A 143,394-nucleotide genomic window follows, 5' to 3' on the forward strand; every position below is an offset into this window, starting at 1 on the left:
ACTGTACCACAATGCCAACCATTGGATGGTTGTACCTTTGTCATTTTCAAGGACCGTAGGTTAAGCTGGTTATAGATTCATAGCAAAGAACAAGGCACCTTTGTGTTGATTCTTTGTTAGGGCAATGCGAAATAAATCCTATTATCTCAATCTCTCAATTTGAAAGGATGAATACTTTCTCTAACTAAGAATCAATAGCGATGTGTAATATAAACAGGGCCTAGTTTTAAGGCTGATAAAATTGGATATCCTATATTAAAGAATTGGACATATTAAAAATCAAACACAGTCAAACCTCGGGCAGGCCATTTGTACAACACACAAATCTGTCTGGACCTGATTCATCAATCTCCCATCAAAGGTCGTTGCACCCTCCTGATACTTAGCAGGAGATCATTGTACCCCATTGAAATGCACTGGCCTATTGTTAGAAGTCATAATGTGGATGTGCCGGCGTTGGACTGGGGTAAACACAGTAAAAAGTCTGACAACACCAGGTTTTAGTCCAACCGATTTATTTGATAGTAAACTCACAAGCTTTCGAGGGGACTCCCTCTTCGTCAGGTGAATGGAGAGTTCTGGCCTCGGACAGAGCATATAAAGCACAGACAGTTTAGGGATTACTGATTAGAATGTGAATCTTTACACCTAACCTGCTGTTCAAGTCCTAAAGTGGCTGACAATGTGAGTGGAAGGAGCACTGATCACAGGTTAAAGAGATGTGTATTGTCTCCAGACAGCACAGTGAGTGAGGTTTTACAAACCCAGGCAAGTCACGGGGGTTACAGATAGTGCAACATGAACCCAAGATCCCTGTTGAGACCATCCTCATGTGTGTGGAACTTGGCTATCAGTCTCTGCTCAGCGACCCTGTGCTGTCGTGTGTCGTGAAGGCCGCCTTGGAGAACGCTTACCCGAAGGTCAGAGGCTGAATGCCCGTGACTGTTGGCGAACACTCCATTGTTGGAGAACGCTCATTGTTCTCCAGAGCATTGAACCTGGTGGCTGTGGCTGTGGTGAGTGACTGATTTAAAGTGAAAACCGCTTTTTTCCTGTACTTCCGGTTCTCGGGGCTTGTTAGAGTGTAGTTTACTTCCGTACCGGAAGTTAGGTGAGGGGATTGTCGTTAAGGGGGAGTGGGGGGTATAAAAAAGGGGTAGCAGCATAGAGTGGGCAGCGTCGGGAGCGGGCAGCGGAGTGAGTGGGAACTGAGTGAGAAGGGCTTTGGCTCGCTGGGCTTAGGCGAGAGCAGGCTTAGAGAAGGGGCGTTGCACATTCTACCTTTGGGCGCTTACAGGAGGTTGGGACATGGCAGGGAATATAGGGAGGAATATAAGTTGTGTCAGGTGCCACATGTGGGAGTTCTTGGTGGTGTCACGTGTCCCCAAGGTCCACATCTGCAGTAAATGTTTAGAACTGCAGTGCTTGAGGGCCCGGGTCAGGCAACTCGAGGGGCGTTTGGAGGATGCGTTTCTAGTCAGGGAAAACGAGAAGTTGATGGCTAGGAACCACAAGCAGGAAGAGGTCCCAAGGGCTGAAGAGAAGGGAGGATGGACGACTGTTAGGAGGAGAAAGAGGAAGAAGAAGAGTAGTCAGGGTCCCCCGGCCTCCCCAGAGGCCCCCCAAGGTTCGTCAACAGGGAACAGAAAGATAGGCAGGAAGGGGAAACTGACTTAGAGGGACAGAAGGGGGCTGGCAAGGTGATAGTGGTAGGGGATGGGAGGGTCCGAGGTATTGATAGGAGGTTCTGTGGACAGAGGCGCGACTCCAGGATGGTGGTCTGCCTCCCTGGAGCAGGGGTAAAGGATGTAACGGAAAGGGTAGAGGGAATTTTGAAAGGGGAGGGGACCCAGGCAGAGGTCATAGTACACGTAGGGGAGGGGGACATAGGAAGGAGGAGTAGGGTAGAGGTCCGTAGGCAATTTAGGGAGTTGGGGTCCAAACTAAAGAGCAGGACCTCCAGGGTGGCACTCTCTGGATTGCTGCCCAGTACTAGCAGGGCAAAGAATGACGAGATCATGCAGCTGAATGCATGGTTGAGGGACTGGTGTAGGGTAGAGGGCTTTACTTTTGTGGATCACTGGGAGGTATTTAGGAGAGAAGGGCAACTGTACAGGAGGGGTGGGGAGAATTTGAACGGGAGGGGAACTAATGTCTTAGCGGGGAGGTTAGCTGGGGTGTTCAGGAATGGTTTAAACTAATAAGGAGGGGGGGTGGGGAGGTGGCTGGGAGAGAGTTGGGTGAAAGGAAAATTATCAGGGAGAAGGAGGTTCCGAGGGACACTCGTGGGTTGAACTGTGTCTGTTTCAATGCTAGGAGTGTGGCAGGGAAAACGGATGAGCTTAGGGCCTTGATGTTTGTGAGGCAGTTAGATGTGGTGGCTGTAATGGAGACGTGGTTACAGGAAGGGCAGGACTGGCAGCTGAATGTTCCTGGGTACAAGTGTTTTAGGTGTGACAGAGGAGGGTTGAAGAGAGGTGGAGGGATGGCACTGTTAGTAAAGGAAAACATCACAGTAGCGCAGAGGGAGGATGATTTGGAAGAGACAGGGATTGAGTCGCTGTGGGTGGAGTTGAGGAATAAAAAGGGAGAGATCACATTGCTAGGGGTGTACTATAGGCCACCCAACAGCCCGAGGTCGGTGGAGGAAGGCATTTGCAGGGGCATTTTGGACAGGTGCAGGAAGAATAGGGTGGTTGTAGTGGGTGACTTTAATCTTCCTGGAGTGAATTGGAGGGGGCCTAGAGCTGGGGGTACGGAGGGAGAGGAGTTTGTGAAATGTGTTTTGGAAGGGTCTTTAGAGCAGTATGTAACTAGTCCGACTAGGGGAGGGGCTATACTGGATTTAGTGTTGGGTAATGAGCCGGGGCAGGTGGGTGAGGTTGAGGTAGGCAAACATGTGGCTAACAGTGACCACAAGTCTGTCTACCTTAGGATAAAAATGGAAAGGGATGAGTGCCGGCCGAACGGGAGTGTGCTGGACTGGGGAAAGGCGAGCTATAGCAGGACTAGGAGGGAGCTGCAGGACACTGATTGGGAGGGACTGTTAGCTGGAAAGTCCATGGTTGGCAAGTGCGAGGCTTTTAAGGGCAAAATGGAATGGTTGCAGGGGAGGTATGTTCCGGTTAAGCGGAAGGATGGGAAAGGTAGGATTAGAGAGCCGTGGATTACAGGGGGTATTGAAGACTTGGTTAGGAAGAAGAGGGAGGCGTATGTTAGGTCGAAACGACTGGGTACGGAGAGTGCGCTGGAGGAATATAGAGAGAGTAGGAGGGAGCTAAAAAGGGGAATTAGAAGGGCGAAGAGAGGGCATGAAATGGCTTTGGCTGGTAGGATTAAGGAAAATCCAAAGGCATTTTATTCCTATATTAGGAGCAAGAGAGTAGTTAGAGGGAAAATTGGTCCTCTTAGGGACAAAAGTGGGGAGTTATGTATTGAGTCGGAGGGAATGGGGGAGCTCCTGAATGAATACTTTGCGTCGGTATTCACGAAGGAGAGGGGTTCGGTGTCGTGCGGTCTCTTGGAGGGAGCTGAGGATCAGTTGCAGGAAATACCTATTACAAGGGAGGAAGTGCCAGGGCTTTTAGGTAGCGTAAGGACGGATAAAGCTCCGGGGCCTGATGGTATTTATCCCAGGCTGCTTAGGGAGGTGAAAGATGAAATTGCTGGGCCTCTGGCGCAAATCTTTGTCTCTTCTTTGGACACAGGTGAGGTCCCAGAGAACTGGAGGGTAGCAAATGTGGTACCGCTGTTCAAAAAAGGTAGTAGGAATAACCCTGGAAATTATAGACCGGTGAGTTTGACATCGGTGGTAGGGAAATTAATGGAAAAAATACTTAGGGGTAGGATGTATGAGCATTTTGGAGCGTTGCGATCTGATTAGGGATACGCAACATGGCTTTGTTAGAGGGAGGTCTTGCCTTACGAATCTTGTGGAATTCTTTGAGGAGGTGACAAAAACGGTTGACGATGGAAGAGCTGTTGATGTCATCTATATGGATTTCAGTAAGGCGTTTGACAAAGTCCCTCATGGTAGGCTGGTAGAAAAGGTTAAGGCGCATGGGATACGAGACCAGGTAGCTAGGTGGATTGAGAACTGGCTGGGTAATAGGAGACAGAGGGTAGTTGTGGAAGGGACCTTGTCGGGCTGGAGGCCAGTGACCAGTGGTGTGCCGCAGGGCTCAGTACTGGGACCTCTCCTCTTTGTAGTATACATAAATGACTTGGAAGAGAGCGTAGGTGGTGTGATCAGCAAGTTTGCTGATGACACCAAGATGGCAGGGTTGGCGGGTACTGAACTGGGTTGTCAGGTGATACAACAGGATATAGATAGGTTGGTGCATTGGGCAGATAGGTGGCAGATGGAATTTAATCCTGACAAATGTGAGGTGATGCATTTTGGAAGGAATAATGCAGAGAGGAGCTATGTGATTAAAGGTAGACAGATTAGGAATATAGAAATACAGAGGGACCTAGGAGTGCAGGTTCACAAATCCATGAAGGTTGCGTCACAAGTAGAGAAGGTTGTTAGGAAGGCATATGGAATGCTAGCCTTTATAGGAAGGGGTATAGAGTATAAAAGCTGCCGTCTAATGCTTCAGTTGTATAGAACATTGGTTAGACCGCATTTGGAGTACTGCGTCCAGTTCTGGTCACCTTACTACCGGAAGGACGTGGAGACTCTGGAGACAGTGCAGAGGAGGTTTACCAGGATGTTACCTGGCATGGAGGGGCTGGGTTACGAGGAAAGGTTGGAGAAACTGGGACTATTCTCCTTGGAAAGTCGGAGATTGAGGGGGGACATGATAGAGGTATATAAGATATTGAAGGGAATAGACAGAGTCAATAGTGAGAGACTGCTCCCTAGACTGGGTACAAATACAAGAGGACATGATTTAAGGGTGAGGGGGGAGAGGTATAATTTGGAAGTGAGAGGAAGGTTCTTTACGCAGAGATTTGTGGGGGTATGGAACGCGCTACCGAGTAGGGTGGTGGAGGCAGGAACATTGGACTCGTTTAAGGTTCAGTTAGATAGACACATGAGTGAAACAAGGATGGAGGGTTATGGTAGGGGCTATTAAATAAGGTTAGAACCTTGGGAGACACCGGAAAAGCAGACTTGTAAGATTAATGTTTTTGTCTTTTTATTCCGCAGATGGATGTCCACCTCGTGTCAAACGAGGGGCGTGCACACGGTGGGTCATGCGTGGGCTGCTCTTGGAAGTTCCGGGAGTGGCCTAGTACTTCGTGTCGGTGTGTGTGCTTGATCCTGGACCGGTAGACGGGCGCCGCAACAGCTCAGTGACTATCACTGCTGGCTGTGCAGATACATGGATTTGGGCCTGTGTCTGTGGGAGTTTGCGCATTCTCCCTGTGGTTGCGTGGGTTTCCTCCGGGCGCTCCGGTTTCCTCCCACACCCCAAAGATGTGCTCTTAGGCTGATTGGTTTTACCAAATTGACACTATTCTCCCCTGAATCTGGCTAAGTCAGGGGTTCCATTCGTAGACATGCAGGGTAGAATAGGTGTAGGGTGATGCGGCGGCGCGGGCTCGTTGGGCCGAAGGGCCTGTTTCCCGTGCTGGGTTGTTCTTTGTTCTTTGTATATGTTGTAGACAGTTCTGTTTCTCCATTATTTTTCCAAAATTCTCCACAGTTTGCTCAATGTCTGGTCCTGGGTGAGGTATAATTTCCAGTAAGTAAAATTGGAAAGATTGAATCTATTAGTTTTAGCCTCTGTTTCTTTGCCCCCAGTTCTATCCCTCTCCCTGGCAACTGTGTTAGATTGATCCAGACTGTAGCATCCTACTTAACCTTGCAACTGAGTTCATAGCCTCTCCATCAAAAAAGACAGTCTCTCACATATTTGAGCAACAGGTTTAGCTAGATATGTCAAGCTGCTACAATGCAGTCCCTAATTGAGCAGTATTCACCAATAGCAAGACCCTGCTGTCAAGCCAGAAAGACAGTCTGCCCATCAGACAAATGAGTAATGTGGTCTATGAATTCCAATGTGGGTGTAATGCTAGATATGGGGACTGTACATTCCAAAAATTGATAGATCATAGCAAACAGCGTGTCCCTTCTCTTACTCGCAGTGGGTGGCACAGTGGTTAGTACAACTGCCTCACAGTGCTAGGGACCCAGGTTCAATTCTGGTCTCGGATCACTGTGTATGTGGAGTTTGCACATTCTCCCTGTGTCTGCGTGAGATTCCTCTGGGTTCTCCGGTTTCCTCCCACTGTCCAAAGATGTGTGGATTAGGTTGACTGGCCATGCTAAATTGCCCCTCAGTGTCAGGGGGATTAGCAGGGTAAATGTGTGTGGTTATGGGAATAGGGCCAAGGCGGGACTGTCGTTAGTACAGATTCGATGGGCCAAATGACCTCCTATATGGATCTATGGTACAAGACACAGTCAGATATTAGATTTGATTCTGCAATTGAATAGCATTTATTAAATAATCCTCAATGTACCAAAAACTAAGATAACAACCAATTTAAGATTGCCAGTCAGAGATACAGATAGCACATTTGTGTTTATTAAAAGCTACATATATTAATACACAGGGCCCTGATCTTCTGTAGACAGAAAGAACATGTACCCAGCTTATACCTGTTTCAGATAAACAAAATAAGTGATGGCCGTTCAGTAGTTCATTCCACAGGACTATGCCTTGACTGATCAGAGTCAAGTTACTGAGCTTAAATTTCAGAAATTGCATGGCAGTTAACTGTCAGTCACCATCAACTGGTGCATTCTCCATTGCAGTGTCTCTACCAACCAATGAGGATTCTCTCCTCATGCAGTATAAAGTTGTTGCTTCCCCTGCCACGAGTATTCTTGTGATTGGCCTGATGAGTGCAAGATGAAAAGTTTTGATAATATATTTTAGTAAAGACTCTCTGTTTCTGCCTCTGTTCTGTCCTTGTCTCAGCCTTCTTGCAGCTGAGACATGTTTTTGTTATCTCCCAACCTGATTATTCCAATGGCTTGCAATCTGGCTTTTCTGCCTTAATGCTCTACCTTCCATAACCTTCAGCTCACACAAAATATACCTGTACCTTAGCCCATACCAGATCTGCCCACCCAGCAGCCTATACCTCGCTGGAGTTCAGAAGAATGAGAGGTGATCTTATTGAAACATATAACATCCTGAGGGGACTTCATAAGGTTTTTACCAGGAGGATGTTTCCACTCATGGGGGAGACTACAGGGAGACACAATTTGATTAGGAGAATTGCTTTCTTTCAGAGAGCCATTAGTGTATGAAATTCTTTTCCCCGAGGAACAGTGGAGGATGGGTCATTGAATGAATTCAAGACTGAGGTGGACACATTTTTGATAGCCGAGGGAGTCAAAGGTTACAAGAGGCAGAGAGGAAAGTAGAATTCAGACTACAATCAGATCAGCCATGATGTTATTGAATGGTGGGGCAAGCTCGAAAGGCTGAATGGCCTACTACTCCTCCTAAGTCCTATGTTCCCACTCCTTGCCAATTTACGAGTCCTCGACTGCTTAGTACGTTCAATTTAAAATATGTATCATTGTGTTTAAATCCCTTCATGGATGTATGCCTCCTTTCTCCGAAGCTACTGCAGCCCACTACCCTCTGAGAATAGCATTTCCCAAACCTGGCCTCTTGTGCATCATCTATTCCCTTTGCCCCATCATTAGCTATCTGCACACTTTGCTCTAAAATACTTATAGTGGAGCCATCTTCAAAGAGGGAAATGATCTTATTTCTTCCATGATTTAGTTTTGGAACGTGTGGTTTATTTTCATGCAAAATGCTTTTATTTAAAAGAGAGTAGCTGTTTAAGAAATGTTGCATCAGGAAGTATCCCACACAATGCCTTATAAAGCATCACTGCAACTGGGTCAATCATGCAAGAATATTAAAAAAAAAGCTAAGTTTTCAATGTTTCAGGAGGTCAACCTTAAAAAAAAGGAACCTTATTTCACTTGGAACCCAGTCCCATTACCATTACACAGGAGTTGAAAGTATTGGTGTATGAACACATGTTAGCATTCCAAATTCCAAGCTGCTTTTTCTCAATAAAATCCTTGGTTAAATTATTCAGCTAATCTGAATTTGACCTGAAAACCACTTGAACTGTGATCACTTATAGCTGGTTCAAATGATTAACCTCATGATTTGGTTCATAATCCATTAAATTGTAAACTGCCAGCTAATACTTTAATCCTGTTTTCACCTGCACAGCATGATTTTGACTCTCTCCACTTTGCCTGCTTCTTCTTTCATTCAGCTTAATGCTCTTATTCTACCCTTCTTGGACTGGGATAAGCATTTTTCTAAAATATATATTTATTTAGGAGACATGGACGTCACTAGCTAAGCCAACATTTAATACCTGTCCCTGATTGCCCTTGAGAATGTGGTAGTGTGTCACCTTCTTGAACCGTTGCAGTCCCTGTGGTGTAAGTATGCCTTCACTTCCTCGTTAGTATGGTGGTTAGTATCCCTGCCTGTCATGTGGGGGACTGGGATTCAATTCCCCAACAGAGAGTTCATCACAATTTTTGGGCGGCATGATGGCGCAGTGGTTAGCACTGCTCCCTCACAGCACCAGGGACCTGGGTTCAATTCCAGCCTCGGGTCACTGTCTGTGTGGAGTTTGCACATTCTCCCCGTGTCTGCTTAGGTTTCCTCCAGGTGATCTGTTTTGCTCCCATAGTCTAAAGACGTGGATTAGGTTGATAGGCCATGCTAAATTGCCCCTTAGTTCAGAGGGATTAGCTAGGAGTAAATGGATGGGGTTATGAAGATAAGGCATGGGTGGGATTGTGGTCAGTGCAGACTCGATGAGACGAATGGCCTCCTTCTGCACTGTATGATTCTGTGATACAGTACTGTTAAGGAGGGATCTGGGTTTTGATCCAGTGACAATGAAGGAACAGCAATATAGTTCCAAGACAGGATGACGTGTGGCTTGGAGGGGAACTTCCAAGTACATTTGGAACGTGCTGTCTGAGGATCTTTGATAAATTGCTGCACAGCAACTTGTAAATGGTACACACTGCTGCCTCTGTGCATCAGTGGTGGAGGGAGTAAATGCTTAAAGTGACGGATGGAGTGCCAATCAAATGGGCTGCTTTATCCTTGATTGTGTTGAGCTTCTCGAATGCTGCACTCATACAGGCAAGTGGAGAGTATTCCATCACACTCCTGACTTGGACCTTGTAGATTGTGGAAAGATTTTGGGGAGTCAAACAGTGAGTTACCTGCCACAGAATTCCCAGCCTCTGACCTGCTCTGGTAGCTACAATATTTATATGGCTAATCCAGTTCATTTTTGGCAATGGTAACACCCAGGATGTCATAATGAGGGATTCAGCATCCATAATGTCATTGAATATCAAACTAGGGGAGATGGTTAAATTCTGTCTTGTTGGAGATGGTCATTGCCTGGTACTTGTGTGGGATGAATGTTACTTTCTACACATCAGCCCAGTCCAGGTCTTGTTGATCATGTACACAGATTGCTTCAATGTCTGTGGAGTTGCAAAAAGTGCTGAACATCAGTGAACATCCCCACTTTTGACCTTATGATGGAGGGAAGGTCTTTGATGAAGCAGTTGAAGACTGCTGAACCTAAGACATTATCGTGAAGGACTCCTGCAATGATGCCCTCTGACTGAGATGATTGATCTCTGACATCACAACCATTCTGTTTTGTACTATTATGTGGAGAGGCTTCCCTGATATCCACTGACTTAGAATCATGGAATCCTTAAAGTGCAAAAGGAGGATATTCAGTCCACTGAGCCTGCTCCAACAACAATCCTACCCAGGCCCAATCCCCATAATCCCAAGTACTACCTTGCTAATTCTCCTGACACTAAGGGCAATTTAGCATGGCCAATCAACTTAACCCACACATCTTTGAATGTGGGAGGAAACTAGAGCACCCGGAGGAAACCCATGGAGACACAGGGAGAACATGCAAACTCTACACAGACAGTCACCCAGGGCCAGAATCGAACCTGGGTTCCTGGCAATGTGAGGCAGCCGTGCTAACCATTGTGCCATTACACACATTTTGCCAATAAAAAGGTTAAGGGATACCGCATTAATGTGTGATACAAAGTGCTGGAGAGTCTCCTGGGTGAGCTCTTCCAGCACACGAATCATTTAGTATAGTTCTGCAATCAAAAAGGTCATTCATAGTTAAAAGTTAAAAGTTTTGAAGGAAATCTTGTGAGGCCTTGTGCTATCAGCAGGCTCTTCCAATAAACTAGCACATATTGGATAACTGTGTGTATATTGCCTGTGATTTCCTATCTGTTGATTTAAATGGATGGGAGATAGCAGACAATGCTCCTGTAGTTTTACTAGAAGCACCAGAAATGTATAAGGTGATTGGCAGTACGCAGAGAAGAATTTGTCCTTGTACATCTACTGTCATTTTCATATCCTGCCAGATCGCTTTGCGGTGTCAGCAGGGTTGAGTGAATTTATCCTGTCTGTGATGGCAGCTACAACACTGATGGTGGTTTGTGTTGTTTTGGTTCTTGGGAAATACATGAGGGAGCAAAATCTGACTCCCAGATGGTTTAGCCCTGTGGTTTGATCTTAAAGGCTTCGTTGCAAATTATGCACATTTGCTGACATATGATTGATTTTTAAGTTTAAGCCCAGAGGTACGTAGAGGTACCTCAGTTATGAGAGTGTCTGCCATGGCCTTTTGTTCAAACTCAGTGAATTCCGAATTTTCGATTTTAATTGTTTCAAAATTGCTTGGCTGCATTCAGAGAAAATTATACTGTCAAGAAATTTTTTTTAAATGCTCTCAGTCATGAAAGCAGCTCTAATACTCAAAGGATTGCCCATATGACATGTTGGAAAATGTACGGTTCACTGGTTAGTTGACTGTAGAATATGCTTATGACATTGAAAAGTTGAAATAGTTTGGCTACCACCACTCCCTCAGCCCAAAAATCCATTCCCTTTAGTGTTAATAACATGTCAGCATTCATCCCACTTCAGCATTAGCTCAGCGAGAGTCACCATCTCACATCAAATGATGGTATGTTGGTAGCAATCAGAGTAATAAAGGAACATAAATATTAATTGGAAATTTCAACAACTGATTGGCACTGTACAAAGTCATAGATTTATTTCATTCTATGATTCAAAAAAATGTTTTTGCAGGTGGACTTGCTCCAAGGTCACCCTCAACACTGGTGCCCCACAAGGCTGTGTTATACTCCCAGGAATGTGTGACCAAATTCATCTCCAATTGGATTTTCAAGTTTACTGACGATACCACTGTAGTGGGACAGATCACAAACAATGACGAGACAGAGGACAGGAATGAGACAGAGAATCTGGTGAACTGATGTGGCGTCAATAATTTCTCCCTCAATGTCAACAAAACAAAGGATATTGTCATCAGCTTCAGGAAGCATAGAGGAGAACATGCCCCTGTCTACATCATAAAAAGTCTGACAACACCAGGTTTTAGTCCAACCAATTTATTTGATAATAGACTCACAAGCTTTCGAGGTCTCCCTCTTCGTCAGGTGAATGGAGAGTTCTGGCCTCAGACAGAGCATATAAAGCACAGACAGTTTAGAGATTACTGATTAGAATGCGAATCCTTACACCTAACCTGCTGTTCAAGACCTGAAGTGGCTGACAATGTGAGTGGAAGGAGCACTGATCACAGGTTACAGAGATGTGGAGACAATACACATCTCTGTACCAAAACTGCACACAGTACTCCAGCTGCGGCCTCACCAGCGCCCTGTACAGTTGCAGCAAGACCTCCCTACTTTTATATTCAATCCCCCTCGCTATGAAGGCCAGCATCCCATTTGCCTTCCTGACTACCGGCTGCACCTGCAGACTGGGTTTTTGCGACTCACGCACAAGGACCCCGAGGTCCCTCTGCACCGTAGCATGCTGCAGTTTTTCGCCATGTAAGTAGTAGTCCTTCCTACCATTATTCCTAACAAAGTGGACAACTTCACACTTGCCAACATTAAATTCCATTTGCCAGCTCCTGGCCCATTTGCCCAGCCTATCTAGATCCCTCTGCAGACTTTCCACACCCTCCGCACAATTTGCCGTTCCACCAATCTTGGTGTCATCAGCAAATTTCGACACCATACACTCGGTTCCCTCCTCCAGATCATCTATATAAATGGTAAATAGCTGAGGCCCCAGCACCGATCCCTGGAACACTCCACTAGTCACCAACCGCCAATCCAAATAGCACCCATTGACCCCCACTCTCTGCCTCCTATTTGACAGCCACTATCCACGCTAGCCCTATCCACGCTAACACCCTACCCCCAACTCCATGTCCCCTAACCTTCTGTAACAACCTCCTGTGCGGCACCTTATCAAACGCCTTCTGAAAATCAAGAAACACCACATCCACCGGTTCTCCTCTATCCACCGCCCTAGACACATCCTCATAGAATTCCAATAAATTCGTCAGACACGACTTCCCCTTAATGAAACCGTGCTGCGTCTGCTCTATCAAACAATTCTCCTCAAGATGCCTCGCTATTTTCTCCTTGATTACGGATTCAAGCAATTTACCTACAACAGACGTTAAACTAACCGGCCTATAATTCCCTGCCTTTTGCCTGCTACCCTTCTTAAACAATGGTGTAACATTAGCCATTTTCCAATCTTCCAGCACTTCCCCGGAATCCAGCGAGGTTTGGAAAATAATCATCAAGGCATCCACTATCACCTCCGCCATTTCTTTCAGAGTCCTTGGATGCATTCCATCCGGTCCTGGGGACTTGTCCACAGTCAGTCCCTCCAGTCTGTCGAGCACTGCCTCTCTAGTAACAATAATGTCATTCAGGCCCTCCACTCCTACCATCTTTCCATCGCTAACACCTGGCAAACTATTCACGTCCTCCTCCGTGAAGACCGAAGCAAAAAAGTTATTCAAGGCCTCAGCCATTTCCCCATCCCCTACCACTAAGTCCCCCCTCTCATCCTCTAAGGGTCCAACGTTCACCCTAGCCAGCCTCTTCCTTTTTATATATTTATAAAAACTCTTACTATCCTTTTTTATATTTAGCGCTAGCCCAGCTTCATAGTTTATCCTACCCTTCTTTATCAACTTCTTCGTCATTCTTTGTTGATATTTAAACCTCTCCCAATCCTCTTCTCTCCCACTACTCTTAGCTACTCTAAACGCATCGCTTTTAATTTAATACTCTCCTTTACCTCCTTCGTTATCCACAGCTGATTATCCCTCCTCCTACGGTCCTTTTTAACCATCGGAATAAATTTCTGCTGAGCACCAAGAAAGATCTCCTTAAAGATCCTCCACTGTTCCTCAGCAGACCTACCTCCCAATGCGCTCCCCCAATCAACATTCGCCAATTCCTCTCTCATCCTACCGTACTCCCCTCTGTTCAAACAAAGGACACAGGTCCGGGAACCCACTTTCTCCTCCTCCATCTGCACCAGAAACTCCACCGTACAATGATCACTCTTCCCAAGAGGATCCTTCACCACAAGGTCCCTAATTCTACCTGCCTCATTACATACCACCAGATCTAAGATAGCTCGCTCCCTCGTCGGCTCCAACACACACTGTTCAAGGAAACTATCCTGGCAGCATTCCAAGAACTCTTCCTCAAGCCCACCGCGTCCAACATGAGTCGACCAATCAATATGTAGATTGAAATCCCCCATAATTATCACCGTTCCATTCCTGCACGCTGCACTTATTTGCGCGTTAACAGCCCGGCCCACCTCCAGATCATTATTTGGGGGCCTATAGATGATACCCACCAGCGTCTTCCTCCCTTTGCTGTTCCTAATCTCCACCCACAACGATTCCACTTTCTGCTCAATGGCTTCTATATCTTCCCTTACTACCACCCTGATGCTTTCCTTAATCAGCAGAGCTACGCCCCCCCACTTTTTCCTCCCACCTATCCTTCCTGAACACTTGATACCCCTGGACATTCAGCTCCCAGTCCCTGTCACCTTGCAGCCACGTCTCTGTAATGGCCACCAGATCATATCCATTTGTGTTGATCTGCGCCACCAGCTCATCCACTTTATTCCGAATGCTTCGTGCATTCAGATAAAGTGCCTTCATCCCAGCCTTCACCTGGACCCTATTTGCAGGAACGCCACCAACCATACTCACGCCCCCTACTCCCTTTATTATTGGGACATCCTTGGCCTCACCCCGTACCTGTACCCTCTCCTTTACTTTAGACCCTGTAATTTCACCTATCCTCACACCCTCCCCCCCACTAAAACTGAAGCCCTGGTTTAAATGAGTCATTCCGCTGCCTAATTTGGGTACTTGCATCCATGAGCCATACTCTCATCAGCTTGCCGCTATTCGCATCTACAACTGGTTCACACAGTGATTATATCCATTATCTGCAACTCTGTTCAGAATGCACACAGACCTGTTTTTCTTGTTAGCAAAAATATTAGCTATCCAAATGAATTCCCTCTAAGACGTCTATTTAACTTGTTGTTTTCTTTTGTATTACTTTGCTACTGATAGCCTGCAGGGACAAATTCAAGACGGATAACTGCTTCAGAATGGCGTGAAAGCTGAATGTTTACTTTAATGCATGTGCAGTAACCTGGATACATGCAAGTGAATGCCAGCGAAATTATAAATGTTATTAGACAGCTGTACATACAACGGTTCTTTACTGTAATTAACAAATTGAAGGTTGCTCCATGAACATTTTTTTAATATTCCTTCACGCGATGTGGCCGTCGTTGACAATGTCCACATTTGTTGTCCGTTTCTGTGACTGCTCTGAAGAAGGGTGGAAGTGAGTGACTTCCCTGCACTGCTGCAGTCCATGTGGTGTTGGTACCAGGGTTGCCAATCCTCCTGGAATGGCTGGGAGACTCTAGGAATCGACATCCAGCTTGCAATGGCCAAAGAAAGTTTTACAGAAGATTTTAAAACAATATTTCATGGGCCTCATTGAGTGAGGAGGGCCCATTACATCCACAAGCAACATCACCCCCAGAAACCAAGAGAGGGCCACACTGCGCAGGCTGGGAAATGTAGTTGTGGCAGAGGACAGCGAACTGGGTAGAAAGCAGAATAACTGCACTTCTGACCTTGTGTTGGTGGGAAGGTCATAGGACGGAATTTTCCCATCCTGCCCGCCACGGGAATAGCAGCGGGCAGAGGTGGGTCATTCAAAGGTTCATTGACCTTGGGTGGGAATTTCAGGCCTTGAGGTGAGTGCAGCAGAAAATCCGGTTCATAAGAGTTTTACAGCACAAAAAATGTCTTTCAGCTCACTGTGTCTCTGCACTGTTTTATTCTAATCCCATTTTCCAGCACTTAGTCCATAGCCTTATATGCTATGATGTTTCAAGTGCTCATCTAAATGATTCTTAAATGTTGTGAGAGTTCCCATTTCTAACATCCTTTCATACAGTGAATTACAGATTCTCACCACCCTCTGGTGAAAATGTGTTACCACAAATCCCCTCTAAATCTCTTATCCCTTATCTTAAATCTATGCCCCCTGGTTATTGACCTCTCTACTAAGGGGAAAAGTTCCTTACTATCTACCCTATCTACGTCCATCATAATTTTTAACACCTCAATTAGTCCTCTCTGCTCTTCCCAGCCTAGTAAAAAGTCTGACAACACCAGGTTTTAGTCCAACCGATTTATTTGATAATACTCACAAGCTTTCGAGGTTTCCCTCTTCGTCAGGTGAATGGAGAGTTCTGGCCTCAGACAGAGCATATAAAGCACAGACAGTTTAGAGATTACTGATTAGAATGCGAATCCTTACACCTAACCTGCTGTTCAAGACCTGAAGTGGCTGACAATGTGAGTGAAAGGAGCACTGATCACAGGTTACAGAGATGTGTATTGTCTCCAGACAGTACAGTAAGTGAGGTTTTGCAAACCCAGGCAAGTCACAGGGGTTACAGATACTGCGACATGAACCCAAGATCCCTGTTGAGACCGTCCTCATGTGTGCGGAACTTGGCTCAACAGGGATCTTGGGTTCATGTCGCACTATCTGTAACCCCCGTGACTTGCCTGGGTTTGCAAAACCTCACTTACTGTACTGTCTGGAGACAATACACATCTCTGTAACCTGTGATCAGTGCTCCTTCCACTCACATTGTCAGCCACTTCAGGTCTTGAACAGCAGGTTAGGTGTAAGGATTCGCATTCTAATCAGTAATCTCTAAACTGTCTGTGCTTTATATGCTCTGTCTGAGGCCAGAACTCTCCATTCACCTGACGAAGAGGGAAACCTCGAAAGCTTGCGAGTATATTATCAAATAAATCGGTTGGACTAAAACCTGGTGTTGTCAGACTTTTTACTGTGTTTACGCCAGTCCAACGCCGGCATACCAACATCATGACTTCCCAGCCTAACCATAGAAACATAGAAGAAGGTCAATCGGCCCCTTGAGCCTGCTCTGCCATTCATTTTGATCATAGCTGATCATCCAACTCAATAGCCTTATCCCACCTCCCCCCACACCCTCTGATCCCTTTTGCCTCAAACATTACGTCTAACTACTTCCCAATGTTTTGACCTCAACTACTTTCCACAGGCTGACCACTCTCTGGGTGAAGAGAACGCTCCTCATTTCTGTACTAAATAGTCTATCCTTTATCCTCAGACCATGACTCGTGGTTCTGGACACCCCCACCATCGGGAACATCCTCCTTGCATCTACTCTGTGCAGTCTTCCAGCTAGTCTTGCCTGGGTTGCCTTGAAACAGAGCCAGACCAACTATGAGAAAAACACAACGAAAGGCAGGTGACTACTGCACACACAAATCTCAAAGTCATGAGTGAAGTGCAGTTTCCCGGGTGTATATCGGTTATATCCAGTTGTGATTCACACTGGTCTAATTAACCACTGGCATGGCCATTAGATTTAGAGTGGGGGGACGTGATTCTGGTGAGCAGGGATTTTAATGAGCATTCATGGGCTGCAAAGGCATGCTAATGTTGTTCCCAAATGGTGTGGCAGGAAATGCAACTGCCATGAAAGTCAGGAGTGAAAACTGAATCCTGCTTTTACGCTGGTGGAAAATTGATTTTTAACCACACTCTGAATTTTCCACTCCCACCTCCCACGATGCCGGCTGCTGGGGTGACTGGAATATTCTCCCTGTAGTGGGGCAGTGTCTAAATACAGAGATCTGGGAAGCGTTTAGCAAAATCAGTTTGGTTATTCTGGGATTTCAATTCTCACATAGACTGGGAAAGCTGGAACAGTTCAGCTAGAAATTTCTGAATTTTTAGAATGTATTTTGTATCTTTGAACCAACAAGGGAATAGTCCATATTAGATAACTTTGATGTGCAAATAAAGCAGAATTAATTAACAATGTATTGTCGGATATGTATTGCAAATAGTAATCACTATATTAGGAATAAAATAGATACAGGAGAGCCACAAGCCAAAGTTATAAACTTAAGTAAAGCCAACTTTAAAGGGATGGGGATTGATTTGCCTGCAGAAAACTGAATGGGGCTGTTAATGGGTAATCCTACAGCCAAACAGAGGCATGTATGATTATTTGGTATGATACAAAAACAGTACCAACTTTAAAATTTGATTTGATTTGATTTATTATTGTCACATGTATTAGTATGCAATGAAAAGTATTGTTTCTTGACTGCTAGACAGACAAAGCATATTGTACATAGAGAAGGAAAGGAAAGACTGCAGAATGTAGTGTTACAGTCATAGCTAGGGTGCAGAGAAAGATCACCTTAATGCAAGGTAGGTCCATTTAAAAGTCTGATGGCAGCAGGACAGAAGCTGTTTTTGAGTCGGTACGTTGTCTCAGATTTTTGTATAATTTTCTCGATGGAAGAAGGTGAAAGAGAGTATGTCCAGGGTGTGTGCGGCCCTTAATTGTGCTGGCTGCTTTTCCTAGGCAGCAGGAAATGTAGACAGTGACAATGGGTGGGAGGCTAGTTTGAGTGATGGATAGGACTTCGTTCATGACCTTTTGTAGTTTTCTGCGGTCTTGGACAGCGCAGGAGCTGTACCAAACTGTGATTCAACCAGAAAGTATGCTCTCTATGGTGTATCTGTAGAGGTTAGTAAGAGTTGTAGTGGACAGGCCAAATTTCCTTAGTCTCCTGAGAAAGTAGAGGTGTTGGCGAAGACTCTACTTGTGGTCAACAACTGAGGTAAGAGTGACACAAATATAGGTGAAAGTGGACCAATGATATACAAAGAAAGTAATGAGGTGCAAAAAGGGAATATGAAAAAAGCTTGGAAGGGATATCAAAGCTGCTTCCATAGGAGCAATATAAAGGGAGTGAGTATCAAATATTATATACCCCTGTTTCCTTTCTTTTGTTCTTTAGAACAAAGAGCAAAGAAAATTACAGCAAAGGAACAGGCCCTTTGGCCCTCCAAGCCTGCAGTGACCATGCTGCCCGACTGAACTAAAACCCTTTATCCTTCTGGGGACCATATCTCTCTCTTCCCATCCTATTCATGTATTTGTCAAGATGCTCCTTAAAAGCAACTATCGTATCTGCTTCCACTACCTCCCCTGGCAGCGGGTTCTAGGCACCCACCACTCTCTGTGTAAAAAATCTGCCTTGTGCATCTCCTTTAAACCATGCCCCTCACACCTTAAACTTGTGCCCCCGAGTAATTGCCTCTTCCACCTTGGAAAAAAGCTGCTGACTATCCAAAAAAGCTTCCAACTATCCAAAAAAACTTCTGGTATCCAAAAAAGCTTCTGACTATCCCAAAAAGCTTCTGACTACCCATGTGTTTTAAGAATAGGCAGTGCCTAGGGGTAAAGCTCTGGAAAATTGGCCCAAATTCAATAAATATCTGGCAGTGGAATTGCTGGATATCAGGCTGAGTCTGTGGTATTTTGTTTATCAAGATAAGTAAACCCTGTCTATACTCATTGAGATTTACAATGCAGTCTTAGGCCTACGGCTAGGGTGGTTCAAAATTCCATTTGCAAAAGGAGCAGATCTCCTGGTTATTGGTATTTAAATAGCTTGTTGCTGAGAACTGAATCCAGTTCAAAAAGTGAACAAACACCAGGTCTGCATCATAGGCCTGAGTGCCATCATATCATAGGAACATATAGAAACTAGGAGCAGGAATTGGCTATTTAACCCTTCAGACCTGCTCTGCCATTCAATAAGATTATGGCTGATCTAGTTGTCCCAATTCCATCTGCCCCAATAACCACTGTCTACTAAAAATCTGTCTAATTCTGCTTTAAATAAATTCAAACACCAATACTTTCTGAGGAAGAAATTCCACATAAAAAAACTTTTTCTTTATTTTGTCTTAGTTCTTCTTATTCTTAAATTGTGTCCCCTGGTTCTAGTCTTTCCCAGTATGGGTAGCACTAAGGCACAGTGATTAGCATTGCTGCCTCATAGCGCCAGAGATCCAGGTTTGATTCCGGTCTCAAGTCACTGTGTGGAGTCTACATGTTCTCCCCGTATCTGTGTGGGATTCGTCTGGCTTCTCCTGTTTCCTCCCACACTCCAAAGATGTGCGGGTTAGGTTGATTGGTCATGATAAATTGCCCCTTTGTGTCAGGGGGACTAGGAGGGAAAATATGTGGGGTTATGGTGATAGGACCTGGCTGGAATTGTTGTCGGTGCAGACTTGATGGGCCAAATATCCTTTTCCTGCACTGTAGATTCTATGATTATATAAATATCTACCCCTATTAAATTCCCTCTATCCCCTCCCTTGGTCACTGAGTCAAAAAGGTTCTGAGTTCAAATCTACCCCAAGACTTGAGGGCAACAATTCAGCTTAATGTTCAGTGCAATAAGTTCTGCTCTGTTGGGTAGTACTGCTTTTTAGATGTTACAAACCATGAGCCTACTCATGGGGATGTACAAGATCCCCTATTTTAGTGAAGAGCAAAGAAGTTATCCCCAGTATCCTGGCCAATATTTATTCCTCAATCAGTCTCACAATAGATCACTGTTTGCTTGCTGTTTGGAGTCAGCTATGTTCTAATTGACTGCTATGGTTTGCAGAAGGATCTAGATAGGCTGGGCGAATGGGCCAGGAAATGGCAAATGGAATTTAATGTTGGCAAGTGCGAGGTGGTCCACTTTGGTAGGAAAGACTATTACTTACGTGGCGAAAAACTGCAGCAGGCGACGGTGCAGAGGGACCTCGGGGTCCTTGTGCATGAGTCGCAAAAACCCAGCCTGCAGGTGCAGCAGGTGGTCAGGAAGGCGAATGGGATGCTGGCCTTCATAGCGAGGGGGATTGAATATAAAAGCAGGGAGGTCTTGCTGCGGCTGTATAGGGCATTGGTGAGGCCGCAGCTGGAGTACTGTGTGCAGTTTTGGTCGCCGTACTTACGCAAGGATATTTTGGCCTTGGAGGGAGTGCAGAGGAGGTTTACTAGGCTGATACCGGAGTTGAGGGGCTTGAGCTATGAGGAGAGGCTGAATAAACTAGGCTTGTACTCGTTAGAGTTTAGAAGAATGAGGGGAGATCTCATTGAGACATATAAGATGCTGAATGGGATGGATAGGATAGAGGTGGAGAGACTCTTCCCGCTCAAAAAAGACAGTAGGACTAGGGGGCACAGCCTCAAGATAAAGGGGGGGCGGTTTAGAACGGAGTTGAGGAGGAACTTCTTCACTCAAAGGGTGGTGAATCTCTGGAATTCTCTGCCCGTTGAGGTGGTGGAGGCTACCTCGCTAAATATTTTTAAGACGCGGGTTGATGGGTTTTTGATAAGCGAGGGGATTAAGGGTTATGGGGAGAGGGCGGGAATGTGGAACTGAGCCACGACAGATCAGCCATGATCTTATTGAATGGCGGGGCGGGCTCGAAGGGCTAGATGGCCTACTCCTGCTCCTATTTCTTATGTTCTTATGTTTCTGAATTACATCAGTAAGTAGATTTCAAAAGTTGTGAAATACTTTGAGACATCCAGTGGTTCTGAAAAGTGAGATATAACTGCAAGTCTTTTTAAAATTTCTTCAAGTACTAAACTTGAATACACCAAATGGTTCTCCCTGTTTACCATCCCTCTCTTCCCTCCTTCTCCTCATCTACTCTATGAATGGTATACTTTGTGTAGCACGCAAGAAACAATACTTTTCACTGTATCCCAATACATGTGACAATAATAACTCAATTCAAACCTAGAAGATTTAATTAAACTGTCTTTGACTCTAAGGTTACTTCTGATCTGTGTGTTTGTCCTATTGTGGTCATTCACCTAGAGCTATTTAGAAATATTGCATGCCTCTTGACCGATCAATATAAGACTTACTAGCAGGCATAGAAATTATTAGCAAGTTTCTACATTGAATATTCTGAATTAGAAACAGCAGTTTGTTTGATGTGTACCAACCTGTCACAACCTCATGTGCTAGGTGTGTTCCTAGATTGTCTACAGTTGATTTGCTTGGCCAAGCAGACATTCTGCCACAGAACAGAGTTCAGGCTCACTCAAAGGCTAGAGTCTAGCTGTGTACCCATCAAGGACTGGAATAGCAAATGAATAGCAACTCAAGACTGGCCTCCAGGAGTTTAAAGAATGTGAATCCTTCTCTTGTCAGTGCTATTTCTTAAAGACTTGGGAATATGGTTGGTCCCAGCTGATATGTTGCAAGCTTCTATCTGCCTTTAATTATTGGATATGTTTGACCACATACCTCTTAACAGGAAAGGGACTCTTCCTGAAATAAATACCGGAATTTTTTGAACTCGTCCTTGGCTAAGATTCTCTGATCCTGCTGCCATGAACGGAGATTTGGCTGAGTGCCAAATTCTCCATTCTCGCTGGCAGTGGCATCAGGGTGTGAACAGCGATCAAAGGCTAATTGCCCCCTTTTTACTCATTACCTTCATTGCAGTGTTAATGTAAGCCTACTTGTGATATTAACATTTTAAGTTTGTTTATTTATTAGTGTCACAAGTAGGTTTACATTAATACTGCAATAAAGTTACTGTGAAAATCCCTTGGTCACCGCACTCCAGCATCTGCTCAGGTACACTGAGGGGGAATTTAGCATGGCTAATGCACTTAACCAGCATGTCTTTTGGACTGTGGGAGGAAACCGGAGTACCCGGAAGAAACCCATGCAGACATGAGGAGAGTATGCAGACTCCATACAGTGACCCAAGTCAGGAATCAAACCCGGGCCCCTGGCTGACTAGGCAATCAGAAGTTTGCTGTGAATATTCCATGCAATACATATCCATTACAGAAATGGGAAAAAGCTGGCTAAATGTAACCAAACTGAAATTATCCAGCCCTCAAAACGAGCAAACACTTAACAAGTAGAATTTTATTTTATTCATTCGTGGGATGGGGGTGACACTGGCTGGGCCAACAGTTATTGCCCATCCTTGAGGGCATTTAAGAGTCAACCATACTGCTGTTGCTCTAGAATCACATGTCAGCCTGACCAGGTAAGGACGGCAGATTTCTTTCCCTAAAGGACATTGGTGAACCAGATGGGTTTTTCCGACAATTGACCATGTTCTCATGGTCATCGGTAGATTCTTAATTCCAGTTTTTTAAATTGAATTCAAATTCGACCAACTGCCATGGCAGGACTTAAACCCAGGTCCCTAGACCATTAGCTGAGTTTCTGGATTAATAGTCTAATGATAATATCATTATGCCACCACGTCCCTGTGATGTAGTAATGTATTTCTCTAATCCAGGCATGGAGCTTGTGGTTTTTAGGAAATGTGGATCTGCCACAATACTCAGTGTTCACAAAAAATCTGTCCCAGCTCTACATTGTCGCACACATACCGTTCCTCAGGCAGAGCAGTTGTCAGCCCTAACACCACTACAGATTTACAGAGGATACCAAACCAGGAGACAGCAAAAACCGAGAATTAGAGCAGGAAATCAGCAGAAACTGAGGGGATACTATTAAATGATTAATGACAAGAATAGGCTTGAACCTGGGGAGATGATTCCAGAAGATTGTAGTGGTGAGGTCAGGTCACAATGCTCAGGCATTCCTTTTTTCATTTTAAATTAAGTTAGATGGAGCCATGGCCTGTGGAGTACATAAAAGTTGTATGCAATAGTTTTGGGAAAATGAAAAAAATGTCGATTCACCTCCCCGTACACAATTTCCCAACATCAGATAGGAAGTGTGGCTCACATCAAGATCAGAACTTGAACCTTCCCCTCACCAGGCCAGCCACGGCAAAGGAGCTGCAAGAGGATGTGGAAATTAATGCAATTTATTATTCATTCCCAATTTACGGGCTTTCCATAGAAACATCTAAAATAACGCCTGTCACTCATCAGTGCACCTTACCAATCTATTCAGGTTCTGCTGCATATTACCAGCCTGATTCTCGTTTTATTGCAATGCCTTTTGGAACCATCTATAATTTTGGAAAGTTCTATTTCTGTCCCCATTCCAAACTAGTTATAAAAGGCTTGCATTCTCCTGGAAAGTGCCATCAGTTTATTTCTCCATTCCTTATGTTTGTCCCTGTGTCACTGCTCGTTTTCCTGATATTTGGCCTTGGGGAAAATGTAGAATACTCGTGCTCGCTGTGTGCTAAACATCTGCTGTTTCTAAACCGTCTCAGTGGGAGAAAAAAAATAATGTACCCTGCTACATTTCCTCTATAGTAACCCAATGAGGCTGGGCCATGAGATGGCTCTCTCATTTTCTAGAATCTATGCTGGAAGGCTGTAGTTCCCTATCTGTCTCTCCCGAAGAGAGTGGCCACAGTCCTCAAACTAATAGATGGGTTAGTCCTTCGTGCCATTTCTCAGTTGCTGGCTGCTCCTTTGCTGATAACTAGCAGGCGAAAGCAAGAGCATCCTGTAAATTGGAGACCAAGCCCTGAATAGTAACAGACACAGTGCTCCATCATCACTGAGCTTTTCATCTCTACAAAATGCCTATGAGTCACCACTCACGCCATGGTGATTTACAGGTTCCTCGTGTCCTCTTGCATGGCTACACTGATGTCAGAGCAACACTGCTGTTTATTCTCCAACATTCCAAGCAGGGAGCTTTGAAGATTCTCAAAGGACCGCATGATGACTTCTGCTGATTAATTAGTGCAGTTCCCTATGCTGCCTTTGGAAGGTACAAATCTGTAGCTCCCAAAGCAGCTGCCATGTGGTCTAATCCCTCCTGTCCTCTTGTTGTTGTTTGTCTGTCACCACTTCCATTTGCTCTTATTTTACTGTGTTTCACCTGGAGATCCCTCTTGATGTCCTCTGATCTGACTGGGTCTGAGCTGGTGCTTGAGTGGTCTGGACCATCACTGAGCCAATCACTGATATTATTTGGTACCAGCTCCCTCATCTTGTGGAAATCCTACAGAGAGAAAACCTTGTACAGCTAATGACCGCTTGCATACTAGCAAGTTCCCTACAGCAGAGGAACAGATGTTCCCTACCTTATTGGTTAACTTGGGCTTCTGATAATAAAATGGACAGTGTTGATCCAGCCTCACATGTTGGGGGGCATATGATGGATTGATATGACCCATTTAACACTGTCACCCAACATCCAAGTTATCTCCCATGAGTGTAAAATTAAGCAAGAATACGAAGTAGAAGCAAACCGTGATATTTCTGGGTTGGGATGTAAATAAAACACCAAAGTCTGCCTTCCTAATTCCTTGATAACTTCCATCCCAATTATATGGAGAATTTTCGCTTTACAATAGTTCAGACCACAAAGATTGAGTGATCTACAATGATGCATGTTCAAAGGTAATGATCATGTGCAGTCTTCTTCTTGGAAAACAAAGAGATCTTTTGTTCTTCAGGGACCAAAGTTGAGAGTGCTCTGATCAGGAATTGGCCTAAAACATGAAACTCTGTTCTTCAGTCTGATTTCTTTCATTGAGTTAATTTCCCTTCAATATAACACTCATTGTTATGCTCCAAAGATGTGCAGGTTAGGTGGATTGGCCATGCTAAATTGTCACTTTGTGTTGGAGGATTAACAGGGTAAATATGTGGGGTTATGGGGATTACAGGGCCTTTGTGAGATTGTTGTCGATGCAGGCTTGACGGCCTGAATGACCTCCTTCCGCAGCGCAGTGATTCTAATGTCCTAGAGCAGAAAATGACTTCCCCCTTTTATGTATTTCTCTTCTATGAAGTTGTTTCTTCTGGCATCTTTCATGTGAGTATGCTGGGAATTATTGCTCCTTCCTTATATGTAGTTTCAGCGCTAGTTTCCTTATTATAACCTTCAAAAATACTTAAACTAAAATTAGAAGCTTTAAAACTATTTAATTCTGAAATTATAAACACTCAAAAATAAATGATAGGCTTCAAAACTAGCCCAATGAATACTTCCTTTTCATCCACATAAATGTATAAATAGCACATGTAATTCTTGGCAGTCTGTCGCAATGCTTATACCACTTTAAATATGACAGATGTGCCTAAAATGTAACTTATCATTTCCTGTTTGGTTCTGTTATGGCATAAATATTATAAAACTTAGAGCTAATTATTCTCTCCTGTTCCAACAAAAATACATTTTTGACAATTGCTCCAATTGTCTATAAACATTATGTAATGCTAAAGTCCCAGTGCTATGTGAGCCAATAAAACAAATTGGCAGATGGCTGATTCTGACCATCTTTGTGACAATCACCATGTTTTTGAGAGTAATGGCAACAGTGTTTCGTGCATGTATCTGACCTTTGCAGAATAGGCAGATCATGAGGTCCGTCAGTGTCGAATGCTGATTTGATGTTGAACCTGCCATTTTGGATGTCATTCAAGGCAATGCCCTCTCTTACCCAGGCATAAGTGAACACACATGCAAGGTACATGAGGAATCCCACCCCACTGGCACTATTTAAAGGCATCACCATTTGGTTTACAGGCTAGTTGGTTTAGACTATCTGTTTGCTCTTGTGTAGTGGAAGTATTGGACTGTTGGGCATTATGGATGACCTTGTTCTACTCACGAGAGGGCAGTGTGAGCGTGTTGTAATGTGTTGGATGATGTGCCTGCCACAGTTGAATAGCTGGTCCTATGTATGAGCTGTGAGATGTGATTGTGCAGCTTGCTAACTGAGTGTAAGGTATGATTGATAGATAATATTGAGCAAAATGGGAGTGGTGATTAGAGGCAATTGTGAGGCCATTGATGCAGGCAGCAGGAATTGGTACACAAGGATTCATTTATTGACCTTGAACACTTGTGTGAGGCTATTAAATATTCTGTGATACTGTATCCTTGATTCCAGACTGATGGCAATGACTGCTACAGGCAGCTGCTTTCACGGTGCACGCGTCCAGCAGGCCTCCGGACTCCCTGACAGAAGAGAACTTCTCTCCTCTAGTCAACCTCCTGTACCCATGACTTCAGAGTCCAAAACCTTGGTGGACCTGTCACGCTGAATTACCCCTTAATGTCAGAGGGACCAGCTAGGGTAAACATATGAGGTTATGGGGATAGGGCCTGGGTGGGATTGTGGTCAGTGCAGACTCAATGAGTAGAGTGGCATCCTTCTGCACTGTAGGATTCTAGGATTCAATGATGGTCTGTTGTGCCACTTCTGTCCATCCCGAAGGTTTTCTAATGTTGCACAATTGGTCAGTGCCCCTCCTGCAGCCAGGATGCATCTCCCCCTTCAGAGTTACATGCTGGCTTTATGTGATAAAGGCTAACTTTAAACAATGCCAGCATCATTTGAATTTCCGCCCCCTGCTGAGAGGTGCAGCCACTCAGCAGGATGTTCAGTGCTCTGCTACTCACCACAATCATGGAAATGAAGAGACAGCAGGAGGTTTCTGTGCTGCTTGCATTATTTCCATTGGGTTTGAGAGAATCACACATCATGCTTGAATTTGGACACTATACAATTCAGCCCTAGGAGTAACATGTTGAAAATATTTACTAGTGTCACAGTTAGGCTTGCATTAACAGTGCAATGAAGTTACTGTGAAAATTTCCCAGTCGCCATACTCCGACGCCTGTTCAGGTACACTGAGGGAGAATTTAGTATGGTCAATGCACCGAACCAGCACATTGTTTGGACTATGGGAGGAAACTGGCGCACCTGGAGGAAATCCACACAGCCATGGGGAGAACATGTGGACTCCGCACAGAAGGTGACCCAAGCCAGGAATTGAATCTGGGTCCTTGGCACTGTGAGGCAGTAGTGTTAACAATTGCGCCACTGTGCCACCCTCAACTAGTTTCTCCTTGAAAATATATCACTGTCCGTGATCTCCAGACATCAGGCATGTAACTGCCCAATATTTTCCCACCTACTTTTAGTATCTTTGAGATGAAGTGGGAATACAAAATGGGCTGAGAACGGGGAATGTTGTTTTTCCTCCTGAACACAGCGACAAAGATTTTCTGCTGGAAGTGATGGCAGTGGCCATAAATATCTGCCCAAATACATATAACTGGACTAAAATAATATTTAAATAGTATGATAACATCAAATGTCAGATTTCCCAACATTTCCCATAAGGACCCAGCAACAACAGACAAGGCTATTAAACATGGGCGGTGGAGAAACATCTGAAAACAATCACTTGGAGCAAAATTAATTGTCACATGGACAAAATGTTTAACTAAGGGAATCCAGCTTGGATTTCTTAATGGTAAAGCACATTTATCTATTTGACTATTTAACTAACCTTTTTGAAGAGGTAGCAGAAAGAGCAAATGAGGACAGTGCCGTTGATGTGATGTACATGGACTTTCAGAAGGCATTTGATGAAGTGCCACACAACAGACTTGTGAGCCCAGACAGAGTTCCTGGAATAAAAGGGACAGTGGCAACATGGATATGCAATTGGCTGAGTGACAGGAAACAAATAGTTAATGAATGATTTTCAGGTTGGAGGAATATTTATAGTCGAGTTCCCCAGGCATCAGTGTTGGGACCCTTGCTTTCTCTGATATACATTAATGACCTAAACCTTAGTTTATAGGGCACAATTTTCAAAGGTACCAGATGATGTGTGACTTGTAAGTATTGTGAAAAGTGAAGAGGATAGTGTAGAGCAGTTGTTCCCAAACTGGAGTCTGCAGAACTCGGGGTGGGAGATCCATCCAACACAGACTTCAAAGTGGGGGAGATGTCCAGCATGGGTGCCAGAGCCGGGGGGCCGTTCAGCATGGTATTTGGAGCGGGGGAGCCATCCAGAAGGGGCCATGGAGCAGGAAGCTCTCCAGATCAAGCGTTGGAGCAAAGGCGAGATACAGTGTGGACCCCAGAGCCAGGGAGAAGTCTGGCACAGGCCTTGGAGCAGGGGAGCCACCCAGTGCAGACGTTGGAGCTGAGGAGCCAGACAATATGGGCCTTAGAGTGAGGGAGGCATTGAGAGGGGGCATTGGAATGTTGGGCCTTAGTGCAAGAGAAAGAGGGGTGAGTGCATGTGAGAGAGAATAAAGTGTGTCTGAGAGAAAGAGTGGGTGTATGTGAGAGGGACTGAGCGTGTGCGAGGGAGAGAGAGCGAGTGTATGTGAGAGAGGGAGTGAACGTGTATGAGAAGGCGTGACTGTCTGAGAGAGGGAGTTGTGTATGTGTAAGAGAGAATGTGTGAGAGAGTGAATGTCTGTGAGAGGGATTGTGTGTGTGTGAAAGAGATTGGTGACTATGTGAGAGGAAGTGAGTGTGTGTGAGAGAGGGAGTAGAGAGCGTGAAAGAGTTGAGTGTGAGAGGGAGATGTATGTTTGTGTGCATGTGAGAGGGTGACAATTACGTGCATGTGAAGGAGAGGGAGATATGAATATGTGTGAGGGACAGAGAGGTGAGTGTGTCCAATATGAATACCAGCTTTCCAGCATCACTCCTCCTATTAAAAATTACAAACAATAAGGCTTAAATATTTTCTTAATAGGTGAATATTTTCGATCCTCCGCTCCTGTAGTGAGTACTACTTCCAGGGATTAATGTTAAGAGGCTATGGGAGGGTGGCTTGGCCAGGGGTACTGTGAGGGAGTCATGTAGCTGACTCAAAGGGTGGTGAATCTCTGGAATTCTCTGCCCGTTGAAGTGGTGGAGGCTGCCTCGCTAAATATTTTTAAGACGCGGGTTGATGGGTTTTTGATAAGCGAGGGGATTAAGGGTTATGGGGAGAGGGCGGGAAAGTGGAACTGAGCCACGACAGATCAGCCATGATCTTATTGAATGGCGGGGCAGGCTCGAAGGGCTAGGTGGCCTACTCCTGCTCCTATTTCTTATGTTCTTATGTATTTGTGACTGTGTGCCTCTTCCTAACTCCTAATATACGCATAGATCTAACTGGACGAGACTGGTTTATATATGATTCCTGTGGTTGTGCCTATTTTGTGGCATAAAAGGGACGTTAACATTATGAGAACATTGGGTGTTCTCTGATGCATTTGTGAGTCACTCAGGGTTCTGCGGCTCAAAAGGTTTGGGAAAAGCTGGTGTAGAACTTCAAAAGGATATAGACAAATTGGTGGAATGGGTGAACAGGTGCAGATGAAACTCACAGTGGAGAAATTTGAAGTAATCCATTTTGGTGGGAAGAACATAGAGCAACAATATAAAATAAAAGTACAATTCTAAAGGGGGTGCAGGAACAAAGGAATTTGGGTGTTTTGTACATATATCATTGAAGGTGGCAGCGCATGTTGAGAGGACAGTTAATGAAACATACAATGACCTAGGCTTATTTAATGTATCGAGTACAAGAGCAAGGAAGTTATGCTGAACTTCTATGAGACATTAGTTTGGACTCAGCTGGAGAACTGCATTCAGTTCTCAGGACTGGACTTCAGGAAAAATGTAAATACTTTGGAGAGAGTGTGGAAAAAATTCATGGGAGTGGTTCAAGGAATGAGGAACTTCAGTTATGAAACTGGATCACAGAAGGTGGGACTGTTTCCTGGGAGAAAGGAAGGCTGAGAGGAGATTTGATAGAGGTATTCAAAATCATGAAGTGCCTGGACAGAGCAGATAGGGAGAAACTGTTCCCTGGCAAAGCAAGCATTTGTTACCCATCCATAATTGAGCCACCTTATTGAACTGCAGTCCATGTGGTGAAGGTTCCCTTGCTGTATTGTTAGGGAGTGTGTTCCAGGATTTTGACCTAGCGACAGGAAAGGAGCAGTGATACAGTTCCAAGACAGGATGGAGTGTGACTTGGAGGGGGACTTGCAATGCTGGTGTTCCCATGTGCCTGCTGCTCTTGTACATACAACACATTGAGTGTAGCTAGTCAAGAACCTTCCCAAGAGCAAGTAGGGATGGGCAATAAATTCTGGTCTCACTAGTGACGCTTACATCACATGAAGGAATAAAATATTTATATGGAAAGTTAACACTATGCCTCAAATAGAGCCTGAAGCCTAAATTTTAATGGATCCTCAGAAGAGACAAACAAAAAAATCTATTTCCACTTGCCCTCTAACATGAAACCACTGCATATTGAGACTGGAAAATAGGAGACTGAGCCTTGAGAGGTCATGGCTTTCATCTTCATGCTTTGCAGCGTGCAAAAAAGATTTTAAATTTGTTTTGAGAGCTGTAATTGAAATGAGTTCTCGTTATTTGTAATTAACATTACTATGAAGGTCACTAACTGGCATATGTACATTGTGCTCCTGCAAGCTGTTTTGGAACTGGAGATGATTTGAGGATGTTCTTTTGTGATTAGTGCACTTGGATCAGAAAGGTGGAAAAGCTTCATGTTACACTTGATTTGCATGCTTGATGCAAAATGCTGGGTGCAAAGCATTAAAAATAATTCATTCACTTAACATGTAATGTCTTCATTTTGACTATGTAGACATACAGAACTGTACATATCATTCTGCATAAAAGACATCCTGAAGGTGAATCTTTATTGATGTTAAACCCTTTCCCTGATGCATGGAATTCAGGAATAAAAGTAATAAAAGCTTCAGCTGACAAGTCAAACTCTTGAATATTGGAATCCTGTGACAACCATTAACGTGATCAATAACACACGAGAACTACCCCATGAGTGAGTCAAAAATAACTAGATTGTAAAATATCCAGAAAGCAGCATGTTGCACTCTGCATCAATATTACGTAGAACACTTATGACTCCAGTTAATGGTTTACTGTCTTTGTTACCTCTGGTGCATAATGTAAATGGCTAGTTACATTAGCTTAATTAAAAAGTTCTCACAACTTTGGGTAATGTTTAACTTCCATTTAATGCGGTTTAGATTCCACACAGAGTGCTAAACTATAAAATAAAATAGTAACTAGAGTTCTTTCTCCTTCACTTAAGCAGCCTATTTTTTTGATGTAAAGACATAAAAGATTGTTCACTTTGGAGGGCATCACCCTGGTGTCTGATCTGGTTCTCATATATCCATCCATTTTGAGTAGGTCTCATTGTGTAGGAATTAAGGGCGGCATGGTGGCACAGTGGTTAGCATTGCAGCCTCACAGCACCAGGGATCTGGGTTCAATTGTCAGGTTGGGTCACTGTCTCTGTGGAATTTGCACGTTCTCCCCGAGGCTGCGTGGTTTTCCTCCAGGTGCTCCAGTTTCCTCTCATAGCCCACAACAGGCTGTGGATATGCAGGTTAGGTGCATTAGTCATATTAAATTTTCTCTTGATGTACCCAAACAGGCACTGGGATGTGATAACTAGAGAATTTTCACAGTAACTTCATTGCAATGTTAATGTAACTACTAGTGACTAATAAATAAAATTTAAGCTTTTAACTTTAAAACAGGAAGTCCACTTGATGTTTTGTCTTGCCTATGCTGAATAATCTGTTGTTAACTTTAATTAGTATAACCCAAACTCATGGCCTTCAGGACATGTGTAACTCAGTTTCATGCATACGAGTATTCCCAAAAGAACTTACTCAAATCCTTATTATTCACTTCAATATTTTCATGAGGCATAGCTTCATACCTTCTCTGGCATTCAATGGCCTTTAGCATGTTGGTCAAGTGGCCATTCTTGCAAGCATGCATGTCTCTGGTAAGGCAACATTGTTGTTGGCTGTCCTTCGACTTGGGGTTGGTTTCTGCCATGAGGGTGAATGGGTCAATTCTCAACCCACAGATGATTGAATATTCCATGAAACAGAGGGATACAGAGTGCAGGATCTGCTTCCTTTACTTTTCTTCTCCGCTGCCACTCTGCCTCAGCATTACGATGTTGTAATTCAAAACGAGGTGATGCTTGATGCCACCATTTTGAATGGTTGGTAGCGAACTCCTCCCAGTCACACTGCTGCCACATTTCAAGAAGAGCCACTGGGTGTCTTTGAAGTGTCTTCTTTATCCTCCCCAGGAACGCTGGCCATTTGAGAGTTGAGCGAACAGTACCTGGTGGAGAGATGTCTTTCGCCATTGGAAGTTGCTTTTGCAGGAGTTTTGCTGAATCTTTGTGGAACTAGCTGTTAAGAAGGACACTAGCATTAGCTCAATGGTCCTCCCATTGAATCCAGGGGATGCAGCAGAAGCATTACTGCTCTTATTGCTCGTATGCATCACTGATACACAATCCAGTCTCACTGCAGCACCAGGAGTACAATGAAGCCAACTGCTCTGTACATTGGGATTTTTGTTGATTTGTGAAGGTTTCTACTGTCAAATGTTCACTCCCTTGTTTGTATCAGGCTGAACTGCTGCTGTTGATCCAATGTTTGATCACCTCGTCAATGGCGACTTTTTGAGAGAAGTGGCTGCTAAGGTATGGGAAGTGCTCAACATATTCCAGAAGCTCTCCTTCAAAATATATCAGAGGTGGAATATTTGGCTGATTGGGTGTGGGTTGATATAACAAATTTTCTTATGGCAATAATCACAGCTAGAATTTCCTGTGTGCAAAATTGAAGAGATTGAAAATAGCTTGAAAATCTGGTGCAGGGTGAGTAGTCAAACTGTAGTCATTTTCAAACTGTAGTTTTATGTACGTCTATGGTGGCCAGTTTAGGTTTGGTACAGAAGCAACTGAGGTTAAAGAGTTTTTGACAGTTTGTAATACTGTTACCGGAAGAAAGTTGATCTTTGATGAGAGGCCAATCAAACAGCATTGTTTGACTAGCTTTTGAAGGTGACTGTTTTAGATTTCCCACTCAAGATGGTTGCAGTCAGGTCATCATGAAGCAGCAGCACGATTGTGCTGATGTTCTTGGACTCAAATCTTTGGAGCACAATCCACAGAACCTCATGATTTATTGAGTCAAAAGCTTTGCTCAGGTTAACGAACGCAATGAAGAAGTGTTCCTTGTGTTGTCCTAGACATTTTGTTTGGATTTGTCAGGTAACAAAGATAATGTCAAAGGTTCCTCTGGGAGATTTAAAGAAAGGTTTCTACAAGGATTTCTTCAGACGCAGGAGGAGGCGATTTAAGAGAACGTGTGTCTGGATTTGTCCTGCTATGGACATGAGGGCAATACCATAATAGTTTTCACAGCACAATTTATCTTCCTCCTTGAAACTAGTTATAATTGTTGGAAGGTTGGGAGAAGGTATTTTCTATAATCCATAGGATGAGAGTTGAGTCTTGATGTGAGCAAAAGCCCACAAGCTTGAAAACTTAGCTGGAATACCGTTAGAGCAACAGGCTTTATTGTTTTTCATCTGTTTGACTGGTTGTTGCAGCTGTCCCATCGATGGTGATTCATCCATGGATTCTATCACAAGATAAAGGGGAACAACCTGAAGATTATCAGCTGTCACTCTGGATTCATGGTTGAGGAGTTGTTGGAAATTTCTTTTTTGCATTGTCATCCTTAAGAAGAGAAACACCAGCCTAGGAGCGAAGATTAACTTGTCCATTTAATCTTGGTCTATAGATGTTCTGGTGGCTTCGGAAGAGATTTGCATGTCATGAAGGTCAACATGTTGTTGGATATCTCAGGCTTTCTTTTAAGAACATAAGAAATAGCAGCAGGAGTAGGCCATCTGGCCGTTCGAGCTTGCCTCGCCATTCAATAAGATCATGGCTGATCTGAAGTGGATCAGTTCCACTTTCCCGCTTTCTCCCCATAACCCTTAATTCCCTTGTCTGTCAAAAACCTATCTACCCGTGACTTAAATATATTTAGCGAGGTAGCCTCCACCACTTCAACGGGTACACATTTTCCTACACATGTTTTTATTGTCCAAATTTGTCTTTGGGTGCTAACCTTGAGCTGTTGGAATGCTGCAATCTTTCTTTGTGACCTTGGATTGTTCTACTAGGCTGCTCATTTTGTTCCAGGTGGCCACATATTTTAGCAATATTTTCATTGAACAATACTGGTGTCAGTGTTCAATTTGATGGTCTGATCACTGGAGTCTTGTGCAGCTGACTTTATTTGATCCCACAGTTCTGGAGTTCAGTGGGATCAAGATTTCCCAGATTGATCACGAGCTGCACTTGCTCTATTCAACTGGGCTGCTTTGGGGCCTTCACCTTTTTCTTGATCTTTTGAGTTTTGTGTTGATGCTAAGTAGATGCCTATCACTGATCAGCCAAGTCAATGACCTATTCATTAGGCATCATTGCAAACTTTAAAGTTTTCTTTCTTTGACTATAAGATTATCTCTCAGGGTATAGTTCCCCAGCCAGGAGAAAGCGGGATGGCTAGAAAAAGCCACCTTTTCTAACCCCCTTCCCCATTTAGGGTGACCAGAGGGTATCCTGAAAAGGATATCTCAGTCACAAAAGCTGCTGCCCAGACAAATCTCCATCCCAACACAAGTATCCAATAACCTTCATGCATCTGTGACCTGTCTGCAGATTCTTCACTAGTGTCTCCCATTCATCCTTGCAGCTGGGGAGGTGTCAGCCATGGTTCAGTTGCAAAGCATCAAAGCCCAGTCTAATCCTGCATTGTTTCTTTTGTAGGAGTTACAAGAAAACAGCAAGAGCAGAAAGCTTGTCGGAGTTTACTCCTCTTTAAAGTGCTAAGAACAATTATAGTGCTTCAATTGCTCCCCCAAGGAGTTGTACCTGGAACCTTGATGGGATACCTGAATCAATCTAGGGGACTGTGCACCTTCCATATGTCTCAAACCGCCTGAAAAATACTAACATCAATTTTAATTTGGCTCCTCAGCTGCTCTCCCACCTACACTGAATCATTCAACACAGACAAATCCAATTAATGTCTTCCAACTGGATAGTTTGAGACCCAGATGTGGATCCTACTCTTCAGTTTCAATTACAACCGGGGTTTGCAATTGCGTAAAACAGGCAGGCAGCATCATACTAACACTCTTATCATCCAATGCTATTTAAGGTGGGCATTTAATATATCTAATGTTGTATGAATGATGTTGTGTGAATGGCACATTATATGAAGGCCAAAAAAATGGATGGCACTGTGTAATACATTTTCTACCATTTGCTGGTGCTGGAAACAAGGACAGCAGGAAATGCTGGTTCCCTTATGGTTTAAGGACGAGGAGGTTAATCTATAAAGTTCCACTTGATGGAGGCAATCAATTGCAGAGCGGTTAACTACATTAAAATGTCAGTCGTGGTTCAGTGCTTTCCTCTGAGTCAGCACATGATGGGTTCAACTTCCACTTCAAAGGTTTGACCACATAATCTAGACTGGCATTTCAGTGCAGAAGTGGCTTATCAGAGATGCTGTTTTTTAATTGAGATGTCACACCAAGGCCTTGTCCTATCAGCACAGGTGGATGTTGAAGGCTTTAGGACACTAGGTGGGAAGACCACGGAAAACATGGTGTGTTTCACAGCAGGAGAGGTGGCCCAACACTGGTTAGTGGCCGGATCTTCTGGTTGTACCGTTGTCAATGGGGCTTCCCATTGAGTCACTGGGAAACCTGCTGAGGGGATGGGCCATCAGTGGGACCAGAGTGAACGGCTGGAAAATTCCAGCCAATGTATGAAGAAAAGCATAAGAATTATTCAGGTCAATGTTTATCTCATAACCCCCATCGCTAAAACAAATTACCTGGTTATTTATCCCATTGCTGTTTGTGAGGCATTGCTGCATGAAAATTAACTACTGCATTTGCCCACATTACAAAGGTGACTACAAGTCAAAATTAATCCACTGCCTTTTCATTGGGACTTGCTAAGTGCTTGAAAGGTGCTGGTAATTGTTATCCAAGTGTTAGCACTGCTGCATCATAGCGGGTTCGATTCCTGTGTTGGGTCACTGTCTGTGTGGAGTTTGCATGTTCTCACTATGTCTGCATGGGGTTCCTCCCACAGTCTGAAAGACGTACTGGTTGGGTGCATTGGCCATGCTAAATGTTCCCTCAGTGTACCCAAACAGGCGCTGGAATGTGGCAACTATCTGGATTTTCACAGGAACTTCATTGCAGTGTCAATGTAAGCCTACTTGTGACAATAAATAAATAAACTTTAAGGATGCACTTTTGTTCATTCAACTTGATGAAAGTAGCAATTTCCAAGTACAAGGAAGAAGGTAATGTACGTATATTCAGTTGCCATTGCCAGCAATGCCAGGCCAAAGCTGGGCACCACAACAATCAATGTTACCCAGCTGAACTGGAATAGCACTATCAATGGCCCTGTTGCACACTAAATTACTTCAATTAATTGACCCTCAGGAATCAGCTAGATTCAGGAATATAGATAAGGGGAAGGCAAAAGTTTGGCCCCTCTGAAGATTTTCCCGTTTAGAGGCAAAGAGGAAAATTCATTCTGCAGTGTGTTGTAATATTCACTCTGGGACTTGAATTTTATTTATTATTTCACAAGATGTGGGCATCGCTGGCCAGACCAGCATTTTCTGCCCATCCCTAATTTCCCTTGAGAAGATAATGGTGAGCTACCTTGAACTGCTGCAAACCCACAGGGAGAGAATTCCAAGGTTTTGACAACAGTGAAAAAATTTCAATATAGTTCCAAGTCAGGATGGCGTGTGACTTGAAGGGAACCTTGCTGGATGTGGTGTTCCCATGCATTTGCTGTCCTTGCCCTTCTAGGTGGTAGAGATCGCTGGTTTGGAAGGTGCCTGTGACAGAACGTTGGCAAGTTCCTGTTGTATATTTTGTAAATTGTACATATAGCTGCCATTGTGCGTTGATGGTGGAGGGAATGAATGCCTGTGGATTGAGTGCTAATCAAACAGACTGCTTTGTCCTGCTTTGTTAAACCTTTGAGTGTTGTTTGAGCTGCACTCATCCAAGCAAATGGACATATTCCATTACACTCCTGACTTGTGCCCTTGTAGATGGAGAACAGGGTTTGGGAAGCCAGGAGGTAAGTTACTCTCACAGAATTCCCAGCCTTGACCTGTTTTTGTAGCCACAGTATTTAAATGGCTAATCCAGTTAAGTTTCTAGTCAATGGTAACCCCCCAGGATGTTTATAGTGGGGGATTCAATTATGTCCATACTATTTAATGTCATAGAGAGATAGTCATGCATAGCACTTGTATGGCACTAATGTTACCGACCAATTATCGGCATAAACCTGAATGTTGCCCAAGTCTGTTGAATACAGAAGGATAGAAAACTGAAATACAAAATGGAAATATGCCAATGCCACTAAAGGCAAATGTGAGAAATTTGCCTTGGGACTGACTCTCAGATTAAGGTAACAGGAATGTTATGCAGTGTACTGATCCAAATTTACTTCATGTTATCAATGTGAGTCAGTTATTAAAAATATTTAATTCTCTAATATGCAAATTGGATAAGAAACATCTGTAGCTGATTAATTTGAAAAGCACAAAGTCTAAAAGGAACTCCAATGCATCAAATGAAAGGTGAAACATGTTAAATGACAAGCAGAAAAAACTAATGTCATTTAATTTAAGTGCTCTCAAGTCCAACCTTTGTCCTTGTCACTCTCATAAAAGAGATTCAAAAGAAGTGGAAGCAAGGAAGTGTAATATAATTTGTATTATAACTGCCTCAAAACCATAAAAACAAATCAGTATTTTACACTCTGCACTTGTACAGGGCAGAGTACTTTGATCCACAGCTCCAGTTATTGTTTAAATACTTCTTGGCAACCAGCGTAAATAGCTAGTTAAATTAAAGAGCTAGCCTTGGGTTAACTTTAATCTCCCTGAGCAGAAGTTAATGACTCATTGATAAAAGCTCAAATATTCGGAATTCTAAAATGGTTGTCAGCAAATTACCAAAGCTGAAGTCCATACACATACACTCTGCTGCTGGTTTATTCCAAGTGACATTGGATCTTGGAAAATAGGAGCATATGGTTCAAGCAAGTCACAAGAACCTTATTCTGTACGTTCCTTATGTTCCTTGCTCACATTACTGCATGATTCTGCATACACGTTCAGAGAATGTGTATGCAGAATGTGTATGCACATTCTGCATACTCTCTGTTTCCCTTCTGATATATTTGTCCTATGCTCTTTTCCTTCTCCTTAACTTTTTCCTCCACCCAGTACATTTCAAGACTGGGCAAACAGCCTGGCTCCCAACAATCCTGTGATGTTGCCCAAAATTAAGGCGTAGTTCAAATGGACACATTCTGTTCAACGAATAAAATCCTGTGCTAGTAATGACTGGTTGAAGTCTCACATCACCAGGTTAAAGTCCAACAGATTTATTTGGTAGCAAAAGCCACTAGCTTTCGGAGGGCTTCGCCTTTGTCAGGTAAGTGGGAGTTCTATTCACAAACAGGGCATGTAAAGACACACACCCAATTTACAAAATAATGGTTAGAATGCAAGTCTTTACAGGGTATTCAAGTCTTAAAGATACAGACAACGTGAGTGGACAGAGCATTAAGCACAGGTTAAAGAGATGTGTATTATCTCCAGACAGGACAGTTAGTGAGATTTTGCATGCCCTGGCAAGTCGTGGGGGTTACAGATAGTGTGACATGAACCCAAGATCCTGGTTGAGGCCGTCCTCATGTGTGCGGAACTTGGCTATCAGTCTCTGCTTAGTGACTCTGCATTGTTGTATGTTGTGAAGGCTGCCTTAGACAACGCTTACCCAAAGATCAGAGGCCGAATGCCAGTGACTACTGAAGTGTTCCCCAACAGGAAGAGAACACTCTTGCCTGGTGATTGTTGAGCGGTGTTCATTCATCCTTTGTCGTAGCATCTGCATGGTCTCCCCAGTGTACCGTGCCTCAGGACATCCTTTCCTGCAGCATGTCAGGGTAGACAATGTTGGCCGAGTTGCAAAGGTATGTACTGTGTATCTGTAGATGGTGTTCTCACGTGGGATGATGACATCCATGTTGATGATCCGGCATGTCTTGCAGAGGTTGACATGGCATGATTCTGTGGTGTCATGGTCACTGTTCTCTCGAAGGCTGGGTAGTTTGCTGCGGACAATGGAAGCCAATGAAAGAACAGAACTCCCACTTACTGACGAAGAGGCAGTGCTCTGAAAGCTAGTAACTTGTGCTACCAAATAAACCTGTTGGACTTTAACTTGGTGTTGTGAGACTTCTTACTGTGTTTACTCCAGTCCAATGCCGGCATCTCCACATAATGACTGGTTGCCCAGCCCACACATATCAAACTTTTCAAGGTTAGGCCATTTGAATAGTTTCCAGTACAGCTGTTTCCTTGACCAAGCAGCTAATCTAATGAGACAATGCAAAATCTTACCAGCGCCTCAAATTTAAAGCAATGAATGTGCTTAAACCTAAATTTCTCAGCCAATGTTGGAGAAGTTGAAGAGCAGTTGAAGGGGGTGTCGGGGGGGGGGGCGCGGGGTGGGGGGCTGGTGGGATGGAGCCTGCAGAAGGTAATGTAGAAGGCAATATGTGCCAGACAAAAGCCAACTAAACCAATGTAAAAATAACAGAACCCCTGTGTACAAGTGAGCAAAATGATCTGCATGCAACTCCCCGCTCATCCACTGTCAAAGTGGGCATAAAAGAGTTCCAGGATTTTAACCCTAGTGACAGGGAAGGAGCATCAGTATAGTTCTAGATCAGGATGGCATGTGGCTTGGAGGGGTACTTGCAGGTGGTGGTGTTCCCATCCCCTGTTTGACATTGCAGGGCACCCATCAATAGAACAACACTTCATTTTGGGTCTTTAACGCCAGTACTTTCCACCTGGGAAATGTTCTATGCCTTGTTTGGGGCTGATGTCTCCTTTCCATAGGAAAAAAATGCATAATGCAAATGGAGCTTCTATCCCTTGTGTAACCTAACTGGTGAGTATATATCATTGGTGGTGGCTTGAAGGATCCAGTCATGTACATTTTCCATCAATTTCCATGTATTGAACCATTTCTATGGTAGCTTTCTGTAGCTTGATCTCCAAGAGATAGTATAGCCATGTGGCAACGCGTTTTGTGAAGGTCTTTAGATAGTTCTGAGGAAAAGATGAATATGGACACAACGCACAGTTTTTGCTTCATCTGCACTTGTTGTCCATCCTTGAACTCATCTGAATTACAAGACAAGAAGTAACATCAAAAGGTAACCAACAACAAAAGCATGCCACAGACCAAAGCTCTGCTAATACAAGGAACAAAACGCAATTAGATAGCAATGATGAGTGGGAAAAATGCACATAATATAGATTTAAGATTTTGACTTGAGCAGCCGTGTCACTTGAGAGGCCATGTCACATTCTATGGTTGTATGTGACACCATAGAATCCCTGCAGTGTGGAAGGTGGCCATTCGGCCCATCAAGTCTGCACTGACCACAATTCCATCCAGGCCCTATTCCCATAACCTCACATATTTACCCTGCTAACCCCCTGACCCTAGGGTTAATTGGTTAATTTAGCTTGGCCAATCAACCTAACCTGAACATCCTTGGAATGTGGGAGAAAACTGGAGCACCTGGATAAAACCCACACAGACACAGGGAGAACGTGCAAACTCCACACAGACAGTGACCCGAGGCCAGAATTGAACCTGGCCCCCTGGCACTGTGAGGCAGCAGTGCTAACCACTGTGCCACCCACATGATTCATTAAGTGGTCATTTTATATAGGTGAGCTGACCAAAATTTAGCAAAGCCTGTTACAGGATCATTTACCTGGTTCTCAAATCTCTAATGGATTCACAGTGTAGTCTTACCCACAACCCACATTTCCTTTGTCACTAAGTGTGGCCTGCTGTCCCTCTGCTGCACAGGCCTGATTTTAGAAATATCCTGCCCGATCTAAGGCTCCTGGCCTCAGAAAAATGACCTTTGAGCAACTTAACATTAAAGACCAGCTGCTGAAAGACAGCCAGGATAGAACAATAGCCTCTCCCCTGAGGGACCTAGGTTCTATGTTTATTAATTTATGGGATGTGAGCATCGCCAGGTAGACCGGTCTTTATTGTCTATGCCTAATTACTAATTATCCTGGAGAAGGTGGTGCTGTGCTGCTTTCTCGAAATGCTGCAAATCCTGAGGTACATGCAGATGCACATCACTGTCAAGGGGGGAATTCCAGTATTTTGACCCAGCAACAGTGAAGAAACAATGATATAGTACCAAGCCAAGATGGTGTGTGTCTTGGAGGGGAACTTCTAAGTGGTAGTGTCCCCATGTATCTTCTGCCTTCGTCCTTTAAGGTGTTGGAAGTTGCAGGTTTGGAATGTGATATTAAGAGAGTCTTGGCAATTTGCTGCAGTGCATTTTGTACACTGCTGCCAATGTAGTTGGTGTTGGAGGAGGTGGAAGTTTATAATGGTAGATGCGGTGGCAATCTAATGGGCTGCTTAGTCTTGATGGTATCAAACATCTTGGGCCAGATATTTTGCCTCTGGCTGCGTTGGCATGAAGGCAGGTGATATAAGAACGGTGCATGGAATCTGATTCTGGGATTGTCGACCCATTCCCATAATTTGGCATTTGTAAGGATGTAGTATATGGGTTCAGGCTTCGAGACCACATACAGCAATCCAACCCTTGCCTACCACATTGTGGGGTTGGGCATTTTAGAGCCCTCGCTATTTTCACGAAGGCAGACCCATTTTGGTAGACAATGGAGTTCACAGCCAGTGGAGTTGTGAACCATGGGGGAATCCTAGTCTAGAAATAAGGATTTTTTGACAGGTTAGTTCAAAAGTTCACATTTCATAATCAAATTTTGTCTGATAAGTATGGTTTTAATGCAGTGATTGATAAGTGGGCTTGTTTAGAAAAGGTGAGTCATCATTGAATTGACTGGCAATGTGAAATTGAAAAAGTCACTGGTGGATAAAGTTTTGTTCAGCATTCAACAGTATTGGAATTCAGATTTTAATCTATCAACTGGAACCCAATCTTTGGGCTTCATATTGATAAACATGTCAACGATCTTTCTAGTCTTTGAAGCAATTCAACCTGTCCTACCAGTTCAAAGGTTTTAACATATTCATCTCTGAATGCTTTGTTGACACAGTTGTGCAATGGAATCTCATATTGAATGTTTGTCTGAGCTCCAAATCCCACTAATGGATCGAACTCATCACTTGTGAAAGGATCGAGAATGAGGGGGCAGGTATTTAAAGTAATTGGCAAAAGAAGCAAATGCAATGTGAGGGGAAACATTTTCATGTAATGAATTTTTTAAGGTGTGGAATACACTGCCTGTATTGTGAAGATAGGTTCAACAAAGGCATTCAGAAGGATATTAAACTGTTATTTGAAAATGAAGCGTGTTTGGGGTTATGGGACATAGGCATGGGAATGGAACTAGGTGACTGCACAATGGAGACTAGTGCTGACATTTCAGGCCTCCTTCAGTAATGCAAATATTCTGTGATTTTGTGAATTGTTGGTGATACAGCTGTCAAGAGGATTGTAAGCTTTGTTTTGATTGACAATTTTATGACAACCTTAGAGAAATTTTGGAAAAAAGAAACATGTTCACATTTTGCACATTTCTCAACTAAACAAAAGGTTAAGGAACAGTCATTCTCTGGTTTGTTCCCAAGGACAATACCTTGGCTAATCAGAGCCAACCTGTCCAGCCTGAATTTGGACATAGCTAGGCATTTAACTCCCCCAAGCTTCATTCTGCTTGGGAACATATCCACCAATTAGAATCAATTACTAACCAATCAGCATTCTCTTCTCATGCAGTATAAATTGTTGTTTCCCCATTACTGTTTGGGGCAGCACAGTGGTTAGCACTGCTACCTCACAGCACCAGGCACATGGGTTCAATTCTGGCCTTGGGTCACTGTCTGTGTGGAGTTTGCACGTTCTCCCTGCGTCTGCTTTGGGTGCTCCGGTTTCCTCCCATAATCCAAAGGTATGTGGGGTAGGTGGATTGGCCATGCTAAATTGCCCCTCAATGTCAGGGGGACTAGCTAGGGAAAATGCATGGGGCTATGGGGATAGGGCCTGGGTGAGATTGTGGTCGGTGCAGACTTAATGAGCCGAATGGCCTCCTTCTGCATGTGGAGATTCTATGATTCTATGATACCGCTGGAAAATTCTTGTGACCAACCTTGATAAGTGTAAGATGAAAAGCTTTGACAATATGTCTCTTTTTTCACCATTACTCACGTTCTGTACAACCAAATAACTAAAAATATAAGTTATTAACAGTTTACCTGGCTAACAATTGGCGCTCAGTGTGGTTTCTATCACGCTTTCATCACGTTTCAATGCAGAGCATTCATAATGATTAGAGTAAGTATAAGTGGAAAAAGAAAATATTTTATTTTCAGATAATTATTAATAGGGCCCATGCTCCTTGATGATCCAGAATTACTTTTACTAGACCCCTTCTTCTTTCATCACCTGGTTAGAACCTGTATTGTGTCCCATCATAGGACCCTGGTTCCCATATTAAAAGTGACGATTGCCTAACTCTGACAGGTGTTCAGAACACCTAGGGAGAGATACCTTTTAAGTTGACACCTTCTCCATTGCCAATGGTATTAGGCCGGTAGGGCTACCAATCCCACTTTAATGCTGTTACTGGCCTGTTATCACCAGACAAAGAGAGTCAAAATAGTCTCCCCTGTGTTAGTTGTTCCTCCTGTACAACCAGGTAAATTTTGCAGTTCATTGGACTCTTCACTTAGGGTACATACAATTCCAGTGTTTTCAGAAAATTATACTCTCTGGCACTGATTGGATAGCCAGGAATTAACTGAAGCCCGGGAGTATAATGCTATTAGCCTGCATGACTAACATGAAAGACAGATTTCTGTATCTTAGTCTGAAACGGATTTAACGCTCATCACCATCAAACAGCGTCCTTTACTGTACACTTCACTGAACCATTTGAAAACTGAACAAACTAGGGTATAAACAAAGCAGTGTTCCTCTGAAATCATTATGACAGAGGTTTGACTTACACAGGGCAGGGTTGAACTCTCAAAGGCAGTTCTGTTTCTTCTGCCTCAATGGTATAGTGAGCTTTGCATGAGTAATGTGAATGCTAGGGAATGGAAATTTCCACTGACTGCCTAGTTTCTATTCTCAATGACATGTACTCCTTCTCTAAACCTCTCTGCTCTTCCAATTCTTTCTCCATGTTTCGAATTTTCCTTTAAAGCTATCCTTTCAACCATACATCCAGTTACAACTCCTGGCCTCTCCCTTCACCCAGGGACCTGGGTTTGATTCCAGGCTTGGGTCACTGTCTATGTGGAATTTGCACATTCTCCTCGTGCCTGCATGGGTTTCCTCTGGGTGCTCTAGTTTCTTCCCACAGTCCAAAGAGGTGTGGGTTAGATTGATTGGCCATGCTAAAATTGTCCCTTAACATCCTGAGATGCGTAGGTTAGAGGGATAAGCAGGTAAATATGTAGGGATATGGGTAGGGCCTGGGTGGATTGTGGTCAGTGCAGACTTGATGGGCCAAATGGCCTTTTTCTGCATTGGAGGGTTTCTATGATTCTATCTCCTTTTCCCTAATGTGAAGCACCTTGAGATACGTCTTTATATTACAGGTGCTACACAATTACAGTTCATAGGTCTTTCGATATATTGAAAGTGCAATGTGGCACACATTATATTAATAACTATGTTAATAATTATAACTGTTTACTGAGGAGCGAGTATACCCATTGTTCCATTAATTGTATAGTGGAAGATTGTTGTAAAAATTGTCAGGATTTGCAGTCATTGTTTCTGTAAGGAAATTATCTGCCATTGTACTTGGCATGCAATTCTTAAATAGTTGCGCAGTTGATGTATTTGTTATACTGATCTATCCCTTTCTTCATCCCCACCAACCTAATTTGCCCTAACATTTCGAGATCATCAATATAAGAGAGTCACCAAGAAACCCAATAAGGAATTCAGAAGAAACCTCCTTATCCAAACAGTGGCAAATCCAATCCACAGGAATGGTTGAAGTGAATACAGATGGAAAGTATAGATGTATTTACAGTGAAACTAGGAATACAGATAAGGGTGAAGGGAATAGAGGATTATAATGATAGATTTAGATGAGAAAAGATGGGAGGAGGTTTGAGTTGAATGCTAGCATGGACAGGTTGGACTGAATGACCTGTTTCTATTCTGTATATTTTGTGCAATCCTATCCAATTTCTCACCCACTTCCCAAGATATACTGGCATTGTTCTTACCCTTCCCACAGACATTATTCATCTCTGTAATTCTCCAGCATTCCCATTTTGACGTTAGAATCCCTCTCTCTCTCATCTCTCACTTTATTTTGGCCATAGTCCCCTTACATCAGCTGACCTGTTCATGCTGACGGTCTCCTGTTCCACTGCAATGCAAGCCAATTTTCCTCTGCCCCATCTCTCAGTTTGTGCCTATGCTCTTCTACCTTTCTGTTTGAGTCAATAATAAGCTTCAGCTTGTCCCAACCCCATATCACAAGAACTCTTACCCATAGATAAACGCAAAATACTGTGGATATTGGAAACTGAAACAAAAACAGAAAAATGCTGGGAAATCTCAGTAGGTCTGGCAGTATCTGTGGAGAGAGAATAGAGCCAATGTTTCGAATCTAGATGACCATTTATCAGAGGGGTCATCTAGACATGAAACAAAGGGTCATCTAGGCTCGAAACGTTGGCTCCACAGGTGCTATCTGACCTACTGAGATTTTCCAGCATTTTTCTGTCAACTCCTACCCACAGCTCCTCACTAAAGCTCCTTCAACAGCACCTTCCAAATCCACAACCTCTACCATCTAGAAGGACAAGGACAGCAGATACAGGGAACACCACCACCTGGAAGTTCCCCTCCAGAGCACTCAACATTCTGACTTGGAAGTATATCACTGTTCCTCCTCTGTCACTGGATCAAAATCTGAGAACCTCCTCCTTAACAGCACAGAGGGTGTACCTACATTGCACAGACTGCAGTGATTCAAGAAGGCAACTCAATGCCATCTTTGCAAGAACATTTAGAAAAATAAATAATCGCTTTGCCAGCGATGCCTATATCCCATAAAAAGAATTCACAAAGACTGCAAGAGTCATTCTGTGCCCAGAGGAGAGGCAGCAGTAAAGACTAGGGTTAGCATAAACAAAAGAGTTGGGAATGGCCTTGAGGAGAATGCCAGAAGTGGAAGTGAAAGGAGAGAAGGAGCGGTACCTGTCAACTCAAATAAGTGAACACTAGTGGGGACAATATTCCTCTGGGAATTAGGTAGTTACCAGCCATAGGTGAGGAAAAGGACCTGGAGTCCAAAAAATGCTAATCTTTGCCACCTTTAAGTGTTTGGGACTTCTGGGGTTGGGCTACTTACGCACATGGCAGGCACAGGTAAAAAGTAGCCATAGCTATAAGGTGGTAAGGAATAGTCCTGGTCTTTCTGCTTCATCTTTCTTTCATAAAGTTGGAACAACACTCCACCCAACCATATATATGACTTTACTCACACTCCAGTCGGTTTAATATTTTACCCAGTGGGGCACAACATACCCAATGATAATGATGGGTGAGTCTCGATAGATATGATTCTGTGAGCACATCTATGTGAGACTGTTCCTTGATTAATATTTGGGACAGCACTCCTGGGTTCAATACTAATCTCTAAAGGTCAATAAAGAGGATTTTGCAGGTTTAACTGGGCTGGGATTATGTTCCTCCTTGTTCTGTTTCAGTACAGACCTGTGTTATTGCTGATAGATTTGTGTAATACTTCTCCTGTGATGAACAGTGACATCTACTGAAAATACATACTTACGACAGTTCTCTTTAAAAAAAGCAGGCAGTTCTCATGTTAAATAAAGTGACATTTATTTCCTCCTCCCCTGAATAATGGCTGTACAATGGGTGTAACCAGCTGGAAGATGAGCAGAGGTCCATTATATCAGATTTCCGTCCATTTAGTTCCATTGAATGTTTTGGTTGGGTGTTGTATTGGTGCTAGTTTCCAGCCACTTTTCATGTTAAAATTAGTAATTTAGACACTCAACTTCCTGGTATTTGCTCTAAAATAGTTCCAGACTGCTGCGAATATTCTTTTCAAAGAGCACCACACTAATCATGGGAGCATTTTGAGGCTCTTTCTCAACACCTCTTTATTTGTCTGTCTCCCATTTTCATTTAATTAGTCAGGAATACTTATGCCAGTAGGTTTGGTGCTGCCATGTTTCTGCTATGTCTATTCTCTGCAATTCTTTCAGAGTCTTATCAGGCCAGGTGGGAAATTTGTCACTTTATCTTTTCAACTTCTGTTCAGAATCCAAAGCTATTTTTAATGTCCTAATTTTCAAGAGACTCGTGCAGCATCAGTCACTTTAAGGCTTTAATGTTCTACAGGATTGCTGTTAAGTATCAACTCAGATCTCCACATTTCCCCCCTGCCTTTGGCACTGAATTAGTCCCAATGCCACCAACATTATTGTGTTTTAGAGGATAAGAGTCTGGATGGAAACAGAGGAAAATCCCAAAAGGAAGACAGTCAGATCCTACACCTCCATTTACATTAGCTGCCGAGGTTGGGGCAATTTTCCCCTCCGCCCATTCAGCAGATATGTGATGGAGTGGGTCGCAAGTGCACCCACAGCGAAGAACCTATTTCTTGTCCCAGATCCCTGAGGTGTTGTCTTTAGCTTGATCAGGTTGGCCAGCCCAGGCCTGTATCAGTGGATCAGGTGTGGAAGTGCATGGAGTAGCCCAGAGCTGCATTACTACAAGAGTTGCCAAGGCTCTTCCTAGACTTGAGAATATTGTTCAGTAATATTTCTCCAGCTTCTAAGGAATTGTAGCGATTGCCCCTTTAACAGCAACACAGCAAAATAAGAGTCACAAGTGCTTTGTGACCCTTGCCCTGCTGTGTTGCCCTTAAAGGGACAATCATCACAGGAATACATGCTGCATTTAAAGAAGTTGATTATCTTTGTCTGAGAAACCAGAGGAGCCTATCATATCTTCTCAATAAATTCATGCCAGCTTCCACCAGATTCCTGTTGGGGCTTTACAAGGGCCTATTGAATTTAATTCTCATGATGGCCCAGATTTGCCCCCTCTGATGCAGGGATAATGGCAACAAATCTCATCCATTTGCCCCATTAGGATTTGCTGGACAGTTCACTTAGTGACAAACCTTATCAAATCTGGCTCTTCCCTGTTGGGAGCACAGTTTCTTATTTCAAGGTCAATTTTTTACATGTAGATATAAGTGAAGCATGCTGCTTAACCATGTTGTTTCTCATTCATAATCTGGACTTTAAAAAATGTTTGCAAAGTTTAGCTACTAGATTGGTCCAAGGTAGCCCAATACCTGATGTTTCCTATGGGAATGCAATCTAAATGTACACTGAAGTTGATCAGTGTTTAATTACTGTTTGGTAGGTCCCGCAGATTGGCATGTTTTTCTACATTTCAGTCTGAATAATACAGCATGAAGGGACCACTTTTCCTCAGACATTTCATATACTAATGCATACCATTTAGAATGTATTCGTGGAGCGTGCTGCATACAATAAGCCTGACAGCGTGTGCTGGATGGAGGATAGCAGATGGAGTGTAACAGATGGAATGTAACAGATGCTATTCAATGATTTACATAAATAACTAGGTAGATATTATTGTGTGGGACATTTTAGTTTTTGCTGTGGAGTTTGATAAGTCTTGTTTCACCACACTCTTGGATGAAGTGAGGAAGTTAGGGACATGTTTCATGGTTCATATCCTTAAGATACTTTATAATTATGCGTCATTTTAGTGAACAAAAAAATTAAACTAGTAGCAGTAATTGGCTAGGCTATGAAATAGTTATTCTTATGCTATTGTTTTTTGAGTTTTGTGGTATTTTTAGCAACAGATAGGTTTCTGTGGTAAACCTACACCGGACAGTGTTGTCATGTTCTGTGCACAGAAATATTCTAAATCTGTTTAAAATGTCATCATGGCAGGTTTATATTGCCATGAGCTGCAGCTAATTACAAGGGAGTTGAATATTATACAAACAAAGCAAACTCCAGTTAGCATGATTCATCTAAATGTGTACATTTGATCACTGAGTGGCATTATTCCTACTGCTGAACTACCACCAAGTCAAACTGTTTGATATGCAGGTTAGATTTAAAATAAAACCCAGACACCCATGGCAATGTTTAATAAATATCTGGAATTCAAAGTCGAACAAAAAGTAATAAATGAATGTACTGTGGAACATTCTCCACCTTACTCTTCTCCTTCTGTGAAGACAATGCTGGAATAGGGTTAGATGGGCATCAACAGGCCTCTGATACCTGAGCATAATGGCCAGCTTTCAAGTGGAGTCCTGGAGCACTGAAGTGAAAGCAAAATATTACGGATACTGGAATCTGAAATAAAAACAGAAAACGCTGAAAAATCTGACAGCGTCTGTGGAGAGAGAACAGAGCCAACGTTTTGAGTCTGGATGACCCTTTGTCAGAGCTGAAGTGCAGAGCACAAGAGTACTGAAGTGTTGGCCTGACAACACAATCAAGGCTGTTGCTGTTCTCCCTGGATAGAATGTCAGCAGAGACTGGTAGATGCTGAACAGAAGTGAGAGCTTTTCTCCCTCATAAGGGTCCAGTTGTTGGTAGTGGTCTTATCGAGCATGCTTGTCACTGGGGAGCTTGGCCACCTGGGAGTACATATGGAGAAATCGCAAGTGTGCAGTCCACAATTCTACATTCTGATAGTGGCAGTATCTGTAAAATTGATCTGCTGGTGCTACTGCAGATAACTTAATAGAGAGATGCAATCACAGCTGCGGCCTTTCTGACCTGCATGACTCAGTAGAGCGCTGAGTTGCGTTGCCATCAGAGCTTGCTGAACAGCATCTTCTGCTATTTTAAAATCCCAAGTTTACGAGAGAGGCAAAACAAAATTCTAAATAAAGAGACATATTCTTTTGTGAAACATTACAAAATGAATCACAACAAAGCACATTGTCACAATGCAAAGCAAAATACTGTGGATACTGGAAATCTGAAATAAAAACAGAAAATGCTGAGCATACTCGGCAAATCTAGCAGCAACGTGGAGAGAGAAATGTTAACTTTATTTCTCTTGCGATAGATGCTGCCAAACCTGCTGAGTACTTACACAATTTTCTGTTTTTACATCAGTACATTAGTTGTCTATAACAACAGTTGTGACCAGGAATGACACATGACTTTCTTCCCTCCCCGGGCAAACGTTTGCCAAATATTGTTTCATAATGACTCCAAAGTTCCTTGAAATAAATGGAGATAAAGATTTCGATATCTGAGCCTGAAGCAGATTAACATCAAACAGCGATCTCTATCATTCACTTCACTACAAACCAGCTAAACCCGGATGTGAAGCAAAGCAATGTTGCTCAACCATGGTTATGACAGAGGCTGCTCTTACACACAACCGTCTGGGACAGCTTTAAATTCCCGTCTCGTGTTTCAGTGAATTTTGCGTATCATATGTATGCCAGGAAATGGAAAACTTTCCATGTTGGAGCTGATGGCATGCATTCCTGGGTCACTTATAGCAAAGGTTAGATCAAGGGCAAATCAATACTGTTTAACTATGTGCCTCAGTCCAAGATCAGAGAGGCACTCCCTGTAGCATTATGACGTTGTGCTTCTACATAGCTTTCAGGATGGCCAGCATTGCATTGTATTGACTGTTTTTTTTTGTATTCATTCAGAGATGTGGGTTCTCATGGCAAGGTTAGTATCAAACTAACCTTTTGCAATGTTCAAGTGAACATTTTTTCCGCCCCCTGGCTGTCCTTGAGAAGGCGGTGGAGAGACAATTCCTTGAGCCATTGCCTATTGCCGTTTGCCAGAATAGGAAGCAGTTCTCCCCTAGCCATCACTCATAGTAACCCTAACTAGTGAATATTGGCAGACTATTCGACTGCAGAGGGCATCACACTCCTGTTCAATATTCTGAAAGTATGGCCTGAATCTTCTGGTCATGACCACCACTGCAATCATCATGGAAAATTCCACCCTGTGTCCAGACACATGGCCACTCCAGCAGGAATCTTTGGATAGGAATCAAAAATGGGGATCCTGGCTGATTTTCTCATTCCCAGTGTTGCTCCAGTGGGAGAGATTAGAAGAGGAGGCACCACAGCAACCACCTCTGACCATCACCCTGTGCTTAGCACTGCTGCCTCACAGTGCCAGGGACTTGGGTTCCATTCCTTGGTTTGGGCCACAGTCTTTGTGGAGTTTTCACATTCTCCACACGTCTGCATGGGTTTGCTCCATATGCTCCAGTTTCCTCCCACAGACCAAAGACATGTGGGTTAGGTTGACTGGTCATGCTCAATGGCCCCTCCATATTGGGGGGATTAGCAGGATAAATGTGTGGGGCTACAGGGATAGAGGCTGGGTGGGATTATGATTCCCCCCCACCCACTGCCATCACCACTATTCTGTGGGATCAGAAAAATTCTGATCAATGTGAACAATGATGCCAATTACTATAAATCGCAGGAATGGCTAGAGTAACATAATGGTTATGAAACAAAAATAAAAAAAATGCTGGAAAAGCTCAGCAGGTCTGACAGAATCTGTGGAGAGAGAATAGAGTCACCGGTGTCTCCAAATCGAGAGAGAACAGAGCCAATGTTTCAAGTCAGAGCTAAAGACAACAAAAATCAAACAAGTTTTACACTATGAGGGTGGGGTGGGTGTGGGGGACTGTAATTGGACAAAGGGAATGTAAATGGTAATGATAAAGGCTGAGAAAGGAGCTAAGAGCACTCATTAAGGGATTGGAATGTGTGAATGGCAGTTCAAAGGAGCTCAGTGTCAAAGCACAAACTGAGGAATGTGGCAGATGGCCCTGGGGGAGGGGAAGGGGTCAGGTTGGAACACCAGATGGACAGGGAGATTTCAGAAGTGGAAGAATAATATTAAGAATGTAAAGTAATAGAAAATGGTTGAGTAAGGCGAGAAAAAGAAACAAAACAAAATAAATGGAGATGGAGTGGAGGTGGAGGAAAGGGTTCTGAAGTTGTTGAACTCAATGTTCAGTCTGGAAGGTGTAAAGTGCCCAATCGGAAGATGAGGCACAGTTCCTCCAGTTTTCATTGGCCTTCACTTGAACATTGCAAAAGGCCAAGAAATGACATGTGGACAGGAGTAATGGTTATGATGCTGGATTGGTAGCATCGAGGTTATTAGGTTTAAATCCCACTATGCCAAGTTCAGAAAACTGAATCCAATAAATCCAGTAATTTTGAAAGCTAGTACCAGAACAAATGATCTGCTGGATTGTGATTTAAGCTAAAATTTATTTATTAGTGTCACAAGTAGGCTTACATTAACACTGCAATGAAGTTACTGTGAAAATCCCCCAGTTGCCACACTCCTGTGCCTGTTTGGGCACATTGAGGGAGAATTTAGTGAGGCCAATGCACCTAACCAGCACATTTTTTGGACTGTGGGAGGAAACCGGAGCACCTGGAGGAAACCCATGCAGACATGGGGAGAACGTGCAGACTCCACACAGACAGAACCCAAGTCGGGAATTGAACCCAGGTCCCGGGCGCTGTGAGGTTGCAATGGTAACCGCTGTGCCGCCCCGAAGTGAGTCACCAATGACCTTCGAGGAAAGCTATTTGGTCACCGCGCCTTCCTACTCTGTGATTCATTTCCCACTGAAGAAGCCTCACAAACGCAGGTCATACCAGCAATTGTTACTTAGACAGCTAGGGATGGACAATAAGTATCACTTTCCTGGTATCAGCCACATCCTGAGAACAAGAATTTCAAAACATTGATCAGCCTGAGGCTACGTATATATTTATTAACAATATGAAGTGTTACAGAGCAGGGGTAATATTTCATATACATACAATGCGACATGTCACCAGAATGTTAACTGCTCTCACAACTACCTTCAATAGAAATATTATAAATCTGCAATTCAGTGGCAAAACTACCATACTGCTGGCATGGCAAATGTACCCAATGCCCACTGGAAGTGTGCCATGTTTGTAAAGGCAGGAAAAGAGGCATTCAGGGTTTATGCTTAAACAGGCTTTAAGTCATTTGCAGCTGCAAACAAGGGTCCTAAAACCTCTTTGCAAAGTTGGGCCGTGTGGAATACAACCAGCTGGCACAACTTGGATTGGCTGTAGGCACACCTGAACATGGGCATGGGAGTGGAATTACATTGAGCTTACATGACTCCTGCTCAGCATCTCCAGGTGGCTCACTGGGGAGGAGAATTTCAATCTGGATGGATGTGGTGATCGTCCTTTTAAGGATTAATCTGCAGGGCAAGAGTCAGATGACCCAGTGAACCAATCAGAGAGCAGGGTGGGGGGATGTGGGGAGGGGATGGATTGACCCTAATAAGCATAGGCTTCTGTACTCAGGGTCATCTCAGGAGATGATTGCAGCCACGCGGCTGCAAGCCTCTATATAGTTTTAACCTGTAGATAAACAATTGTGTTTTCCCTAAACTGGCGAACGAGCATCTTTACAATGGACAAAAGGCTTGCTTTGATAATCTGGGTAACAATTGACAATGCTGAGTGATGTACTGCAATCAAGTAAAGGCATTTTCTATTGCAAAACATTTCAGTTCAATCTTGGTGGCAACACTGACATCAATTTCAGAATGACAGCTAACATAATTGGCCGGTCATTAAGGTTGGAACATTTACACATTCCATCGCAAGTGAAGTGGGAGTCGAAAATGTGTCATGTCATGCGTCCTCTCGTCTGTATGTTGGAATAATATGCCTGCCCATCTGATATCTGGCTAATTCTGTGCTTTCTCCCACTGAGGTTGCAATTTTTGACAGGCGTAAACACAATGGGGATTCAATGGGCACGCCTTCTACCCTCCCACCCAGCTGGATTTGTAGTCCCAAGACAGATTTCCCATGATCCAAAATACGATGCTCCACTAAAGCTGGTACAGGGAAGTTATGGAGGTGATTCTCCGACCTCGCTGCACCTGACACAGTTCCTGCCAATCCTAGAGAATAGCGTTGAGGCCTAAAAATAGGTTTCATGCCCAGCACCAAATGGCTTTGCAAGTGTCCTGGCCCCTACCTATTGGCATGAACCAGATTGCACCCAGAAATGGTGCAAGGCCGATTAGCATATTTAAAGTAGTATTTAAATATACAAAGTCTGTTCAAATCCCAGGGCATGGAAGTCTCCGTCCTTTGGGCATGGTCCAATAGTAGTGGCAATCAGTACTAGTGGAGACCTGGCATGATGGTCATGTCGGTGGGCTCGAAGGCCATTGAAGCTCCCAGGGTGGCGGTGTCCATCAGGCAGTGCCCATCTGGTGGGCTCCACCTGGCACACTAGCAGTGGCCACCAGGTGCCCGAGCAATGACCACCAGACATCCTGGCAATGCCAGTGGGGCAGCGCCACTGTGCCTGAGGCAGTGCCAAGGATGTGGGGCTAGGCAATGGAGGTCATGCCAGAGTGGGTCATGTTGCGGGCATGTCAGGGAACATAACGGGGGGGCATATAGGGGGTCAGACAGGAGGATCCAATGGGACAGCCCAATGCCCTATTGCCACTACACCACCACCTTCCTTTAAACCAACACTGAGGTGCTGCTCATCCCTTGCTGATGTTTACGAATGGTGAAACTCATGTGCACACAAACCAGTGAAAATACATATTTTAAGTATAATTGGTTCCATAAAGTTGTATAATCTTGTATTAAGGAATCATGTGCTCTGGTAATGCCTAATTTTTTTTTTCAAATTCAGACCTTACTTCTAGATTCCTCCGTGCCTGAAAGGGGTGGTGGTAGAACATGCTGTCAATATGGGGATTGGTGGGGTGGTTGGCAATGTCCATTGGTGGGAGGAGAGGTGTCCCCCAGTACACTGTGAGATCTGAATGCCCTTGTGAAATGGCATCTGAGTGCTCTGAAGCCGGACTCGCAGGCATGTTTAGGGACCACTCCACCACTCCTTCCCCCCACCCCCCCAAAGTACTGGTGCGAGAAAAGTGATTGAGCGTGGGCAGATTACAGTGCACTGCAACCCTCGAGAGACCAATGCAAATCGCTCTGTTATTCTCACCGTTATGACAATTAGTCCTTTTTTGTGAGAATTATGCCCTATGTGTTTAAAAAGTCAGGCTAATCTACTCCCCTTCACCCATTCAATTGTCCTATGTCCATCCACAAAGTTTGTACACGAGCCTAAAGGAATAAGTTTAACATCAAGTTAAAGTTGTTCATACATGATTGGCCTTTTTTTCGTTGATCAAGTTTGCATGGAAATTATTCTATGTTGTGAAGCAGATTTACAATAAAATGTACAATGTTTTGGTTGTAGGAATCTAGGAGTAAGGTCTCAATTTGAAAAAAAAAGGCATTATCAGAGCACATGATTCCTTAATACAACATTCCACAACTTTCTGGAATCAATTATAGTTAAAATATGTATTTTCACTGGTTTGCATGCGCATGAGTTTCACCACTCCTAGACATTAGCAAGGAATGGGCAGCACCTGACTGTTGGTTTAAGGGAAGAGGCTTAAATGTGGAATTAAAAAGTCTAACGATGACCTTGAAATCAATGTTGATTGTTATTAAAAGCCCATTGGGTTCACAAATGTCTTGAGGGAGAGAAATCTTCTATCCTTACCTAGTCTGGTCTATGTGTGACTCTTAAATACCGTCTGAAAAGACCAAGCAAGCCTTTCAGTTCAACAGCAATTAAAGATGGGCAACAAGTGGTGGTCTTGCCAGCGATGCCCACATCCCATGTGTGAATAGCACAAAACTGATGAATTATGGGGCAGAAATTTACAAGGCCTGGCCAGGTGTGTGGCTGATGTGGGAGTGTATGAAATAAAGTGTGATGGCGTTGGGCAAGCATCCCTATATCATCATGCACCCACGTGATATTTCAGTTAGTGGTTGCAGGCATGATTGGTAGCACCCACCGGCAATAATGGAGCCACTTGAAGGGATTATCTCCCCAACCAATCACAATATTACATTGCCCGTGTCATTTTTAGATTGTCACATGGACACCATGGGCAATCAGCCAATCCGATTTTGCAGTTTTCTAAAGGGAATGAGGGGAGGAAGTACTTGCTGCCCACCTGAGTTTCCCTCCTGCCTGGAGTATCTTCCTGCTGTCGTCATTAGCTCCCACTGGCTCTCCTGTGGTCCTCAGCAGCCTCTGGGTGTCGCCCTCGCATCAGGCCACCAGTGGACCTTGCACCTGCTGTATGTCTGCTGACCCCACTAACCCAGAGCAGATGTGAATCACACTGGCTGCCACTTAAGTGGACAGCTAATGTAAGATTGTGATTGTTAATTGATCTTGGGTAGGGCCAGCGAATGCTTCCAATTCCATCCTCTGTGTGCACATGTAATATGTGAAATTCTGTCCGTGATCTCCTGTATTTCACTTCAGGTTTTTGTGAATGTGTCAAATCCTATTTTCACAGGTTATAAAGCCAGGATTTCTTTATAGCATAGAAATAAGCCTTTCCTTTTCTGTAAACATTTGACTTTGAGGGACAATAGCATTTTATGGAAACAATGGATCCAGTCACCACATGAGCTCACTTGAGTTATTAGAATAACACTTCAAAGCTGATTGAAAAAAACACACTGGTGTTTGCACTGACAGTGTGGTTTGCCTGATTCTCCACAATGTGACCAGAAAAATTATGGGAGACTCATTGAAGAAACACCTTTTCACTTTGAAGCAGAACAAGCAGAGGTTTTGTATTGCTACAAAGACACATCTGCAAGTCTGGGAGGTGAATGGGGTACCTGATTATGAGCCAGCTTAATATAAGATCAAACTTTCACATTTATACCCATGGTACCCATTTCTGTAAATGTGATATATGTTGCTTCTAATTGACAAAAAATAATGGCATGTGAAGCTGTCCTTCCTTCCAATATGAATACTTCATGCATCTAATGTGAAGAAATAGTAGCCTCCTTCCTAGTGTTAGGAGATACTCATAGCTTTACATCTTTTATTTCATGTAGACTGCCACTGCAAGCTCCTTCTCTCTTGGAAGAAACACAAACTCGTAAGAATACCAGTCAACAAACGGACTGAAAATTTATAAGATCAACATGTTTTGCAGCAGCACATCAGGAGGTGGGTTTCTTGCTCATTCTTTTTTCAGAAAATGACAGAGTAGTTTATTGCCTATCCCCAGCACACAGCTTTAACAAACTGATAGTGAACTTTCTCTGTATTATTAAAACCACAAACAGTCATGTGAAGTCATTTTGGATGATATGTCAGCATTGCAATTGTGGTTCTATTCTGCTAAGAATAAATCATGCATTTTTCATGCTATACCTACTTATTGTTCACAGTTTCCTTCTCTAATGAGCAGAAGCCCTTTTTGGACAGGCCCATCAGAAGTTTTTTTTATTCATTCAGTTGTGGGACATGGATATCACTGGCTGGCCAGTGTTTATTGCCCATTTCTGGTCACCCTAGTTCAGAGGGCAGTTGAGAGTCAACTACATGTAGGCCAGGCCAGGTAAGGATGGCAGATTTCCTTCCCTGAAGGACATTAGTGAGCCAAATGGGCTTTTCCAACAATCAACAATGGCTTCATGATCATCTGTAGATTCTTAATTCCAGATTTTTTTTATTGAATTCAAATTCTGTGGACTTCCATGGTGGGATTCGTACCTGGGTCCCCAGAACATTAGCTGAGTTTCTGGATTAATAGTCTAGTGATAATATCACTAGGTCATTGCCTCCTCCAAAGAGGTGTGGCCTGTCATTGGCTGTTTCAGGGATATCGCTCCCTTAGTTCCTCTTCTTGTAACTGCCGTTCTATCTCCTATTTCAGTATAACTGCATAGAGAATCTCCACCCTTTCACTCTGCGATGTGCTAACTACATGATTTAAAAGTTCGCTGAGCCTGAAGGTTGAAGCTTTTAGCCTCAGCTCCATTCCTGAATCAATGTTAATGGTCAGCTGTATTTTCACGCAGTTGGGGAAATTCTGAGGGCTGATGAAGGTGGCAGGCAGGAGCCATTCTTGGCATCTCCAATATTGACAACTGTGTGAAAGGGGACGGGTTGCAAATTGCATACATGGTGGTTATGAATTAGCTAGCCCCGTAAGGAAACAGGACAGAACAGGAAATTGTGATTTCTTTTACCCTCAAAACTTCCAGAGTTCCAGGCAACTTGGTGCTGGAGCCATGAACAGATCTGAGAGACAGAGGCAAATGGTTGTGAGGTTTCTACAGCAGCTATAGTGGCTGCATAGCTGAACTCGCCTCCTCTGTTTTTACTCAGGGAAAAGGGAGGGTGGGGGGAGGGATGTTTGTTAAAGACCAAAGGTTCACATATGTGGGCTCCTGCTCATCAGTCTTTGCTTCATCAGCCAAGTGGGTGACAGCACAAACTGGGTTTGGAGTGTGTAAGCCATGGAGGAAGGATGTTCTGCTGAAACGGAGTGCAGAACCTTCATATATGTGCCATCTAGAGGAAAATGGTGGCAGTAGGGTACAGCCAGAGCCAGGGTACCAGGGCATGACTTGGTGGAGCCGCTAGACAGACAAGCAAGAAGAAGGGGGAGATATTACTTTGAACAAAGTGTGTGCAGAAACAGATGCAGCTTGCTGGAATAAACTTAGAATCCAGCAAAGGAGGACTAAAAGATAATAAAGTGAGAGAAAATAAACCACCAGGGCAAACTAGTGAGGGATTTAAAAACCGACAGTAAGAGCTTCTCTAAATATATAAAAAGGAAGAGAGAGGTCAAAGTGAACATTGGTCCCTTAGGAAATGAATCTGTGGAGATAGATTTGGGGAGAAGCGAAATGGCAGAGGAGTTAAACAGATATTTTGCGTCAGTTTTTACAATGGAAGACATTTCAAACATCCCATGAATCCCAATGAATCAGGAAGGCTAATGGAATGTTGGCCCTTATTTCAAAGGGGTGGAGAACATGAGTAGGAAGTCTTGCTGCAACAGCTGAGTACTGTGAGCAGTTTTGGTTCACTTATTTAAGGAAAGATTTTTTTAGCTGGAGGCAGTTCAGAGAAGGTTCACTAAGATGACCATCGGTATAGAGGGATTGTCTTATGAGGAAAGGTTAAACAGGCTGGGGCTCTACTCATTGGAATTTAGAAGGATGAGAGGTGATCTCATTCAAACATATAGGATTTTTAAGGTGTTTGACAGGGTAAATGCTGAGGGGATGTTTCCTTTCATGGGAGAGTCTAGGACCGGAGGCAAAGTCTCAGAATAAAGAGGTACCAATTTAACACTGAGATGAGGATGAATTTCTTCACCTAGAAGGTTGAGATCTTTGGAACTTCTAGCCAAAGAGAGCTGTGGGAGTAGAGTCATTGTGTGTACTTAAAGCTGAAATAGATAGACTTTTCATCAGTAAGTGAATCAATATGAGAAAGGGCAGTAACCCTATTGAATGGTGAAGCAAGCTCGAGGGGCTGAATGGCCCATTCTTGTTCCTATACCTTATGGAATGACAGGTGGTGTAGGTGAAGGTTGACGTCTCGAGACATGATAAAGGAAACCTGTGCCCTATAGGAGGCAGACCTTTTATCTCAAACTTCTGGTGCACATGCTCTTCCAATAGCAGCCAAAGACACTGTGGCCCTCAACGGTTGTACAGTTTCCAGGACTTGATGTAAATCTATGCAGCATCTTACTGTGAAATGTCCACAGGTGCATCGCTGCAGTCACCACTACCTTCTTTGCCAGAACAGAGGATTATATTAAGTTCCCTCCAGATGAGATGTGTCAGAGCCAAAAATAAATGGGGGTCATGTCAGAGTCAGGCTCTCCACAAGTGCAAGCCATAACAAACTATACCCATTGCCATCAAAGTTCCATTGCAGGGGCAGCAGAGATAAATAAATAGAAATTCTTTTTACTCCATCTTTGTTCAGCTTGCATGTTACCAAAATAAGGTTTTCCTCCCTCTCTGTGCAAGATTCCCTGGAAGCTGCCATGACTCATGACCCATTCATCTCAGTGGGTGAGGGGAGAGCGATTTCAATCTGCTACAGCTTTCTGAGCCTATAGACCAGCTCCGTGATTGACTACAGGGCAACACATGTTACCCATTGTGAAGTTGGCTGTTCTCCATTGTTCCATCTGGGAATTGTGCCAGGGCAGCATTATAGCACCAGTCACCATCAGACCAGGGCAACCAGCGAGCAGGGTATTTGTATTTTTAAAAAATGGGTTTTCAATGCCTGATATGTTTGGGAGGAGCACTGCAGTGTCCACCTGTAATAATACCAAGAATAGAGGTGGTCTGCTGCATGCTGTTTAAGATAGACAGGAAAGGAAGTTGTCAAGAGGAAGTAGAGAGTCTTCAAAAGGATATATACAGGTTGAATGAGTTGGCAAAAATTTGGCAGATGAATGAAAATGTGGATAAAATGTACACTTGTTAAATTTAATTGCTGATGACACCAAGATTGGGTGAACGGCAAATTGTGCGGAGGGTGTGGAGAGTCTACAGAAGGATCTAGATAGGCTGGGTGAATGGGCCAGGAAATGGCAAATGGAATTTAATGTTGGCAAGTGTGAGGTGGTCCACTTTGGTAGGAAGAATGGTAGGAAGGACTATAGTAGGGAGGTCTTGCTGCAGCTGTATAGGGCATTGGTGAGGCCGCAGCTGGAGTACTGTGTGCAGTTTTGGGCGCCGCACCTGCGCAAAGATATTTTGGCCTTGGAGGGAGTGCAGAGGAGGTTTACTAGGCTGATACCAGAGTTGAGGGGGTTGAGCTATGAGGAGAGGCTAAATAAACTGGGCTTGTACTCGTTAGAGTTTAGAAGAATGAGGGGAGATCTCGTTGAGACGTATAAGATGATGAATGGGATGGATAGGATAGAGGTGGAAAGACTCTTCCCGCTCAAAAAAGACAGTAGGACTAGGGGGCACAGCCTCAAGATAAAAGGGGGGCGGTTTAGAACGGAGTTGAGGAGGAACTTCTTCACTCAAAGGGTGGTGAATCTCTGGAATTCTCTGCCCTTTGAAGTGGTGGAGGCTGCCTCGCTAAATATTTTTAAGACGCGGGTTGATGGGTTTTTGATAAGAGAGGGGATTAAGGGTTATGGGGAGAGGGCGGGAAAGTGGAACTAAGCAGCGACAGATCAGCCATGATCTTATTGAATGGCGGGGCAGGCTCGAAGGGCTAGATGGCCTACTCCTGCTCCTATTTCTTATGTTCTTATATTTCTTATGTTCTTAATCTATTAAGTACCAGTTAGCCAATATTTTTAACTTCCACTCAGCTGATAGCTACAGAAGGATCCTCCCAGGCAGCTTTGTGAACCTTTGACAGCTTCCTTCCTCAGTGACTGACATCCAGGACACCCCTTTATATGGGGCCAGAGCGGTGTAAAGCCTACTGCTGATTCATGCATTGCCTTTGGCAATTAGTGTTTCAGGTCCGCCATTCTTCCCCCCCTCCTCACCATATCTCTGGAACCATGTTGTCCTGTTTGGGGGCATGCAAACTTGGAAATTTCCTGACTCCTGCAAACTGCCTCGCAGTTGAAAATCCAGGCCCATGGAAGTGGAAGTCAGGCTGTTGACTATGCTGATTGCTGTCCTGCATCATTTGGGCTTGTTGAGTGTTGAGTACACTGAGATTCCTGGGTACCTTTGATCTTCACTCTTATTATCTTTTAATGAATAATCCTGTTGTTGATTTTTCATTGTTATTTACATTCCTCCACATTGCTCTGCACTACTCTGTATTTTGTCCAACACGTTGTGTAATTTCTTGAGTTTACTCTAGACCCAATGCCATCCTAGTTTGATATCATATGCAAATATGGCCAATCAGTATTGGGGTTTATGAATTCGAAGCATTGATGTAAGTTAGAACTAAGCTGAGCTCTGGGTGTTTAGTACAGACCCGTTTTGGCATAAATACTTTAACAAGTATTTGATGTTTTCTAAATCTCAGAAAATTCCTTATGTGTTCACCAAGACCTGTCTCAGATTCCCAAATCTTAAATTTTTCTGTGGACATTTATCATCGTTGCTGTTGGTTGCTAATCCCTCGAAATGGGGATGACGTTTGCCAGGCTTTGGGATTTGTGTATCTTCAGGTGACTCAGCAGATTAACTGTGGAACCACATGAAAGAATTCCATAACCAGGTTGAGGTAGATAGTGAAGAGAGTTGACGCAGTCACACAGCCTTTTATCCAAAGTCGTGCGAAAGCCAAGGTACACAACAGCACAGGACTTTCCACAATCCAGGTGAGTTTTTTTTTCTCAAGAAGTCAGCGGAGGTCAGAATCACAGAACCATAGAATCATAGAACCTTACAGTGCAGAAGGAGGCCGTTCAGCCCATCTAGTCTGCACTGACCACAATCCCACCCAGGCCCTATCCCCATAACCCCCCATACATTTACCTTAGCTAGTCCCCCTGACACTAAGGGACAATTTAGCATGGCCAATCCACCTAACCCGCTCATCTTTGGTCAAGCAGGGTCTTCCCTTTCAGAATCCTTATTAACTGCTGTTTCCTAGGTTATTTTATACAGAATTACCCAATTACTTCTGATAATCAATTCTACTATATTACATATCAAATAGATTGCTTTGCCTGTGTCTATCCTTACGCTTGTTCGAAATGTGCACCATGTTAGCCATGTAATCCACTGGTGTGCCTTCCCCCAATTCACAGTAATCACCCTCTCTCATCTCTTACAGTACTTTGGGTCAATTACCACAAACCTCTGAGAATTCATTAATTAACTTAAGACCTTTTAACCCATCTCACATCTGTGTTTTGCTGAACTGTAAATTAAGCTAAATCAGTTTTCAAGAAATATTTCAAAAATTTCTTCCAAATGCCCAGCAAGAGGGGTAGCAGTTGTACACTGTGATGGCTATCAAAAACAATGATTAGGATTCCATGTACATCTCCCTGCTTTCCAAAGTAATGTGCTCTCCAGCCTCCACAATTCTTTACTTGAGTAGAAACGCCAACTTGGAATATTTATCCTCAACAGCACAGTGAAGACAACTAAAGGTTAACAGTTTAGGCAGAAATTTCTGTTTGTCTCTCTTATGATTGATGTATGTATAGTGTGGATCATACATGGCCTGTTCTGAGAGTGGCTTTAGGCTTGTTGTTAAAGATCTGTCAATGTACAGTACAAAGTCTGACAACACCAGGTTTTAGTCGTACAGTACGCCAGCCTGTGACTTTATCCTGGCAGAATCTGCCATCTCCTGGAAAGATGGAGTACAACAATTACTTATGAAGAAAAATTATAGGCTCCAAATAAAAGATTCAACAATTTAAAGTTAAAGTTTATTTATTAGTGTCACAAGTAGGCTTACATTAACACTACAATGAAGTTACTGTGAAAACTCTCTAGTCGTTGCCCTCCAGCGCCTGTTTGGGTACACTGAGGGAAAATTTAGTAGGGCCAATGTGCCTATTCAGTGCGCCTTTCGGACTGTGGGAGGTAACCGAAGCACCCAGAGGAAACCCATGCAGACACAGGGAGAATGTGCAGACTCCACACAGACAATGAACCTGGATTCCTGGCGCTGTGCTAACCACTGTGCCACTGTGCCACCCACAATTCTTCCCAGATGTGCAGTTTCTGGACCTAATTCATTTCATTTTTTCTGCCAAACAATAAACTAAAGGCATATTGTTTGCTCACTATTAAATGTTAAATAAAGATTTTGGATTTATATTTCTATTTATCACAACACATGCAAATGGGGAAATTTGAACCTGCAGACAGGGAGCTGCTGGGTGATGTTAATGATCTCATTTAAACCCTGCTTTGCCGAAACTGACAAGGATTTTAAAGGAATAGTTTAAGAAGAGCTATCTGTTTCGGCCTCTCTGGATCCAGATCCTTTTATCTATAGCCGGAATGTGCAATTAGATCTTGATTTGCATACTGAAAGGAGGATCCCCACCAGCCTCAGACAGATCTATGACCATTGGCTGAGAAAAGCTTGTGAAAATAAAACACAGCAGGAATAAAACAGAGGCCTCAGCTCAATGTATACCCCCCGCCCCCACGCAGGTCAAGGTATACCCCTCAGGTCATGAATTACCCCTCAGGTTACGGTATACCTCTCAGGTCATGGTATACCCCTCAGGTCATGGTATGCCTGCCCCGGTCACAGTATACCCCCAGGTCACACTATACCCTTCAGGTCACAGTGTACCCCAGGTATACGGTATACCCCTCAAGTCAAGGTATACCCTCAAAGCAACCCTTGGTGGGTGGAGCTGTCAGATGGGGGCACCAAATCTAGTTGTACTTATCCCTTTTTGGTCATTTAATTGACATCTGGTCACTTGCCATTTATTACTTAACACTGTACAACAGAAATGAATGATCAATCTTCAGATGTCCATTTTAGTTCTTCCCTCATTGTGGCACTGGTCATGATGATTTGGTACAACTGTGATACAGCTGACCTGAGAGTGACTGATGCCTGCACTGAATGCCCAACATGTCCTTTTTCTTACCTTAAATCCCACCTTTCACAAAGTCCATAATGATAACGTGTATGTAGTTGCAAATTGCCAGTTTATTACAGCTTCACCTTCCTTTGTATAGTATATTTTGTGATATGCCCCCTTTTCAGGGAGTTTTAAAAGAAGTGAAATATTGTAATATGCTTTTGGGAATCACTATGCACTTCCAGCTATAATCATTTGATTTATATTGAATCTGATAGCTTGTCTCCACTACTGACAGACAGTGAGAATAGAAGCCATTAAAATGAACCCTGCTGTGGACTTCTTCCAAATCGCATCACAGATTTGAGTGGTGTTTTCATTAGTGGTACAAAATGTAGGAGCAAATGTCTAGATGCTCTGAAGTTTGATGATTTTGATAAACCTTATTCGAAATGGGCAGTGACACTGATCAACAGATATAGAAACATAGAAAATATGTGCACGGGTGGGCCATTCAACCCTTCAAGCCTGCACCACCCCGCTTCTGCCTGACCCCTGAGGGGCCCAATTGCCCCCCTTCATTCCAACAGGGTCTCCCGCTAGTTCTTCGAATGTGGAAAGCTACTCTAAATACCGCCAGAATGAAGCATTCCTGGTGGGGTAGAGATTCAATCAGGAATGGTAAGGTCCTAGCAGGTAAGTCAAATGACTTACCTGCCTTCCCGTTGTAGTCTGGTCTCCGACTGTTCTACGGCTCTAGGAGATGTGTCTGCATTCCCGCCTTGCACAAATCCCAGGACAAAGCCAATGATGCACATTTCCCAGCCCAATCCACCAGGAAGGTTGCGGGTTGCAACGGGAGAATCGCTCCCCATGGTTACAAGGAGTCCAAGTCTGGGAATTGAGTATCCAAGGGTATTCAGCATTTTGGAAAGATAGATTGAAAGGAAAAAGAGGTGGTGTAGCAAAATATTGGGATTGAGGGCAGTTAAGTCCCCCGGACCTGATGACCTACACCCTAGGGTATTAAATGAAGTGGTGGCAGAGACAGTGGATCTATTGGTTATAATATTCCAAAATTCTCTGGACACGGGAAAGATCCCAGTGGATTGGGAAAATGCTAATGTAACGTCCTTACTCACAAAGGGAGGGAGGCAAAATGTGGAATATTACAGATCAGTTAGTTTAACATCTGCTGTTGGGAAAGTGTTAGAATCAATTATCAAGGAAGCAATATCAGGACATTTGCAAAGTCAAAACACTATCCATCAGAGACAGCATGGTTTTACAAAGGGCAAATCATGTTTGACTAATTTGCTAGAGTTCTTCGAGGATGTAACAAGCAGAGTGGATATTGGGGATCTTGTAAATGTAGACTGAACTTCTGGGAGGCATTTGATAAACTGCTGCACAAAAGGTTAATTCACAAGGTAAGATCACCTGGGATTAGAAGTAATTTATTAGCTTGGATAGGTGACTGGCTGATGGACAGAAGACAGAGAATTAGGATAAGTGGTTTTTTCAGGATGGCAAGAAGTAATTAGTGGAGTGGGATAGTAAGCTGCAATGAGGAAATAAGAACCTTGCAAATGGATATAGATAGGTTAGGACAGTGGGCCAAAATGTGGCAGATGGAGTTTTGGTCAGAAAAATGGGAAGGTGACCTATTATCTAATTGAGGAGAGACTTCAGGGTGCTCAATGCAGAAGGATCTGGGTGTCCTTGTTCATGAGCCACAGAAAACTAGCATGCAGGTACAGCAGATAATAAAGAAAATGAATGCAGTGTTAACATTTGCAGCTAAAGGTATACAATATAAAGGTAAGGAAGTATTGTTGCAACTACACAAGGCATTGGTAGGCCACACATGGAGCATTGTGCACAGTTTTGGTCCCCTTATTTGAATGAAGATGTAGTGGTATTGGAGGCAGTTCAGAGAAGGTTCGCTAGATTGATTCCAGACGTGAGGAGTTTGTTATATGAAGAGAGATTGAACAGTTTAGAACTAAATTCTCTGGAATTTAGAAGGATGAAAGGCGATCAAATTGAGGTATACAAGATAATAAAAGGTATGGATAAAGTAGAATGTGGAGTGGATGCTTCCTTTTTGGAGCATTCAAGGATGAGAGGTCATAGTCTTAGGGTAAGGGATAGCAAACTTAAAAGAGTTGATGAGAAACTACTTCTCCCTAAGCGGTGTGAATCTGTAGAATTCGCTACGCCAAAGTGTGGTAGGAGCCTGCTGCATTACAGAAGCAGCACAGCAGCATGGGAGAATCGTCCATCCAAATGTTTTGGTTTTGTATTGCAAAGCATTGGAATCTTTTGAAAACTGGATGAGATATTGACTGGCTTGATCATAGAACCGGGAACCAAACAACTTAAATCATTCAATTTCCATTCTTTTTCTGTTCATGCAGATTAATGCAAGAACAAATAGCAACAATGATGGAAAATAGAAGAGTACAATTTGATTGAAACTGAATTTTCTCCCATCTCAGAAAGATACTGAATCAAACAATCATCCATTCCTTGCCCAAAACCTTTAGTGATTCTGACTCTCTCCCAGCTGCCCCAGAAAATGCTTTCAAATTCTCTCTAATATTGAGCATCAGGTTGTGTGGGGTGTGTGTGTGCAGGACAGAGTGGATGGGAACTTGTTCTTCATTGATATCAGTGGTTAAAAATAGAGAGTTTATATTTTGTATTGAGAAGCATATTATACTGAATTGTCACATAATTTATAAATGTTATGGAGAATTATCCAAATATTTATCTGGATGGGTGTAGTCACAATAACACTTGAGAACCTTGAAACCATCTTGGACTGTGCAGTTTGTTTTATTGATGTTCCTGCATCTCGACTCAATATCCATTCCATCTATCAGCAGCACACTGTGGTTGTACATACAATCTCCAGAATATACTAACTCACCAAGGTTACTTCAGTAGTATCTTCTTTTCTGGAGGTCTTTATTGCCAAGAGGATGAATGAAACAATGTCATGGGAAAACCATTATTGCTAATTCCTCTTCCCAGTCACTCACTATCGTGCCTGGATATATATATATTGTTGTCCCTTGTTATTGGTGGATGGATATTCTGGAATTCTTTACTCAATAGCATTATGGGAAATCTACCACCATGACAAATGTAATGGTTTAGGGGAAACATTTTCCTCCTTTCTTGGAGTATCCTACTACGAAGCAGGAACTTAGAAAATTTATGTCACATATGGAAGCCATTCAGTTCATCGTGTCTCTACCGAGATTCAATGCTTTTTAGGGACTGTGCAAGTTTCACAAACAGGATGGCACCAATTTATCCAGCTAAGTGTGGCAGGCACACACCAACAGTGTACAGTTCCTCACACCCACCTGCCCCATGACAGAGGGATCCATGTTGCAGAACATTACTGTGATTGTGTACCAAAGAATTCCCGAGTATCGGGAAATAGGTATTTACCTTAGTCTGGGAGAACATAAGAACATAAGAACATAAGAAATAGGAGCAGGAGTAGGCCATCTAGCCCTTCGGGCCAAGGACTCTTTTTTTTCAAGTGGGCCATGAGTTTTCACACACATGTGGTTGGGCAGCAGGATGTGCAAGTGCAGTTCAGTGTCCTGATATCTTTGTACTGGAACAAATGCTCAGGGAGTTTGCATAGGAAAACAATGGCACCAAAACGCATTACAGGATCCAAGAGTTGGACACTATAATGAGGTGAACTGGACAGGGATCAGGAAGAGCTTCCAGAGAGAGTAGGGGGGATGGGGTGGGGAGGGTGAAGCAAGGAAGGCACCGCAGGGAGGGGATGATCAGGATGATCAAGAACAGACCACCAGTAGGAACCACTGGGGTGAGAAACCACTGGGGAGAGAAGCAAAGAAAGACGGTCCAGCAGCAAGTTTGCTGTTGTTTACAGGGTCAAAGTAGTGACAGATGGGAGAAGCCCTGAAGAGCTGAGAAAAAGCAGAAGAAAGCTAATGACTCTGTGCTGTGGGGCACTGGAGTAAAGGTAACCCTCTGGGGCACTGGTATAATTCTCAGTGAGGTTGAAGAGCTGATGTTGTGCCTGAGAGTTGATGCTGGAGTGTAGGCTTAGGAATCCAGATTGTAGTTTTGAGAGAGAGTGGAAGCCTGGGAGTTGAGCAATTGTTGAGACAATCCAAGCTGGAGTGGCTTAGAGAGAATTTAGAAATTTTGTTTTCAAAACTGAAATGTTTGGATTCCCTTATGCTAGAGACAGAATTTTAATGAGATTGCATAACTCACTGTGAACACTGATACCTGGGTAGGTTGCTGAGAAATCCATGGGATCAGTCTTGGTTGCATCTGCCATCCATTGTGCAACATGGTGTGTTTGATCACAGTTTGCCTGTTAATTCACATGTACCTCATGTTTATTTTGAATGCTAGAGTATATGGTGGATATTGTAAATTGTTTTACTTTTCTGACGCTGTATAATAAAATTGATTTTGTTTGTTCAACAACTGTGGAATCTTGCAGTATTAATTTCTTAGTATGTGCCATGCCTGGGATCTCAAATTTTGTCTACTTTAAGGAAAATATTACAGGTTCCCAACCATATCATACCGAAATGTTAGGGTCTGGTCCAGATTCGTAACGAGTTTCATAATGAAATTCTATCCAATGACACCAAAAGTAGGAATAGTCAGCAGCGGTTGGCTTTCATGTTTACATTAAAGTTTAAAATTTGTTAGTGTCACAAGTAGGCTTACATTAACACTGCAATGAAGTTACTGTCAAAGTCCTCTAATCGCCACACTCCAGTGCCTGTACGGGTACATGGAGGGTGAATTTAGCATGACCAATGTACCTCACCAGCACATCTTTTGAACTGTGGGAGGAAACCAGAGTACCCGGAGGAAACCCACACAGACATGGGAAGAATGTACAACTCCACACAGACAGTGATCCAAGCCAGGAATTGAACCGGGGCCCCTGGCACTGAGGCAGCAGTGTTACCACAGTGCCACCAACTATATGCCACTTGATGGCTTCTACACACAATTATTTGGTCAGAAAGTGGGTCCAACCAATCATTCTAAAGCAGATAACACATTGGAAAGAGGTGATACGACTCCTGGGCACAGCCTGGGAGTTGAATCCTGGTAAAACATTATATGACACATGCGCCCATGTAGCTTATACATTTCTAAACTATTGGGCACTATGTTTTTATTTCTAACAATTACAGAGGCAGAATCGAAACTTGCTTGATTTTGCTGTCTTTGTAAATCAGATTAGAATTAGCATTTATACTTGTAAGGATCGAAGAGTTTTTTAAATATATCTTCATGCGTCTGGGCTGAGAAGTTTGATTAGGAATACATGTGTTCTTTGTAAAGATGAAAAAACCCCCAGAATGAACCATAGGCTTAAATCACAAGCATAGAACATATGTTTTTAATTTAGTGAGATTTTGCTAAAGTATAAATGTGCATTTCATGAACTCAATGACATTTGGCCTTGTAACACAACAATTTATTAAACACCGAACAATGGCTACAGGGAAAACTTAAAAAAAAAGTGTTGCACAGTAGCAACAAATGAAATTTTAATTTGAAACTTTTAAATATTCTTCAAGGCATAAAAGTCCACAGCAAAGTAACATCTCAAGTAAAGCTGTTTAAACCTTTAAGCGCATTACAGGATAGAAATGCTATTAGCAATGTTACCGTATGAATTCATAACATGATCCCATTAAATTTGCCTCTCTCACATTTCAATGGCGGTTACTGCCATAACTGAAATATCAGAGAGAAATCTGGTACAAATATTCATATAATAATGCCAATAGTAATTTTCATTGTTCTTCTGACAGTATTAATATTAACTTGTAACTCAATTCTAATTTGGGTAATAGATGGAGAGTCTCGAAAATTCAGCAAGATTCGGCACATTGGAATCTGTCGTCTTGTCATTCATTTAAAAAGTCTGTAAAATTTAGCGGAAGTACATACTAGGGTTCATTAAGAATTCATTAATTTTCTGAGATATTATATCCAGTTCATTTGTGTTAGCATATTTAAGCAAGTTAAAGCTCTTCACAAAGAAATGTCGGAGATATCTCTGTTGTACACACTTCTGAAGTTTCTTTACCAAGCGCAGGAAGCATTTTTGGAAATTTTTCCAATCTCTAGAGCGTGGATATTTCTCACAGGTCCAAAATAAGAGTGTCTGAGGAGGGGGAAAGTAAGCAGTTAGCATTTTATTCATGAAACACTATTGTTGCCAAGAGCTGATGCATGAGATTTAATCCCTTTAATTGTGAGTTGTTACTTCTGCATTCAACTTACTGACCATCAGAAACTATCTTCAATCTTTCTTCTCATTTAGCATCTGTGTCCTTAGTTCAACAATAATACATTACTGCACAAACTATTTACAACAACCCTAGAAGGAATAATTTGTTGATGTGCTGGGGAGTCTTGAGTCCTGAAGTCTGAAATTCCCCACATGCTGTGGGATTTTTAACTTTGCTTTTGGCCCCTTTTTGTTCAGTCATAGAATCCCTACAGTGCAGAAGAGGCCATTTGGCCCATCAAGTTTGCATCAACTCTGACAGAGCATCTTACCCAGCCACCTCTCCCACCCTTTCCCTGTAATCCCACACATTTACCCTGGCAAATCCCCATTGTCGACACATCCCTGGATGCGAAGGGGCAATTTAACATAGCCAAGCTACTGAACCTGCACATCCTCTGAGGAAACCATTACACCCAAAGAAAACCCAGGCAGACAGAGAGAATGTGCAAACTCCACACAGTCAGACAGCCAAGTCCAGAATTGAACCCGGGTCCCTGGTACAATGAGGGAGCGGGGCCATGCCGCCCATGTCAAGCAATCACTGAGACTGTGGCAAGTGGGGCAGAAGATCTTCCAATCCTGTGGGGGGAGGGATTGAAGGGTGGTGTTCAATCCAGGGGGTTCTGATCCCAAGTGCCCCCACTCAATCCTCTTAAAACGTTCTGGTAAGATGTTCACCTCAGACTCTCTTGCCCAATGGACTGATAATGCTAGCCAGCCACAACTTAATCAATCATTAGTTTTTAAAACCATAGCAGAGAAGCTAAAAGGTAATATCATTCATCTCAGAATAAAACATTTTGTAGCTTACCTCAAATATTTTAAGCCAACCAAAATCAACATTCATTTATACAGCAACTTTAATTACTAAAACATCCTACGGTTCAGAGAAGGTTTACTGCATTAATACCAGTTATAGGTGGCTTGTTGAGGAAGGGTCAGAGAGGTTAGATTTTTATCCACGAGAGTTTACAAATATTAGAGGCAACGTGATCAAAACCTTTAAGATGCTGAGGGGTATTGGATAGGAAGAGGATGTGCCCTCTTGTTGGAGAACCTGGAGGTCACTCATGTAAGACAGAAATGAAGAGATCTCCTTTTCCTCAGAGGATCATGAGTCCCTGGAACTCTCTTCCTCAAAAGGCAGTGGAAACAGAGTTTGAGTACGTTCAAGGCAGAAATAGATAGATTCTTGGTCAGCAAGGGGATGAAAGATTTTCAGGGGTATGCAGGAATGTGGAGTTGAAGTTACAATTAGATTGGCAATGAACTTATTGAATGGCATAGCAGGCTCATGGGGTTGAGTGTCCTACTCCAGCTCCTAATTCGTATGTTCATATGCTTCACAGCAACATTATCCAACAAAATTTAACACCAAGCTATATTAGGACAGATGATCGAAAGCTTGATCAAAGAAGTAAGTTTTAACCTTAAAGGAGAAATGAGAGGAACAGAATTTAGAGGAGGAATTTTAGAACTTCCAGCCTTGGCCATAGGTGCAGTCACCAATGCTAAAAAGTGAATAAAATCGGGGTTGCTCAAGAAGCCAGAACTGAAGTAGTGCTGATATTTCAGAGACATGAGAATAGTAAATTGAGACTTAATAGAAACCAATATAGATCAGCAGGCACACAAGTGATGGGTGAACAGGATTTGATGTACATAGAGTGAACACATTTGTGCATTTTTGTATGTACCTCAGTAATTGTTTCATCAATGAGATGAAGGAAACTGCATGAAGATTAAAAGGCAGATTGGTGTAGACACAACTTCATAACGGAATACTAGCAAAATGCAAAGATGTTGGCCCAGAATCAAAGGCCACTAGAGATCCTTTGTGCTCAATCCTGACTCAGGCATGACTAAAGATCTGAAGGAAGAATTTAGAACTTAGATTCATAAGTTAAGGAAGAAGCAGCAGCGACTAGGCTGCTTCATAGCTGTGATCGTCTTACAATGTGTTTTTAAATCAGCAATTGTATTAAATGTGCCCTTTCAATGGTGGGTCTAGAAGCCATTAGTTAGGTTTCTAAAATAAACTACCATCCTCTATTTCTCTCTAAATTCACTTTGCTAAAACAAAGTGATATAAATGGTATTATAAATCATCTGCTTTGTAAGCCAGGTCACATTAGTTACCTGTAAATGGTAGGATGTGATGACTGGTTTATTTCCAGGGCACCAGTAGTCTTCTTTCAGCTTTCTTATAACCTGTAAACACCTTAGACGGCAGCCTTCATCTTCATCCATATCCTCTAATAGCTCCCTCTCCGCACGTGTGAATGAGAGCTGCCAGTGGTAATTCGATCTGGCTAATAAATTATATCCAAAAGACTGCCAAGATAGAAAGCATTGGGTATTAAATAACAGATTGCTAATAGATATACTAAACACATTCTACCGTCCCAATATGAGCGTTTTAACTTCTCTTTCCCGATGGATTTACTCCCAAGAACAGAAATCTGATATGCCATTTGAGTAAATGTACACCAGAGGAACAGTTAAGAGGTTTTGGGCTGAAATTTTGTTTCAGGGTCCTAAAAATCAAAGCCCGGGCTGAATTCCAGATCAAGAATCTGAATCGCCGGCAGTGGGATCCAGGAAATGATTTTCAAGAAGTGGCCACCCATTCTAATCAAGTAGGGACAGTGGTAGGGTTGCAAAGGCTGGACTGAAAGATCAGAAGACCTAATATCAGAGGTGGAAGCAGGCAATCTTGAATTGGTGAAACAGATAGGGAGTTACAAGATGGAGGCACCATGTTGCAAACATTAAAAATACAAAAAGGCCATAGGTGCCAGGCTATCATTGTGGAAGCACAGCCTGCTACAGAGTGGCCAATGCTAGCACCTGTGGCTATAGGCCATATGTTTATTAAGACTTCTGGGGGACTTTATGGAACATTGGACTGCTACCTGGAGGCCACTTCCATCCCTCAGCCAGGTTTCAGCCTCAGCAGGGGGGCTGGAACACTTGTGTCAGCGTCAGCAGTGTGGCTGTAATAGGCCTTTATGGAAGCCTAGCTACAGACCCACATGAGATGTATACCTCTCCCCGCCCACCGCTCCCCCCTCCCAAACCTGACATCTTCATAAATGGCCCAGAGGTGTCAACATGCCGCAAATTGGAACACTGGCTGATGCTAAGAAACTACCAACCCTTCCATCTCTGGTCCCATCTCCACACTCATTTGAATGTTCGAGCCATTGGATAGCATTTTCCAGCTCCATCACACTGGTGTTTTCCGGCAGTGGAGGTAGTTTGCCATTGATTGCTAGCGGGATCTTCCGGCCCCATCAATGTGTATGCCGTTTTGCACGGCTTGTCCATCCCACCACCGGGGAACCTGCTGCAGGAATTGCCTTTGGCGGTGGGACCAGATGATTTGACTGGTGGGGAGCATCGGAAAATCCCACCCATTATCTTCATAGGGATGTGTTTTGAAAGAGGAAATACTGGATTTTGTATTTTTGATTATGGGCTTGACTACTGATAGCTTTAATAGTCCCTTGCTCCTCTTCAGAAGCCACTTCCCCTGATATACAGCCTAGCCAGATTTCAGCTAAAATGGTCTTGCTGTCTTAGTTTTCGATTGCACTGTTACGTCATGGTCTGTGCATCAGACTCAAGATTAAGATTCCAGGGAATAAACTGAAAGAAAGAACAGATGTAACAAATGGAGGAATAGCAAGAGCTTTCGTTTTGGGAGTAGTTGCCAGAATGGGCATTTCTTTCTGATTTCCACTAAAACCTATTTGCTTACTCTGGCTACAAAGTCTGCCATAAATCAACATAATAGACTGTGTTTTAAAACACAATTTAAATAAAAGATGCAGTGAAAGATATTCCTTTATATATTCAAGTGTGATGTCTTACTGCAGTTCAGTGCATACAAATGAAAGTAGATTATCCCAAAAAAAAAGGATTTTTAAATAGACTGCACTCTTCCATTATCCTGACTAATTGAACCACCATTGACTCAATTCATATTCAGACTGGGGTCAGACAAGGCTGTGTCATTGCACTGATCCCTTTCTCAACCCTCCTTGCTGCAATGTTCCATCTCACCCTCAGCAAGCTTCCCACAGGAGTAGAGCTAAACTATAGAACAAATGGGAATCTGTTCAACCGTCAGGCCAGATACAGGATTGTCCTATCTGCTGTCATTGAACTACAGTGTGCAGATGGTGCTTGGGTCTACGCATATCCAGAGGCCAATCTCCAAGCCATCATCAATACTTTCACTGAGGCATACAAGAGCATAGGCCTTGCACTAAACATCTGTATGTAAAGATCCTCTACCAATCTTTCCCTACCAGACAGCAAAACCCCTCCCCCATGACGAGGCCTTGGACAACATGGGCCACTGTCCATACCTTGGGAGCCTACTGTCAACAAGGGCAGACATTGAAGGTTGTCTTGAATCTCATCGTCTATGTGCCAGCGCAGCTTTTGGTCACCTGAGGGAGGGTGTGTTTAAAATCCAGGACCCCAAACCCAGCATCAAGCTCATGATTTACAAAGCAGTAGCAATACCTGCTCTCCTGCATGACTCAGAGATATGGACTACCAATGTCAATGTTCTTGCTCATGCCAACATCTCTAGCATCGAAGCACTGACCATGCTCAATCATCTCTGCTGGGTGGGCCACATTGCCCACATGCCTGACACAAGACTCCTGAAACAAGCACCCTATTCAGAGCTTCAATTCAGCTAGCAAGGGCAAAGGGAGCACTGCAAGGACACCCTCAAAAGTGCCACATCCCCACCAACACCTGGGAGTCCCTGGCCCAGGATGCCCCAAAGTGGAGGAAAAGCTTCCAGGAAGGCGTCAAACATTGAGTTTCACTACTAGCTATGACTGTAACACTACATTTTGCACTCTCTCCTTTCCTTCTCTATAAATGGCATGCTTTGTCTGTATAGTGCACAAGGAACAATACTTCTCACTGTATACTAATGCATGTGAAAATAATAAATCAATTCAAAGCTGAAGCCAAGTGTCAACAGTGAAAGGAGTGTGTGGCAACCCGGGCATCCCTTCCATCTGTCCCACCGCTGACAAGAGATTACGCATGCACATTGGACTCCTCAGTCACCCGAAAACTCAGCTTTAGTGTGGAGGCAAGTCACTCTGGACTCCAAGGGACTGCCTAAGAAGAATTCTACCACTTATAAATTACTTGATTTTAAAATTACTTTTAAATAAATACAGAAGCATTTCCACATTATATTGGGTAGCGCAGTGAGATTATTTTTAGTTAATTTTAATACTTAATAGGCTATAAAATGTTTCGATTAGCACATCAGCATCCAAAAGAGTCTGTGTTGCATTTGAAGCCTTTGCAATTCAATTCCCTGGCCTGAACCACCTGCAGAATTAATTTCTTCCTACACTGACTCTATTCTCTCTCCCTTTTTCCACTCTCTTGCCACATACATTTGCGATTCTTCTGATGTTCTACGTCATATCAACAATTTTCAGTTTTCTGGCCCTAACCACCTCTCCTATCCCTGACCTTCTATTTCGTTGCACCCCCTCTTAAACAGTATAAAATCCATCACATTTCTTCCTCTCTGTATCTCTGAAGAGTCATACAGACTCCAAATATTAATACAGTGTCTCCCTCCACAGATGCTACCAGACCTGTTGAGATTTTTCAGCATTTTTTGCTCTACAGAGATACAAAAGAACAAAGAACAGTACAGCACAGAAACAGGGCCTTCGGCCTATCTAGACCAACAGCTTATATCCCTGTATTCCTCATCTGTTCATCTATCTATCTAGGTAAGTCTTAAATGTCGCTAACATATCTGCCTCAACCATCTCACTTGGCAGTGCATTCCAGGCGCTCCATGTGTAAAAAGTTTTCCCCGCATATCTCCACTGAACCTTTTTCCCTGCTGAGCTTGAACTTGTGCCCCAACTTCCAACTATCTATACCCCTCATCATTTTATAAAACTTCTATCAGGTGGCTCCTCAGTTTCCATCTTTCCAGGAGAACGATCCTAGTTTATTCCATCTCTCCTCATAGCTGATACCCTCCATACCACGCAACATCTTGGTAAACCTTTTCCATACTTTCTCCAAAGCTTCCATATTTTTCTGGAAGACCAGAATTAGACACAGTATTTCAAATGTGGCCTAATCAATGTTTTGTACAACTGTAACATAATATGCCAACTTTTATACTCAATGCCCGTCCGATGAAGGCAAGCATGCCACATGCTTTCTTCACCACCTTTTCCATTTGTGCTGCCATTTTTAAGGATCCGTGGATGGTACTCCCAAATCTCTCTCTGTGTCTGTGCTCCTGATAGTTCTGCCATTTATTTTATAGCTTCCACTTGAATTGGATCTACCAAAATGCATCACCGCACATTTCAATTTCTCTTTTTTGTCTGTGCAGAAATTAATTTGGGTACATTGCGTGTTCATTTGAACATTATGTATAAATGAATAGTAACAATAAAAACATAGAAAATGACCCCTAGGTCTAACTTTAATTAAAAATATATTAAAAATCTATTCCAATGCATTAAAGTAATCAGTCAGTGAGTCGCATCATGAGTACACATCCTCATCCCTTCATCCAATTCTTGTTAAAGGTCTTCTGAAGGAAGGCACAATAGAGTCCAAGTACTGAATTATCCTTCATCTGAGGGATGTAGTACAAGACAAGAAGTGATTCACATAGTTAATGACACTTCACTTTTGAATTCGTTGACTGATTTCATCAAAAAATTCTGCTTGCCTTTGCTGTCTGGTCCAATATCTCATTACTCCTAAAAATCCTACTTTCCCAACTCCACAGTACTAGAGAGATATCCAAGGAAACACTCTCAACTACAGATATACTGAATATCATGACTGAGAGATCTACTCAAAAAGGTTTTTAATTTTCTGAGGTAGTATCATTGTGAATGTCGCTTGCAATTCCTTCCAATTCAATGTATCATCTGCTTTGATACCAACGTACTTGCACTTATTTTTAGTGTCCAAGTGAATCATCACAGTCACAATATCATTGACTGGCTGAAGTCTTTAACTAGTTCTTTCATCTTGTTTTTGTTCGGTTTAAGGGAATTGTTAACAAACTATTTTGCAAACTGAGTTCCTATAGATTACATCATTATTAATTACGAGGCCCACAAGTACCACCCCATTGCCAGCATACTTCAGGATTGCTATGTTGTTGTGCTCTGATCCGCAATCATTCGGGTAAAGGATGAAAAAGTGACAGTGCATAGCCCTGAGGAGACACAGTAATCATTAATATTGGCTGGGAGTAAATCCCGGAGACTAACACCCATTGGGTCCTGTTGTGAAGAAAAATCACTGATTCAAATTAAGCGAGTAGGATTGACATTAGGGTTACGGTGGTTGCTTGGTGTTAAAAGTGGAAAAGAAAACAACAACGATAGCGTGAACATAGGGCCCAATTTTACCATTGAGTCGCACCCGTTTTCAGGCGCAAAAACATAGTGAAGTCGGGTGTGAGGCCATTAATGTGATCTGCACCCATATCTGTGCAGATGGCCACTTTCCCCAGGCCCAGGAATGGCGGTGATCTGATTGGTGCCCAAAACAGGCGCAATGGTGATTTAAATGCATTTGCATGCGCTTAAATTGAATTAATGAACTGCCCGCCCAATTTTAATCAGCATTTTCCCCTTTACCATTGCATTGGCCAATCTGGAATCGGGCTGAAATGGACATGCTAAATAAAAGCCTGTTTCGGGCACTCTAGCTGCTGAAGAAGTGAGTTCAACACCTCCAATGGCTCTCTGGCTCAAACCGGTGGTGGAGGAAGATGGGTCAGGTCATTCTCTGGTGGGAGTGTGGGAGGAGGGGAAGAGGAAGGCAGAGGTGGGTCAGATGTATCTTTTGGGGGGGGGGTGAGGGGAAGTGGAGTTGATCATTCTTCTGGCGGGGGCGGGTGTGAGGCCGCATTGTTCTCAGGAAGGCAGGGGGGAGATCGGGGCGTGGGTGGGGGGGAAAAGTAAAGCCAAATAGTTTTCTGGGGGTGGATAAGGGGGACAGTGATGCCTGCAGTGGCCATCACTCCTGCTTTTCACTCCCAGGCTGCAGAAAACGGCCTGGGAGCGATCTAACACAGGCGCACTTCTTCAATTTTTTTGTAACTGCGCATGTGCAGTTCAGAGCTCCGATCATTTCGGGCGCATAAGCCCTGCCCACAGTGTGATTCAGACCCGTGACTTTTTTTTTCAGGCTGAGTGCGTATGGGGTTGCCTGAAAACAGTTTTCCAAGTCAGATCTGAATTGCACCCAGATTCAGTACTGAGAATGAAAATGGTAAAATCAGGCCCAAAGTTGCCAAATCTATCCATGTGGTGTTGGATCAAATGGACCAAGTTGAGAACTGTGACAAGGCAGCACAGTAGCACGGTGGTTAGCACTGCTGCATCACTGCGCCAAGGACCCGGGTTCGATTCCTGGCTTGGGTCACTAATTGTGTGGAGTCTGCACGTTCTCTTCTGGGTTTTCTCCCACAGTCCAAAGATGTGTGGGTTAGGTTGATTGGCCATGCTAAGTTACCCTAGCGTTGGGGAATTAGGAGAGTAAATGAGTGGAATTACGGGAATAGAGCTTGGTTGGGACTGTGGTCAGTATAGATTTGATGGGCTGAATGGTCTCCTGTACTGTAGGGATTCTATGATTCTACAATGTTGTCCACTGACTTTGTGAGGTTGAGCAAAATGTGGAACAAGGGGATCTAAAGGATGCGCTTGAAACATTTCATGACTACCAATGCAAGGGCAAATAGATAAAGTCTTATACATGATGACAATTAGTGGAAATGCCCAATAGTGATCAATTATCCTGGAGGCACGGCCAGTTTTGTGGAGCCAAGCTTCAAGGTCAACATTTTCCAAGCCAGCACAAACGATCACTGAAATTCTACAGCTGGGATTTTCTAACTACACTCGCCCCAAGGCTGGAAAATCCCACCCAACATCAACAGACCGTTGCATGATCTATGTCCCGCTTGCTATGATTCCCGTGACAGGTCAGATGGGAAAATTGGATCCTGTGTCTGCTGAGTGTACTTGACACTTAAAATTCTGCAGACAGACAGTAAAGGAAATGTGAGTAAGTGGCCAAGGAGCCCACTGTCAGGCATCTAGCCCTGAGGAGCTGGTTATATTACTGCAAGAAGTCCAATAATTTCACACAAATGGCCAAGGTCAGTGAATATATTTTCAAATGCTGTATCCCAATAACTGCATCACCAGCCATGATACATTGCTCCACGCACCATATTCCCATCATTATCCAATAACAGTCTTTAGCAATCGGAACATATACCCAACATTCATGTGCTCCACCTCACCAAGATGCAAACCTCATATCCATATCTCTTGCTTCCACATATTTCAATCACTCAACCGTAACAGTGATATCAACCTTACACACTGCAATACACCCACCGACAAAGAAGGGAACAGTAAAGGACTAGTGGGGTTTAGGCACGGCCAAATGTCTCCCCCTTGGAGGAGATGGTGCTCAGCATTATTGACAAAACATCTCAGGACTCTGTGGCTGTGTGACTGAGGCAGTGGAAATCTGCCGCTGAGAGTACTGTCTGACCTGAGAGTGTTCAGATACCTGCCACTGTGGCTCAGGCAGTGCCTTGGCATATAAATGCAAAGACAGGCAAAGGCACCTCCAAGGTAAGTACTGAATAAAGATAAGTAATTTAATTTAGTATGTATTAATAAAAGCGTTGCCTGGATAAATTTGTCAGGAATGATTAGCTTGCAGTATCTTTGATTTCAGGAATTTAGCCAAGATGAACAGTGATAGAAAGATGGAATGAGTGGAGCAAAAGCGATTAGGGCAACTGGCCTCTGATGAGACACTAGACAGCCCAACTTTAGCAATGATCTTCCGGGTGCCTTGACCTTTCCTCCCAAGGTGGTCATTGGAAGACTCACCTTGCCCTCAAGATTGACAATCATGTAGGACGCAGCAGTACTTCATAAATGATGAGACATGTGCCAGAGGGCACTGGAGACCAGGCTTCCTTCCAAGCACTGGAGCTGTTGATTCAGAGTGCCAATACTCACAGCATGGTTATCTTTGTAGGAGTGCTGGCCGTGTGGTGGAGAGGACTCATTAATCACGTGTAGGCTGATATATTGTGTGGTGCAGCTACTTGGTGGCTGGAAGACGGCAGGAACAGCTGACTGGTACATGATGGAAGAACCACGATTGCTGTCAGGATAGCAAGAATTTACCAACATGATAGACTGAGCAAGATCTCACACCAACTTCACATAGAGGAACCCTCTGTAGTTATGAAACATCTCCCCATTCAGACAGAAGCCTCACTGCCATGGGTGTTTAGTTGCTGGTTCCTGACATCATTGGGAATTCCCTTATCCTGGAAAGCCAAGTGTCCATCCTTTTGTCTAGTTAGAAAGAACACGATGAAATCCCTTCTCCTGGTTACAGGATCTCTGTCACCTAACTGCTCAACAATGCACAGCAAACAGAGATGTCAGGAATTTGCTGGCTCCAGCTCGGAAGAATCCACTGGTACTGAAACCGAGGACCACCTATGGCTCCAGGTCCGCTTTGAGAAGGTGACATGAACACCTCTTGGCAAACTGTAGCCACCGCAAATGTTGCTTCTGCCTGGGATGGAGGGAGGGAAAGTGGTTTGTGAGGCATACAAGGCCTTCTGTTGAGAGCCTGATTCCTCCTGCCTGTGTGAGCAACTTCTCTCTGCTCCCTCTCTCAATTATAAGAACATAAGAAATAGGAGCAGGAGTAGGCCATCTAGCCCTTCGAGCCTGCCCCGCCATTCAATAAGATCATGGCTGATCTGAAGTGGCTCAGTTCCACTTTCCCGCCCTCTCCCCATAACCCTTAATCCCCTTGTCTGTCAAAAACCTATCTGCCCGTGACTTAAAAATATTTAGCGAGGTAACCTCCACCACTTCAACGGGCAGAGAATTCCAGAGATTCACCACCCTTTGAATGAAGAAGTTCCTCCTCAACTCCGTTCTAAACTGCACCCCTCCCCCCACTAATCTTGAGGCTGTGCCCTCTAGTCCTGCTGTCCTTTCTGAGCGGGAAGAATCTCTGAATTATGCTACAGTCCACAGGGAACTGCAACTCCAGACTTCGTGCTGACAATTAGTTTTCTGCTTGCAGTCCTCGCAGAGCTACACCACTCTTTTCAAAGGTCCAGAACCACTGCCTTCAGACTGAAGAACTTCTGTCAACTCCTCCTTTGACACGGTACACTGCAACAGGAAAAGAAAGTCAAGTGCCCCTCTCCTGAACATTAAACTTCGATTCCTTTAATGGTGATGGTCGGGGCTCCCTTCAACACATGATCAGCAATATGTGCTGACATGACTAAGGTTCACTTTGGCAGCTCAGACATCAAAGCAGAGTTAGACACTGACTGACGCCACAACCTGCTTAATCTTCATGATTCTGGAACAAGCCCTTCCGGACATGAGGATAGGCATGGGACAAGCCAGATGTTATCAAAAGTGGGCGCCTACCGTTCCTGGTTTCTCCTAGTTCCCATTGCACCAAAAGCAGCGGCTCTACGAGCTGAACTTTGCAGGCACAGCATTTAAAAAGTACAAAATAATAATCTTAAAGGGAAACAAAGAAGCTAACATATAGAACAATAATTATAACTGTATTTGCTTATATAGATGAAAATAGCTTCTGTTCATTTAAAAATCAACAAACTATACTAACGACCCTTTGCGTTAAATTTTGTCTGATTCCACTCCTGTCATTCATCTTGGGACATTTTACTATGTTAAAGGTGCTAAATGCATAACATTGTTGTTGAAGCTAATTTCCTAATCCCTTTCTCCATCCTTCTCACAGGTTTTTGTTGTCTATTATTTCTCCTCTTCACAGCTCTCAGATTTTTAAAAGCTGACTTGGCAATGATCCCCGATGGGTTAAATTAATGGATTTGACACCACAGCAATGAGTGTCAATGATCCCACTGGTCACATTATCTTTCATTGTTTATAGCGTATCGGTTCAAACACCCTCTCTAAAATTTAATCAATATCTGCCATCCTGGTTGTCCTGTGTAGATTCAACTCCTCGTGATCAAAGTTTAACTCAACAACATTTTTAATATGTACTCACTGATTTCCCAAGGCACAGAATACCAATTTGAATTTTTCAGGACATTACATGCAGCATAATGGAACCGATGAGGTGGACGAGACAGGAGAAAGAGGGAGAGGTAAATAGGAGTGGGAAGAAGAAAGAAGGTGAAGATAGAAGACAGGAGAGGAGGAGGAAAGGAAAGGGGTGAAGAGGTACAAGGGAAGGGATGGGAAGAAAATGAAGTTATATAGAGGGTGGGGGGGGAGGAAACAGCAGGAAGCGAGGGGGAGAGGAGCTGAAGGAAGGGGAGGAGTGGGAGGAAGGGCAAAGGAAGTCTGGAGAGGAAGGGAAAAAGGAAGAGATGAGAGAGGAGAGGACGGGAAAAAGGAGGGAATGTTGAGGAGGGGAATTAATGCAAGTGTGGATACAGAGTTTGGGTCATGGGACAACTAGCCCATCTAGACCCAAAATTTTGGCTCCATTTTCTCACCACAGATGCTGTTGGACCTGCTGAGATTTTCCAACATTTTCTGCTTTTGTTTCAGACTCCAGCATCTGCAGTATTTTGCTTTTATCTTAGAAGACAAAGCCATATTTGTCAGAAGGGATAGAGGGACATCAGGAGGTACAGTGGCAGGAAGTGAAGGGAAGATGGCTGCCACCTTGCTCACTGCACTTAAGTAAATTGTGGCTCAGGAAGTTATACAGCAAGTTGTGGGTGGCCAATAGCTCTATTCATTGAATGAGACCTCCTGGAAGGCTGATGGATTTACAGTCGGGTGAATTCAATCTGAAAGGCTAATGCTCTGGATTCCTCTGTGTACAGTTAAGAGTGATCATATCACTTTAAGCGTGACCCCACTATGATAATTTAGTTACCTAATGTTCCACTTACAGAGTCATTGGATGGTGCATGATAGAATCCTGAGACCTGACTCTATTTTTAGATAGAATATATGTGGTGCCTGGAGTATGCCTGGTGGTATACTCTGGAATTTTGATGCATGATTTACGAGCACTTCCCAGTTAAGGAATTTCATAAATCCAGTAGAGAATACACAGGCTATTAAACTGAAAATACAGGCATTTTTCATGGAAGCCATTTAAACTGTGAAAGGCTGCTGGCTGAGAAATTTTTATCTCAAGTCAGCACTGAAATCAGAAACATATCGGAGTTGGTTATGTTAGAAATTAAAGTTTATTTAATCACAAGTAGACTAACATTAACACTGCAGTTACATTACTGTGAAAATCCCTAGTCACCACACACCACTGAGGGAGAATTTATCATAGCCAATTCACCTAACCTGCACATCTTTGGACTGTGCAAGGAAACCAGAGCACCTGGAGAAAACCCATGCAGATATGGGGAGAATGTGCAAACTCCATACAGTCAGTGACCCATGCCAGAAATTGGACCTGGGTCCCTGATGCTGACAGGCAGCAGTGCTAACCACTGCATCCCTATTGTAGCACTCAGGATATTAGTCTGAAGTAATAGGTGGCACAACGGCACAATGTTTAGCACTACTGCCTCACAGTCTCAGGGTTCAATTCCAGCCTTGAGTGACTGTTTGTGTGAAGTCTGCACGTTCTCCCTGTATCTGTTTCCACCAGGTGCTCTGGTTTCCTCCCACAGCCCAAAGATGTGCAGATTAGGTTCATTGGCCATGCTAAGTTAGTGTTGGGGGATTAGCAGGGTAAATATGTAGAGTTACAGGGATAGGGCCCAGGTGGGATTGTGGTCAGTGCAGACTTGATGGGCTGAATGGCCTCCTTCTGCACTGTAGGGATTCTACAATTCAACCTGACAGGTTGAACAAAATAAGTAATGACTGAGTGAAACTTCAGTCAGGACCTCAGATGTTAAAGTCATCATCCTTTTCTGATGAAGTGTTAGTGTATTTTTTATGGGTTCGTGTGATACTAAATTAGTTACAATTATGTCTAAAGATAAGAACATTTCTAAATCAAACAAAAAAGGGCTATGCACATCTTTGTGTGCAAGTCCTAGTGGAGTAACAGGAAACAGCTGCCTATTTTGAAGCTCCATTATCGTCCTAAACTGTTATAACAAAGATGATTTTAACTCAGACTGACTGACAACTTGAACACTGGCCGTCAAACTTTGCCCACCGATTATTAAAAACACTAGTAAGGGTACTCAGATACGTTAGGAGTAAATTTATTAATGTAATAACCCTAAGCTAAAAAGCAAAAACGTTGATGATGTGTTTTAATACTTGACTTCTGCTCATGTTGTTCTCTCATTCTCTCCTTCCCATTTTAATTTTAGCCATAGATAACTTATTCCCCACCCAATTTATTTTATTCTAACTACTTTTTCTCTAATTAGAACAAGTATAATTGGTCTTTGATTGGCTGAGCACTGGCTCCAAGAACCCATTTTCCAACAAGTGTGAAAAACAAACAAAAATTGTGGATATGTTAGCACATATTTGGTGATAAGTGAATAGGGTGATAGGAGACCACATTCATAATGATCAGACCTTTGCACCTTCAAGAGCCAAGATCCATAATGAAAGGTCAAAAAAATAGCTTGTTTGGTCATATACCAATTAATCATAACATTAACAGTCTATTCCCCATCACTTCTTCCTTTCCAAGAAGAAATAATTTCTCTCAAGACAAGAACTTCAGGGATACCTGACTGCAATGTGCAAAGAGACAGGATCGATCAATGACCCCATATTAAAGGTGCCCCTAGGTAGCAGTGAGCATGTTATGATTGAATTTCATATTAAGCTTGAGAGAGAAAGCGAGAGGAAGGAATTTTCCCATCCTGCCCGCCACAGGAATCTTGGCAGACCTGCAAAGGGCTGTTGACCTTGGGGAATTTCTGGTTTTGGGGAGAGTGCAGCCAAGAAATCCCACCCAGAGAGAATAGATCTAAGACTAAAGTTTTAAACTTAAATATGGGCAATTGCGAGGGCATGAAAATAGAGTTGGCTAAAGTGCACTGGAAAATTAGGTTAAGGGATAGGTCTGAAGAAGTGCAGAGACAGACAAAAGAAGATGTTTCACAATACTCAGAAAAGATACATTCCAGCGAAAAAGATTCTAAAGGAATCATCCCATGGCTAACTAAGTTAAGTTCAAGATAGCTAAAAGAGGAAGCATACAATTCCGCAAAGGCGAGTGGCAGATCAGAAAATTGGAAAGACTATTAAGAACAAAAAAGTGATTAAAAGATTAATAAGGAGGGAGAAATTAGATACAATAAAAACGAGCAAGAAACATAAAATAGTAAGAGTTTCTACAGGTATTTAAAAAGCAAAGTGAGTGTTGGTCCTCTCAAGAGTGAGAATGGGGAATTAATAATTGAAAACAAGGAAATGTTTAAGAAAGGATCTAAATGCTTTAGAAGCAATTTAGAGAAGACTCATACCTGGGATGCAGGGGTAACTTATGAAGGAATGTTGATCTGTACCCATCAGAGTTTAGAAGAATGGGAGGTGATCTTACTGAAATACAAGATTTGGAGATGATTGGGCAGGGCAAATGCTGAAAGGATATTTCCCCTTGTGGAAGAGGCTAGAACTAGGGAACAGTTAAAAAATAAGGGATCTGAATAAAAATAAGACTGAAATGGGAAGACATTTTTCTTTAATAGAGTTGAGAATCTTTGCCTCTTTCTTTCCCAGAAAGTGATGGAGCGAAGGTCAAATAACTTCTTAAAGTAGGGGTAGATGAATTCTTGACTTACAAGGGAGTCAAAGGTTATCGGAGATAGAAGGAATGTGGAGTTGGGGTCAAAATCAGATCAACCGTCGTCTTACTGATTGATAGAGCAAACTTAAGGTGCCAAATGCCTACTCCTGTTACTAATTTGTATATTCGCATGTGTGAATATATGCATTCGCATGCATTGAAAGTTGTGCTTTATACAAAGTTCAAATTATAATCTTCAGGGGTGCTGGTGAAAAATGGGCAGTATCAGGTTGGCTGCTATTACACAACATCCAATATTTATTTTAATTACAATTAATGGAATTAAATACTAAGCTTCGTGTGACCAATCTTACAGCATCTGTTTCACACCACTATCCATGACTAATTTATATGCCTTGATCTTTGGGCCCGTTAGCCCAGAAAAAGTCTTCCATCTTCAAATCAATGCATTAATCATCTATTTCCTTGTCTTTGCTCATGTTTTGACTCTCACTAGTCTTTGCATCAAGCTTATAGGCACTCTCATTATAACGGATACGTCATGGGTAGCCGCCTCCCCGAAATATCCCAAGGGTTACTTCACCTTTGCAGAACATAATTTTGTACATACCCCCCCAACCCCAAAATAACTATATAAGAACATTAGAACATAAGAAATAGGAGTAGGCCATCTAGCCCTTCGAGCCTGCCCCGCCATTCAATAAGATCATGGCTGATCTGAAGTGGATCAGTTCCACTTTCCTGCTTTCTCCCCATTACCCTTAATTCCCTTGTCTGTCAAAAACCTATCTACCCATGACTTAAATATATTTAGCGAAGTCGCCTCCACCACTTCAACGGGCAGAGAATTCCAGAGATTTACCACCCTTTGAGTGAAGAAGTTCCTCCTCAACTCCGTTCTAAACTGCACCCCCCCCTTATCTTGAGGTTGTGCCCTCTAGTCCTGCTGTCCTTTCTAAGCGGGAAGAATCTCTCTACCTCTACCCTATCCATCCCTTTCATTATCTTATACGTCTCTATAAGATCCCCCCTCATCCTTCTAAACTCCAACGAGTACAGACCCAGAATATTTAGCCTCTCTTCATAGTCCAACCCCCTCATCTCCGGTATCAGCCTAGTGAACCTCCTCTACACTCCCTCCAAAGCCAATATATCCTTGCACATGTGTGGCGACCAAAACTGCGCACAGTACTCCAGCTGTGGCCTCACCAGTACCCTGTACTGTTGCAGCAAGACCTCCCTGCTTTTATATTCTATCCCCCTCACTATAAAGGCCAGCATTCCATTCGCCTTCTTGATCACCTGCTGCACCTGCAGACGGGGTTTTTGCGACTCATGCACAAGGACCCCCAGGTCCCTCTGCACCGTAGCATGCTGCAGCTTTTCACCCTTTAAATAGTAATCCCTCCTACTATTATTTCTGCCAAAGTGGATAACCTCACACTTGCTAACATTATACTCCATCTGCCAGGTCCTCGCCCACTCGCTCAGCCTATCCAGATCCCTCTGCAGACTTTCCACACCCTCCGCACAATTTGCTTTTCCACTCATCTTCGTGTCATCAGCAAATTTCGTGACCCTACACTCAGCCCCCTCCTCCAGGTCATCTATATAAATGGGAAATAGCTGAGGCCCCAGCACCAATCCCTGGGGCACTCCACTAGTCACCAACCGCCAATCCGAATAGCACCCATTGATACCAACTCTCTGCTTCCTATTAGACAACCAATCCTCTATCCACGCTAACACCTTACCCCCAACTCCGTGCACCTTAACCTTCTGTAGCAAACTATACAGCAAATTTTAAAAGCTCCTTCAGCTTTTTGATATCTACCCTACATTTACTTATTGTAACACAAACAGATTTCTCATTCAGTTTTTATATTGCTAAATGCATTTTCTCTATTTAACCTTGACAGTTCGAGCCTTTTCTTTTGATGGCCAACGTTTCAGAAACCGTGGCCAACGTGCTTTCTTTGGCCAGTGGTTGGCAATTTCAATGGCTGGCACAATCTCCACCTCAACATGTTGCTCTGTTGTTTCCACAGCAAGTCGAATAGTTGGGCCAACGCTTTCCAGAACATTGATTTTTCCTGCGAGCAGAACAGAATTATTCTTACTCAATGGGTGGGTTGATATTAGGAGGCACTGTTTCTCTTTCTTACAATATGACAAAGACAAAGGAGGTGGAGATAGAGAGGAGGGGGGAGAGAGAATGGAAAGAGTGCAAACAAAAAGGAAAGAGAGGAGAGAGAAACCCTTGTTACAATAAATTGCATCTTAAAACAATGAAAAATCCACTCAATTATTTCTGCACAAAAGCAGGATTTTAAATACTTGAATATAAGTTTAAAGTTTATTTATTAGTGTCACAAGTAGGCTTACATTAACCCTGCAATGAAGTTACTGTGAAAATCCCCTAGTCACCATACTCCAGTGCCTCTTCGGGTATACCGAGGGAGAATTTAGCATCACCAATGCACCCAACCAGTGCAATCTTGGACTGTGGGAGGAAACTGGGGCACCCGTAGGAAACACATGCAGACTCCACATAGACAGTGACCCAAGCTGTGATCGAACCCAGATCTCTGGCGTTGTGAAGCAGCAGTGCTAACCATAAATAATAATCTTATAAGGAGTTATCATTCAATAATAATGTCACAAGATCATCAGGATCTCAAACAAATCACACATTTTGAAAATCATTTTTAAAAGAGATGTAACTAAACAAAAAGCCTGCCGAAACCTCTCAGGCTTGGTGTTCCAAAATAGGTTGGTCTATGCAGAGGAAACATTTTGCCCCATTGCGCATCCGGTTTGGAATTTAAAATAATGAATAACTCACCCAAATCCAAATTTGATTTTGCCAAAAATGAGAGTACATTTTGCAACATAATCCAGGAGAGTTAAGATGTGCCACTCATCCCTACTCACTGAGTTCCAATGGTGAAACAGAGCATAAAACTTTGATGTTGACAAAGAAACTAATCAAGTGCAACATTTATGTGTTATGAAAGTTCTCACCACAGGTGACTAATAGATAGCTGCAAGATGCCAAACAATCTGGCCCCACATGCATAGATACACACCCAGAATGAATTTCCATCTGTCAGAGTGTAATTGGCAGCATTTTCACTGGCATGTTCCTTCTGGAGACTCTGTGGTGTGCTCTTGGCAATGTAACCAGGCTATTACTCAAACAAAACGGCTTGGAACTCGAGACAGTTGAAACTCCATTTATTTCCCTCGGTGCTTTGCTATTATTCTTTCCAGAACTCATCATTATATTCACCTAGTTAAAGCAATTGCTCAGAGCAACTAAAATGCAGTGAAGCAGGTCCTCTTGGTCGCCAGCATTAAACCACCAACTGTTTCAATTCGCAATTTTCAATCAGGAACGATGTATAAATTGGATTGAGCAGCAGCCAAATATGGACTAAACAGCCAGCAATAAAATCCTACCCATTGTTTAAAATTATATCATTGTATCTGATTGCAAGCAAGGTATACTTTTAGCAACCAGCCTGATTGGTTAAAAACAGACTTCTACTGCATTAAATTATTTTACCTCACAGCAGGGTTAGCATACAATCCAGCAAATAACATCTTAATAGAGTTACACCTGTTGACCTACTCGATACTATAGCACAGAGAGGATTGTGAACCAGTAAACCAGGAAAATACAAAGATCGATAGGCAGCCTTCCTATCAAAGTTAGCCAGGGGCCTAGCTTTGAGAAACAGTATGGTCTACTTGCAGAATTTCATACAGAGGTGGATGGGAGAGCACGTGTACATTTTGAATAGCTCAGTGCTCTCTAGACAACCCACTCAATATGGAAGTAATTGGTTATTTGTTGATGAGCAATGCACTGTAACTTAATGGCTCCTGCATGACAAGCAGAAAATACTTTACCATTTTCCATGTGTTTCACCAAAATCATTCCTATTTCATTTTGCCCACACGAAAGGTGTGGTGTGCACATTGAAACGTAATGGTGTACCATGGCTGGATTTTGCATGCCTCCCACCAAAGTGTGATTTTGGCTGGGGCACGGGAAAAAAGGACATATAAAATACGTCAAGTGGCTCGGCCACTATCTTCCCACTCATCCCCATCTAGTCCCCATAATACCCTAGGTGGGCAGGTACCACCTATTTAAATTGGGGGAGGAGGCACTGTGCCCTTCTTATGCACCACATGACTTAGAAAATTGAACCCTCCCCAATCCCCGAGCTCAAGGATCTCTCCTGCTCTAAAATCCTGTCATTACCTGTCTGGGCAGCCATGATCCTTTTTGGGCTTCTTCCTGTAACCCCAGCAGTGCACACTACCGAGGTCTGGCACTATCGGGCCCGATGGAGCTACCAGCCTGCAGCTCCCACTGTGAGGCAGAAGTCCCAATCTTAAATAATTTAGCGCTTCTGCAGTGTGCTATGACTATGGGGTAAGCTTCTGGTTAACTTCCTACTGGCGGGGCGAGCAGTCCAACCCCCAATAAAATGCAGCCCACTGAGCTTATTTGTGTTGAGTAAACAAGCATCACTTCATTGCAAAGGTTTCTTCCTCTTGTGGAATAAACTGTGTTCTACTACATCACGCTATGTTCACACTTTGAATATTGCAATGCTAGTTGAATATCAATAGCACATCACAATAGCTGTTCAGCTGATTTAAAGAGCCCTTTTCTCACCCTGTGTTAAAATGATTTAATTTATTGCCTAGATACCACACAACACACCACACCCATTACCTGAGTGTACTTCATTTACAGCCTTGCACACAATCTCTTCATTTTGAAGCCTTATGTAATACACAACTGATTTGTATGTGCACCTGTCATTACACCATTCTGGCCTATAATTGGCATCTCATAGCAACCCCAAAAGTCATGCTCAACTTTTGTATTCTTTGAGAAGGTAACAACAACCTATAACATTAGAGAGATTGACAACTGGTGGTGAAATGTCTAACTTCCTGTTGTGGCCTAAACATCTTCAATGGTATTCTTGCAAGCAATCAACTGGATATCAATTGGGAATAGAAACCCGATTAACTCCTTCTTCTTCCGTTCTGATGGTCTCAATCATTGATCAATTTAGCCATCCAGTGAACAGTTGTGCCACTGAGGTTCGTGCAACAATATAGAATGTAGAAAAGTCAGCCTTTTCTAACAGGCTAGCCTGATTCAAATCCAATACAGAACTCCAGGAGAAAGAAAAGCTCACAAAAGTCTCTGTCAAACTTGGACAAAATGGTTCACCAGGAATCAATGTAATACCATAGTTACCTCAGCAGAGGGCAGCACTGAGGTAGAATGCCATTGCAGTGAGAAGACATCAGGCACCCTTTGTGATATCTTTCCCATCCACAACTCCTGCCCTGCTGTCTCCAAAGCACCGTAAAAGGCTGGTAAATCCAGCTCTGGTTTCTGCACCTGATCACCTTTTGATAAGCATCTCAAGTTCAGAGAAAATTAATGATTGCGTCTGACCTATCATTGATATACCAACAGTATTCTGTAGTTTTCCACAGAAGCCAGTATTAAAAGTTTCCTCCATATTTTCTCCTCTCTTGAAGATGATGGTGTATTGTTTCACAGGTGCCAAATGCCTCAGCAGTCATCATATTTCACTCATGAGCAGACAATGAGAATCGTTTTGACATTGTAAAGTGAACAAAACCAGATTTGCCTTTTCATTAACGTTCCCCCAGTGAGTGTCTGCAGGTTTTTCCCCTATGATCCCAGCCTGATCATAACTTCAACTCATATCCACACACATGCACTTCCCAGCATGATTGATCAGTGATCAGAAGGAGGAAACTAGGATGAATTTTCCCTTCACTGGCCCCAAAGCCTATTACCCAGATGAGAGTCTGAAACTTGGCAAAGACCAACATATTATAGTGTGGTTTGTTACGATACAGTTTACTCACTAGATAATGAGGATGCTTTCACTATATAGAAGTTGTGGTTTTGTTCCCATTATCACACAATCTTTGTTTGTGGACAATTCAATTAGTTTTTATATAAATTTTAGAATAGTAACGTAATGCATTAGCTAGCTCTACGCTCCATCAATCCATCGTAACATCTTGTGGAAGTTTTCTTAAAAGTTAAAATAAAAAGATGCCAGACCAAAACTGAATTTGTCAGACAAATACCGTAACATTATTTGCTGCGAGATTGCAATGAAATTAGGAAGTAAAGAGTTGCATTTATATAGCGCTTTTCCTGAACGGTATGTAAATGCAACTCATTATCTTTTAATTTCAGACATCCAAAAGCATCTTTTACCCCAGTACTCCTGAAGTGCAGTCTGTGTAGTAATGTAAGAAATGTATCAGTCAATTTGTACACATCGTCAAGCTGCCACAAACAGCAATGTGACAATGATCAGATAATCTGTTTTTGTGATGTTGATTGAGGGATTAATATTGTATGTTTGACAAACATTTGTACAGTCTATGCTCCTCAGAGGTTACCTCAGACCACAAATCATTGCAATTATGATTTGGCAAACTTCCACTTCTACAATGATAGATTTGCTGTAAAAACCTTTGAAAAATTTATACCTTATCAAATGAGAGGTGTAACTAAGTTTTAATTGTGTATTAACTTCATAATTAGGGAAAACCACGCCAAAGACATCACTGGATCTTTCGGGCAGCTTTCTTCAAAGTCAGCAAAGAACACTCTTGCTTTGCCACTGACGGCAACATCTAGATCTGAGTCTATGTTTCAAATTAAATTGATCATCTTAATCCTCTACTTACCCTGAAAATTGGGGGCCTGGAGTGGTCTCTCAAGCAGCGCTTTAAAGACAGCAACCACCTTAGAAGGAACAATGTCACCTTCAATAGTCACATCTGACTGGTGCCATTCTTGAGAACTCTTCAGGAACTGATCCACCTCTAGCCACTGATGAAGCTTCTCGGGCTCTTGAACAGGTGAGATGAGCTTGGAACCAGTCAAGGTGTAATAGCGCCACTGGCGTACTTTCCGTTCTGTGTAAGCTGCCAGGCCTCGGACGGGAACCATAATGAAAAATTGTGTTGGTGACTGAACCTGAGAGAAAGCAGAACACCACTTGGAAACCAGCATTCCCTTGCAGGCATTACAGAGTCAGCATCGAGGCTCGAGTACACAATTGATGGACACTGTTTTGTTTTGTAATTAATTATGATTATCTACGTCGTGAATGTGAATATTACAAATTATATGTGAAGTATCTCAGCTAAAATGATTATCTGCATGACTGCATTTGCAAGAATATGTCTGATCTGTTTGAATAAGCACAGCAAAAATCATCAGACAGCATAGCTGACAGAAGCAGCTCGAGGCAAAACACTTGGGTTGCCCCATGTATCACTGATGTGATGACACCAATGTCATTAATGATCAATAGCTAGTTTGAGAGAGTAAGATAATAATTGAACCAGTGCATAGTAATGTGTAAACTAGAATAAAAAGTTAAATCAATGTGTGCACAGGGTATAGCAAGATCATTTATTTTTAAACAAGAGGCAGATAAATAAAAGACTTGAATACTGGAGGCCATTAAAGTTAACTAAAAATAAAATTATTCTCTGACCACTTGTAAACCTTTTTCCTTTTTACATTGTTCCCTTGTACATTTTTTCCACTTCACAGAGCATTGACTCACATCAGTGATAGTGAAATGGTTGGAGAAGATTCTTAGGGTTAGGAACTGAATGATCTTATTAGCAACAGAGGGTATGGATTTGTAGGAGGGAGGTCATGTCTCATTAATTTGATTGAGCTTTTTGAGGAGGTGACAAAAATGATCGATGAGGGAAGGGCCATGGATGTTGTCTACATGGACTTTAGTAAAGCACTTGACAAGATGCCTCATGGCAGACTGGTGCAAAAGATCAAATCACACAGGATCAAGGGCAAATTAGTTAGATGGATTCAGAACTGGCTTGGCCATAGAAGACAGAAGGTAGCGGTGGAAGGGTGTTTTCTGAATGGAAGTCTGTAACTAGTGGTGTTCCAAATGGATCAGTGCTGTGATTTCTGTTGTGTATAATATATATAAATGACCTGGAAGAGAATATATAGCTGGTCTGATTAATAGGTTTGTGGATGATACTAAGCTACTGTCTTCCAGTCCTGCTGCGGTCAACAGGTTTTCTGTGGGCTCCACAGCAGCAGAGAACCATATTCAATGGGACCAAAAGATCCCACAGTCACGAAGAGCTGGAAAATCCTGCCCATTGGCTGGAATTTTACTGTCTCGCCCATCATGGGAATTGGAGTGGGTGAGGGGCAGACAATGGAAAAGTCCGCTGACCTCAGGATGAGCGAGGCTGTAAAATCCCACTTATTGTGTTTGACTTAGGAATGAGTGTCCATGGGGTATTTGATCATGCTGAATATCACAAGTCTATTTGATTACAATTTAATTCAGTTCATTTGTTTTTGAGAATAGATCTATATTGGTACAGCATCCTTTGATACGTGCACAACGAGTAATAGTTAAAAAGCATTCAGTTTTATTGGATTCAGCTCAGAATAAAACACTCAGCAATAGGTGTTTGCTTTTATTATGATAAGACCCTAGCTGATCAAATTCACTTCTGCTAAATAGGAACTGATTTTAATGGAGAACTTGATTTTGGGAAAAGTACAATGAATAGGAACATTGTTACATCACTATTTTTCAATTCTTCATTGTTTAAGTAAGGATGCAAATGCATTGTAAGTATTTCAGAGAAAGTTTACCAAACTAATACCTGCAATGGGCAGGTTATCCTATGAGGAAATGTTGGATAATCCAGGATTGTGTCTACTGAAGTTGCAAAGACCAAAGAGATAACTTGATTGAAACATCCTGAGGGGTCTCACAGGGTGGATGCAGTAAGAATGTTTCCTCTTGTGGGAGAATCCGGAACTCAGGGTCACTGATTCAAAACAAGGGGCCACCATTTTAAGACAGAGAGGTTGAGAATTCTTTCCTTCTAATGGTCATGTGTCTTTGGAAATAACTTCCTCAAAAAGGTGGTGGAAGCAAAATCATTGAATATTTTTAAGGCAAAACTAGACAGATTCTTGGAGATATTCAGGAATGTGGAGTTGAGGTTGCGACCAAATCAGCCATGATTTCACTGAATGGCAGAGCAGGCTTAAGGGGCCTTCTCCTAATTTGTATCTTCTTGTTACTTTCTAATACATTTATAACTACAGACACAAAAGGGGGCCGAGTGCAAGTTCATTTTAGCAGAGTGGATACACCATGATTGTCCCAAGTAGGTTCCATTGCAGCAAAACTGCTTTTATTGAGCACTTTGTTACATTTTGTTCTCATCCCATTTTTGCTTTCACTGTGTTTGCATATTTGCCATACTTCGAAAGCCGGTTCCATTACATTCAAGTGAATTGCTCTCAAAGTCATATTAATGTTCTAATCCATACATTAATAGCATTATTGTCGAGGCCTATAAATTAGAAGAATTTAATGGTTGCAGGAAGATGCAATTAGTGGTTATTTAGCTTGAGGTACCAAGCACTGAGAAATGTTTGAAGATACCAAACATCAATCCACATGCAAATTATTAACCAGTGGAAATTGTGGACAAATGTTTGTTTTCTTCTTTACACTATAATCTTGACAATACATTTTTGTCAGCTGATCATCTGGAACCACAAAAGGAGCATTTGGAGGAACAACTGGGTGGAACATCGGAAATATTTTAGTTTCAGACAAATAGCAAGTTAAGTGTACAGAACGGAGGAGTAGAACTTAAAAAAAAGACAGTTGGATGCACAGTTAGGGCGGACTAGGAAAAGATCATTGTAATCTAGAGCTGGATAAGGGGGATGGGGAGAAGGTGCAGATCAAGTTATAGGAGGGTTTTTGTGTTGCACTAGGAAATGGGAGTCTGGAAAAGTGTTGGGATGCGAGGATGGGCTATGGGAGCTAATCACTATGATGTGTACCTGGATAGAAGCATGTTGGGCTCGCTTTCCTGTCAGAACTGATGACCATTTAGCTACTACAGCCAGCTGGTCCTAGCAAAACAAATGAAACATGCTCTTTAGGAAGAAAAATAAAATCAAACTGTGAATTTAAAATCAGAACTGGAGAGCGGAAAAAACCAGAACGTACTTGAGAATATAAGACTGCTTGAGAAAACAGAATTTTTTTTTCAGATATACAAGATAAAATTGTCATATCACATTTATTTCAATACCAACGATTAAGATAGCTGTAAAATATTTAATTAGACAAGTTTCCTCAACATGTTCTTCAAATCTTCCTTTGGCTACTGTCATGCCCAGTATAGGAAGTCATATTATGAACTTTATTAATGCTTAAAAAAAGACAAGCAGCAGCTGTTAAGACATCATGCAATCATGTGACTTTTAGCATTTGGACTGCAAACCGTGTCAAGTCTCCAGCAAGTACCTAATTAAGTATGGAGATATGAGTGAGGGTACCTCTCAGCCATTTGTGGAATTCATCCAAGGATGTTCCAAAGTCTAGAAACTTTGGAGTTTCCCAGACTATGGATTTTCACAGTAACTTCATTAGTGTTAATGTAAGCCAACTTGTGACACTAATAAATAAACTTTTCCAGACTATCTCCACATTTCACACTGGACAAAAAGGAAAATCAAAAACTCAATGGGGGTCATTGTCAACTTCCCATTAAATCATGATGGCTTTCTGAATATAAACTAAACCAAGTGGACCTCAGGAGGTTTAATCTGGTGGTCATGTGAATGAAACTGCTTTCAGCAACTGCACCCTTATTATCCCAGGACTCAGCAAGTTCATCAGAACTGTTAACTGTCAGCCAGCCTAAGAACCACAAACTGAAACTAGCTACAGGTCTTTAAGTCCTCAGTCTGCAAGAAACCACAAGACCTGTCGTGAGCCCTTTGCATTACAAGATCCTCACTTTAAATCACTGAACCCATTCAAGAAACCACGGGCCTGCCACACAGGAGATCAGAAATCAAATCAGAATAAATTAATTGTAATCTGTAAAAGTGTACCATATTAATCTGTACCCAATCTTTATATGTGTGTATGTGTGTACAAGACCAAGTTTGTGAGGTTGTGTTAATCCAGAGCGAGAGTAAGCAACCTTTATTTTAAACTAATGAAAGCTTGCTGCTGAATTATTTATTTGGGAAACAAACTCATAAGAACATAAGAAATAGGAGCAGGAGTAGGCCATCTAGCCCTTCGAGCCTGCCCCGCCATTCAATAAGATCATGGCTGATCTGTCGCTGCTCAGTTCCACTTTCCCGCTTTCTCCCCATAACCCTTAATCCCCTCTCTTATCAAAAACCCATCAACCCGCGTCTTAAAAATATTTAGCGAGGCAGCCTCCACCACTTCAACGGGCAGAGAATTCCAGAGATTCACCACCCTTTGAGTGAAGAAGTTCAAGACTAAGAAAACATACCGATTACTGTAAGAGGGCAAGTGCACTCTGGCTGTGACAGGACACTTAATTCAAAGTTGCTTGGTTGAAATAACCTGAATTAAAATTTTAATATTGTTATCTTGTTGTGATTTATGTTTAATTAAGGAAACTGGATGAATTTTTTTTTAGCACAAATAAATTATTTTAAATTGTGAAGACTCAACTGTGTGAAACCTCTAATTTTCAGTAATGGAAAACAATTAATTGAGAGAAAACTATTTAAATGTCCATGTTATTCATAGAATCCCTACTGCACAGGAGGCCATTTGGCCCATCAAGTCTATACTGGTCACAATCCCACCCAGACCCTATTCCCATACCCCACATATTTACCCTGCCAATCACTCTGACACCAGGGTCAATTTACGATAGCTAATCAACCTAAACTGTGCATCTTTGGGCTGTGGGAGGAAACCGGAGCACCCGAAGGTAACTCAAGTGCAAACTCCACACAGACAGTGACCAAAATTGAACCTTGGTCTCCGGCGCTATGAGGCAGCGATACGAACTATTGTGCCACTGTGCTACCATTCCTAAGTCTTGCTGGAAACCAAAGCAAATACAGAAAAATAAGATAATGCAGGTCTTTTGAGCTAAACTTTGGTTTCAGATGCTGGTTGCCATAAAACTAGTGCCATTGATAAACGCGAGGACAGTTAAGAACATAGTCGTTCAGAGTCCTGTTGAATCTTTAGACAACATCACACAGGTCAAAACTTATGGATGAACCTAAATAATATGACTCATTCAGATATCATATAGGAATGGAAAGTAATAAAATCTGGAGGTTATTTCTCTTTTGTCTTGGCCATTCATGTATGACAGCAGTCACTTTCATCACAGTTGCTTTCAAGCTCAGCAATTTCAAATTTATGGATCAAAGCAGGGGTTGCTGGCAACAACTTCAAACTTGCAGCAAGAATGGTTTTTCTTTTCTCAGAACCAAAAAAAGGGATTGAAAGGAGAGGACCTAGATGCCATTTTGGACAGTAAGTAGAAGGCTCTTTGGGCAATAAACTCACAGTTGCTGATTGATGTAGAAGGATCTGGCCTATACATGGTTAATGTGGGACTGAGCACAATACCCACTCGTAGTGAAGCAAGAAGGCGTATGACCCAGACCTAGGGTCAGTGAGCAGAGTAAAGACCCAGATTTGGAGATTGATCCTTGCATGTACCCTTTACTGTGTATATGTATATAGATACAAGCGGCTAGTAAAGGTTTGCTGTTAACACACTGAAGACTACAAAGACTTCTTAAAAAGACACTGTTCTATAACCAACATCCTCAAAAACAGTTGACATGTAGCTTTCCTCTATACTTTTCTGGGAGATTTTTGACCAGCCCGGTGCACAAACATTCTTCCAACTTGCTCTAAATCATTTAGAAATATTTTATCAGTGACAAAAATGATTCACTCATATAGTTCTGTTTAAGGCCATTGTGCCTTTCCTTTGATAATCTGCCTTTTAACATTTTTATCACCCTGCTTCTCTTACAGTGTGCTGACAAACTGGCTCATCACTTTGATGGCAGCACAAACAGCTGCTGTGTAGTGTGGGGCTCAAAACTTTGTTCCTCCGTGGAAGTCCACTTTAGCTGCAGCTCCTAGTCACTGGTCCTTTAAGAAGACATTATGGGGTTAATCTCACCTTCTCATCCCATCAGTTGATGAGCAAGGGAAACCAGCATGATCATGAGAGAGAGAGAAAGAAAATTCGGATTTGCACCAAATTTCTCACCTATCACAACCTTACTGGGACCGGGTATTCAGCGAGATCAGCCTCGTGCCCGAAAAGGACACAAGACTGATCTCAGTTTAAATAAAGATTTAAGTATGGGATACAATTATGGGATACAATTGTCCTGGCTCACTTGTCTCACTTGTCTCAGCAACCTCGCTGGTGAAGGTCCTCATGGCAAGGATCAGTGGGGACCTATCATGATAGCCTCGTCGGGAGAACTAGACTATTCTTGAAGTTTTCAAAGAAATATTTCTGGGTTTTTCCTTTACACAATCTCTGGCACCAGAGAGACTGCCAGCCCAGTGTTGACTTCCAACTTTACTGGCTGACCATCCAGCAGTGGAATGACCCAGTTGTTGCTGGCTAACACATACGGTGATATTTGCCCTCAAGAGAGAGAGTTGTTTCATTTCTCTTAGCCTTTTTACAGAGCACAAACAATTCTTTTATTCTGTTTACTGTTTTGGTTCATTCTTGCTCGCAACTTGCTTCTTCTTCCAGCAGACATACTCCATTATGACCTCCTCGCACCCCACTGCTCCTTCATCATATGGGCGGCACAGCAGTTAACACTGTTGCCTCACAGTGCCAGGAACTGAGGTTCTATTCCCTGCTTGGGTCAGTTTCTGTGCGGAGTCTGCATGTTTTCCCCACGTCTGTGTGGGTTTAGGACTAGGGGGCACAGCCTCAAGATAAAGGGGGGGGGGGGGTGGTTTAGAACGGAGTTGAGGAGGAACTTCTTCACTCAAAGGGTGGTGAATCTCTGGAATTCTCTGCCCGTTGAAGTGGTGGAGGCTGCCTCGCTAAATATTTTTAAGACGCGGGTTGATGGGTTTTTGATAAGCGAGGGGATTAAGGGTTATGGGGAAGAGGGCGGGAATGTGGAACTGAGACATGACAGATCAGCCATGATCTTATTGAATGGCGGGGCAGGCTCGAAGGGCTAGATGGCCTACTCCTGCTCCTATTTCTTATGTTCTTATGTTCCTTTGCGTGCTCCAGTTTTCTCCCGCAGTCCAAAAGACATGTGGTTGGTGCACTGGCCATATTAAATTCTCCCTCAGTTTACCTGAACAGGCACTGGAGTGTGGCTGCTAGGGGATTTTTACGCTAACTTCATTGCAATGTTAATGTAAGCCTAATGTGACACTGATAAATAAAGTTATATCCTTGCACCAGCATTCTGTAACCAAATGCCCTGACTTTACACATCAGTATGGATGAGTTTTGAAACTCTTAAGTGTTGACTCAGCTTACATTGTGTGTATTCAAAACTCATCTGCTGAGCTTCTTTTGCCAGGACTCTCCATTCACCTGACAAAGAGGGTAACCTCGACAGCTAGTGAATTTACTATCAAATAAATTGGTCGGACTTAAACCTGGTGTTGTCAGACCTTTTACTTCTTTTGCAGCCAGCTCCACTGAAACAACAATTTCCACGGCCTTTTTCAGAGCTAGTTTAGTCCTGGTTAGCAACCATTTCCACATTTCACTTTGCAGACCACAGACCGATCTGTCCCAAATTGTATCATTCAGCACTGTGAACTCACAGTACTCTGCAAGTCTTTTTAATGCAGCCATGAATTGCACAATTGATTTACCCTCTTTTTGATGTCTTTTGTGGAATCTGAAGTGCATTGTAATCACCAAAGGCTTCAGCGAATCATGTGCTTGCAAACCAGGAGATTGAACAATTTTCCTCCCATCACCCTCAGGAACATGGCAACCCTAGTATCTTCTACTACTTCATTTGCCTGCTCAAAATAGTCAAAACACTCAGCATAGAAACCCCATTGCTCCATGTTTTCACCAAAGGACCCATGTCGAAAACTGCTGCCATTTTCTTTCTAGTGGAGGCTCCCTGTAAGCACACTTAGCAACATGTCTTCAGCAGCTACCTTGCTTTTCCCGCTTAAACAAGATAACAATCTGAACTTCAGCCTTTTCTAAGAATGACATTCCCAGCTCTATAATTGCTCTGCAGAGGATTGTTATTAATGCCCACCTTGCCTGTGATGTCCAGAGCACACACAAGAGCTTTTCTTTCAAGTCTTCTCTACAGATTTTTTGTAAATATTTTTTCTCTCCCAGATTAGCAAGTGCCATTCGAAGCCCTAGTTGCCAGCTTTTGCATTGTGCATTGATGCTAGGAAGTGCAGAGGGTTAAAAACTAATGGAGCTTTATTACAAGGTCTGTTCACTCCAGGCTGCTTCCTGCACCAATGTCACTTCAGGCAACAACATGCATATGCCAACACACAGCGGTTACCGAAGCTACTCAGACTCACTGTAAAATGCTTCTCAAGTTGCCTCTGGTTCTTTTGCCATTCACCTTAAAGTGGTGTCCTTTGGTTTTTGACTTTTCAGTCTCTGGGAACATTCTGTTCTCCCCATGTACTCTGTCCAAACTCCTCATGATTTTGAACAACTCCATTTGTAAAAAAAACACCTCTCAACCTTCTCTTCTCAAAAGAGAGCTGCCCCAGCCTCTACTTTCCATCCTCATTATTTAAATCATCCTCATCTCTGGAACCATTCTCATACCTTTTTCAGCACCGTCTTCATAAAAGTTTGGTACCCAGAACTGAACACAACACTCAGATTAATGTATTTTATAAAGGTTCATAATAGCTTCCTTACTTTTCTGCTATATTAATAAAGCTTAAGATCTCATGTTTTATTAACTACTTTCTCAACCTGCCCTGTTATCTTCAACAATGTAGACATATATACACCAAAATCCCTCTATTCCTGCATCCCTTCAGAATTTTACCCTGTCCTATTCTTCCTACAAAATTTTATTATGTCACACTTCTCTTCACTAAATTGCATCTGCTAAATGTCTTCCCATTCCACCAACCTATGCCCTCTTGAAGTTTAATTATTATCATCCACAGTTCACAAAAGTTGGCATCATTTGCAAACTATTCAATGCTGTGAGGACGAAAGTAAAATTACTTCAGGTATAAATGCCTCAAGTTCCCTTAGCTAACCTGGAGGTGGAATCAAACTTTGTCCCATGGTGAGTAGTTATACAGGAATACAAAGGCAATCATTGATCTTCTTCTATGGAGCCCAAATCATGCCCTTTGTACATCCCTTCTGTTTAGACTGCCCTTTGTCAGGTTAAATGTGGCAGTCTTTAAATGTTGGGCCAGTGGTTATATAAGCACCAGCTTTAGAAAAAGTATATTTAGCCAAGTACAAAAGTCTGTGTTGATCTTTTCTGCTGCTCTACCCAATTGAACACAGTGTAGCAGCATCTGCAAAGGATGCGAAGCCTGCAATATTTAAGATGCATGCACCCAGCAACATTTGGAAGGAAGAGACAGTGTGCAGTGACGTTGTCATTGTAATCCAAAGACACAGGTTAATGCTCTGAGGAACCAGGTTCAAATGCCAGCATGGCAGATGATGAATCTGAAATCAAAAGTCTAATGAAGGAAATATGCTACTCTTATGTGGTCTGGGAATCCAGGCCCACAAATAACTAGAATGTCTCTAAAGAATGAAACTAGGCAAAGACAGATACATTGGGACTAGTTTAACACTAGTGGGGCAGGAATGCAGTTTAGCTTCCATTTTAACAACGAAGTGGGAAAATCCAGGCCATAGTGGGTTAGACTAATCTCTTCAGATTCCCATTGCACTTTCAGCATGTGGAGAGATAGTAGATTCTACAAGTCAAGTATCTCTTTCCTGCATATCTCCAATTATCATTTCACAGCTAGTTACAGGTCTGTTCAGTCTCTTGTCTGCTGAATAAACAGGAGAGGGAGGGGCAAACTTTTCCCAGTTGGAAATGCCTTCACAGGTTGCAATATTTTGCTTCAGGTTCCTTCCAAACTACTGCAGTCATTTAATTTCCCCCACAAGCATGCCAATTTTTAGCTTGTGATAATCCCCATGATCTGCATGGGGAAATCACTAATCGACCTCCCATTTGGGTTTGTCGAATACCAGCTCGCTGGGGATCGGTAATTAGCCAAAATAGAGCTTGTATACCAAGTCTGTATAAAGAAAGACCCGAGAGAGGCCATTAACCTTTTAGTCCTGGAAGGGACCTGTTGTGTTCATCACAGTTTTGTTGTTATTATTTATTTTCATTTTGTCCAATAAATGCATGGTTCCTTCACAGCCAACTCCTGGAGTTATTGTATTTAAAGAAGTTCACTCTTGAAAATAGAGAAACTCAGGCAGCAACTGCTTATATTTTAAAAATAAAAATGAAACTGGACTTTCCTGCAAGCTTAGCTCATCCTATCATATGACTTTTAAAAGATTACAGGCAAAGGCGATAATAATGATTTTGAGTGGTATATAAATCTTCCTATGTTATACTATTAGCACGTCTACTGATTCAAAGTGACTGACTAAGGCAAATTTTGGGATTCTAAGATTTTCCATGATAGTTGAGGAATTACATTCATATTTCTGCCTGTTTACAACTAGGAACATTATAATCAGTTAAGAATTTTCAGCACTTTCTCCCTGGTAGTTTCGAGAGGATATCTGTAGTTCTGTACATTTTTCTCGAAAAACTGCAAATCAATGTCTCAGATCATTCAATGGGTGAAATTCAGCCTCCCTGGGGCCAGAACATGGAGCTTTCACCCATCTTGCATGCTTTTCCATTCCATTGTGTATTGCTTTGACTATAGACCAAGAAGGTAATAATGATAAAGAAAGAGAAATAAATCTTTATATGCTATACCACAGACAGAGCCATTGATTCTCAGTGATTAAACTTTTATTTAACAATATAGTTTAATTATAACAAATGAATTAGCTCCACCTATAACAACTGAACAATACTTAAAACAGGACAAGATGCAAGTCTTATCTGTTAATCTATCAAGCAAAAGTTCCCTAAAAAGTTAAACCTCTCTTTAAACAAATAGTTAGCAAAAGACAGGTATACTTGCTTTGACTTAGCTCCAAGCCTGGCGACTTTTTCAGAAAGACAGAGTGCTAGAGCTTATGCATTCTCTCCCTTTCCAGGTATATACAAGGAACTGGGATAACGAAACAAAAGCTGCAAACTTTTGTCAGTGTGGACTAGTGTTGGGTGGTGTATGAGAATGTGTGACACAAAAACAAAAAGACAGAAGCAGTGGGGAGAGCAAGGCCGAAGAGACCACATGAGATGCCATTATTCTGCTGCCAGAGTGTATAGTAGCAATCTAGCTACCTCAGCACATCTGAGGTCCGGTGCTACAGCAGGCTCTGCTTTTCTAGGGGCACCATGACATAATAATGCCAGAGATCACCTCCAACCGTGTGGGGGGAACACCCAATGCCAATGCTCAAGGTCAGTAGTTTTGCATCAGGGTTTTTTCAGGTGTCACGAGGGGGGATGTGTGTGGAGTGTCCTAATGAGTTGCATCAAGCCAGCCACTGAGGCACACTTCAGATGGATCCTCAAATTCTTTCACTGCTGGACAGACAAAGGCAGTAAAAAGTCTGACAACACCAGGTTTTAGTCCAACCTATTTATTTGATAATATTCTCACAAGCTTTCGAGGGGTTACCCTCTTCGTCAGGTGAATGGAGAGTTCTGGCCTCAGACAGAGCATATAAAGCACAGACAGTTTAGAGATTACCTAAACTGTCTGTGCTTTATATGCTCTGTCTGAGGCCAGAACTCTCCATTCACCTGACGAAGAGGGTAACCCCTCGAAAGCTTGTGAGAATATTATCAAATAAATAGGTTGGACTAAAACCTGGTGTTGTCAGACTTTTTACTGTGTTTACGCCAGTCCAACGCCGGCATACCCATGACTACTATCGACCCACATCATGACAGACAAAGGCAGCCAGGCTTATACCCAAGTGCCACTAAAGACGGCCACCCGGTAAGATTTCTCCACTGGTCCATGTTAACTCAGTACCCACTTGTTGGCAAGCAGAGATGATTATACCTTTGTCAATCCAGGTGCATTGAACCATGACAGACAAGTGACCTGGGCAGCAATTTCCATCCTGCAGCATCTGGATTTCCCTGCTGACACTCATTGCCTCAGAGTGCTCACACACTGGTCTGAGAAATAGGGAGAGGCACCAGCATTGCCCTCCTGCACACATGTCAAGCAGGTGCTGATGCCATTGCTACAGCTTATATTTGGAGTTTCTTGTACTCTTGGCAATCTTCTGCCTCAGCAAATTTGAAACCATCTGCTAGGCACTCCCACCTCTGCTGGCAGCCCTTCTCTAACGTGGGGAGGTGTTTCAAGCTGGACAGCCCTTAATTAGCTAGCCAGCATAAAACTGCATTGTTTAAACATTCCCAGCAAGAAGCAGAGACCTGTAGGGTCCAGCCCTGGCGATCCTATATGCCCGACAGGTGTGAAATTCAGGCCCAAGATTTTCAATGCTATTCTTGTGGATTACAATCCAAAATTCTGTTAGAGGGAAGTGTGGCAGTGAATTTGCACACAAACTCCATAAACAGTAACATAGGATTTCCTCCCTGCACCTCTGTCTTGCTTTTCTTCTTTAAGGCACTTCCCAAAACTTACCACTTTGACCAAACTTTTGATCAGGAGACCTAATGTCTCCTTACATGGTTCAATATCGTGCTTTGCTTTATAATACCTCTATGAAGCAACGTGGGGCAATTGAGTTCGTAAAAGGTACTATAAAATTCATCCCATATCATTTTCGCTCACATGGCCTATCACTAAGCCAATGTTGACATTTGACTGACCTCAGCTAAGACAGAGGTAGAGGCAATACAATTGTCTCAGTGCTCCTGGGCTGGCCATTCCTATCCAGTGACTTATATGGCCAGGATTTTCCAGACCCTCCCAGCGGGCAGCACATCATGGTCCCACCGGAGTAAAGGGGCTGGGTCCGTAGTGATGAGTGATGAGTGGGAAGTGGTATACAGATCAGAAGTCTGCAGTCCTGCAACAACACATAAGTTTAAGGCCATACTACAGATCCACATGCTATCAACTATTGCTGTCTAGGCTTGTAGAAAGATAGGATAAGCCCAAGGGGAGGCGATGGCCTATAGTGGTATTATCGCTGGATGATTAATCCAGAAACTCAGCCAGTGTTCTGGAGTTCAAATCCCACCAAGACAAATGCTGGAATTTGAATTCAACAAAAAAGAAATCTGGTATTAAGAATCTACTGATGACCATGAAACAATTGTCAAAAAAACCCATCCGTTTCACTCATGTACTTTAGGAAGGAAATCTGCCACTCTTACCTGGTCTGGCCTACATGTGACTCCAGAACCACAGCAGTTTGGTTGACTCTCAACTACCCACTGAACAACAGCATCAAATGCTGGCCAGCCAGCGATGCACATGAATGAATAACAAAAAAAAGCAAGGAGGGAAAGAAATTGAAAAAGATACAAAATTAAATAGAATAGATCAGGGTTGATTTTTATTTGGAAGGTTGGAGGAAGACCGCTCGCATACCCTCTCTCAAAATTCTTGCCTTGAAGCCCAAGTCATTTTGGAGGACTGTGCTTTACTGGGTTACTGCCAGCCAGCTGCAAGCAGTGTATCAGAGATGGAAACTGGGAAATCAAACCAGAAGGTATATCTAAAGTGAAGGGGGTAGACAATTGTGGGAAAATGTGGGCTTCATTTGGACTGTAAGTGAGCTGAAAGATTTAAGAATAAGAGCTGTTTTGTGGATCAGTTTGTAGTGATTCCCATTGGTACACCAGAATAGCCATTTATAAGTAGGGTCCTGTTTGAAAGAGATGTGCATCTAGGCCATTTATTCAAAGGTCCAAATAATTGTGCTGGCAAACCAAACAAGAAGCAGGAATGGGATAAACTGATTTTTGACCTATTCAAGGATTTACTTCATTTCAGACCCAAATTGTGTCATGAGGAAGGGAATAGAAGTCAGTGCTATTATAGGCATCAAATGCATTCAGCTGTGAAGAGTTAAACTTGAGTCCAAGTACATTGAGTGATAATTAGCTAGGAACCTATTGCTTCTATCATGCTTGAAAATAATTATTTTGCTGGAACGTGTCGAGGTGTCAGTGGTACAAATCAGCCCAGGGGGGAGAGAAAACAAGTAACAAATGGAAATATCACACCAGCTCCATCATTTGCTGGAAGTTTCGTTGTGGCAGGTTCCACACTAACTCAAATTCTTTTAAATGGCATAAGTCATGCAATAGTCTCCAAAATCTAAATAAGAACAAAATTAACTCAATCTCAGTTCACAATATTTATAGTTTGTATTTTATAGACTTGATTAACATTAACCTACAGAATTCACTCCATTTAAACACTCCATTCTTCTTTTGCTGCCAATTATGCCTTCAATGTTTTCTTTATTCAGTTTATCATTTATTTCTTTATGAAACGATTCATCTCCCCCCCCCTTTTCTGTTGTTTTGTCCCCTCCCCCCCACTAATTATTTTATACGATACTCTGCCAGCTTTCTTACTCTGTCATTTTCATTGTTTCTTTAACCTCCCGCTTTGGTGAATTTTTACTCTGACCATCTTTGGACATTCCAAGGCACGTTAATGACAATTCACTGCTGGGCAATAATCAGCCAAAGTTTTCTGAACTCTTCAGTTCAATGCATTTAGTGACTGCAGTAGAACGGATCTCTTACTTTTAACACTCAGACTTCTAGTAAATCGAAAGGAAAGATGTAATTCTCTTCCTTGTTGAAGGATCATTTCTTGGCTCACTCGATGAAGTTGCCTAGTTCCTTAAATTCTGCATTTTCTTGGGTGCTTTGGGTCGTGCCAGAGTCCCCTGGACTAACTTCAATCACAGGATTGGAGAATAATTCTCTATGCTCCCCAAACTCACCACTGTTCTGATTTAGTTTTAAGCCTCTTCAAGGTGATCACATGGCCATGGGTGGGACAGAAAGCATACATACAGTGTTATATTTGACATTTCAGCAGGAAAGAACAGATTGATGGAGCAGCAGATATTTTTTCCACCTTATTTTCTGCATGCTGCTTCAACGTTGATATGGTCCAGGAATCTTATAGAACCATGTGTGGAAGCAGCGTCATGGGTAGAAAGAGATAGCTGGTGTCAACTTACATTCTGCTCTATCAAACTCCTGTGGGGAGTTGACCAAGATTATAATGCGGGACATTGTAGAAGTTCCTACCTGTTGTTTTAGTTCATTTCAAAACTTTATTTCTTTCCCTTATTGGTCATGTTCCTTCATTTGAAGAACCCTGACTTCCACACACACCCCTAACATACCTGCAGCCAGAGATGGAGACAATGGGGATGTGGTACTGATCCCACTGTAAATTGACTGTATCCATGTTTCAAGATGGTACTGGAGTGTAGTGACTCTTTGCGAGCCACGTATAGTATGATTTGTATTGACAGAACACAAGACGATACTTTTCACCGTACCTTGGTGCATGTGACAATAATAAATCAAATCAAACCCATCCCAAACCCCCATGATTCCACAATGAATTGACTTTCAGTTTAACCTTCATGTATTTGGTAACTTTTTCAGGAACAAAATTAAGGAAATTAGATCAATTCAGAGCAAGGTGGAAATATTCTCAACCATTGGTAGTTATTTAGAGCTTTTTTCCAGATGTTAGCTTCAACACTCAGGGACTACATCACAGAATCATGTCGATTTACTTTTCATTTATTCCCATTCTTTTAGATATTGGGGGCAATTTTCCCGAAAAATTCTAAAATGTCGAATTCGCGCAAAAACTGGGGTAAATCTGACTGTTTTTTCTCAGTAGGCATTTCAAAATGAAACTCCCACACTCTGCGCACTGCAGAGAGCACTAGCCTGACTCATGTGAAAGCTCAGGAGGCAGGGGTTACTCCCACTGGAGAGGCCAGCAGCATAGTGCTGAGCAGGCCACTGCACATGCATCAATCTGTCAGCATACGCGCAGAAGCCCTTCATCATTGGCCCCCAGAACAAACCCAACCCCCCCACCACTATGACCAGCAGCCCCCATCGGCACCCCCCCCACAACAATTCTGATACCCCCGCCACTTTGATACTCAGTCCTGATCACTCGCCTCTCTCCCAAAGACTTGAATCCTGGTGGAGCTAATGACTCTAGAAACTGTGTCTCTTGGCCTGCTGCATTGCTAAAACAGCACATCGAGCCAGGAGAATTACCCCTACTATTAATGGGAAGCTATTGCCATTATTTTGCTTTTGGTGAAATGCCAAGTTTTATAAACCTTGCTTAAGTACACAGCAAAGGATTCACTTAGCATTGAAAAAAGATTTGATAGGGTAAATCAGATTTGCACTCATGAAATTCAATAATTCAAACAGACTGTTACTTATTCTGTCTTTTGCAAAGGTTCTCCAGGACTTCCTTCTGCAGAACTTGATAATGCCGTTGCAAGTTGAAATGACAAAGTTCATTTTCATTAGCAAAGAAATTCTGACTGAAACCAATGAAAAAGGTTACCAAATGCACCCTCCTTTCTTCGAATCCTCCTCCAGCTGGTGCAATGACACAGCATTGGACTATGTGTAACTTGGCACAGTGCAGCAAAATCAGACTACATCCCAGACACACACCTTCTTTAGTCTAAGACTCATTTGAAAAATAACTATTTTCTTCTTGCCCTCTACACAGCTCAAGGAGACATGGGGGTGGACTAGGCAGGATGCTCTTTGTGGGGAAAAAACCTTATGGGTCTTAGGTGGAATGGCCATGGTAAATTATCCCTTAGCACCCCAAGATGTATAGGTTAGGGAGATTAATCAGTAAATACATGGGATTGCAGGGGTGGGGGGGGTGGGCCTGGATGAAATGTTCTGTCAGCAGATTCAATGGGCTGAATGGTCTCCTTCTGCACTGCAGGGATTTTATGATAAAGCGTGTGCATTGCCCGCATTGTTTTCAGGCAGGTGGGGAGTGGGGATGCACAAAATTGAATGGGCTTCTTGTTGAGCTGATGGTGAGTTTGGAACATGCTATCTAGGGATGCTTAGTGAATTCCTGCAGTACATATTGTAGATGGCACACACTGCTGCCACTGTACAGCGATGGTGGTGGGATTGAATGTTTGTGGAAGGGGTACAAATCAAACAAGTTGCTTGGTCCTGGATGGCAGTGTCGACCTTTAAGTTGGAGCTGCACTTATCTAGGGAAGTCAATAGTATTCTATTACACTCCTGACTTGTGCCTTGTGGATGATGGATGGACTCTGGGGAGTCAGAAGGTGAGCTACTTGCCGCAGAATTCCAAGCCCCTGAACTGCTTTTGCAGCCAGTGTAATTATGCTGGCCAGTCCAGCCCAGATCCTAATCAATAGTAACCCCATGATGATGATGATAGTGGGGAATTCAGTGATGGCAATTCCATTGAATGTCAAGGGGTGAAGACCCTTTCAAGCTGGAAGGCCCTCTAATTTAGACAGCCCACCCACAAACCTTAGATTGGATGGAGAACCTTCCTTCTGGCAGCTGTAGGGAAAAGCACATTAAGTGACTGTTCCCTACTCAATGCGTGTTTCTGATCCCTATTTGAACCTGTCAGCTAGGAAATTCCTGCCCACAGATGACCAAGAATATAAAAAAAAAGAAGAAAAACAACATAACTGGAGTTCACCATGGACAGCAAAAAAAAAGGAATCGTCACTTTAGTGTGTGGCAGGAGTCTTTAAATAGTCGGCCACAGGAGGGATTTGCAACATCACAAAACAACTATTGCGCAATCTTTCCCCATTAAAAACATCTGTGCTGGACTATTTCAGTGCTGTATGAAGATACAAAATATAGAAGAAAATCCACATTTCATTGTCCATTAAACCAATCCCCATTCTGATTCTGATCATGATTTCTGTTCCAGAAAATTATCTTTAACAACTATTTTTCTTCAGTGGCACAGGCAAAACCTATTCCTTCTCCACAATCATTGATAGCTCAAAGACCAATCCTGTTTTTCCCCCACTTGGTCCACAATGAAGTGCTTCCCTATGTCAAGCCACTGAACAATCAGTCCGAGATCTACTAAAGTCTCCTCTCAAAGTGGTGTTAGTCCTGTTCAGGTCATAGGCAGGCCTCAGCTTCAAAACTGGCAACCAAGTGGGGAATGAGATGTATTCTACCATCATAGGGTACATGTGCTAGTAATTCTACTGCATCCCTATTTCAAAACTAAATATTGTTTCCAACATCAATTAGCTGAATGGTCATCTTACTGCCACGTTTCACACTAATGTCACCATGATAGACAATAATCTTCTAATACCATAACTATCCTTCAAAATAAGTAATCACAAAGTTCAAGGATTGTTCATGGATTGAACTTCCCTGGGGTTCAGCATGCTATTGAAGTAACCTTCTACTAGAGACTTAAAATCCAAGTTCTAGACAAACTACTAGCAAACTAAACTTTACAGGTCAACAGGGATGCTAATCTAGATATTACCTTGAGGTTTTCATTGTTAATTCCAGAATGAGAAATGGGCTGAAAGCGACTATCCTCTGCTGCTATCGCTGAAGTCAGTTCCTGAACAATGGCATAAACTTCTTCTTCAGTCTTTGAAACTTGCCGGCGACGCAGATCCACCTGACAAAGAAATTGAAGAGAGTTCAAGCTCTCTTTTGGGCATAACACAGTTAGAATACACTGGTGCACTTATTCTGAACATCAATTGAATATGATCCCACCAGCCAATTGTCTCTGCACTGCTGTCACATCTCCCAGTTCAAACTAATCAGATGGTCATTTTTTAAACCTGGTGTTGGATGATACCAGGCTGTTTGCTTTCATGTCTATTACAGTACAAGACAAGCACAAGCACAAGCGCAATTACTCAAATTGAAGGATAAGTAGGGGAGTGACTATAAACATGTTCAACTTTTCACATAAACAATCCCCAATTAAATATAGCATAGGTCAGATGCATGTTTAACTTCTTGTATTCTTACCCCAACAATAGGCTCATCTCCAACCCCACCTCAATAGTGTAAAATTATCCATGCTCTAAATTATTACCTGGGTAAGATCTTTGAACAAATTGTAAGCAATCTTGAGCTCCATACCATAAAGGGACCTTCCCACCACAATCAAAAAGGGAAAGAAAACCCACAGTATTACCCTGGCCAGCGTACCTCAGCGCAAGCTTCACCAGTTTGCTTCCGTTTGGCAGTAGAACAACAAAGGCAAGAAGTAAATCATTCTTGGAAGGACTGATATTTCCACCTATTGGTGTGTATAAGAAAACTCCCCCGTTTTCTGATGTGGAAGGATGCCAAGCAAAAAAACACAGCAGCTTTCAATTCAAATGACAGTTTGCAAAAAAAGTGCTGATATTATTTTTTAAAAATCAGAGATAAACTAACATTTTCACCATTCCACATGCTTATACCAGCTTGACTGTAACGTACTGGGTAATGCAGCCTCGCACACAGGACATGTTTGACTGAGTAATGTTTATAAGTTACTATTAACAGTTGAATTTAACTTTTTACTACTGTCCTTAAAGCAGTTTAAAGGCCTCAAGTCAAAGTTTGATTACATGTTAACAGTGAATTAGACATTGGCAGCAAATTATAAGATATAATTTATAATCAGGAGCAGAATTAGGCCATTCGGACATTGAGTCCACCCCACCATTTGATCATGATTGATATGCTCCTCATTCCCATAACCTGTCAACCCCATTACCAATTAAAAGTCTAAAACTCTCCTTAAATGTCACATTAAAAACATTTCTGTCACTTCTTATAAAGCTAATTTCATAAACATAGGTTGCATTTTGAAAGTACTCTTCATTTGCAGGAAAACCCGCCAAAATGGTTTTAAATAGGAATGACTCATCTACATGAATGATCTTTCTGCAGATGGGTCTGTAGATCCAAAACATTAAGTGTTTTTCTCTCCATAGATGCTGCCAGACCTGCTAAGCTTATCCAGCACTGGACAACATGATCCAGACTTCCTTGGTTTTGTCAACATTAGGCTGAAAATTGTTAGCTCACACAAGTCTTCAAGCCAAGCAGGCAACTATTGATAAGGGGTGGAATTTTTACAGCGTCTAGGCAATAATTTAGCAAATTGCCTGTTTGATTTTTATTCCATTAATCCACTGGACTACTGAAGACAAAAAACTACCCCATAATTTTGGGTATTTTAATGTTTTAATTTCATTTGCAATTATCCACTTTTAAGCAAACTTCAAGTAATAGAACTATTGAACTGGGATGACATTAAATAATGGAGATAACAAAGAGGTTGTTAGCAATTTTAGCTTAACTGAACTTCAGCAGAATTCCCATTTAACACTTCATGTGATCTTACTTGTGTTCAGTTAGCAATGTGAAAAGAAAAGATAACACTCAAAGCTTAATTTCTCTTATCATCCTTTGCAGCCCCCCATTCCACACCTTATGGTAATCTTCAGTTTATGCCAATGCTACTCTGAACTTTCTGATTAGCCAATGGGAGTGATAACAGTAGAGGTAGTTCCATCAGCAAGGCACCCAACAAATCATTAATCTTGAAGAGAGAACACGTGTGAGAGGATGAAATTTTACCACTCCACCCACCAGGGGAATCAGAGAAGGCAAAGGGCAGACAATGGGTAGGTCCATTGACCCCAGGCGGGATTACCGTTTCAGGATAAGCGAGGCCATAAATTCCCACCAACAGTCCCAAAGATTTGTCTGGCACTCAGTTTTACATTACCTAGAAATGTGGGGAGCATATACTTTGCAATGATAACACCTTGGCTAATTGGAGTCAACTTGTCATCCAATCAGCACTCTTCCCTCTTGTAATGCAAGTTGTTTGAAATTTGGCATCCTTACACTTGTCCTGATGAGAGCGAGATGAAAGCTTCAGCAAAAAGTCCCTCTTTTCAGCAATATGCAAGGTCTGTACTACCAAGAAATGGTGCAAATCAGTCATCCAGCCAATGTTAGCTTGGACTAATATTTGAACCTCTGTCTCTGACAACATGCTGCATGTTACACCAAGGCCCAACTTTACAATCACATCTATTGCACAGTTAACTCAGTAGAACAATCCAAGGTATTTCAAAAAGATGAAAAAGGGAGTAGTAGAGAGTCATAGGAAAAAAGTAACCAAAGAGATAGAATTTGAGGAAACCTTTGAAAGTGGGCAGAAAGGGACAAGCTGGCAAGATTTAGGAAGCAAGTTCCAGATGTGGAGCCAAGGCAGCTGGAGCCCTTCCTCACAAAAATGTGAATGGGATAATCATATCATTAAGGATTATGTGGAGCACAAGTCAAACAACTGAAAAGACCATTTGTTTTATTTCCAAGAGGGTGGCATGGTGGCACAGTGGTTAGCACCACTGCCTCACAGTGCAAAGATCCCAGGTTTGATTCCCGGTTTGGATGATTGTGCAAATGCCGCACATTCTCCCTACGTCTGCGTGGATTTTCTCTGGGTGCTCCAGTTTCCTCCCACAGCGGGTTAGGTGGATTGGCCGTGTTAAATTGTCCCTTAGGTGTCAAGCATAAATGCATGAGGTTATGGGGATAGGGCCTAGGTGGGATTGTGGTTGGTGCAGACTCAGTGGGCCAATGGTCTCCTTCTTGCACTGTAGGATCCTAGAATATGATCATTATTAAGCTGGAGAAAATGCGGCAGAATATTTAATGCTTTTATTTCTCCCCTTATTTTAATTTTTGAAGACATTTGAGTACACCGAAGTACAGTTCCAAGGAGGTTAGTAGCCCTTTGGTACTTTGGTATGAGTCTAAACAGTCAGTATTCAGACACTGCTTATCAGTGGCTATCTTTCCTGTGACTTCAGGTTTTCACTCCTGTCACAGTGCTGAATTGGCATGAATTAAAGTCCGATCATGCTACGACCTGTTTGCAATTATTAAGTCTGGGGTCCACACCATGCCTCTGTCCCAGTGTCCAACTGAATGGAACTGTTGTCTCATTTTCTAATTAAAAAAAAGGATATATGAAAGAGAAACTGGGTCAATCACCCCATGCCAGTGTTTATGGTCCATTGGAGTCTCCTCCCATCTTCCCTCATCTGAACCAGTGTTACACTCTATTCACTTCTCCCTCATGTGTATTCTAAATATGTTCCACACTACTTTGTTTCAACCACTCCTTGAGTTAACAAATTCCACATCGGCACTGCTCTATAGGCAAATAACTTTCTTTTGAATTTCTAGGTGTCTCTCTTATATTGAAGGTCTCTACTCAAGCTCTTCTCCACAGATGAAAAACAACAATTTGACCTGTTCAGTTCAAAAATAATTTTTTAAATAGATTCTCTCCCAGCAGCCACACCATTACCTCTGGTTTTTTCCCCAGAATCTGTGACCCCTCCTATTCCTCACCAACATACGGCCCCTCAGTAATACCACACAAAATCACATCAACTCCTATTGTACGCTGGCAACCTCCAGTTCTACCTCACTGCAGAGAGATTTGACAGATTCTTCAACACCCACTACTGGATGAGTTGCAATTTGCATTAGCTAAACATGGGGAAAATCCAGGCCATCATCTTTGCTCCCTGCCACAAACTCTAGTCCCCAGCTATCCATCCCTCCCCTTCCCCACTCTAACTGAACCTGACTGCTTGCACCGCAGCATCCTAGACGATCCTGCATTAAGATTCTGAGCTGACAACCACTTCTAATATCATTCACGATAAAACTCTCAGCTGGGTTGTTGTGAGCTGCAGACTGGACTATTATAATGTGGTCAGCATCCAACCTTCGTACACGTTATGCTCATCATACAATCTGCTGTCCATATCCTAATGTTCACCAAACAATCTGTGCTGGCTAACTTACATTGGCTTCAAGTCCATCAACACTTTGATTTGAAAGTTATAATGTTCATGGCCTCACCCTTCCTGCTCTCCTCCAGCCCTGCAACCCTCTGCAAAAATTATATTTCTCCTCCACCTGTGACCACTTGTACATCCCCACATCCTTCTTGCCTCACTGTTATCGTCAGCCTGCAAGCCCTGGAAGAAATTCTCTTCCTTTCTCTCTAGCTTCTCTTTGACCAAACTTTTGAATGCCTGATTTTAGTTTGGTGTCAGCTATGGTCTGATTACACTTCTTGACATTTTTTTTTGGGATCTAACACTCCATAATATAAACTGCTGAAGATAAATCCCTTTTGACTATAAGGCTGTAATTTACAGTGAAATGTGATTTAAAAACAACACTTAACAAAGAGAATTGAAGGAAACGCCACCAAAGATGCATTCAAAACACCAGTACATTTTTTAAAAGCTCCTAATGGATGGAAACCAAGTAAGTGTGGAGATGAAATTGCCAGTCATAAATCCATTGTTAACAAAAAAAACTCCAAAATGAATTTAGTTCTATTAACAAATATTCCCCTTTAACATGAATGATCTTCATTCTCTCCACTGCATTCCGTCTCACACAAATCTTCACCAACCTGGTTCAGCAGGTAAAAGTCCAGATCCTCTTCAGTAATTTCACCCATTTCTGTCAGAGTTCTTCACTTCTCTCCCTCTGCTATTCAATATACCCCGCTTCTAGTCTTCTGGTTAAACTCCTGTGAAACTGTGCATTCGCTGCCTGTTCCTTTGAAAAGAAAACTCAAGCCATTATAACTTCTTGGATTATTTGATTGCAATCTTCCATTCCTACATATGAAAAGTTCTCTCAGTTAACATTGTGGTGTTCCTATGAAATTATTCGGCGTTTATATAACTATTTCCCTCTCTCTTTTTGGATATTTTCCTATATATTGTCCATTAAAAAAATGCTCCCAGATTCTTTCTAGACTTGGCTCTGTGTTCTCTGATTCAGGTCTCTTAGTCTTCGCCCCTTCTATTTTAGATTGTCCTCCCACTGTTTCTCTGTTTCTTTTCTAGCCCCTTTCCTCTCTCTCGGTTTCACATTTTATGCTCCGTCCAGTTCATTGCTTTTTCCCTCTTTCAGTTACTAATGTTAGTGGTGCTCTCCACTTCTTACTGTGCCACTCTTTTCGGTTTCAACATTTTAACACTCTAGATATACTATTGTGGTCCTTTGCCTTTCTTCTCTCTGGCTCATCACCAGGATTTCTCTCTGCCAGCCCTTTCCTGCTTAATTGTCCCCATTAGTTCTACGAATCCATCAAATGTAGGTTTACCGTAAACCGTGCAGATGGAAACCAATTCCCTGCCGCTACTTGGACATCCACAAATAGCAAACACTCCCAGGCTACCGGACAGGAATCGCTTTTGAGTTTCACTTGTTTTGTCCATCAAGTTCCGCCAGGTCCTAGTGCCGCACAGTCACACAGGAAAGAGTCGCCAAACTAGAAGCAGTCAATACAAAAGCAGCCGGCAAACTGGGATTTAGAAATTAACGAATTAACCCGATTAGCCATTAATCCTAAACATTTCCGCATTCTAAGAATGTCCTTTAAATTTTCAAAATAGCAATTAGGTTCACGCCCGAAGGTCCCGCACTTAAATTTAAAATAAACAAGCCAATAAACATGGGGTCAAGAATTGATACTTGAGGGATCTACGGCTTATTAAAGAATGTTTTGGCTGGCCCTTCTATTGACTATTAGTACTGCAGGTAATAACTTTGTATCTATTCGTCAACAATACAACTGTTAAAAGCAAAATAGTGTGGATGCTCGAATCTGAAACAAAACCAGAAAATGCTGGAAAATCTCAGCAGGCCTGGCTGCATCTGTGGCGAGAGATTAGAGCCAACATTTCAAGTCTAGATGACCCTTTGTTAGGGCTGTCACCCAGACTCTAAACGTTGGCTCTATTCTCTCTCCGCAGATGCTGTCAGACCTGCTGAGATTTTACAGCATTTCCCGTTTTTGGACAATACAACAGTGTGTTGTTATATATAATTGTTATTTCTAATTTAATCTTTGACTGCAATTTCATAGGGGAGACAGGTGAGGTGGAATGACCACTACATTAAATAGTAAGTGTGTTCATATACATGGAATCCCATTCTCAGTGCCACAAGTCATCAACTCTCATTGGGGTAACTCTTGTATTGCCTAGTCTATAGTGTAGCAACTGCCCTGCTATCATCTGGGAAGAGCATAACATTTAGCTTGGTACCCTTTTTCACAGATGTTCAGTGTTCAGAAACTTCCTCTCTCCCCGCCATTAAACACTAGCAAAACAAATAATCAGACTTCGTTCCTTCAAACTCAGCTTTCTGGCATCTCGAAGCTATCTGTGAAATATTTGTCTTCAACTTCCCATCTCTGTAAACTTTGTTATACAAAGTTTGAAGTTTATGAATGTACCCAATTCTGAAGAAGAACATTTCTTCCCTGGAATTTTCTTTTAGAAGCTGATCTATGCATTACTTAGTGCAATATGACCTGTTACACGGTGGCATAGGACAGCACGGTGGTACAGTGGTTAGCACTGTTGCCTTACAGCACCAGGGACCTGGGTTGAATTTCAGCCTCAGGTCACTGTCTGTGCAGAGTCTGCACATTGTCCCCATATCTGTGTGGATTTCCTCTAGGTGCTCTGGTTTCCTCCCACAGTTCGAAAGATATGCAGTTTAGGTGCATTGGCTGTACTAAATTCTCCCTCAGTGTACCCAAACAGATGCCAAACTGTGACTAGGGGATTTTCACAGTAACTTTATTGCAGTGTTAACGTAAGCCTATTTGTGACAGTAATAAAAATAAATTTTAAAATTAACTTTAAAACCCACTCTGCACAGAAAACTGAATTAATATTTGCAAGATTTAGCTCTCATAGATCAGTTCATGGAATGGAAGATATCAAAACAACATTCTCCAGCTTATCATCAAATTGATTTCTAGAACAAGTATAAGGCTCCCAGTCATAAAGTAAGAAATTTTTCAATTCATCTAAATTGCCCAGGCATTTAACCCAATGTCATGACTGACAAAAACCACTTTCATAACCTCAACATTAGGTTCACAATCCTCTGCTGAGTACTTCTTTCAAGTTTGTTTGTGTGGACGACACAAAAGTTGGTGGGTTTGCGAATAGTGATGAGGACCATTGGAGAATGCAGCAAGATATGGATCAGCTGGAGACTTGGGCGGAGAGATGGCGGATGGAGTTTAATCCGGAAAAATGTGAGGTAATGCATTTTGGAAGATCTAATATTAAATAAATATTTAATGATAAATGGCAGAACCCTTAAGAGTATTGATAGGCAGAGGGACCTGGATATACAGGTACACAGGTCACTGAAAGTGGCAACACAGGTGGAGAAGGTAGTCAAGAAGGCACATGGCATGCTTATCTCCATTGACTGGGGCATTGAATTTAAAAATTGGCAAGTCATCTTGCAGTTTTATAGTTAAGCTACACTTGGAATATAGTGTTTAATTCTGGTTGCCACACTACCAGAAGGATGTGGAGGCTTTGGAGAACGTACAGAAAAGATTTACCAGGATGTTGCCTGGTATGGAGGGCATTAGCTATGAGGAGAAGTTGGAGAAACTTGGTTTGTTCTCACTGCAACGATGGAGGTTGAGGGGCAACTTGATAGAAGTCTACAGGAATATAAGTAGCATGGACAGAGTGGATAGTCAGAAACTTTTTCCAAGGATGGAAGAGTCAATTACTAGTGAATGTAGGCTTACGGTGTGAGGGACAAGGTTTAAAGGAGATGTACAAAGCAAATTTTTTATGCAGAGAGTGGTGGGTGCCTGGAACTCACTGCTGGGGGGAGGTAGTGGAAGTGGATATGATAGTGATTAGGATGAGAATAGAGATTTATGGTTCCCAGAAGGTGAGGGGTTTTAGTTCACACAGGCAGTGTGGTCGGTGCAGGCTTGGAGGGCAGAAGGGCCTGTTCCTGCACTGCAATTCTCTTTATTCTTTGTTCTTTTTATTAATTTTACTAAGTGGCAATTGATTCTTTAAGTGAACATCTTTTTGGTGCTAAAAAGCAATTATGCTGGGTCTGGCATTTTCCATTTTGTTATGTCTGGATGAGGACGAGTGAGCTGGCTCCCTTTTAACCAACAAAGTTTTAAATAATAATATTCCCTATAGTTATTTTTCCAGCTCCAACGGGATGTACTTTTGACCAAGGAGCCAATCAAATCAAGCTTTCTTGAGTTAAAGAAAGAATAAGTTTGTTAAAAGTGTATTTACTAAAACACAAGAAAAAAATTAAAGACAGTCACATACACAGAACAGAAATCTGTAAGTTAATTCCAAATAGAAGTCAAAAGAATGCATGAGTAAGTTCTTTGCTTGTTCATGAAGCAAAAGATTACGGAATGTTGTAGCCATCGAAGTTAGGTGGTTTTCAGTAGAATTCAGGTGATGGCTTTGTTTCCATCTACACTCAGTTGAAGGCATTTTTCACTTCCAGAGTGAGAGAGAGAGAGAGAGAGATGTTATTCCTCTTTATTCTCCAATAACCTTAAAGAAAAGCTTTCCTCCTTCAAAGCTTATTAATTTAAAATTTGGTTTTATCTACCTTTATCTAGGTTGCCTTTCTTTGATTTTTATCGGCTGGTCTTGATTTTTCAAAAATACAGTGACAAAATGTGAATACTACTCTCCGTACGGACTGTCAGCAGGATTTCCTTGGTCTTATAGGTAATTTTACACATCTCAATGTTGCATTTGCCTTGGAAATTGCCACCTGATAGTGAAATATTTTCTGTTTTTAGTCAACTTGCAAACATTGTTTCTGCAGTAATCTAATGAAAAATACGATTGTTTTTTCCAAAATGCATTTCAAATTCTCCAGTCACTTAATTTATGGATACAATGGGTGTAGAGGGATACAGGCCAAATGTGGACAATTGGGATTAGCTTAGCGGTTTTAACAAAAAGAATGGCATGGACAAATTGGGCTGAAGGGCCTGTTTCCATGCTTTAAACCTCTGTGACTCTATGTGGAGAGACTAGAGAAGCTGGGATTGCTCTTTTTGGAGCAAACATGGTTAAAAGGACATTTCATAGAAGTGTTCAAGATCATGAGGAATTGTGATAAGAGTAGATAAGGAGAAATTGTCTCCGCTAGGAAGTAGGTCAATAACCAGAGGCCACCAATTTAAGATAATTTGCATAAAGTTCACAAGGTAGATGGAGAGAAAATTTTACGCAACCCGTTATTTGAAGGGGTGGTGAAAGCAGACTTCTGACCTGTGTGTGTGACATATCTTTTATTATTTATCAAAATGAAAAAAAAACTGCAAACTATGGGATCAATTGTGAGAGGCAAAATGCAAGAAACTACAGGCCAGTTAATCTAACTTCTGCTACTGGAAAAATAATAGAATCTATCAATAAGGAGAAAATAACATTGCATTTGAAAAGGAATAATTTGAGTAAGCAGAGTCAGCATGGTTTCATGAAGGGGAAATCATGTCTGACAAAATTACTAGAGTTCTTTGTGGAGATATCAGCCAGAGTAGGATAAGGAGAACCAGTCAATGTTGCATGTTTGGATTTTCAAAAGGCATTTGAAAAGATGCCACACAAAAGGTTATGACTCAAGGTAGGAGCTCATGGTGTTGGAGGTAATATTCTGGCATGGATAAAGGATTGGCCAACTAACTGGAAGGAGTAAGTAAGGATAAGGGTTTTTTTCCCTCAGGTTGTAGGGCAATAATCAGTGGAGCATCGCAGGGATCAGTGCAGCTCTTCACAGTATGATTTGCATGAAGGAAAAGTCTTCTTTGCCCAGATTTGTGGATGGTACAAAGCTGGGAGGTAAGGCAGATTGTAAAGAGGATGCAAATAGTTTACAGAGAGATATTGACACATTAAGTGACTGGGCAGAAATTTAGCAAATAGAATTCACTGTAGGAAAATGTGAGATTGTTCATCTTGGAAGAAAGCATGAGAAGGTGGAGTGTTATGTAAATGGAAAAAAATTGCAGAAATCTGTAGCACAAAGGGACTTATTGAAAATTCATTTGAGGAATGTGAGCATCGCTGGCTGACCAGCATTTATTGCCCATCCCTAGTTACTCTTGGAGGGCAGTTGAGAATCAATCACATTGCTATCGCTCTGGAGTCACATGTAAGCCAGACCAGGTAAGGTTGGCAGATTTCCTTCCCTAAAGGACACAGATGGGTTTTTTCCAACAAATGGTTTCATGATCATCAGTAGATTCTTAATTCCAGATGATCTTATTGAATTCAAATTCCACCATCTGCGGTGGTGGGATTCAAACCCCAGTCCCCAGAACATTAGCTGAGTTTCTGAATTAATAGTCCAGTGATAATACCACTACCTTGGGGTTCTTGTTCATGAAACCCAGAATGCTACCAGACAGGTACAGAAGGTAATAGGGAAGGCAAATGGAATGCTAGCTTTTATTTCAAGAGGGCTGGAGTATAAAAGTTAAGAGGTGTTTTACAACTGTACAATCTGCTGGTGAGGCCACATTTAGAATATTGAGTACAGTTTTTGCCTCCTTATTTAAGGAAAGATATATTATCACCAGAAGCAGGGCAGAGGAGATTTACTAGGATAATCCCAAATATGGAGCTACTGACGTGAGGAAATATTAAACTGGCTGGGTCTGTACTCCTTGGAGTTCAGAAGGGTGAGAGATAACATGATTGAAACATACAAGATTCTTAGGGTGTTAGACAGGCTAAATGGTGGGAGGGTGTTTCCACTCATGGGAGGCATAATCACAAAATAAGAGGGTGCACATTTAAAGTAGATTTGAGAAACCTTGAGAAAGGATTTCTTCTCTCAAAGACTGGTGAATCTTTGGAATTATTTATCCCTGGAAGCTGTGCAAGGCACGTCCTTGAACATTTTGAAAGCTGGAGATTGATAGGTTTTTAATCAGTATGGGAGTTAAGGGTAACAGAGATAAGGCAGGAAAGTGGACTTAGTGAGTGTTTGATCAGTCGTGACCTTATTAAATGGCGGACCAGAGTCAAAGGACCACAATGGCTTCCAGAACATCAGTTGGAAGGTTTTATACTTCAAAACCCTAAACCTTACACATTGATCACTCCCTCCCCTCTGTTACCAACAGAAGGTTCTGCTATCTGACCCAGCCCTAATACCTTTATGCTCTCAAATACTACTACCCTGTGGATGTTTGTCTCATAAAATTAATGAAATACATTTCACCCGGAAACAGTATTGTAATTTACCAATATGAAGAAGGTTAACATTCAGGTGCCATGTGACCAGACATTGAGGAAGGCTGCAGATACATAGCAGGGCTGCAAGTGGAGGAGCCGGAAGCTGAAGGCACCACTGCAGACATAAAAGGAAAGCCGACAAACAGAAAGGGGGACATGGAGCATTCTTGTGAGGAAAATAAGCAAGTCACTCTCAGGCAGAGGTCAGTTTTTCTGTTTGGCAGAAAAGGAGAGAGGAGAACTTTGAGGAGCTGAGTGAACTGTCTCAAAAAGTCTAAAAGAGAAAATGCTGGAAAATCTTAGCGGGTCTGGTAGCAACTGTAAGGAGAGAAAAGAGCTGATGTTCGAAGTTGTTGAGACTGGATGGCTGTAATGTGCCTAGCTGGAAGATGAGATACCGTTCCTCCTGTTTGTGTTGAGCTTCAGTGGGAATTCCTAAATGAACTTCAGGTAATGAACTCTACCCCATCTCAACCCCTTTGTTTTCATTTCATTTAATTTTTAATTGTTCTCTACCTTTTATTTCTTCATTGTCTTTCTCTATTTTTCTTTCCCCCCACTCTTTCCTCCTATTTTGTCCCCACTTTCCTTACCTTTTCTCCCCCTTTGCTTCCCCTTTCCCTCTTTTTCTCATTCTACCTCTCTCCCATCCATTCCACCGCCAGATTTTCCAGCATTTTCTCTTCTAGTTCCAGATTTTTTTTATTGAATTCAAATTCCACCATCGGCCATGTCGGGAATTTGAGCCTGGTTTCAGATTGCAGCACCCACAGTAATTTGCTTTTAGCAAAAAGCCTAAAACCTGGAAAGCTGTGTGAATATCTCAGAGATATGAAAAGGCTGAGTGCTTTCCCAGAAGTAGCCAGACTGCAACCAAGTGGTATTGGTTGTTTGGTTGTAAAAGAAACATGGAAAAGTTACACCATCAGGACTATTGTGACCCAAGAGACAGAGGATTTATAGAGATATGCCTCATTAATGATATTTCTACCTGTGAACCTCAAAGTTGTTGCTGTATAGGGCTCCTAATCTACTCTGCATGAATAAAGAACAGTGTATTGTGGAACTGTGTAGCTATGTAGTGCTACATTTGTGTGTGGAGTGATGCAAATACTTGTGGTTTCATAAGATGCAACTTTGTCATATCAGCTATTTAAAATAGAATTTATCTTTTTGTTTGAAATATCATTTGCTATCTGCAAATCAATGTAGATAAGTTAATGTGTGGGGGAATGGGGCTGGCAGGTGAAGTATCATATGGAGAAATGTAAATTTATTCACTTGGGTGGGAAAATAAAAAAATTAACTGGCTGCAATGTTACTGGCTCTCCCTGCACATCGATGGGTGGGGTGAGTTGGTAAAATTGCATGAGAGCTGAGAAATTAGGATCGTGCTCAATTTCTCAACTCCCGCAATCTTACCAGCCCCAGATTTCCAGTGCGGTCAGCCTCTCACCCATTTCCAGGAGAGTCTCTCTCCAGCGAGGAAAGCATCTACTCCACATGAACAGGGAACAGTTGTGTTGTCCTTACCGGTAGAACCAGAGGTCATTGAGGTTGCCCACGGAGATCAAGGGCAAAGGGGGGGCACTGCCAGCCAAGTTCCTGAGCACTGCCATCTTAGCATCTCGGCAATACCCACCAGGCACCTTAGCACTGCCCACTGGGTAGCTCTTGAAGGGGGCTATGGTGCTGGGTCCTGAAGTGGGATATGGGGGTGGGTCCTTAATTGGAGCCATAGGGGATGGGACCAGCTGGGGGCAGGGCCTGGAAAGATGGGGCCTGGACAAGATAGGGCATGGCTGGGGCCGCCTGATCCGGGAAGGGGGGTAGGGTTGCTGTGCAGTCTGCTTGTGATCAGTGGGGGAGGGAGGGGGGCCTGCTGCCACTCTACATCACAATCGGTGGTGGAGGAAGGGAGGCCACTGCACACTCGTGATAGTGAGGATGGGGAGGAAGGATGGTGGCTATGTCAAGGTTGGCTGCAGCAGCTGAGGCCTGACAGGTCTCTCCTTCTCTGTCAGGCCTCTACTGTTGCAATTGCACGTGGGCAGCCACAGAGGTCTGCACAAGCGGAAAAGCTCCCTCTGCTGCCTGATCAAGTTGACAGGTGAGTTACGCCCTGGCCACTGCCTCTAGTAGGTAGAACCAGTCTACCCATTTTTCCATGCATTAAGTGCGTAAAATTGGAATAAAAACTCACACAAAAAATGAATCTGCAACTTTCTCATTTTCACACAAGCTGGGCACTTAGAATTTTACTCATAAAATTCTGCCCAGTATGTGTTAAATGGTTGCAAACTATTAAATGTTGAAAACACATGAATCAATTTGTTGAAGGCCCAACAAGGAATGGAGCAATGCTGGATCTGGTTCTGGGGAATAGAGCAGGACAAATGTTCAATGTAACAGTGGTGGAGCATTTTTTAATAACAGAACATAGAACACTACAGCACAAACAGGCCCTTCGGCCCACAAGTTGCGCCGATCATATCCCTACCTACCAGGCCTATCTATAACCCTCAATCCCATTAAATCCCATGTACTCATCCAGAAGTCTCTTAAAAGACCCCAACGAATTCATCTCCACCACCACCGACGGCAGCCAGTTCCATTCACTCACCACCCTTTGAGTGAAAAACTTAATCCTGACATCTCCTGTGTACCTACTCCCCAGCACCTTAAACCTGTGTCCTCTCGTAGCGACCATTTCAGCCCTGGGAAATAGCCTCTGAGAATCCACCCTATCTATACTTCTCAACATCCTACAAACCTCTATCAGGTCGCCTCTCAACCTTCGTCTGTCCAGGGAGAAGAGACCTAGCTCCCTCAACCTATCTTCATAAGGCATGCCTCTCAATCCAGGCACATCCTTGTAAATCTCCTCTGCACCTTCTCAGTAGCTTCCACATCCTTCCTGTAGTGAGGTGACCAGAACTGCGCACAGTACTCCAAGTGGGGTCTGACAAGGGTCTTATAAAGATGCAGCATTATCTCCTGACTCCGAAACTCAATCCCTTGATTAATGAAGGCCAGTACACCATACGCCTTCTTGACTACATCCACCACCTGCGAGGCCGATTTAAGAGTCCCATGGACCCGGACCCCAAGGTCCTTCTGCTCCTTTGAAGAACCATAGAATGCCTACAGTGCAGAAGGAGGCCATTCAGCCCATTGAGGCTGCACCAACTATCTGAAAGATCTTACCCACTCCCATGCGTAACCCCATGCATTTACACATCTTTGGACACTAAGGGACAATTTAGCATGGCCAATCCACCTAACCTACACATCTTTGGACTGTGGGAGGAAACCGGAGCACCCGGAGGAAACCCACGCAGACACGGGGAGAATGTGCAAACTCCACACAGACAGTAACCCAAGCCGAGAATCGAACCTGGGTCCCTGGAGCTGTGAGGCAGCAGTGCTAATCACTGTGCCACCGTGCTGCCCAATATACCACTAGCAAAGACACGTGTTAGAAAGGGTGCAGTATAGACAACACACCATTCTTAAAGAGTGGCACTATCACATCACAGATCTTAAAGAGACAGACACAATTAGGGATGCACGTTAAAGGGACAGTGACACAATCACAATTGCACTATTAAAGAGACAATTCCTATCAGAGTCATAGCATTAAAGATACAGTGTCATGATGACAGAGTTCTGTTAAAGGGACATGCGTACCAATGCCCCTCTTAAAGAGCCAATAATCTGTGTGAGAGTATGTGTGAGTGTGTGAGAGAGAGTGTGTGTGTGAGTGTGTGTGAGGGTAATTGAGCGTGTGTGTGAGAATGTGTGTGAGTGTGTGTGTGTGTGAGAGAATGTATTGTCTGTGTGTGTGAGAGAATGTATTGTGGGTGTGTGTGAGTGTGTGCGTGAGAGAATGTATTGTGTGTAAGTGTGTGTGTGTGAGAGAATGTATGTGTGTGAGTGTATGTGTGTGAGAGAGTGTATGTGAGAGAGTCTACACTGCTAAGAGTCCTACCCTTGATATTATACTCCTTCATCCCATTGGACCTGCCAAAATGGACCACTATACACTTATCCGCGTTGAAGTCCATCTGCCACTTCTCCACCTAGTCTTGCATTCTATCTATGTCTCGCTGCAACTTCTGACATCCCTCCAGACTATCCACAACACTACCAACCTTCGTGTCGTCGGCAAACTTACCAACCCATCCCTTCACTTCCTCGTCCAGGTCATTTATGAAAATGACAAACAGCAAGGGTCCAAGAACAGATCCCTGGGGCACTCCACTGGTGACCGACCATAATATGGCACACTTCAAGTTTGTTATGGACTAGGGAAAAGATGGCCTGCAAAAGATGATTTTGGATTGGAGGAAGGCTGACTTTATTAAAATAAAACAGGGTCTGGCTAAAGTTGACAAGAAAATCTACAATGGAATATTCAAAATGGAAATGGGAGAGTCCAGGTCCAACATGTTACCTATAGGGGGAAAAGTAGAAGCAACAAGTTCAGGAAATCTTTAATGTCCAGGAGAATTCAGGACTGAATAAGGAAGAAGAGAAAGGTTTTTAGCAAGTCTAAAGGGAGCGATTCAACTGCAGTCCTAGAGAAGTATAGGAAGTGCGAGACGAAACTTAAAGCAATCAGAAGAGCAAAAGCGGGGGGTCATGAAAAAGGACTTGTGAACAAGATTAGGAAGAATCCTAAAATATTCTATAAATACATGAAGGGGAAGAAGTTAACAAGGGAAAGAGTACTTCCAATTAGAGACAAATGGGGCAATCTGTGTGTGAAGCCGCAGGGTATTGGATGGGTGTTAAATGAATGCTTCCAAGGAAGATGTAGATATAGAATTCAGGAAAAGAGACTGCGAGGACCTTGAGCAGTTTGCAATAGGAAGTGAAAAGGTACTGGAAGCTTTGACAGGCTTAAAAATGGACAAATCCCCACAGGCCTTGATGCAAAATTTTAATTTCTCTCTGGCCATGAGGGAATGGAGGACTGAAAGACGGCCAATGCTGTTCCATTTTTCAAGAGGGTGATAGAGATGAACCAGCAAATTACAGACTGGTGAGTTTCACATCAGTGATAGAGAAACTATTGGAGAAAATTCTGAAGGAGGGAATTAATCTCCACTTGGAAAGGCATGGGTTGAGTAGGGATAGTCAGCATGGCTTTGTCAGAGGGAGGTCATGCCTAACAAATTTGATAGAACTTTTCAAAAAGTGATCGAGTTATGGATGAGGGAAGTGCAGTTCATGTAGTTGACGGATTTCAGCCTTTGATAGGTCCCAACGCTATAGTTTAGAAAGCCCACCAATGCCTCTACTTTCTCAGGATGTCCACTATGACCCTTACTAATTTTAACAGATGTACCATAGAAAGCCTCCTTTCTGGTTGTGTCAAAGTTTGGTATGGTTCCTGCTCAGACTAAGATTGCAAGAAACTACAAAGGGTTGTGAATGTAGCCCAGTCTATCACGCAAACCAGCCTCCTATCCATTGACTCCGTCTGCACTTTTGCTGCCTCGGAAAAGCAGCCAGTATAATAATCGAGGACCCACACGCCTCAGACATACTCTCCTGCACTTTCTTCCATCCGGAAAAAGATACAAAAGTCTGAGAACACATATCAATCGACTGAAGAACAGCTCCTTCCCAGCTGCCATTAGACTTTTTTATGGACCTGTCATATATTAAGCTGATCTTTCTCTACACTCTATCTGTAACTGCAACACTATATTCTGCACCATCTTCTTCACTTCTCCCTGAAGTATTCTATGAACAGTATGTTTTGTCTGCATAGCACATAAAAAACAATTATTTTCATTATATACCAATACATGTGACAATAATAAATCAAATCAAATCATGGAAGACTGATTAAGAAGGTTGAAGCACCTGGAATTCAGGTAAACCTGGCAAGATGGATGCGAACCTTAGTAATAGGGCATGAAGGGTGGTAGAAAAAGTCTGCTTGAGTGACTGGAGGCCTACTTCCAGTGGCATACCAGAAGCACTAGTGCTGGGTCCCTTATTGTTTGTTATTTACATAAATGATATAGATGAGAATGTGGAGAGAATGATAGTTAAGTTTGCAGATGACGCCAAGATTGGTAGGGTAGTTAACAATGAAGAAGATGGTTGTGGCTTACAGGAAGGTATAGATGGGTTGGTCAGATGTGCAAGGTAATGTACTTTGGAAGGAGTGACAGGGCAAGGGAGTATTTAATAAATAGCAGGACACTAGGAAGCTCAGAGGAACAGATGGATGTTACTCAACCACACCTGCACTTATTTCACATGTTCTTACTTTCATTACTCATTTCCTTTTTAACATATTTGTAGAAATGCTTGCAATCTGTTCATTTTTCTTGTTAGGTAACTAAGATTCTATTTTCTTGCTTGTTACCAGTTTTTATATCATTCTTTGCTCTTTTCTAAAACTTTCCCAAACCTTAGGCTTACTATTATCGCTGCACCATTCAATATCATCATGACTGACGTTGGGCTTCAACTCTACATTCCACACTGCTTCCTATATCCTTGATTCCTGAGCAACCAAAGATCTGATTACCTGTCTCCTGTCCCTTAGATACTGCAAAAACTATAGGTCTTGACAACTTTCAAGAAATAGCACTGTAGAGTTATGCTCCATAACTAGCCATGTTCCTAGCTAGGCTATTTCCGTACAGTTACAACATTGGCATTTAGCCAGCAATAGTTATACATTGGCCACAAAATGCAGGACAAATCCAACCTGGCCAATTACCAACCCATTAGCCCATTCTAGCTCATCAGCAAAATGATGGAAGGTATCATCGAAAGTGCTATCACGCAGCACTTAGTCAATAACCTGCTCATTGATGCACAGCTCGGGTTTCACCGGCTCCCCATCTTCTTACAGCCTTGATCCAAATGTGGACAAAAGAGTTGAATAGAGGTGAGGAGAGAGTGATTGCACTTGACATCAAGGCAATGTTTGACTGAGTGTGACATCAAGGAGCTTTAGCAAAACTGGAGTCAGTGGGAAACAGGGGGAAACCCTTCACTTGTTTGAGTCATATGTAGCACAAAAGAAGATGGTTGTGATGGTTGGAGGTCAATCATCTCAACCCTGGGACATAGCTGCAGGAGTTCCTCAGGCTTGTGTCCTAGTATTGGACAGAACCTTCAAGGAGGGCGTGAAGAGGCGGATAAAAGGAGCAACTTGGAACCCTAGCTGTCTCTGCTTTGCACCTTCTTCAATGGGGTCTCCAGAGAGCACTTTCGACTAGCAGTCAAGGAGTTCCACATCTCCAGTTCCTGAACATCTGAACATCATCAGACCCAGACCCAGACCCAGAAGACCGCCCTGGTCAGATGACCCGCAGACCAGAACCAGCTCATCAAATGTGAAGGGAAGCTCACATCGACGACTGCAGATCCTGAAACATCAGCCAATCTTTAAAGGCTGACAAACAGCCAGTCCCAGCCTTATTGAATGGGTTTAATGTAATGCTAATGTTACGCCGTTGTTTAAGAAGGGTGCCAGGCAAAACGTAGGGAATTATAGGCCGGTTAGTTTAACGTCTGTTGTAGGTAAAATGTTAGAATCCGTCATCAAGGAGGAAATAGTGAGGCATCTTGAGGGGAATTGCTTGATAGAGCAGACGCAGCACGGTTTCGTTAAGGGGAAGTCGTGTATGACAAATTTATTGGAGTTCTATGAGGATGTGTCTAGGGCAGTGGATAGAGGAGAGCAGGTGGATGTGGTCTTTCTTGATTTTCAGAAGGCGTTTGACTAGGTACCTCACAAGAGGTTATTGCAGAAGGTAAGGGGGCATGGAGTTGGGGTAGGGTGTTAGCGTGGATAGAGGATTGGTTGTCAAATAGGAGGCAGAGAGTGGGGGTTAATGGGTGCTATTCGGATTGGCAGTTGGTGACTAGTGGAGTGCCCCAGGGGTCGGTGCTGGGGCCTCAGCTATTTACCATTTATATAGATGATCTGGAGGAGGGAACCGAGTGTATGGTGTCGAAATTTGCTGATGACACCAAGATTGGTGGAACGGCAAATTGCGCAGAGGGTGTGGAGAGTCTGCAGAAGGATCTAGATAGGCTGGGCGAATGGGCCAGGAACTGGCAAATAGAATTTAATGTTGGCAAGTGCGAGGTGGTCCACTTTGGTAGGAATAATGGTAAGAAGGACTATTACTTATGTGGTGAAAAACTGCAGCAGGCGACGGTGCAGAGGGACCTCAGGGTCCTTGTGCATGAGTCACAAAAACCCAGCCTGCAGGGGCAGCAGGTGGTCAGGAAGGCTAATGGGATGCTGGCCTTCATGGCGAGGGGGATTGAATATAAAAGTGGGGAGGTCTTGCTGCGGCTGTATAGGGCATTGGTGAGGCCGCAGCTGGAGTACTGTGTGCAGTTTTGGTCGCCATACTTACGCAAGGATATTTTGGCCTTGGAGGGAGTGCAGAGGAGGTTTACTAGGCTGATGCAGGAGTTGAAGGGGTTGAGCTATGAGGAGAGGCTGAATAAACTAGGCTTGTACTCGTTAGAGTTTAGAAGAATGAGGGGAGATCTCATTGAGACATATAAGATGGTGAATGGGATGGATAGGATAGAGGTGGAGAGACTCTTCCCGCTCAGAAAGGACAATAAAAGATAAAGGGGGAGCGGTTTAGAACGGAGTTGAGGAGGAACTTCTTCACTCAAAGGGTGGTGAATCTCTGGAATTCTCTGCCCGTTGAAGTGGTGGAGGCTGCCTCGCTAAATATTTTTAAGACGTGGGGTTGATGGGTTTTTGATAAGAAAGGGGATTAAGGGTTATGGGGAGAGGGCGGGAATGTGGAACTGAGCCACGACAGATCAGCCATGATCTTATTGAATGGCGGGGCAGGCTCGAAGGGCTAGATGGCCTACTCCTGCTCCTTTTTCTTATGTTCTTATGTTTACAGTCTTTTCAGACAAACTATTCAAGTACAGCGATAGTTTTTTAAAAGTTTATTTTAGTAACAAGTAAGACTTATATTAACACTGCAATGAAGTTACTGTGAAATTCCCCTAGTTGCCACAATCTGGCACCTGTTCAGGTCAATGCACCTAACCTGCATGTCTTTCAGAATGTGGGAGGAAACCAGAGCACCTGGAAGAAACCCATGCAGACATGGGGAGAATGTGCAAACTCCATACAGACAGTGACCCGAGCCAGGAATTGAACTCGGGTCCCTCGTGCTGTGAAGCAGCAATGCTAACCACTGTGGTGCTGTGCCACCTGTGTGGGCCTGTGGATAGGCTGTAGCCAATCCTTGGAAGAGTGTGTCTGAAGTATTTAGCTTGTGCAGATTTAAGACTATTTACTTTGAGACTTAAGACTATTTACTGAAGAATCCTGTGATGAGGTTGATAGAGTTTGACAAAGTTTAATTAAAGTACAATAATAGAGTTGGATAAGTATTGTTTTTCCTTGATAAAGTGTTCAACAAAATTAGGTTTGGACCTTCACCTGATGTTTGTTCCCTTTGACTATTACACCATGTAACACGGCTAAGTTAAAAAGGGCTACTGCAAACTGGTTAGGGTTAGTCAGGGTACATTTACCCACCTTTTACTTTATAAAACAATCAATATTGCTGACATTTTATGAGAACAAGGCACTATCATCTATTTTGCTGCTTTGTTGTGTCCATAATTAGAATGGGTTCAGATTAAATTTTACCCTTTTAGCTTTTTTACTCCATATAATCTGTTACTTTCTATTAACACAATGTCTACTTACAACCTTTGTTGAGGTTATTAATGGATTTTAGGAACAACTTGTGCCTTCGGGCTGATCCCTGTGGATCAGTATTGGTCACAGCTGTCCAATTAGAATTATTACCAGTGGCAATCACCCTTTGTTTTCTATTATTGAGGCACTTACTGATCTAATTTACATTTTTAAATGACAGCTGCCTGTAACATTAGCGATGTAAACTCAATTCTGGAGAATGAATGTATCATTTCATTTGCTCAGATCCTAATAGCTACTGAAGACTTCTGACACTTCTACTCTCTTCCCTGGGCTATTTTTGAATTTAAGCATAGCATGTATAATCAAGATGTATTGAAATATATGAACCATGCAAACTAAGAACTTTAAATTGAAATGAAAGCTAGAGAAGCTTTGGGTGCCAGGTTTTAACTCGACTTTGAGTGTATCTTCTAGAATTCAGTGTGACTCTGGCTGGTGAATAGGCAGGTGGAAGGATGCCCAGCAGGGACAGTGAGACAAATCATGGGCCCTGATGCTTTTCCTGCTTCTTGGCCCCTCATTTCCCTCCCCCAACTTAAACTGCCTCTCAACTGCAGATAAGATTTTTTCCTGTTTCAAGATTCACCAATCAACTCACCAATCGTAGAAAAGTCCAAATGAAATGCTAATGCCCATTGCTGGCATCTGGTTATAAATATCATCCAATATACCCAGCAGAAATCATTAATATTAAGATCAACAGCAACAAATATGGGGTGTTACTTTGTGTGCATCCTTTAGATAATCCTACTGTCGCTATTAAACAAACCTGAGAGTACAAACTTTACTTTAATAGCATATGCAATATTGTTAATTTGACAGGAATGTATCTATTCAACTGATAACACTGATTTTAGAGACTGCCTCGGTTCTCATTAATATACTCTATGCATTGCATATGTGTATGAACTCAGTGATAGTTTATATTTGAGGGAAAGATTCAATACTTGCAACCCAGATAAACCACACAAGATCTTTTCCATTCTGTAGAAGAATTAGAAGCCTTTCTCTGCCTTGGAATCATGATATTATTCAATATAATTATTTCATGGAAGGGACATAATTGGATTCTATTTTATCAGTAATTTCACAGGGCAGAAAGATCAAATTTATTCCTGAACAACAAATAATTGAACATCATATGCCTTTACTGTCAGTGAGAAGCATTGGAGTCCTCAGGTATCTTTGTGTGACAAAGCTTTCAAAAAACCAAAGGTCCAAGGCTAAATAATTCACAACCGTATCTGTATTTTCTTGATCAGCAAATCTGAAAAATCTGGTGATTGCTGCTTCTCGGCACAAAATATTTTAATATCTGCTAAGCAACACAACTTTATCATGATATTTCATTCCTGAAAAGAACTCATAAACATATTATTATAGAGGGATGAAAGGTAAGTAGACAAAAGAACACGAGTGAAGACTCTTGAGAATCATATGCAGGATGCACAGGCTGCTGATTCACGATAAGCCCATTATGCACTCCTGTCCTGGCAATTTCACCCCATAAAACCTGCTCACAGTAAATTTCCATGAGCAACAAAATAAATGTCAACTACCCCTTTTATGCTGCTAACAATATCCCCAAGATCCAGACGCAGCTCAGGAAAAATGTGGATTGAATTGTTGATCTGAATTTTTCAAAGCATGATACATGTTACAAAACTTCAGTGCAGCCGTAATTCAAGAATTGGATTGTTTCCTCTTTCCCCAGAAGATATCATACAAATTGTGTTCTACACTGTGAATTCACATCCTAAAATAGAAAATACAATTACTAAATAAGAAACTCCAACAGCAAGCGAAAAGATGCAAGAGCAGTATCTTGAGATAGATTATTTCAAGAAGAACTCGGGCATGATCTTACCTGAGGATCACACCATGCTCTCACCATAGCGAAGATGTAGAATTTGGCAGCCAGCCAAATCTCGATGAGAAAATTCCACCAGTGCGAACAATGATAAGATTCCAGCCCTTAAGCCGTAGGATTGGATTTCTATAAAGGCCCTTTATGGTCAAAGCTCTTTGTGCTGTATCTTTGGGGTTTCAATGGATTTTCTTTTCCAAAGTTACAATGGATGATCTGGAAGCCTTCACAAATTCATTGATTTTAGTCCCATGGCGTGACCACCTTCTGCTAGATTTTAACTAGCAAGGTACAAAGATGGTGCAAGGTACAAAGAACAAAGAAGAACAAAGAACAACACAGCACAGGAAACAGGCCCTTCAGCTCTACAAGCCCGCGCCACCCATTTTAACACTCAGTGAGTGCCTCATTCCAATCCTCCTTCTACCTACGACTTTTGTCTACATCTAGTGGACTCCACAATAAAGGGGTGCAAATTTAGGGAATTATATGTGCGCCAGATTAAGGGAGATCCAATTTAGGGACAATTTATTAACACCAATCAGCCTAAAAGCACGTTTTTGGGATGTGGGAAGAAACCAGAGCACCCGGAGAAAACCCATGCAAGCACGGGGAGAATGTGCAAACTCCCACAGGCACTCACCCAAGCTGGAGATCCGACCCGGGTAGGGTGAACCTAGAATGGAGTAGAGATTTGGAAAACCTTTCGTTAAGCAGTCTCTTTGTGATAAATAGAGATTTCATTTCCAGACTTGCCACGAGTATTGAAATGGGCGAATGTAAGTCAACACCCTATTTTGTAACACTGCTGGCTTTTAGTTTCCTACATTCATTTTGATGAGGCCTAAGATTCTCAACACTGAGCCCAAGCACCCACTAGTACCCGAGCACTAGTGTTTGGCACTGACTCCTTTCCTGGGCCCTGCATGCTGGGAATTCCATACCACCACTGCTCCCACACCTGCAAGCCCACCGATGAGGGCCTGTAAAATTTTACACCAGAAAACAAATTTAAGGCTTGACGCTTCGGAGATGAGAGATAACCCCTTTAAACTAGATTCATAACAACCTGAGAGGAACCCCACTTTTGGAGACCTATAAGAACCACAAGACCACCAGTTGTGCCACCAAGGAAACCATTGGAATGCTGGAGGTATAGTTCTACTGCCTAGGTAGATCTGCAGGGGCCTTCAATACCCACTGATTGGGTGGCTAAAATAATAATCCTTCTCTGTCTCCTTCACATCATTGCATAGTAGAAAGCATTGCATATGCAGGAGGACAAAGGGCTGATCTTCAAATCAAGGAGGGCCTAGAGAAGGAGGAGGGATCTGAAGGTGGGACACCCACCCACCACCAGACCAGCATTGCTGCCCAGGTTGGCAGAGATATCCTCAAAAGTTCAGTTAGTTGTTCTGACTGGAGCAAGTAACAAATGAAAGGCAACACCTGCCTCTCACTTTACACAAAATCATCTTTCAGCCTCGGCATATCCACTGAAAGGTCCTGTCATTTCTTCATTTATCCTAAAAACAATGAAAGGGTTAGTTGGAACTCAGGATGCAATATTGGGAAAGATGCGGTAATGATGCCAATAAATAAATGTTATGTCATTGTAAAAAACCTTTACGTTAAACCCTTTGAGGTTGTGGAATAATGGTACTTTCACAGAACCAGTAATCCAGAGACTCTGGGTAATGATCTGAGGATCTGGGTTCAAATCCCACTACACAGATGGTGAAATTTGAATTCTATAAAAATCTGGAAGTAAGGAGTTCAATGGTGATCACAAAGACATTGTTGATTGTACTAAAAGTATGTCTGGTTCATTAATATGCTTTAGAGAAGAAAATCTACCATCCTTACCTGGTTCTGTCTACATATGACTCTAAAATGGCATCATAAACTGCTTGGTTCAAGGCAATAAATGAAAGCCCAGCCATTGATGTCCACATCCTGTTAATGAATTAAAAGAAAACCCAAATATTCACAACCTTGGTGAATTACAATTTCAACTGATAGTTCTTACCACTTCTGTGTGATGCCTCCATATGGCTTAGGAGAGGGAGAGGCAGGCAGCTTCGAACCCTGCCCTGACTGCTGAGGTGTTTTGTTTTGGCTGGTGTTCACTGGACTTGGGAGCCTGAGGGCCCTGCCATACACTTCCCAACGTGAACCTTACAGGGGAAGCCCCAGGAGATAAGTTGGCATGATGGGCACAGTAATTCCTCACTGAATGTTGTTGCGGCAACTTTAGTGCAACTTTAAATGTGCATTAAAAGTGCATTTTTAAATGAAACAACATTAAGTGAATCAGACATTCCCATTATAATCAACGTAAAAGTTATGGTGAGATTCTGTGGAACTTGATCATCTGAAAAAAGAGTCTTTAACTCAACAAAGGATGTTTAATTTAAGAATGTGTTCCAATCACCTTTTCATTACTTGTAGGTATAATTCTATTCTCAAGCTCATTTTCCAAATGCAAATGTAGCAAATTCTCATTTTGATTTAACAAAGTCAAAGTAGCATTTTTGTACATTTCTTCTCTGGTCAAATATCCTTTAGCTGTTTGAAGGATGTTGTTAAGATGCATCTTATGTTCACTCAAAAGAATTTTGTACTATTGCTTGGTTTGTTTTTTGAACTTCTTATGATTATTTCTCCCAGTTTCATTTGAAATGAATCCTTTTCAATTCTCTTTGAGTCATGGCAATCGCTTTCTTCCTCTGGAATTTTATAGTTTGTTCTAATCCTTCGTAATTTGTGAACTATCTCCATCCAATTCTCAACCAATTTTGAATGGGCTTACGCAAACCTGCCTGTATTCCAACCGTGTCCGCTTTTGGGTCGCCACACTACCAGAAGGATGAGGATGCTTTGGGGCAAAGAAGGTTTATCAGGATGTTACCTGGTCTGGAGGGTTTTAGATATGGGGAGAGGTTGGATAAACTCGCATTGTTTTCACTGGAAAGATGGAGGTTGAGGGGTAATAAAATTATGAGAGGCATAGATAGGATGGATAGTCAGAGGCTTTTTCCCAGAGTGGAAGGGTCGGCTACAAGAGGGCACAGGTTTAAGGTGAGAGGTGGTAAGTTTAGGGAAGACATGCAGGAAAGGTTTTTAACACAGGATGTTGGGTGCCTGGAATGCATTGCCAGTGGAGGTGGTGAAAGCAGGCATGTTAGCAACATTCAAAGTATATCTTGATTGACACATGAACTGGAGGCGATGAGAAGGATAGGAATCACATACTTGCGCAGGCTTGGTGGGCTGAAAAGCCTGTCCTATGCTGTATTGCTCTTTGTTCTTTGCTACATCTTGTATTTTAGCACAGAGACCTGTAAACCAGTGTGTCTGGTCACTGACCCGGAAAGATTATTTGCAATTTCAATCATTTTTTGTGAATCCTCCTGGTTTCCAATTTTCCAGGCATAACTGCAGTTTCTAGCAGTTGCTTTCCTATTGTCCAGATGTAAATGTTCCTCAACCTGATTGCTTAAAAACCTTGCTTATTCTTTTGTTGCTCCCAAGGGAACATTGTCAGGTTTCCAACTGAAGCAATGTGTTGGATCAAACAGCAAGTCCAAGCTAAAAAGCTTGAAAAAATATTTTTGGGCAGTTGTAAGCCATGGTGAATGTGAAGTGCCATTTCCTTGCCACTGACTGTTAATTCTAGGCCATTGGTTTTCTTATGGTAGTCTAGCTAAAGAAGTCAATAACGTTCAGGGACTAAACCATTGCAAAAGCTATGAACCATCATAGAAAATAGCAAATGGATAGTGGTGGGTGTGTGTTTTGTCATTTAGGTTCTAGTATTCTGAGAAATTCAAAGTTACCCCAGTTGTGTTTGTGAAACCTACCTCTCCACTCATCTGATGAAGGAGAAGTGCTCCAAAAGCTTGTGATTCCAAATAAACCTGTTGGACTTTAACCTGGTGTTGTGAGACTGTGCTTACCTCAGAGTGACATAGCTAGGTTGGCACGAATGAATTAGAAGCTCCAGGCCATTGGTGAGTTTAGTTTTGCAAAAAGATGTTACATTCAGCAAGTTGGAATGAAATTACAATGTCCTTAACTATGTTAAACATGAGAATAAATTGAGAGGACCTCAGAAACAGCTGATTAGGAGTGCTGAATTATCCAGTGTAATGAATTGAATTGAATTGAATTTGTTTGAGGTCTGTCAGCTACATGTTTTCAAAAAAGTGTCATCTGGAAACTCAGGAGATTATTCAACTAGTGATTCTGTGAGCATGTGAAGAGCACATCATAAGCAGTTTGTTAAAATCCAAATGTTCAGTCTTTGAAGCAGAATGATCGAAGCTATTAATACACTGTAGCACTGAAAAATCGATCACTTCCAACCCTCTAGACATGACAGTCTCAGTGATCGATGCTGTGCTCGAAACTCTCTCCAACCAGAGGAAACCCAATAAGGGTAACTGTTGGAAATGCTGAACACTGTTAATCTGGAGAAATATCTAAAGGACTAAAAAAGAAAGCAATTGAAAACAATCAAGCAGCTCAAATCCAGAATAAACCTGTCTATAACCATGTAAGTGATATGAGTGAGGCATTTAATTATTTAATAACAACTTAAGTACAACAAAGATCAGAGGAATCAATGTGAGCTACAGCATCATCAGAATTTAAACAGTTCTGTTCTGGACTATGAAGGGCAAACAGTGGATTCTACAATTTAGCCATGTAGAGCCATTTGCGGATAATGGCGCTACAGAAACTCAGAGCTCATAAAGTGGCAGCAGTATGGCTTATGGCCACTCCTGGTACAGTCCTGTGAGCTGTGCCATGATTGGAATGGTGTTAGCGCAGGTATGTGCCAGAAGAAAGCAGACTGGGCAGATCACTACATCAAATAGTGTCTAATGCTGATTTGGTGCCTGACCCACATTCTGGTTAACGCTGTCTTTTAAACTTATCTAACAATTCAGCTACACGAGGGACATCCCTTCATTCCTACCAGTGCTGTACAAAGGGATCATTACTCTGGGTGAGGTCCTTTGATTTCTTTCTGCTGCTGCAGAGTGGAAGTACTGTGTCATAAGTTGTTGAAAACACTTTGAGAGGCTTTTGGATGAGGAAAGCAGTGGTGTTGGATTTTGACAAGGAGGCCAGAGGAGTTTAGAGGCCAGTCAGCAGAAAGCCTGCTTTTACTGATAGGGGCTATGTCCTCAAAGGTACATATAACAAGGCAAAACAACCCTGCCAGCTGATGTGAGGTTCACTGTGGTCCTCAATTTCTACATCAGCAATGCTTCCAGTGGGAGCTGGTGACATTGCCAATATATCACACTTCCCTTCTCAGGAGCGGAGACAGCCAGACCAATGACAGACACATTATACTGGATGCCATGATGTGGAATTGCTGGCATTGGACTGGGGTAAGCACAGTAAGTAATCCCACAACACCAGGTTAAAGCCCAACAGGTCCATCAGGCACTCACCTGATGAAGGGGCAGCATTCTGAAAGCTCATGCTGCCAAAGAAATCTGTTGGGCTTTAACCTGGGGTTGTGAGACTTCTTATACTTTACTGGGACAGGAGAACATCACAGAAAAACTGTAAGTTGACTGGCTGTTGAGAAGCTCCTATTAGGGAGCAGCAGCGGGGAGAGAGGAGCAGCAGTGGGGGGAGAGGAGCTGCAGCGGGGGGAGAGGAGCTGCAGCGGGGGGAGAGGAGCTGCAGCGGGGGGAGAGGAGCAGCAGCGGGGAGAGAGGAGCAGCAGCGGGGGGAGAGGAGCAGCGGGGGAGAGGAGCTGCAGCGGGGAGAGAGGAGCAGCGGGGGGAGAACAGCAGCGTCGGGGAGAGAGGAGCAGCAGCGGGGGGAGAGGAGCAGCAGTGGGGGGAGAGGAGCAGCAGCGGGGGAGAGGAGGAGCAGCGGGGAGAGAGGAGCAGCAGCGGGGGAGAGAGGAGCAGCAGTGGGGGGAGAGGAGCAGCAGCGGGGAGAGAGGAGCAGCAGCGGGGGGAGAGAGGAGCAGCAGCGGGGGAGAGAGGAGCAGCAGTGGGGGGAGAGGAGCAGCAGCGGGGAGAGGAGCAGCAGCGGGGAGAGAGGAGCAGCAGCGGGGGGAGAGGAGCAGCGGGGGAGAGGAGCTGCAGCGGGGAGAGAGGAGCAGCGGGGGAAACAGCAGCGTCGGGGAGAGAGGAGCAGCAGCGGGGGGAGAGGAGCAGCAGCGGGGGGAGAGGAGCAGCAGCGGGGGGAGAGGAGGAGCAGCGGGGAGAGAGGAGCTGCAGCGGGGGAGAGGAGCTGCAGCGGGGGGAGAGGAGCAGCAGGGGGAGAGGAGCTGCAGCGGGGGGAGAGGAGCAGCAGCGGGGAGAGAGGAGCTGCAGCGGGGGAGAGGAGCTGCAGTGGGGAGAGAGGAGCTGCAGTGGGGAGAGAGGAGCTGCAGCGGGGAGAGAGGGAGCAGCAGTGGGGAGAGAGGAGCTGCAGCGGGGAGAGAGGAGCTGCAGCGGGGGGAGAGGAGCAGCAGCGGGGGGAGAGGAGCTGCAGCGGGGGGAGAGGAGCTGCAGCGGGGGGAGAGGAGCAGCAGCGGGGGGAGAGGAGCTGCAGCGGGGGGAGAGGAGCTGCAGCGGGGGGAGAGGAGCAGCGGGGGGAGAGGAGCAGCGGGGGGAGAGGAGCAGCAACGGGGGAGAGGAGCAGCAGCGGGGGGAGAGGAGCAGCGGGGAGAGAGGAGCAGCAGGGGGAGAACAGCAGCGGGGAGAGAGGAGCAGCAGTGGGGAGGAGAGGAGCTGCAGCGGGGAGAGAGGAGCTGCAGCGGGGGGAGAGGAGCAGCAGCGGGGGGAGAGGAGCTGCAGCGGGGGAGAGGAGCAGCGGGGGAGAGGAGCAGCGGGGGAGAGGAGCAGCGGGGAGAGAGGAGCAGCAACGGGGGGAGAGGAGCAGCAGCGGGGGGAGAGGAGCAGCGGGGAGAGAGGAGCAGCAGGGGGGGAAGAACAGCAGCGGGGAGAGAGGAGCTGCAGCGGGGGGAGAGGAGCAGCAGCGGGGAGAGAGGAGCAGCAGGGGGGGAAACAGCAGCGTCGGGGAGAGAGGAGCAGCGTCGGGGAGAGAGGAGCAGCAGCGGGGGAGAGGAGCAGCAGGGGGAACAGCAGCGTCGGGGAGAGAGGAGCTGCAGCGGGGGGAGAGGAGCTGCAGCGGGGGGAGAGGAGCAGCAGCAGGGGGAGAGGAGCAGCAGCGGGGGGAGAGGAGCAGCAGCGGGGGGAGAGGAGCTGCAGCGGGGGGAGAGGAGCTGCAGCGGGGGGAGAGGAGCTGCAGCGGGGGAGAGGAGCAGCGGGGGAGAGGAGCAGCGGGGGAGAGGAGCAGCGGGGAGAGAGGAGCAGCAACGGGGGGAGAGGAGCAGCAGCGGGGGGAGAGGAGCAGCGGGAGAGAGGAGCAGCAGGGGGAGAACAGCAGCGGGGAGAGAGGAGCAGGGGGGAGAGAGGAGCTGCAGCGGGGAGAGAGGAGCTGCAGCGGGGGGGAGAGGAGCTGCAGGCGGGGGAGAGGAGGGGAGAGGAGCAGCGGGGGAGAGGAGCAGCGGGGGGAGAGGAGCAGCGGGGAGAGAGGAGCAGCAACGGGGGGAGAGGAGCAGCAGCGGGGGGAGAGGAGCAGCGGTGAGAGAGGAGCAGCAGGGGGGAGAACAGCAGCGGGGAGAGGGGAGCAGCAGTGGGGAGAGAGGAGCTGCAGCGGGGAGAGAGGAGCTGCAGCGGGGGGAGAGGAGCTGCAGCGCGGGGGAGAGGAGCTGAGCGTGGGACGAGGAGCAGCTGGG

At 43.0% G+C, this 143,394-nt stretch overlaps 1 protein-coding gene and 1 long non-coding RNA gene across 7 annotated transcripts; one reads left to right on the plus strand and one right to left on the minus strand.

The window, feature by feature from the left end:
• Positions 1-8,253: 8,253 nt before the first annotated feature.
• Positions 8,254-57,433, plus strand: LOC145352955 (uncharacterized). The gene is made up of 3 exons (XR_013888625.1): positions 8,254-8,440; positions 16,647-16,787; positions 57,187-57,433. It is a non-coding gene; the product is annotated as an uncharacterized LOC145352955 (long non-coding RNA).
• A 12,626-nt stretch (positions 57,434-70,059) lies between these two features.
• mab21l3 (mab-21-like 3) lies at positions 70,060-118,156 on the minus strand. 6 transcript variants are annotated; one of them, XM_080203782.1, is made up of 8 exons: positions 118,056-118,156; positions 117,354-117,502; positions 112,365-112,505; positions 96,728-96,799; positions 93,541-93,832; positions 88,675-88,856; positions 73,087-73,281; positions 70,060-70,818 (listed from the first exon to the last, which is right to left on the minus strand). In XM_080203782.1, exons 2-8 carry the CDS (start codon positions 117,399-117,401, stop codon positions 70,585-70,587), a joined length of 1,164 nt encoding a protein of 387 aa, XP_080059908.1. In that variant the 5' UTR covers positions 117,402-117,502; positions 118,056-118,156; the 3' UTR covers positions 70,060-70,584. The 6 variants fall into 6 exon arrangements, with proteins under 6 accessions (XP_080059908.1, XP_080059911.1, XP_080059910.1 ...); XM_080203785.1 differs by lacking the exon at positions 96,728-96,799; XM_080203784.1 differs by lacking the exons at positions 117,354-117,502; positions 118,056-118,156 and adding an exon at positions 113,282-113,332.
• Between the last annotated feature and the right edge of the window lie 25,238 nt (positions 118,157-143,394).

This window comes from Carcharhinus amblyrhynchos, chromosome 15, assembly GCF_965287045.1.
Source record: "Carcharhinus amblyrhynchos chromosome 15, sCarAmb.v2.hapA, whole genome shotgun sequence".
Taxonomy (NCBI): Eukaryota; Metazoa; Chordata; class Chondrichthyes; order Carcharhiniformes; family Carcharhinidae; genus Carcharhinus; species Carcharhinus amblyrhynchos.

What these genes read in the sequence shown, in the direction of transcription:
- mab21l3 (XM_080203782.1), bottom strand. Translation starts at nt 117,401, where the DNA reads ATGGGTGAAATTACTGAAGAGGATCTGGACTTTTACCTGCTGAACCAG. An exon ending in ACTTTTACCTGCTGAACCAG is followed by an intron (nt 112,506 to 117,353) that starts GTTGGTGAAGAT and finishes TTTCTTTGTCAG; the next exon opens with GTGGATCTGCGTCGCCGGCA. An exon ending in TTAACAATGAAAACCTCAAG is followed by an intron (nt 96,800 to 112,364) that starts GTAATATCTAGA and finishes TTGTTTTGCTAG; the next exon opens with GACCAGCTGGCTGTAGTAGC.